Source organism: Rhipicephalus microplus, chromosome X (genome assembly GCF_043290135.1).
Source record: "Rhipicephalus microplus isolate Deutch F79 chromosome X, USDA_Rmic, whole genome shotgun sequence".
NCBI lineage: Eukaryota > Metazoa > Arthropoda > Arachnida > Ixodida > Ixodidae > Rhipicephalus > Rhipicephalus microplus.
The window spans coordinates 107,488,556-107,595,336 of NC_134710.1; the positions used below are offsets into that span (position 1 = coordinate 107,488,556).

General features: G+C 45.3%; 1 protein-coding gene and 1 long non-coding RNA gene across 2 annotated transcripts; one reads left to right on the plus strand and one right to left on the minus strand.

Moving 5' to 3' along the window:
* Window positions 1-15,481: 15,481 nt before the first annotated feature.
* On the minus strand, window positions 15,482-70,680 carry LOC142775070 (uncharacterized). The gene is made up of 11 exons (XM_075876391.1): window positions 70,481-70,680; window positions 65,987-66,085; window positions 54,882-54,995; window positions 54,702-54,803; window positions 53,314-53,412; window positions 47,079-48,062; window positions 36,161-37,164; window positions 30,278-30,443; window positions 29,495-29,692; window positions 23,119-23,242; window positions 15,482-15,573 (listed from the first exon to the last, which is right to left on the minus strand). The coding sequence occupies exons 1-11, from the start codon at window positions 70,649-70,651 to the stop codon at window positions 15,482-15,484; spliced, it is 3,153 nt and encodes a 1,050-aa protein (XP_075732506.1). The 5' UTR covers window positions 70,652-70,680.
* An 8,514-nt stretch (window positions 70,681-79,194) lies between these two features.
* On the plus strand, window positions 79,195-91,188 carry LOC142776943 (uncharacterized). Its single transcript, XR_012887879.1, has 2 exons — window positions 79,195-79,367; window positions 90,130-91,188. It is a non-coding gene; the product is annotated as an uncharacterized LOC142776943 (long non-coding RNA).
* Window positions 91,189-106,781: the final 15,593 nt, after the last annotated feature.

Consider the following 106,781-nt stretch of genomic DNA (forward strand, 5'->3'; position numbering starts at 1 on the left):
GCATTCATCTCGAGGAACATGAGTCTATTTCACATTTTATAACTCGACAGTGTGCAGGCGGGGTAAAATGTGCGAGCGTACGCTCTCCTAGAACTCTTTTTTTTTTTAAAACCATGGGCAGAGTTTGCGTGAATATAGCTTTGTTGAGTGATTCTATGGGTAATTTAGTGATACGTGTTCAAAGATTAACAGCAACTCATAACACCAGCGAAAGGACGAAATAGACGAAGCGCTGCGCCTGTTTTTTTTTAATGTGAGGCATTTTTTAGAGAACTTCGGCGAGTTTGACCGTATCTATCACTTTAGCCGCCTACGACTTTTAGCTCTCCTGACCGTTCGGACAATGGGATCTATACCAAAATTTGTATGACATAAGATGACTGTATGACGAGCACAAGCGACAAGTCATAACATAAAAATCAAGACATGTATGTCATGAGTGTCATGATTTACATGTCATGGTCTTGCTGCTCCTGCGATAGTTTCGTTTGCATGACATATAACATAACTGGTATGGTATGACATGACTTCACGGCGAACATAAGTGACAGGCCCTCAAGTGGAATTATTCACATGCGTGTCATGTAGAAAATGACTACATGCCACACTCGTGATTCGCTCACGCTCGTTTCGCTAGCTTCTCATACATAAAATTGGGTAATGCGTGACGTGATGAAGGTGTTCCAAATAAAACAAGAAGGGGTGGCGGGCCCGACTGCGAGTCATGTGTGCTGGCTCACTCAGTTGTTCCGCGAACCTTGGGATGCAGCCAGACGTTCGGGCCAGGGTCTCCTTCGTTTCTCACACTTCGTACGTCCTGGTGCTGAAACCCACCCGGTAGTCTGGACCTCGACTCTCGCCCATGAATCAACTCATCACCAAGCGTCTCTTCGTCCGAAAAGCCATAACGCAACACATTTTGTCGCTTCATGCCTTACTCGAAGACTCACCTACCCCTGTTCAGAAGCTCGACGATGTACTCGCCCTCATCATCGCGAAGAACGCCAAACTCATGAACTTGAACAAAGACATCCAGGCTGCTCTTCATTACGAAGAAATGGCAGCGAACCTGACCACAGCCAGCGAGTTTGAGGATAGTCATCTGCGCTAAAGCAAGAGTTTGCACTTCGTTCTGGTGCTGAAACCCACCCGGTCGTCTGGACCTCAACTCTCGCCCATGAATAAACTCATTACCAAGCGTCTCTTTGTCCGAAAAGCCATAACGCAACACATTTGTCACCTCATGCCCTGCTCGAAGACTCGCCCACTCCTGTTCAGAAGCTCGAAGATGTACTCACCGTCATCGTCGCGAAGAACGCCAAACTTATGAACTTGAACAAAGACAACCAGGCTGCTCTTTATTACGAAGAAATGGCAGCAAACCTGACCAGAGCCAGTGAGTTCGAGGATAGAGTCATCTGCGCTGAAGCAAGAGGTCGCCACGCAACCAAGCCGCGACCACTAACCCCACTCGTATCAGTCGCCGTCACTACCACTGCACTCAGTAAGCCTCTCGCACATCCACATCGCAGCCCACCGGGACCTCGTCTTCGATTAGCCTTTCGACCTCTCTCGCCTTAACATCGATGCTGCTAGCAACTTCGTCTTTGTCTGGCCTATGGACTTCCCTCGCTTCAACGTCGGAGCAGGCCGCTTCGCCTTCGACCAGCCTCTCGACTCCTCTCGCTTCGACGTTGGAGAAGGCCGCAACTTCGTCTTTGAACAGCCTCTCGACTACTCTCACCTCGTCGTGACAGCAGGCGGTTACTTCACCTTCGACCTGCTTCTTGACCACTTTCTCATCGACGTCGCAGCAGGCCGCAACTTCGCATTTGACTGGCCTCCCGACTCCTCTAACCTCATCGTCGCCTCAGGCTGTGACTTCGATTTCAATGGGCCTCACAACTCCAACACCAACTACTCTAAGCAGTTTTGGGTACACGGCGAAAGACCTGTCACTTTTCTTGCGACCGACCACGCTTCGGTGCAAGGACTTGTTCACAAGGTACGCCGTGGAGAGCTCGGTGGCCAAGGAAAATCCCGAGTGCGCCATGCGCATCGACTACAAGGACCCGATTTCCCGTGGTTGAAGCTGCAGCTCGCCAAGAAGTTCCTCGACCCGGATGAAGAGAGCAAGCGCACGTAATGTCCATCGCAAGACCCCGTGTCCCTCCAGAACTAGCCTAGTGAGCAACAACGCGCGGGACTCTACTACTCACCCTACATGCTCTCCAACTTGAGATCCTGGTGGCAGGATCTCAAGTTCGTCTTCAAACGAGGCCAAGGAAGTAGAAGATCGGGACGGCGAGATGCAGCGCTGCTATGATGCACTCAACCGAGTACCTGCACCACATGAACACTTGTGACACTGCCGAGAAACACAAAAAGATGGCGCCTGATGCCAGAGATCTGGGCTGGATGTATGATCGCAACGCCGCAGAGCTCCAGTACTATGTCCCGTGCATCACGCAAGAAACCAGCGGAAACGAAGACTCTTGCGAAGCTGCACACACCGTAATCGGCAAGTCGTCGGAATATTTCCACAGCGATGTTTTCGAAACAACCATCATGACTCAGAGTCACACATCCGAAAAGTCTGCTCCATGTGCGCCATCGTTCGCGACGCCCAGACAGACGATATTCCGCTACCAGCAACAGCACGCATGGTCCAACCTCTGCTGCCTTCGAACACGATCAAAACTCCCGTCATTGGCAAGGTCAATGCCCGACAGAATCGGAATACTTCAGCATCATGTTCCTCCTTGTCAAGGGAGGAAACAGAATCGCTGTCGACGCGAAGTCTTCATCCAGCATGGATGCACTTTTGAAACAGGCACACGTACAGGACAACCTGATATCCGACGTTGTCGAAGAGAACACGTCCGCGCATCAGCTGGAGAGGTTTGCTATTGAACACCAAGAACATCCTAGGCAGCACACTAATTATAGGGAAATCGCGGGAGTCTATGAAAGCAAGCCAAAATCAGACTCCTCCTACTACAACCAATGCGAAAAGTGCAAAACTTACCAGCATAAGGCACACAACGTGCCCGCGAAGTACCATGGACCTTACAGCATGAATGAACGACATCCCCCACAAGACAAGCCGCCTCCCCAAGCTTCATTGTCATGTGCAAAACCCTCCATCGTCTCCGTGTAACACCTGCCCCCCTCACTCATTTCACATCTCCCCTTTCACTCATTCGCTTCTTGTTCGCAAATCTCCACCTGAACTTCTGCCACTGTTCACCCGAACACTGCCGTGAGTTTTCCGGCCGCAGGAGTGTGTTACAAATAAAAGAGAAAGCAGGGGCGGTGGGCACGAGCATGAGCCGGGGGCGCTGGCTCGCTCAGTTGTTCCGTTCACCTTCGATGCAGCCAGATGATCGGGTCAGGGTATGCTTCTTCGTTTCTCACAGAAGGTGTATGACTGGTGCAAACATGATAATCATGACATGCGTGTCATGTAAGAACATGACTACATGCCACGCTCATGACGTGCTCGAGGTCGCTTCGCTAGCTTCACATATACAAAACTTCGTATTACCTGACGTGCGTGGATGACGAAAGTATGTGACTGGTGCAAGCATAATAATCATGACATACGTGTCATGTAAGAACATGACTACATGCCGCGCCTATGATGCACTCACGGCAGTTTCGCCAGCGCCACATATATTAAATCTGGTATTGCGTGATGTGTATGGATGATGAAGGTATATGACTGGTGCAAACATGATAATCATTACATGCACACATGTAAAGCCTGACTGCATGCTACTCTCATAGTGCACTCGTGGCCATTTCGGAAGCTTCACATATATTAATTCGGTGTTACGTGACGTGAATGAGTGACAATGGTATATGACTGGTGCAAACATAATAATCATATGCTTGTCATGTAGGAACATGAATACATGCCAAGCTCATGAAGCGCCCGCGGAAGTTTCGCTGGCTTCACTTATACCAAATTTGGCATTACGTGACATGAAAGAGGACAAAGTTATGTGACTGGTGCAAACATGATAATCATGACATGCGTGTCATGTAGAACATGACTATACGCTACGCTCACAGCGTGGTCGTGGCCGTTTCGCTAGCTTCACATCTACCAAATTTGGTATTACGTGTCGTGAATGGACGACAATGGTCAATAACACGTTCAAACATGACAATCATGATATACGTGTCATGCGAAATATGACTGCATGCTATGCTCATAGTGCGGCCGTGGCCGTGTGGCTGGCTCCACATATACCACATTTGGTATCACGTGACGTGAGTAGATGGTGAAGGCAAACGACATGTCGAAATATAATATTCATGACATGGAATTCATGTAAGGCATATTTTAAGTCCACCTCGTAACGTCCTGCTGATTTTAAAATGGTATATCATCCTTCCTCATTCGTGCTTCTCATATCATCGATTCCCACTGTACGTGGGATCTGCCGATTTCTTCGTCTTTGTATTTCTGTCCTGCTTTCCGTTAAACTTGCCTGAATGCATCGCTCCAAAGCCAATGTGGAAGCTGGCGTGCTTCTGTAACTTAAAGAGATGGTACATTTTCTCAGTCGGGCAGTTATCGTATATTTCTATAGTGCACTCGAACTATTGTATTGTCTTCTGGCTAACGCAAGCTCCCCCCATGGTCACCAGTTAAGGCTATCGCAGTAGACAGTGACCTAAAACCGTTAGTGTTAATATATTTTTGAAAGTTGAATGTTTTTCGAAAGCAATGCAGCTGTTTCCCTTTGTCATGAATAATTAGGGCAGCAACCCTAAACATCTTGTTCTTCCGGATAGTAACCATTACTGAAATAGTTCATTTTTCCGGTGATTCCTTGCGTGGATATGTCATAATCACACAAGCTCTTACGCAGCTTCCATCCATCTATCACTGGCATGCTTTCAACAAGACACGGCAAATGTATTTCTCAACATTGTGTTTACACGAAATAGAAATAGTAAGATACAGGGCGAGAGATTTTGCTTTCCAAGGAACGTTGTCAAAGGACCATAAAGAAACATATTTACGTTAAGAGTGAACACTCCCATGGGGCCCTACGACCGAGCTACTGCACTGCTTTCAGCGCCACGAGTGGTTGGTCAGACCCGATGTCTTCAGCATAAATGAAACAACAAAAAACTTTCCTTCTGATGTTGGGATTTGAACCCATACCCTTGTGCTCCAAAGGCGAGTGTCTTTACCACCAAGCTACACACCCCTGCCGCGACCGAAGGAATACGTATACAGTACATCTAAACCACATGAGTGGGCATCCTTTGTGCAAAACAAATTTAGAAAAACATTACTTTCTAGTAAGACTTAACTGCTTTTTGTGGTAACGTATTAAACGTCCGCAGTGGGATGCAGTGCAGACCCTATATGAGAAATCGCACAAATCATTAGTTTTTTTTTTCTTTTTAAAAAAATTCGATGCCACATTTGGGTGTTCATGGCCCTTCTGAGGTGGCTACTACATGTGTTAACGAGCGAGCAAAAGCGAGCTTGGGTACGCCATCTAGCGGTTGGTCAAACCCTTCCTTGCTTGGCCTCGAAATCGCTCGAGTGGCCACTCTTTACGAAAGTAAGTTTCTCTATGAGAGTTCAATGTCTGGGCATCTTTTGAGGCGTCAGCGAGCATTACTCGATAACTTCGATATAGGCTTGCGCAGGGGGCCTCGTACACAAATGTGGTGGTTCTTTTTAGACGTGTTTACCTTGTTTGATGTGCGGATGAACCAATGAAATAAGTGTATATAATGCTTTCCTTGACTTATCTCTGAGTAGAAGGCTTGTGGGGGCGGCGATAACAACATAAGTACACGCACATATTATACGTGTACGGTCATGGGTCTGATTACAGTCACGGCAACATGTCTGCTCAGGTGACCACATAGACCCATTGTCATATACGATAAGTGTCGTGACCTCGGAACAGACCGACATAACTGTTCGCTTACTTAGCAGAGAGGATATTGTAAATCCAGGGCGTCCAAAGACAACAACGGAGGCTGCGGGCTCCTGTGCTACCGCTGAAATGACATGACCCGCTGTATTTCTATGTGGTTTTTGAACTGTATTTTTTTAGTATTGCGATAGCAATTATATGGACAGTCCCGGCTGCTTTTTGCCGTCGTCGCCGTCAAGCACCGCATATGTATACGTATCTCTTCATATATGAAAACTCAAGAAAGAAAAAAAAAAGCCGCCCACACTCGGCACCCAGCTCGTGGCAATGCGCCGATGCCCGCTTATATCCCACGCGTACTTTGCCCCGCAGATGGGGGCGAGGGGGGAGAGGGTTAGGAGCTTGTGCGCGCATGCTTATCCTTCGGTAGGGAAAATCGTGTGCATTGGCCTTTCACCGGAACGATTGCGTTAGTTGCCTGGTCCATAAAGGTCACTTTGCTTGCTGGGCAGGCCCCGTTTGCGAAAAGAGCACGCTTTTGAAACACAGCGAAGTAACAGCTGGGACACTCGTTAGTTCGCACTCATATCTGTACCTGCGATTATATTTCGTGCGTCGTTTTTATCTAAGCAGCGCGTTAAGCGTCGAGCTGTAAACTTTGATAGTTAGCTGTTGTCCTGTGTGTGTTGTTTTTGTGTGTGATTTGTGCGTGAGCAGCGCACGGCACGTTTCAATCTGCTAGCCGTTTTCAGCGTTACATCCCTGTCACGCGGCGCTTGTAATGTCATTCGCCGCGAATGACATTCATAACGAATGTCATTGCGACTTTGCGTTCCGGGTATACACGACCATGCAAAATGACATTCGCAGCTGATGTCAATGTTTATCGGCAGGCGGCTGCGATACGAAAAAGTTGGCGCTTTTATTTACATAACATTGTACGGCTGGTCTCTTAAGGTTACACCTACCATTTTTCTTTCCACTGCTCGCTGCGTCGTTCTCAATTTAAGCTGAACCCTCTTTGTAAGTCTCCAGGTTTCTGCTCCGTAGCTAAGTACCGGCAAGATACAGCTGTTATATACCTTCCTGTTGAGGGATAGTGGCAATCTACCTGTCATAGTTTGAGAGTGCTTGTCAACTGTTAACAAGTTTGTGGGTATAAATAGGCAGCAGCAAGCACAGGACCGGGTTAACTGGCGGAACATGGGAGAGGCTTTTGTCCTGCTGTGGATGTAGTCAGGCTGATGATGATGATGATGTCTGGCTGGTTCAAAATGTACTGCGACACGACAAAACGGCATCAGTAGAAATAAGAATCCTTGTACACATTCAAAGCAAGACAAGCTTAAAGTCCCTCACAACTTACAGCCGGCAATATTTGGAACCATGACAGCATTCATGAATTCGGGATCGCGATAAATGATGATCAGTGCAAACGAACGTTAACTGTATTTCAGTTGTTGCGAATGAAGCATCAGAACCGATTGAAGCGCCTCAAGGTTACCATTGAAAAAACATCACCGACGGCGAGGGATTTGGAGCTACACCTACACGCTAATTCGTTTAGATTAGGCTCAACTTTGTCGGTGATTAACAGAGAACTGTGGTGTTTCCCAATAAAGCACAATTGGTTTGAAAACGCTGTTCCTAAACTAGTGTCCCACACTTGCGTGTGTATTCTGCTACTAGCGAGTCTAACGCGACAACGCTGCACCAAAAACAGTGAGCGTTTTTAAATACGGCCGTCACGAGGTGCCATAGCGTCAAGTCGGAGTCCGGAAAAGCAAACATAGCGGCACAAATTGCTTCCACTACCGCGTTGTACGTTAAAAAGTTACCGAAAAGTTAACAACCACCTTTAATAAACATCTGAACATCACTTACACTTGCTTGAAGGTGTCGATTTTTTAATCTCTTGTCAGCGCTTGCTGACGTCATTACACATGTCATTACACAATAGGTGTGAATGTCATTCACTGGGCCCGTGTAGCAGCCACAAAAACGACATTAACACCTAATCTAATTCGCAGTGCAGGTGCCGTGTGACAGGGGTATTACATTCTTAGTTGTTGTTGTCATATTCATTGCATCGCCCTTGCGGCAAAACTGAATTTTGTTTCTTTCTTCCTAAGTTAGAAGCATTGCACTACAGTAAGGAAACCAATAATAATGCCCTCTGTGCTTTCCTCGGTTTAACTGTCAGTCGGTTTTATTAGTTTTGTAGAATATTGAAAATAAGCCCCTCGCACAATACTACATTTTCTAACTTGCTGCGTATCATTCTACATTGTGCATATGCGTATGCATGGTTGTCAGCAGGATTTTCTCTTGGGGGGCACAAACCATTGTTGCATCGCGGCTTAGGGAGAGCACTGGTGTAGCTTGGGTGAGGGCAAGTGCTGTTGTCGCTTGAGGGGGGCAAGTGACCCTTTTGCACTCCCCTGCTGACGCACATGTAACGTATGTGAAAAATGAGGAAAGAATAAAGCTGCTACGAGTAATCCCACGTTCCTGTACGAATATTGTTGACTTCCACTTTGACGAGTATGCAGGAAAACTAATACTGCCGTAAAAATATTCAAAGGCTTCATAGACATCTGTAAGCGCAACGTTTCAAGATATGCTTCGCATAGCTATGCACTGACCCTGCGGGATCGCAAGATTTCAATGCGAGCGCGAAAAAAGAAATGCGGGCCGAGTAATACTTCAAACAAATATGCGTGTACTAGGACCTGTGTCATGCGAAACTGGAGAAGCGAGTTGAGGCGCCGTCAATGCCAGCAACCGGTGACACTCACGGCTCTGGAATGGCGCGCCTGGCATTCCCGGGCCCCAGCCGGTGCGGCGCCTGCCGTACAAGCACCTATAGGTGCTTCTGCTAAAGAATCATCTTTCAAGTCCTCGCTCGTCTGGCATTCAACGAAATGGTGGGCATGTACGTGCCCAAGGGATGCCCAGACGTAAGCACATAAACAACCGAACCCGACCGCGGTTCCCGTTGCTCTCGTTGCGCCTTCCAGGGAAGTTGCAGAATACACCTGACGGCAGCAGTTCTACATTTGAAGGGGATAAATATTCGCTGACCAGGCACTAAACATTTGAATGTCGATGAAGGTCGATTGCTGTGTAACACGAGAGCAGTTAGAGCGTGAAACCACTGCGTTGGACAGCCCCGTGGATGCTATTTTGGTCGCGATACCCTCTAAACGGTCATCGCAACTGAGCTCTGTGCTATCACAATTTTGTTTTTACATTTGTTGATGTGTGGCCTGGTGGCCACAGTGGGTCAGTGTGAAAACTAAGGAAGGCGACTTTTTCTGCAGCTTTCAAACGCCGCCTCTGGGGGCACCTCATTCTTGGGCTTTCAGGTATGTTTTCAGGGTACTGTCAGTCTCGAAGAGGTCAAACAGTTGGTTTTCTTCGGCTAGTTCTGAATATAGAGCTTTGACACCACAAGCTACAATGGTTGATACTAGTCTCCGTGATCCCAAGAACACTGAACTTGCATGCAGTGCGTGATGCATTCATCTTAGATTTGTCCTTCCGTGGATATACTTATGTATCCCACATAGCCGTGGGTGCGAACTCCCTGCATATGTTCCTTTAAAGCCACACGTTAGAACTCCCTGTTCGAGACGTTGTCGTTTACATGACCTCAGTACAACAAAAACTATTGCTTATATCACACACGTCGTTGCATATTAGGTGTGTAGGAAAGCTGGCTAAATGACAAGTGAGAGCCTGAGTTGACAATCTTCTTATTTACTAGAACACTAGTCAGCAACCTAGCGCCCCAGTGCCGCATGCGGTCCGCAGGGCAGTATTGTGCGGCCCTCAGCAGGACCTCAAACCCCTCCCGACTTTTCTTATCACGTCGTATCTGAAAGTGGATGTGAAATTTTCACCTAAAAGGGCATTTTCGGTTGTTGTATATGTTTGATTGCAGCGTTGTGACACGTGTGCTGAAAATAAAAAAGATGTCTAATCAAGTTTCCTAAATTATTATTAATACATAAAATTTGTTCTGCTTTCATACATAACAGGGAAACATGATTGATAATTAATAAAAAAATGAGTCTCAAACGTCAAGGTGCTTTATGCAATGGCCGCATTTTGGTCTCTGGCTTTCCTGAAGTAAAAATGTGAAATACACGAAATTCTTTGAATTAATCAGCAGAGACTTTCAGCCGCCATTATCACACACACACCCACACACACATAAAAAGACCAACTCAGCAAAAATGAGTAAACCTTTGGGGCACACTCCGTGCTCCCCTTCTAGGTGAGTATGAGGAAAGGCAACCCCTCCTCCCTCCGCCCCCCCCCCCCCCACACACCCTCGTGCGCACGCATTTTGCCCATTTCCTTTCATCACTTGCCCTCGCGTCACTACTAACTGTGAAACAAGTCGTTTCTACTGGCCAGAAAGCCTGAAAACATTAATGTAGATATGAATTAGGCTACTCCCAAATATTACAGTTCAGGAATTTAGAGTGTTGAGAGTAACAACAGCTACGTTTCAATATACCTCATCCATAAAATGTTCTGCTGGAACGAATCCCTTTTCTATATTTTTTGTGCTTTTGTACAGTGCTTCATGTATCGAGTTTGTTGGTTAATGACGCTTTCGGGATAGATAATTAAAATGAAATGGGAATGGAAATAGGTCAGCGAATCTGATGTTTGTAAAGATGCAGACGTATGTCGTTTGCTAATCGTACTCACTTCACTGCGCTAATTGCTTGGCACTACATTTACAACAGGCACATCTCATACTGGTTCACAGTCGTACAGTTCTGATCGCACATGCAGCGTCGATGATGCTGCTCTTCAAGTGCAACATTTTTTAATATGATATAACTATGCAACAAAATTAAGCGGCCTATTACTATGACGTAACTTAAATTTGTTTGCTAACTTTGCATTATTTTATAATTAATATTATTCTTGCCCACTGTGTGGATTCACTTAAGATTAATTGCAAACACGTATTTACTTCTTGTCCACTCTTGCAACAAACGAAAAAGCTGGGTTAATAACAAACAAACAAACTAACTAACTAACTAACTAAATAAATAAATAAGTAACGTCAAATGGGTGGAGCTTTCGCGATAATCCAAGCACGAGCGATATGCGAAGACGGCATACAATATTCAGTGGGGATCGCTGGTCATAGGTGTTGCAGTTATTATTAGTAGTATTTGTCATGTAATAACAAATTTAAAAACAAGAGCGTTCAATGAAAATTGTTTCTAACAATGCTCCTATAATCAAGGCATAAGCTGTTTTTAGTTTGTTTTACTTCATTGTCACCAAAGCTGATTGCCGCAGCATATCAACATCTTCAGCCGGACTACGTCCACTGCAGGACAAAGGCTTCTCCCATGTTCCGCCAGTCAACTCGGTCCTGTGGCTGCTGGTGCCTGCTAATTTATACCCGAAAACTTCTTAATGTCATCTGCCCACCTGACCTAAAGAAGGCAAGCGGGTTAGGGGTCTCCCCCTAACCCGCTTGCCTTCTTTAGGAATCCAGTTAGTTACCCCTAATGACCAGCGGTTATCCTGTCTAGGCACTACATGTCCGGCCCATGTCCATTTGCTCTTCTTGTTTTCAACTATGATACCCTTAACCCCGGTTTGTTCCCTAATCCACTCTGCTCTCCTCTTGTCTCTTATTGTTACTCCTACTATTTTCCTTTCCATTGGTCGCTGCGTCATCCTCGATTTATGCTGAACCCTCTTTGCAAGTCTCCAAGTTCCTGCTTCATAAATAAGTACCGGCAATATGCAGCTGTTATATACCTTCCTCTTGAGGGATAGTGGCAATGTACCAGTCATGATTTCAGAGTGCTTGCCAAATTTGGTCCACCCTGTTCTTATTCCTATAGTTACTTCAATCTCGTTGTTCGGCTCCGCGGTTATTACCTGCCCTAAATAGATATAGAATTTTACAACTTCTATTGCACTATTACCTATCTCGAAGCGCTGTTCGCTTCCGAGGTTGTTGTACATTACTTTTGTTTTCTGCAGATTAAATTTAAGGCCTACCTTTCTGCTCTCCATGTCTAACTCCGTATTCATGAGTTGCAATTCGTCCCCTGAGTTACTTATCAACGCAATGTCATCGGCGAAACGCTCAATATTAAGGCACTCTCCAATAATACTTATCCCTAACTCTTCCCATTCTAGGCCTCTGAAAACCTCCTGTAAGCACGCGGTAAATAGCATTGTGGAGATTGTATCCCCCTGCCTTACACCCTTGCCTTAAACACCATGGTAGCAGTTGATGCCCTGTAGATTTCTTTCAGGATGTGCTTCGTCGATGCCCTGATTTCGCAGTGTCTGCATGACTGCTGATATTTCTACTAAATCAAACTACTAAATCAAACGCCTTCTCGTAATCTATGAAGGCTATGTATAGTGGTTGGCTATATTCTGAGCATTTCTCTATTACCTTATTGATAGTATGAATGTGGTCGATTGTTCAGTAGCCTGTTCAAAATCTTGCTTGTTCATTTGGTTGATTCAATTCTATAGTTTTCTTATTTCTGTTAGAAATTACCTATATATGCAACGGCATATATACCATGACCATTAAATTTATCAGTAGGCGCGTACAGTGACAGCACGTGGCCACCATGTCGCAGTTCTGAAAAAAAAAAATGTAGAACGAAAACTGCTGGAAAACGACCTTTCTGTGCGTGTTGCTGCGGCCGCATCGCCTCTCGTTGAACGCACGACGATGAACCGCGTCGGCGTAGAACTGCTTGCGCCATCTGTTTGCCAAGTCATGAACAAGACAGTCGATAGGGGCTGGTTTGTGCGATGCCGGCCTGAAACAGTCCGTATCAAAATAACGCAGCCCCCCGAGTCTTAAAATTTTGTAAATGGCTATCAGTAGTCTTCAATTATAAACCAAACCAAGGCCTCCAGGAGTGCCCTTATCTTAAAGGTAAAAAGCAGACAGTTTTACCGCCCGCCAGGGAAATTGACTGATAACTCTCGAAACTTTGCCGACAGGATTTTATAGTTGTAAATGAAACTTTCGTTAACATTCACTATTCCTGTAATTCGTTAGCCTCGTTTCTCTGTGCCTCCAAATTTTTCAGACGATTTCTTAACTTGCCCCATGAAACTTTCGTGCGCACGATCTAACGATGACACTGGTAGAATATCAAGGGTATTTTTATGCGACTTGAGCTGCTGTTGTCACTGCTGTTTCTCCTCCTACTACTATTACCACCACGCAGTGGCATGACACTGAATCGGCCACGAGCCCATCCTGTTCCGAAATTTTATAGGTGGGATAGAATATGTCTTCTGTAAAGTCACGGGTTATACACACCTGCCTATACCCACCTCCACTTCTATAGTAAATTGTGCGCCCAATAAGTACATTTTTTGCGTGATACAAAAATGATCTCGAAATGCCGTCTCGTCATCATCGATATTACTCTTCTTCTTACAAAGCAGAACAGATGGCCATTGCACTAGCACTGCTTGATCCACAAAGGACTGATATTTATACGGACTCTAAATCCGCTGCTAGGACCTTCACTTCTGGTTCCATGTGCAAGGAAGTTTTGAGAACTCTCGCTCACAAGGAACTCACCCACCACACTATTATTTGGTTCCCTGCTCACCTTCGCTTGAGGGTCGGCGGCCTTCCCAATGTCAACGAGCTAGCCCACTCTAAGGCATGAGGCTTCACTTGCCGCGCCGGGACTTGTGCTTCCCAGACAGTGGGCACGGTGCTCCCAGCAGCGGAGCACCGTGCCCACTCAGCTAGCCTGTTGATGCCCTTAACAGCTGAGGGCGTTATGTGGAAATAGCTCGAAACTCTCGTTTTATTCGCAGTCTTTTCACGATTAGTATCACGAGGGGATTACTAGAATATATGACATCCCCTAAGAGTTTCAAGCAAAGGAGCGACTGCTTGAGTTCAATGAAGGAATAAATTACTAATAATGCATATACTATAACAGCTTTTATATGTCTAAAATGCAGCCTCCCAATAATAGTTAGAAAACTGGCATATTGCCACACTACTTTTTTTTTGAAATTTTGTTATCGCCCCATTACACGTTTAAGTGCTGCATTGCGCAAACCGATCGACTAATAACCTTCGAGATAATCTTAGAAACATCGGATGCGATTACGCATATAATGCGAACAATACAAATTCTTCTGTCCCGAACTTACGCAGCCGCTATAGCAATAACGCTGGAATATTTGACTGCACATGTGTTGTAGGCCCGTGTGCTCAGATTTGGGTGCAAGTTAAAGAACCCCAGGTGGTCTAAATTTCCGGAGCCCTCCACTACGGCGTCTCTCATAATCATATAGTGGTTTTGGGACGTTAAACCCCACATATCAATCATTGACTGCACATGTATAGGTGCACGACGTGCATCCGCGGTTGTCAGTTTATCGATGGCCGAAGCCCCGTTCACCACTATCAGTGCACAGCGTGCACCGCTTGCTGCATACAATTTGACTTTGCTTCCGTGTCCACAAGTTCACCCAAATAAAGTTTGCAGCTAGGAACCCTGACTGCTGCCTTTATTGACGCTATGACTACGTGACAATTTAATAAATTCTGTAATAGTAAAATACACTTCCAACAAAAAGGGAAACAAAGCCACGAATGGCCTATAAACTAAAACATCATAGTGCTAGTATAATGGCATCTCGAAGGAGGACATGCTACTCAATATCTTGATCTGATATTGCATACTGTGCACAGATACAATTAAAGAACTTTGAAACCAATAGGGTGTTTTATAATGGGTCTGCGCCAATCTAAATGGCCGCGTGGTAGTCAGTTCAGTTACGTGATATTCTGCCGCTAAGCTAAAGATAAGTGTTTTATTTTTTTTTCTCAGAATTCTGGTACAGACATTACACGCCCTCGTAGAGAACCGCCAGCCATTCACGGCATTTATCATATGGAAGTTCACCACTAGAGAGCTCCCTATGACTGTGCGTGCCATGCATACCAGTGAACGATTCGGAGTCGACGGAACATGACGTCGATTTCAGTGGCCCATACGCATAGCCGATAACACCTCAATTTTTATGAATGTGGGGCTTCCAGTCATTGGCGGGAAGAACTCTGAATAGACCAAGTTTTTCTAGTTGCAGATGCACCTGTTTCGACAGTAGAGTCATCCTCAGTGTCTCCATATCCTAAAGCCCAGCATACTAATACATGCTGGTTAAATGTGTGTAGGACGCTAATCGTAATACTAAGATTATTTACAAGACTGTTCATTGTGCTTACCTAACGACATCAGACGTGTCGAAAGAAAGCACTGATTTATTGTTGCCACTGGCATTAGCCCACTAAGTATACCGGTGGCACTGCTTCGGAGACGTAAGATACATGAATAATAAAAAATAAAGCAAACGTTGCGCATCACGTCCGGCTTTGTGTGGTCTTTCCACCACCGTCACAGCACATCTCGCAACGAGGTTACATGGGTCGCACCTCAGCATTTGTTCTAAGGTGCTTTCCTGCTCACGAGTCGAGTTCAAACAAGCGTGGGAGACAATTGCTAAGGTGCTTACTTTCCCTTGGAACTATTGCGGCTTGATGACGCCTTTATCAACCTTGGGAACAGTGCCGTTGACCGGTGAGGTCCACAAACGTCCCACACTAAAGTCAGAACGAGCATTACTCAAACGATGACTGCACACTTGTATTGTCGTGAATACTTCGAAAACCAAGATTTTGTCCTGGCATGACGAGATAGAAGAAAAAAAAGCACTACCTTCCATTCGCCGCGTACATGGAACAGCGACCAATTTTTTAGACCAGTGGCAGTATTTCAGACAGCCACGTCAGTAGCCTGGATAGATGACACGTTCGGATTGTGGTGACGTCTTATTACCAGGTCAATAAATATTCGGACCACCCAAATTAAGAAGCTACTGTTTCGGTTGAGGGTTCTCAAACGTTTAGTTATCGAAATTGAAACTTTCAGATATATATTTCAGCATATATAGCTACATAAGCAGTCGATGATTAGGACAATAGGCTATAGCCCAAGCAGAAATTTTGTATCTTGGCTATTGTATCAATGCAACCATTGAAAGTTTGGGAACTTGAGCAGGACCGGCATTTCGCGGGGAGGGTGTTTCTGATGCTAGCGCCATCTTGCAGTTTTCGCCCTCAGAAAACAAGAGTGGTTGTCTGACCAGGTAATAAACCGTATCAGACGGCAAGTTAACGTGGTGTACGAGACTATGGAATAAAACTAAGTGTAATATATTACAAGAATACCAGCCCTGGAAACTACCTTTATTCACCACGATGAAGTGGCTATAGGGCACTCGGCTGCTGGCCCGCCGGTCGCGGTATTGAATCCCAGATGGAGGTGAAAATACTTGATATTCGTGTGCTTTTTATGTAGGCGCACCTTAAAGAACCGCATTTGGTCGAAATTTCCGGCGCCCGGCACTATGGCGTCTCTCATAATCATATGGTCGTTTGGGACGCTAAACCCCAACAATTAATATTATTATTATTGGCAGCTATCTTATCTATTACAGCAATCTGTATATCGCACAAGAATTACTTGAGATCGTGCTCTTGAAATTCAACATCCATACAGTGCCCGCGGAGTGAACCGTATACGAATTCAGGGCTGCGCAATGCACGTACTGTTGTGTTTCTACCACATTAAGTTCGTGCCACATTGGAGCAATTAAACTCGAACACTTACATCAAAGTGAACGTTACCTTTAGCAGTCAGACTTGTAGCGGCATAATGCGGTCATCTTGAGCGATTTCGCATACCAATCGTTATTCTAAAATATCACCTCGTTTTAATCCGTGCACACCATGTATAAATTCATGTATGCCGTACGTATTCATGAGTCTTCACGACTGAGAGATTACCTCCGTTTCTGCATTTCTCGTTGCTATTTTGTCTGATTAACCATACTAAAACAGAGACGTACATTAACGTTCTATGAATATTTGTTGCAGCAGAGTCTCCCGCAGAAGAAAAAAAATCGATGTATTTCTAATCAGCCATCTGATAACATAACCACTGTTGGTGTTGTATACTAAGTGACATCATCATAATAAATGAAAGGTAAAAGCAATCTTTGAAACGTGGTGAACAGATATACCGGCAACTAAAGTCTCCAGTTATAAAGCTAAGTTACGTGCGCGATATGAATACAATTTTTATAATAGCTATATGAACGAAACTATAATTGCACAACATTCAGAAAGCATTTAGCGCTATGCGAACACTAAGCGCATAGAAAACACTGCCTTCGTTTGTTTGGCGGGATCATCGCAATGAAAAGTTAAGAAAATAAGGACTAATGTTTGTCTAATAGATGATTTAGAGCCACATTATTGTGCAATTTTGTCTGCAGGGACAAAATTTTCAAAATTTCTTATGCCTGTTTTATTTTGGTATGCGATATAGATGCGATCTTTCTAACGTAATAATATTCAGTCCCCAGTCTAAAATTATGTGTACAAAATACATGACGTAATAGGCAGTTGACTATTTAGCTTACGGGATGACATCAGCACTTCCGCTTCGGTAATTGGGAGTGTGTTTAATTGATGTTTTCAGTGCTGCAGAAGCATATAACGAGCCTAGCTAAGCTGATAAGATGTTCCTATGTCTTTCAAAACATCTGCTAAACTTGTGGATATATATATATATATATATATATATATATATATATATATATATATATATATATATATATATATATATATATATATATATATATATATATATATATATATATATATACGGTGTTGTGCAGTATTCTTAAAACATCACGAAAAAGTGCTATTTACACGCTGTTTTCACAGTTCATTTTTATATAGTGACAGGCATCATGAGAGGGTTGAAGATGTTATTTGGAGCGGTAATTAGCAAAGTTAAAATAATTAACTTTTTAGTTAGTGCAGTTAGACAGTTAAGTCAATGAGAGAATTGAAGTTCTTCATGCGAAAAACCAAGTTCTGCTTTGAGATTTCGGAAAAGCGGCCTCTAGTAATCACTGCGGATTGATGAAATTCTACCCAAGTTTGCGGCGAAACCAGAACCGAAACGCGAAAGAGCGCAACTGGAATAAGGGAGCATTGTTATATAAACCACCAACTGATTTCGCTGTGCTGTGTTGGTGGGTGGGTTGCGCTCGCAATTACAGCACGCATAACGCATGTGCGTTATAGAACGGGGAACAAATGCAGCCCTGTAACCATTGTTTTGAACAGTGACGTGATTATTTTCATCTGCTTGTTGTGCTATTTGGTCCGTTGGTTTCGGTTTCGCTGCAGAATTCAGAAGAACTTCATTAATTCGTTGTTATTACAAGAGGCTACTTTTTATTAATCTCAAAACTGCAATGGGTTTTCCGCATCAAGAACTTCGATTCTAATATTCTACTTCACTACCGAACATCACTATTTGAAAAGTTATTTAATTTTCCTAACCATCATTACAAATGATGTCTTGAACCTTCTTAAGACATCTGCTGCAACAAAAAAAAAAAAAAAAAAAACAACTGCGAGCAAATTGCGTCTTTCGCTGATTTTTAAACGATTATTGACATTTCTTGGAACACCCTGTATATCTTATGAAAACACAGGAACATGAGCGTCTGGAGGGGTGGCCAAGGGGAACAGGGGGTGACGGCCTCCACACTGTATTTTCGGATAATATATGAAGTATAGCAATGAGCTTAACGGTTCATTGTCACGTAAGTGACTACTTAAGTGACTACTTCGAAGCCTGTTGGCTACTTATTCCGCCAGTTATACACTGTTCACTAATCTTGCCGGTCATGTCACGGCAGTGAAACAAAGCATGCCTGTGATAAATCCCCCCTACCCCCTTGCTGATGCACCAACACCCTGCAATGAGTACTGCGGACTCCCATGCACTTGAATTATTTTTTCTGACAACTCCTAAAGTGTGAAGCTGCCATGTGACTCGGTTGCACCCTGCCGTTTGCTGATTCGTGTTATCTTTGTTTGCGTAAGTAGAGCTACTGCCTTGTTATGTTGTTGTCTGGTGTTGTGCTTTATTTATCTACGAATGTGAGCTCTGACAAACTGATTGTACTTCTTTTCTCTACTTCTGCAGTAAGGTCATGATCATCATCATTCTCATCCCCTCACACTTATATATGTCAACCGTAGACGATGGTTTTTTTTTTCAATGGCCTACAACTCACTTTATCGGGAACGACCTGCACACTTAATTTTAGTGCTCCATATTACTCGCTCTATCAAATAAGGCAAAAAAATTTTTCTTTTAAGGAATACATGGTTTAATATATGAGCCTGGGGAAACGAAATGTGAATCTGTTATTGCTTGATGGCTCAGCTTATCAATGCCATGCAAGCAAAAAATACAAAAAAATTCATACTTGCATGTCCGAGGCTGTTGTGAAGATCTGAGCTGCGAGGTCCTTTGTCGTCGATATAATCAGTTCTCGCGGGCGCCAGCTGAGGTCTGTAACTAAAGCAACATATGTCAATAATGTTTTGTACCACCTGTACAAAGCGCGAGTGCAACAGGCAGCGTGTATGACAATTTATTTGGAGTGTGATCTGTAAGAGATCTTGCCATTTACTTTTTCAACATGTTATTTCCGTGATAACCGAGTGGATGGTGGTCGCTAATTTATTTCGTTTGCTCGAATCGTAAATCCTTGCATGACTATAGTAAGAGCTGAATGCATTTGAACGGCTCAATCAAAACAGCTCGCCTCGTTGCTCTAATACAATATTAACATGTAGATTTTTCCAAAGATGGACTGCGTTCGTCAATATAGTTGATGTCAGCGGGACGACAACTCAACGTAATGTTTTATAACGCAGAAAAGTTTCTTGCCGGTATCCACTATGGCTGCACTGACGTATTTCCGTACTGAATATGACGTCACAAAATATAGAGTAACAGATGGCAACGATTGATTGATAGATATGTGGGATTTAACGTCCCAAAACCACCATTTTATTATGACAGACGCCGTAGTGGAGGGCTCCGGAAATTTCGACCACCTGGGGTTCTTTAACGTGCACCCAAATCTGAGTACACTGGCCTACAAATTTCCGCCTCCATCAGAAATGCAGCCGCCGCAGCCGGGATATGAACCCGCGACTTGCGGGTCAGCAGCCAAGTACCTTAGCCACTAGACCACCGCGGTGAGGCAACAGATGGCAAAGAAAAAACTACAAGATAAAGTCCCGTCACAGGGAGTCCAACCTATGTCCTCTCGCTCAGCAGCTCGCGACGCGGAACGACTCGGCCACAAACCGTACGACCTTCGAAGTAGTAATGATGAGCTATTTATATACACCGTTTACTGTCGGCGGTACTCAGAGCTCGGCAGTTTCAGCGTATTCTTGTTATGACTGGCGAAATGGCGCGACAGGCGTGAGGATGTGCTTTAAAGGTTGTCGCTCCACGCGTTGAGATGAAGGCGCTGCAGGGTTGGCGCTAGCAGGGAGTATGAGGTGGGCGTGATGCTTGAGCCCTCCTCCATATTTTCGCCTGCCCTCCCCCTATGCCCCCCAAAGTAAAGAGGGGGAGGGGGTGGTTCAAACGCGTGCGTTCAGAAGTGAATGCATGTGTTACCCCTGAACCAAACGCATCAGTAGCCCCCACCCACAGTTAAACACTCTTGGTGCCACGCCTGGAGCGTGCTCATCTCGGGATTGGGGCAGTTTGTACGTCTTGTGCTGACGTTGAAGTTTCAGAGTGCACAAATTTCACTTTGCTCGCTGCAGCTGCCACGTTTGCGAAAGACATGCGCTGCACTGAAAAAAGATAACTGTGCCAGTTGTTCACGCTCAACCATGTTCTTAGATTTAGGTGCAGGTTGAAGATCTCGGGGCGTTCGAAGTTTCCGGAGCCCTCTATTATGGCATCTCTCATAATCATAACGTAGTTTTGGGACATTAAACCCAGAGATTCTTGTCACTTTGCACTCGTGTGGTGTATGCTTGTGCCATCCCTTCGTGAGTCTGTGTTTAAGTAGCGTGCTTTAAAGGGACACTAAATACAAATATTAAGCCAACGTTGATTGTTGAAATCGTGGTCCATAAACCTCGAAGTGCTACTTTTGTGCTAAGAAAGCGTTTGTTTGGAAATGAAATCACGTTTTATTGGTCCACATAGCGTTAGCGTACTTCAAATCACCCGCCTTAAAACGGTCTTTCTGGCGTCACTGTTTCTGTGCCCAACGTTGCCCGCGTCTACTGCGCGGCAGCCGACACTAGTAGCAGCAGAGAAAAAGTTGTAGGAGCCACAGCAGCAACAACGGCCATTGAATAACATTCTGCATGCTTGGTTCAACTGGGCCCCGCTAAATGGCACCATTTGTCCGGTCTAACTAAGCGAAAACAAACTTTTTAACTACTAGCGCCATTCACCACAGAAACGCCGGGCGATTCTTCTATCTTTAAATAAAACAGAAACGGAAAAGCACACGGAAAGTTTTTTTATTGCACCTAGTTTGATTACTAGGGATTTACTGTGGTCGGGCGCTCTCAGGTTATCGGGATCATTTCCAAAACGTCCCACTTGTGGCGCCCGTCATGTGATGCATTTAGCTTAATTTCTCGGTAAGAAGGACACTGTTGCTGATAATATTAACGCTTTAGACGTTGTAATACATTTAGCCTTCATTCTGAAATAAATTCATTGCTTTTAGAGTCCCTTTAAGCGTAGAGCTGTGACAGCTGCTGATTCGAACTCGTTCTGAGTATGTTGTTTTGTGCGACCTTTCTGCTTGATGAGTGAGCTGGAAGTTTCAAGATTCTTGCTGTTCTTCGTGTCACATTAAAATTTGTTGCTAGAGAATTCATTCTTTGGCGCTTGTGGCTAAACAATTCAGAATAAACGCTCAACAATCTCTGAAGAACATGTTTCACTTTCGTGTTTTACCTATTCATATGGCAGAGAGATGAGCCATGTTTTGTTTTTCTTTTTCAAAGAATTTTTTCAGGTACCTTTGTACGATCGTTTTACGCGCATTTAAACTACCTGTCGTAAACAAAAATTAGCAAAACTAATCAATGCAGTGTGCACGTCGTAAACACATGACAAAATGAGATTTCTCTTGTTCACCCCACGTCTCCTTAACAAGTGGTGTTCAGGCTTACCTAGCATAGAGAAAAACAACTTTCTTATTGTTATTCTATTTACTTGGCAATGATCTGTAGTTTTACGTTTACAGAATCGGTGACATGGGAGAGCGAGAATTGCGTCATTGTAACACACAACATTTGTGACACAGTTTTCTTTGTGATTTGTGACTATGCTTAAAGGCAAGATTTAGAAATGCAGCTCTTATCACACATGTTGATCTTTCAGTTCCTTGTTCTCCGTTGTTTATCAAAGTGAAGCAGCCTTATGGTATGAACCGATATCCAGACAATGGTGCAAGCACAAATAACGCAAAAACGCATAGCTGTGTTGGTGAGGAACGTTCTGCTCATGGCCAAATAAATGGGGCGCTCTATAACGCTTAGTACTTCGATAGGGGCTGGCAAAAAAATGTAAGCTTCAGCGCTTAGCTTTCCTTATAGACCGTTTTCAGCAGCGGTGAACGGGCGCCGCCACGTTTGAACACGTGATCTAATGGCCTTCTCTTTTGCATCGTCTCCAACGGCTGGCCTATTTGCCGCCGCTGCTCCCAGGTTGAAGGCCACCAAAGCGACCGCAGTGGTTATAGGGTTAGGTGTTGGCATGACCCACAGTTCGGTAAGCGCCGGTGTTCGGCAAACTGCTAACTGCTTACGAGTAGGCGCTTAGCCATGTCCCCGATACGGGAGAGAGAAAGAAGCGTTTTATCTTTCTTATTTTTTTTCATCTTTTAATATAAAGCCACTTATATAACAAGACATATTTTCTTTCTACGCTCACCCGCATAGTCCGTGCCGCCTCAGGCTAACATCCGTCACACGCCACATCGCGGCTGCGTCGCCTAGGAGCTGGCCATGGTGCTTCGGTATGGTGGCGTCATCATCTATTTTTGCTTAAAAAACTAGCTGCGAAAAAGCGTCTATAGGAGTAAGAAAATTATATTCGCGTGTAAGGACTTAATTATGTTGCCCTGATTTAAAACGGATTTCCTATAGCTTGCAGCAATTGAAAGCGCCTTAACCAAATATGAAGCAGTAAAAATAATTCCAAGTCTTTGTACGTACTTTTCCTCGACGACCCGTAGAAGTTGGAACGGACGATGCCAAGGGGAATGCTTTGCAGCACACCAGGGGGTGCTAGGTCTGCTAGCAGCAAGGTTCCTCTAGGTGAGACTAGAATATTTGAGGGCTGCAAAGATTGCGAGAGTAAGTGCCAAGCTCCGGCACTGAAAGCCCGGGAAGAACGGCGAATTGGCAAGACAAACAATCTGAAAGTGGATGAGCTTTCGCCAACATTATTGAAGACTTTTCAGCGGATACTACCAAACTCATAACACAAGTTTTTGCTGGAAGTATAAAAACAGCACGTGATAGCAAAATTTGTGACACTCAAAAAATAAAACTCTCTAGTCTCTCGTGCCATAATCTATGTTAGACGCAACTTAAGTAAGTTAACAGACAACGAATCAAAGGAAGCCATAGGCGACATCTCTTGCAGTTTTTTTTAAGTGTAGTGTAGTAATTGTCAGATAGATGGAAAGGAACTAAAGGGGACAAAAAAAAACAGCTTAACATCACGGTTGGAACTGAACTTAAGACGTTTAGCTTACACGTCCACCCAGTCCCGCTGCAAGCATTGAACGTGTTATCAGAAAATTGTAGGCTCCGCTAACGCCGACATCACCATTCTTCGTTCACCTTAATACTTTTGTATTTTTGTCATAATTACTACAATTAAGAACTGCAAACAACGACCCTATACCTTTATTCGCCTCATTGATTGTTGGCTTCATCAAGTTGAGTTTAACGAAAAAATGAGCCCTTGATCTATTCCCCTTTCGATATTTTTATGAGGTACGCCGTACAGTGAACCGAACCCGTGATTTAGAGTTTAGAAACGCAGCACCATATGTACTGGAATACGATAGCGAAGCACCTCCTGCCTTTACATAAATGTCGGGCAACGAAAAGGACAGTAAACCTTAATAAAGTGTTTATAGTATGCGGTTAAAGTAAATATAAGTAATCAAATTTCTAGAGAGGCAAAGAAAGCGATGCGCACATGCGCTATGCTTTTCTTTAATATGTTCGTTTTGCTTTGCTCCTCAGCTGTGGATTAAGTCATGCAGTACACTCATAAAAGTTCAATCACTTTTCATCAAATTCTAGAAATTTATAAACAGTGAAAGTGCGTCACTAAACGGAACTGCTATTTATCGCTTACTCCTTTGCTCTATGTGATTAGACCACTGGCGTGTATAAACAAGGCTGTCGTCTTGGCTAGCTGATGCGAAAATGCGATCAAAAGACCAGATGTGAAGTTCGTCGCTCGCTCGATTCCGTGCCGACCGGTTGTGCCCTCGCGATCTCCGACGACAGCGTAGCTCTGGCCGACTGGATTAGCCCTACGCCATCTCCTGTCGCCGACAAGAGCTCTTGCCAGTGGTGCCCCGTCCTCAGACTTCTGTGACCGTGTCCTTCTTTCTTGTCTTCTCTTTACTTCCGTCGCTCCCTGTCCCACGGCCTCGCTCTCTTCTTTCTCTCTCTATCTGTCTACCTTTTAATCCTATCCTTTTATTCTCTTTTCTACCCCCATCCTTCGTGAGCTACTGTTGAGGTGTCCCCCCCCTGAGAGACAGTTACGGGGCTCACTTTTCTCTTCTTTTCTTTTTAAAAATTACTTCCCCCCCCCCAGGTTACACACAGGAACACCAACAAAATACGAACTTGTTGTTTGGCGATTTGGTGACTATACACCATAGAAATTTTAACGCTAGAAAAGACGTACACATGTGAGAGAGAGATGACAGATCGGTGCTGCAAACAACCGATTTATTGCAAAGGTTACAATGAAACCAGGCCGCTTACCTTAATGACCGGTTGAGGGAGCATGTGCAAAATCTAAAGAAAGCAGAAGGTGCCCATCTTTCCTTCCGCTGCCAAAACTGCACGTGCGAATTGATATTTCAAGAGGCGAAGGTTCTGGATATAAGCCGAAACAAATGAGTGCGCGAAATGTGGGAAGCGTACCATATTAAGGAAAAAGGAAGCAACTTGTTAGTGACATGTCTATCTGCTTGTACAAAAACGAAATCAGGTTTCATGATATCGCACGTCTGTTGCCTGATAGGTGGTGTCGCCTTAATTTGTGCTAGTGGCGTCAGTGCACCATGATGCTCATGTTTCATTGCAGCCTTTGCAATAAATCAATTGTTAGTTGTGCCTGTCTGTCGTCTACCTCTCATATAGGTAGTACGTGTTTTGTAGCGCTAAAGTCACCATGTCGAACACCAACAAAACGGCTGTTCTCTCTTTACAAAAAATATTTACATGAAATAGCAATATATATCATTATTTTCTATTTGGCCGATGCTTAGGAGTAACAAAATAAGCTGAGTTTAATGCAGTGCTAATATTTCCTCATTATGCAACAGAAAAAAAACACGGCAGTCAAACCAATAAAATGACCTTTTCTGTGTATGCTACAGCACCGAAATGAATTCTTCACGATGACGAATTTCACAGCAACCTACGAAGGAAACGATAGCTTAAATCACTTATACCGGGTGTTCAAAATTAAGCTTTATGATTTTTTTAAAATTAGGCGCTCGAAGGCACGTGAGAACCACTTGTGCAAATAAGTTAAGCGGCCAGGGGGACAGAAAGTTAGATGATAATTATCGCTGTCAGCAGCCCAATTAACTAAAATTTAATAATTAACTTTTTACTGGCTGCGGTAAGTTGGCATGTTTATATTGAAAAAATGTAGGCAGTGGTGTTTGTACACAGTTTCAGTTGGAAGATTTTTTCTAGCACGCCTGTGTTCCGAGATATCCGGCTCCAAAGTTTAATTGTCTTTCGCACGATTACGCATGCAAGAGGGTGAGGGTCCGCGCAAAGCTCCTCCCTAAAGTGACGCATCTGTTGCGTGTGGTGTTTAGTGTGTGAAGAGGGTGGAAGCGTAGGCATAGGTGATAGCAATTACCCTTGCCCTCTTCGGCCGTCGAAATCAAAAATCGAAGAACGCTTGCAACCAGTGTCGTAACACGCAACTGCAGAGCCTCTAACGATAGTGGCAGATACCATGCCGAGATAATGGTGCGAGCGGAGAATCTGGATGCCAGTGCGCGTGCGTAATAATCACTAGAGAAGCATGCGTGGTCGTTGCCTGGGCTACGCGAATAGCGTGACTGCTGATGTCCGAGTACTGTAACTTTTATTGAAACAAGAGCAACAACTCCACCAATAATAACTGAAACAGTTTTATCCTTGCTAACGCATATTTCCTGCTGCTACATAAGCATATTTCGGTCATGCACAAATCTCATCGAAACTCTTCACCTCTCAAGACGTCAATGCCCCAAAAAGTGTTCAAAATGCCTGCCTTCGGCAGCAACGCAAAGCATGAACCGCTGTCGCGTCGACTCGATGACTCGGCGCAGTACTTCTGCAGGAATACTCGCACAGGCAGATGTTATCCTGTCCTTCATGTCATTAACATCGCTGGGCTCTGTTACGTAAACTCGATCTTTAACGTAGCCCCAAAGGAAAAAGTCGAGCGGAGAAAGGTCAGGTGATCTTGGTGGCCAAAACATCGCTCCTGCGCGCCCAATCCACTGTTGTGGAAAACGTCTGTCCAACCAGTTCTTCGCCCTGGTAGAAAAATGTGGTGGTGCTCCATCGTGCTGAAACCATACTTGGCGCAGGTCATTCAGGGAAAGACTGCAGACAAGATCATCAATGACAACACCTAATATTTCTTCTGTGTACATCTTTCCGTTCAAGTTGTCCTCAAAAAAGTGAGGTCCGATGATCCTGTCCCCGAGTATGCCGCACCACACATTCACACTCCAGCGAACTTGATGCTTGTGCTGCCTCAGCCAGTGTGGGTTTTCTTGTGCCCAATAATGGGCGTTGTGAAGATTAACACTTCCATTTCGGCAAAACCGAGCTTCATCAGTCCAAATTATTCTGTGCAAAAAGTCATTTTCTTGATCAGTTTTGATGAGGCCCCAATTGCAGAAGTCAACTCGCCTTTCAAAGTCCGCCTCATTTAGGTCCTGATGAAGGTAAACGTGATATGGATGGAACTTGTGCTTTCTTAAAACATTTGTGACTGTTCCGATGCTGCGACCGCACTGATCGGCAATCTGTCGGATGCTGAGCTCTGGCATCGAGGTTACGCACGCGACAACGTCGATTTCAAAGTCTTCATCGACGATTGCCTTCCTGGTCCGTCTCGGAAGGTGGACAGAGCCTGTTGTGCAGAAGCGTCGAAACAGGTTTGTGAAAGTGGGCCTTGTTGGAAGGGGACGGTGTGGGTGGCGAGACGCGTAAAGCTCCATTGCTAACGAAGCGTTGCCATTCATTTCAGCCATTGCAAGCACCACGTCTACTTTTACTTTGGTAGAATACCTCACGCCAGAAGCAGCCATATTAGCTCGAAAGGACTCCACGTGGATTTCCTTGGTAGACCTTCAATGCAGAGACGCTGTGCTCTAACCGGAGGCACCCTAGTGCAGGACGGTCCTGCTAACGCGTTCACAAGAAGATGTCTCAGTGTGATCTAAAGTCACGAAAAAACGTCGCGAAAAATGGTCTCCTGTTATCGCGTTCATCAGGATCATGCGTAAGGCTCATGGCGCACCGCGCTGTCACATTTTGATTTCGCCGGCCGAAGAGGGCAAGGGTAATTGCTATCACCTATGCCTACGCTTCCACCCTCTTCACACACTAAACACCACACGCAACAGATGCGTCACTTTAGGGAGGAGCTTTGCGCGGACCCTCACCCTCTTGCATGCGTAATCGTGCGAAAGACAATTAAACTTTGGAGCCGGATATCTCGGAACACAGGCGTGCTAGAAAAAATCTTCCAACTGAAACTGTGTACAAACACCACTGCCTACATTTTTTCAATATAAACATGCCAACTTACCGCAGCCAGTGAAAAGTTAATTATTAAATTTTAGTTAATTGGGCTGCTGACAGCGATAATTATCATCTAACTTTCTGTCCCCCTGGCCGCTTAACTTATTTGCACAAGTGGTTCTCACGTGCCTTCGAGCGCCTAATTTTAAAAAAATCATAAAGCTTAATTTTGAACACCCGGTATATATCCACGGCATAGATCAGAACGATGCTGATCAAAAAAAAAAAAAAACTGGTTATATTCTTTATATGCATTGTTCAACACAGCAAGTCGTGAATATAATGTCATCAAAATAAAAAAAGATTTCTGATATCTGCTCGATATTTTATACTTACGTATCACAGACAGCGAACAATTGTGCTGCTGGTTGCAGTTGTACAACCTAAACAAATAGGAAGCTAACCATTCATCTTAAGTGGTGGAGTTCAGCACGCACTGCCTTGTTTACTTGTCGATGGCTTCAATGCTCAACGAAGTGACGGGGTAAGGGACTTCGCTTCTTGTAGCACACAGAAAAGCGTAAATTTACCTTTCCGACGTATCATACGACTGTGCGATATGAGACGTCGTCTAGACATTATTGTAGGTCATTGTCATCTTGATTGCGTACTTGCCAGGGGTAAACAAACGGCCTTGTTTGTAAAAAGTACCAGGTTTGTTTTTGTTTTTGTGCCAAGGAGCACATGTAAAAAGCGAGGAACACAACACGTCCGCTAAGTTTCAACAAAATGACTTATTGCAACTAAAGAACGAATATATGCAGTAGTGGTGCACCCACGTTGCACCAAGATGCCACGTGCACGATGAAATGCAAGAAGATGAACAAGAAAAAAAGTATATCTGAGCACATTCAACCTTACTTCTGAGTGTGGGCCGTATTCTGTGCCTCCCTGTTTGTCTCTGTGATACCTTGCACTTCAAAAAAAAAAAAAGAGAGAGAGAGAGACGTAATATGTAGACTTCTGCTTCGGAGACACCTTGGCGGAGAGTGATTTCGGGTACCGGGCAAGCCGACAGACGATGGAGTGTTACCATTGATTCATCACTCTGATGGCAAGGCGATACTGTTATGCTGCCGGTGCAATTTATTTATTTCGCCTTCTCTGTGGTAACGCACTTTGAATAATCGAGGTCTCAACGAGCACAAGAAGGCTATAGCATGCTGTTGCGCTACACAAAAGGAATTCAGATGTATTAGGTGCGGAAATATAAGTAATGCGAAATGTGAATGCCACCTAAAGAAATCTGTTCTATATAAATAAACAAAGTACACACTTGCTATGAATACTCTATCAAGATCTTCAAGATTACGTGAGGAATGGTTCATTCTTACCGAAAAAGTAGTTACAGCACCACGCAGAAAAACCCCGTAATGCGCTGGTAAATGAACACCGGAGGTCACCGGGAGAGGTTTCTGGTATACGCTCAACGCGGAACCCGGCCTTAACAGCTGATCGCTTCATGCGAAGCATCATCTGCAGGTATGCGTGCAGTGCTAACGAATTTCACCTTGAGACGACCATGCACGATGGGCTCGTTTCTCGTGTGCAAGAAGGCAAGGGCATCCAACAGTTGACCCATGGCCATTCTGGCCCACTTCACTACAGGCAACTTGCGCTCGTCAAGCATAACCCTGTACTGCTCCATGTTCCTGTCCTGTGGGTGCCACAGCACGTAGACAAGTGAAGAAGAGCTGTTCCATGTTACCTGAAAAGAGTACATCACGAGTGAAGTTTGAAAGTGAAAAAAACGACGCCTATTTCCGTTATCAAAATATGGGTGACATAAAACCGTCAAAAAAGAAATTGAATGGCAAAAGTATTGCGGCTAGGATTTGTTGCATTTCAAGCTTTCGTGCAAGAGATTTTGCGTAAAAATTAAAACCACGCTTTTCTGTTTGGTGTAGCGATTGCTGTGCTATTTCTTGCAGTGCAGCATTGGCTGCTAACTCATACACGCAACTCAGTTCTGTTTCAATAGCACCAATTTATCCAACCCGACAGCAATGCAATGGTAGCTTTTTGTTAGTAGATGCATAATGAGCTATCGCAAAGCGTAAAACAGTGACCTCTTTTCGTTGATTTCACAACGTTTCATTTAAACAATGCAGCTCATTTTGCAGCTTATGATGATAAACTTTAACAGGTGCATGAAATGTGCGAAAAGTGAAGTGATATTCAATATCCGTCTGTTTCAGCTTTTCCCATAGCAGCTAGAAAAAAAAAACGAAATTCCGCCGACTATGTGCCCAAAGAGTAACAGAATAAGAAGAGTGCACCTTTCTGTACGTACGTGGGTTTCATTGATATTTCCATGGTGTAGGTCGAGCTTCTTGAATTTGAGGGCGCGCGCGACAGCGCTTTCGAAGTCTTTGGGGCTTCGAAACTTTACCCTCTTCAGGAGCACCTCTCTGCCGTTCTTGGCGATGCCTAGATGCACGGTTGTACGTTCATTGTTTCTGTGGGAAGCAGCAGTGAATAGATTTATAATCATTGTGTGCCAATCTGTCATGGGACGGCAATGTTTCAATCCATTCATCCAGATTTATCAACTTTCGAACTACTCAGTCGGTTGCGACTACTCAACCTAACGTCAACTACTCGCTCTAAGCAAGTTTATGACATTCTGCGTACATTTGGATTCTGGAAACTCCAATATTTAACTAACCATGCGTTTTCACTGTGAGAGAGAGGGACATCATATTACCTCAATAGGGTCAATAAAACTTCAGAAAAAACTACCCCACTTTTCTAATTTAAGTGTGTACGCGATGAATATGCTAGTCACAATCACTGTCTCAAGGAAAAAGCATCTGCCTAAATGCTTCCTGATTTAGAACCACAATTACCATTTTGCCACAATTATCAATTTCAGCTAAATTATTTCTACTGCAGGTCAAAAGCGTCTCCAATAGATCTTTAATTTCTCCTATGTTGTGCGAGCTGCCTCTCTTTGATGCTTGCGAACTTACTCTTTTGGTAACTCCATCTGACTGTCTTCGGCTGCGTCTCTGATTCCTTGATACCCATTCGTTCACTCTAAGTTACTAACGCTTATCTGTCCTTAGTGTTACGTGTCGGCTACCCCCGTGCGTTCTATGATTCACTATGCTCTATTTGTGTCTCCTCATGTTATGCCTATCATTTTTTTGGCTTCATCACTGGTTGCGTGGGTCTTAACTTCTCAAGTCCCTTGAAAATCAAAAAAAAAAAAGCAACTGTTTCAGTGGTTCGACAAAGGTTCCTGGCCCTGGCTCTATAGCATTCTATAACAGATAGTTCTGCATTCTTTTTAGACGTCAATAGATATTAATACAAATTATAAGATGTCACATTGTGACAATCAATGATATGCGAAGCCCAAATGAGGTAGGTTGAATTGTCCCATTAAATTCAGCACAACCCTACGAACCGGACGTAAATTATGCCTTACATGACTTCTATGCCATGATCATTATGTTTGCACCTGGCATCTGTGCTTAGTCGTCCATTCACGTCACGTAATACCAAGTTTAGTATATGTGAAGCTAACGAAACGGCTGCGAGTGTGCTATGAGCGTAGCATGTAGTCATGTTTCACGTGACACGCATGTAATAATTATCATCTCTGAATGTGTAATTTGTCTTCGTCGTCTATTCACGTCACTTAATACTGAATTTGGTATATATGAAGCCAGTGAAATGGCCGCGAGCGCACTGTCAGCGTGCCATGTAGTCATGTTTCACAGTACACGCATGTCATGATTATCATGTTTGGACGTCTCATTTACCTTCGTCGTCCGTTCGCGTCAGTTAATACCACATTAAGTAAACGTGAAGCTAGCAAAACGGCCACGCGCGCATCATGAGCATGGCATGTAGTCATGTTCTTACATGACATAGATGTCATTATTATGTCTGCAAAAGTTATATACCTTCATAATGCGTTCACGTCATGTAATATCGAATTTGGTGTATGTGAAGCTAGTGAAACGATCGCGAGCGCATCATGAGCGTTGCATGTAGTCATGTTCTTACATGACACACATGCCATGATTTCCACGTGAGGATCTGTCTCTCATGTTTTCCATGCAGTCATGTCATATCATACTAGTTTTATGATATCTCATGTGAACGAAACCACCGTAGGAGGAGCAAGACCCTGACATGTAAATCTAACATTCATGACATACATATCACAATTTTCATTTTACGACTAGTCACGTATGCTCGTCGTGTAGTCATGTATGCCATACCAATTTTGGTATGAATCCTATTATCCAAATGTCCTGGAGAGCTAGAAGTCGTAGGCGGTTAGATAGATAGATAGATAGATAGATAGATAGATAGATAGATAGATAGATAGATAGATAGATAGATAGATAGATAGATAGATAGATTCATACGGTCAAACTTGCCGAAGTTCGCTAAGAAACGCTTCGCATTTAAAGCTGGAGTTTTTCGATACAGAAAAAAAACGTATATGATCCCCCTATATAAGAATCTGTATAAACCGAAAATGAAACATGTCTTCAGAGTGGTAGTTGAGCGTATTCCGTGCATTGATTCAACAAAAGCAACAAATTGCTAAGTTATGTTCTGAACGGCAAGCAGCTCGATATTTGTACCGCACATATCAAGAAGAAAGCACGCACGAAATTCGCATACAAAGCAAGAGCGCCCACTAACAACTCTCACAGCTCAACAGTTAATGCGCGCTGTTCAAACAGAAGAAAAGACGCACGAAACGAGTATAGAAGTATACACAAGGCAAGCGTGAACAACTGTCACAATTCTTCTGGCGTCGTGTGTCAGCAGTGCCCTCCTTTCGTCAACGCAGCCGCGGAAGTGCGCGAAGTGACCTTCGTCCTCTCCCAAATTACGAATCTGATAAAAGCGCGTGCGGGAGACACCACGCTACGTGGAGGCGGTGCTTCGTGGAGGTGACAACGTTGAAAGCGCGCCCATCTCGCCGCTGATGACGAAAACGTGCTAAAATTTCGAAGCTGCGAGGACTGGTGAACAGTGTATAATAATAAGTTGCCGTTAGCCCTCCCAACAACGTGCACTTCGTGGCGTAGAGGTTAGCGCCACGCGCTGAAAATTGAGGAATTGCTGGTTCCATTTTGCGCAGCCAATGCTGGCCTTTTGCTTTTCTTCTTTGCAATCTCTTTAGAAATATTTAGATGCGAAGGAGCTCTTTGACTATACCCAGTGTAACGCTGTCCCTCTGCCCGCACTGCTCCCCTCGCCGCAGATGTTTAAGGGCCGTTCCACGCGCTTCCCGCACACCCACAACGCACGCGCCGGCACACCTGCCGTACGCAAGCAGAGTGTGAAAGAGCGTCGCCGATTGGCTTATTTGTCTTCCACTTGCGTGCGGCAGGGGTCCCGCCACGTGCATTGCGGCTGTGCGGGAAGCGCGTGGAACAGCCTTAAGCGGTCCCAAGTAGCTCATGCTCTTCTAGAAGTGCGCGGTGATGTCTCCCTGCCGCGCGCTCACGGTGTATCAGCTCTCTCTCGCTTAACCCTCTCCACCCCTTGCGACGGTCGAGCTTGTCCTCACGTGAGCATCATCTCATTCGCGCCACCTCTCTTCGTTTGTCGCCTAGAAGAAGACGCGACCTGGCAGGTGTGCGTCGAGAATCACGCGGTGCCGACAATGTGGACAGCGTGCTGCTGCATGCCGAGAGATTGACTGACGGGCGGGACGCCGTGACGGCATGCTTCCCGCTAGTGTGCGCATACCTTTCCCGGCTGTAGCCGGCACTGCAAGGATTAGCGAAGCCAATAGCGTTCACAAATGGCGACACCAGCACCGACGAAGCGCATGCCAGGGAAGCCGAACGCAAGCGTCAGCAGCGGAAGACCAGTGACACCGACGAGGTCCGAGTCAAGAACACTGATCGCGTTCGAGAATACAGACGGCGCGTGGGTAACACCAACGAGACGCGAGCCAAGAAAGCCGAGCGCAAGCGTATTCGGCGCGTCCCGCTTCCCGTGTCTTTGCGTTTCAAACAAACGTTTACTCGAGTAAACGCTACACCGAGTTTCGCTTCAAACCGTTCTTCCAGCACCCGCGTCGACGCTCATTTCAACCGAGTCAACGCCGTGCGCACCACTGCGGCTTCGCATCTATTAGGGATCCCTTCGGGAAGATGGTTCATAATTTTTTAACGTACCTACCATGACGTAAGTATGTCAGCGGAACCACGGTGGACCCCGACATAAAACACTTTAGTGTTAAAATATTTTTAAAGAACATTGATAAAGACTCACTAACATGTGTCTGCAAAGTAAACACTAAAACCTACATCTTTTAATATAATGCGCACTTAAAGCACCCTATTTTGCCAATATAATGCCTTTCAGAATAGAATAACAGACTTGTCACACGTTGAAGCTCTACATTATTCTAGGTACATAAAATATGTATAAAAATCTTTTACTAACAAAGTAACACCAAAAATCTAGTCCAATACAAAAAGTTTCCTCTCATAGGAAAGTACTGGCTGTATAAAAGATTTGTACGCTGTTATGAAGAGAGGCGAATAGCCAGTCATTATGTTGAGTGTGTCTGCTGTAAGAGATCCAACTCATTGTTAATCTTCAACATGTTTCCTTCTCACGAGAATGCTCCACTGTCAGTGAGGGGCCGAGATACCGGCTTGAGAGGTTAGTCGCCGATCAAGAGCGCTTCCCCCTATCGCCAGGTTCTATTTGTATGTCGCATACGCATATTAAATCCTACTTAACAGCTTTCTCGGTTTAGGTATTTCATCACATTTTGAGGTTATTCACAATCTGTCAGACTATTTTATTGTGATGATTGCAGATTCGAAGCTGTTAACATACAAAATGAGCCTACGAAGTAAAAGACAGTAATAGGACGTTCTTTTCAAAATAAACGCAAAAAGGCAGATTTCAGCATTTCCGACCATTGATACAAAGAACGATTGCAGCTGCTAGCATAAGCACTATAATTACAGCACATAATGTTCAAAAACTAGAAACATATAGGAAGCGCGGCAGAATATTGTTAACATTAAATACGTTAGTAGCATAAGTGATATGACGTACACACCGTAATGCGGAATACATACTTGTATGAAAGTTGAAGTACTTATGGACATAACAAGCACACTGACACGAGGCGGTTCCGCCCAAGAGCTTAAACAAGGCAGAATCTCTCCAGTTTACAAGGCAGGTGACCGCGCTGTGATATGCTATCATTGGTCCATCTGTGCACTACCTTTATTTAAAGAAGTAATTGAACATATAATAAAAATGCTTTAATACCTCACAAAGTTGGACAACTCACCATTTTTGTGTGGTTTTCGCTAAAGTTTCTCGAGTGAGTTTTCTCTTTTTGCTCCAGTGAATCAACTAAAACTCGCTGTCAATGAGTGTAGGTAGGCAGCTGCTGTACTACTTGAGGACTTAACAAAAGCTATTGAGAAAATAAATCATCACCTTATTTTTTCTCATAGGCTTGAATAATTAAGAATCGCCAACACAGTATTTCTTTTGCTACAGAACTAATTTACGGACAAGGTCCAGGTAGTAAGCATCTCCTGCGTCAATGCTCAAGCCATATTCACTTGTACTGTTTTGCCACACAATTTCATACTTTGTAGTCTCCGCTTTTATTTCCTCTTATTTAGCAGTGATCTGCGTAACTGTCTTTCTTCTTCAATGTGAATAATTTATGCCGAAAACGCAACCATCCACTCTGACAAATAGTTTTCTTACAAGTTACTGCTCAAATCTCTAACCGTAATAATAATTTACAGAGCCTCTATGAATGGTACCTTGCTGACCAGACATCAATAAACCCGTTAAAAATATTTTTATTCACATCCAACCAAGAACACATTGTTCCATATCTACTATTTTTCTTGGTGCTAATCCTATCTCCAGAAGTTTTTTTCCTCTCCTTCTCTACATATAGTGTTATTCAGGCAACTTGAATGCATTGACCATATATCTATATACACTGGAAGATTACCTTTGGGAGAGGAATGCTTCTAAATTAACAGATCGTCTATAGGTGTTACGACTACAGTTGTAAACAGACGAAAAGGCGGCCATAAGCTTTGTTAGAAACTTGACTGCGTCACCCGGCCCCAAAGAACCAAAGTATGTCACATAGAAGTCCCAAATTAAGAGCTGTAGCATTTGAATCACAGCTCCTCACCTTGCTCCGAAGAGGAAGTTATTTACTTCCTCGCTGTAGAAGAAGCCGTTAACGGCGACCAGAGAGCTGATCGGCGAGTTGGCCACATGAACAAAAGCTTTTTTCCACCTCTGGCTCTCTGGCAGCCAGGTGGAGCTCAGGTTTGCCTGATCATCGTACGCGATCTCCCTGGAGGCGACGTTAGCAAAGCTTCCAGACCACGCACCATCCCCTTTCAAGAGCTCCTGGTTCCCAACTTCTTTATCCGGCTGTTGATTCTTAACGTCCTGCGTGGGGTCCAAGTCCATGGCGTCTCTGTCGACGGTGAAGAGAGGTTGAGCCTCAATGCGTGGGTCTAGACTGGTGTTGGCCTTGTAAATAGGCTTTAGCAACAGAGAGTTGAAAGCTCTCAGCATCGTTTGAACGAGAGTCATTGCGGTCAATGAGGAGTCTTGATTGGCGGTGGAATGCTTGATTTTCTGTGACCTAGTTAATTCACGAAGCAGGTGCTCTTGCAGGCAGTGTGATCGGTGACAGCCGAGCTTACGCTTTGTCTGACCAGGCGCAAAGGCGTCCTTCTCGGGGAGCGTCTTGCTGTTATGTACCGCTGTTAGCGTGGTGCCCTCCTTTTGGTTGACAGTCGAATCTTCGTTACTGGGTCGCTTTTCGCCGTTAAATGCTGAATTTGTTTCAGCCTCCATCGGCACTGTCGGGCTCTCAGCTGTCTGCGAGATGCGGCACCGTTCACAGACTTCATCAGTGACGGCCTTGCCAAAACTGTTGGACTCGAGAAACGCGAGCTTTTGTTGAGCTGCTGCCTTTGCTTTTGGGCTGTTCAACGTGGGGTCGCTTTGCACGCGGCGAAGCGAAGGACTTACGCTGTCAGTGATTATTATGCAGGGTTGAGACGTACAGCTGTTTTCGAGGGACATCGATGCACCAGGTAACGAGGCATGCTCACGCTTTTTCCGAGGGCTTCGTGTCCCATCGCCAGTGAACTTGAATCTAGGTGGCAACATTTCATCCTAAAAAAGAAACAAGCAATAGACGCACTTATCGGCTACAGTCAATGCCTTCTGACAGTAAATTCGCAAGACGAGTTGAAATACGCGGAACAGATTAACGTCGTTGCGCTTTAACAAATAGTGCCACAAGCATTTTGATTTTTGTGGAGTACACTCAATTATCAAGCTTGATTTTACGGCGCTGAGCTGTCACACAATGTCAAAAATTAGTGTTGTCCGGATATGGCGCACTCCTATCTTTTTTCTGAAATACGGGTGTGAAGATCAATGTTATGCACGCGTAGCGAACGAAAGACCCGGAAGGGGAAGATTGCGTGTGCGCCTCTGTACGCATATATTCAAGCATACCAGATTCGGAAACAACAGAATAATGAATCAACTTTTTATCAAAAATGCTAACAGAAACAGAGAGTATTTTGACAAGTGAAAAATGATTTAACTGTGGTTGCAAGGGATTATTGATATATGGGGTTTAACGCCCCCAAACCACCATATGATAATGAGAGGCGCCGTAGTGGAGGGCTCCGGAAATTTCGACCACCTGGGGTTCCTTAACGTGCACCCAAATCTGAGTACACGGGCCTACAACATTTCCGCTTCCGTCGGAAATGCAGCCGCCACAGCTGCGATTTGATCCCGCGACCTGCGGGTCACCAGCCGAGTACCTTAGCCGCTAGACCACCACGGCGGGGAGTGGTTGCAAGGGAAACGTGTGTTGTGTGTAAAGAAATAAGATTAGCTGACGTTAACGTGGTAATATTATTTTATCACCATAATGTGTTCACATATAATCAGTCATATTTCAGCAAAAAAGATACAGAGGCGGCCCATGTGCTCGTCCTTTTTACTTCCTGTGGTCCATGTTTCATCTCGCGCTGTAATATTCTACTGCTGTGCAGCATGTAGCCCGTCGTATATACTTGCCTGGAATTCTAAGACTGCCACAACTTTGATGATGGACTGCCTGCTCCATGGATTCAAGTGGTCTGCGTGTCTCTGTTATCTGGATGACGTGATTGTGTTTGGTCCCACTTTTGAAGCGCACCTTGAGAGGCTGTCCAAAATTCTTGATATCTTTCCGTCTCGCCGGCCTTCAGCTGAATTCATCAAAGTGCCGGTTTGGTCGCCGCCGCATTACAATGCTTGAACACATAGTTGACGCTTACGGCGTGCAGCCTGACCCAGAAAAAGTTCAAGCTGTGAATGACTTTCCTGTGCGAAAAACCGCCAGAGATGTCCCCAGCTTTGTGGGGCTCTGCTCCTACTTTCGGCGGTTCATCAAGAACTTCGCGGAAATTGCTCGGCCCCTAACAGATTTACTCAAACCAGATGAGACGTTTACCTGGGGTCCATCGCAAGCAGCAGCATTCTCCGACCTGACCACTTTGCTCACTTCCTGTCCTGTTCTGGCTCACTTCAACCCTACGGCACCGACCAAAGTCCACACCGATGCCAGTGGTTACAGAATAGGCGCTGTGTTGGCTCAGCGACAACGTGGGCAGCATTGCGTAATAGCTTATGCCACCAGGCTGCTGTCCCCCTTGGAGCGTAATTATTCCATCACAGAGCGCGAATGCCTAGCGCTGGTGTGGGCAGTCACGAAATTTCACCCTTACTTATACGGCCGACCATTGCTCTTTGCTGGCTCGCCTCCCTCAAAGATCCCACAGGTTGTCTCACCCGCTGGGAACTCCGCCTCCAAGAGTATTCTTACACCGTAGGGTATAAATTAGGAAAACTGCACAAAGATATGTGGATTGTCTGTCACGCTACCCTGTGGCAGACTGCGATCCTATGAGCACTGATTCTGTGGGTTGCGTCTATTTCATCTCCCAGCTGCTTCATCTCGGGGACGAGCAGCGTCGCGATCCGGATCTCAGCCGCCTAATACAACAGCTCAAATCTTCACCGCAAGATGGTTTTGTTCGCATGTTTATCTTAAAGGACCACACCTTATATCGGCGTAATTTATCACCCAATGGTCACGACCTACTTCTGGTCATACCAAAGCACCTGCGCTCCACAGTCCTATACGCGAGCTCCATGACGCGCCAACCGCGGGTCACCTGGGTGTCTCTCGCATCATATGACTGTGTGCGCCGCTGCTTCTACTGGGCTGGCCTTTCACGCTCTGTACATCGTTATGTCAACGCTTACGAAATTTGCCAGCGTCGCAAAAAGCCGTCGGGACTCCTTTTCAGGTATCTTCATCCCATCGACATCCCACCGGAGCCATTCTTCCGTGTTGGTTTGGACCTTCTCGGTCCCTTCCCAACATCCGCCTCCGGAAACAAGTGGGTCGTGGTTGCTACAGATTACATGATCCGCTATGCAGTTACGTGAGCCATGCCAACAAGCTGTGCTACACACATAACTGATTTTCTACTACACGATATCATTTTAGTGCATGGAGCTCCTCGTCAACTGCTGACAGACCGAGGCCGTACGTTCCTTTCCAAAATGGTTGACGATATCCTGCGTTCCTGCTCTACCCAACATATACTCACGACATCGTACCATCTCCAGACAAACGGGCTTACAGAACGTTTAAACCACACCCTGACAGACATGCTATCGAAATACGTCTCGGCCGACCATCGTGATTAGGACCTTGCACTACCCTACGTGACGTTCGCATACAATTTCTCCTGGCATGGCACTGCTGGGTACTCGCCATTCTACCTTCTGTTGGATGCGAACAAACACTGCCGTTGGATACCTTCCTGCCAGCCGCTGCACAGTCTATTTCTGAATAATGTTATGCCTGCGAGTCCGCAGCGAACGTCCATGCCTCGGAAAAAGGAAATCTGTGTCAAGGCCAGCACGCGAGCCCGCCTGACGCGATCAACAACTCAACGGCGTCATCACGCGACGGCGCCTTTCTGGCGCGCACGTGGAGTGAGTCAGCTCAGCCAGCGAGCCCGTCGAACAAGCAACCGGCGCCTTCCTGTCTGGCGGGTCTGACGCAATGCCTGGCGACGTCAATCGTCCTTGGGTGCAGCCACCGGCAGTGCAGCCTCTCCAGATTTGATGAGAAAGAATGACGTGGCCCAGCGGCGACCCCATTGGAGGAGTCTGACTTCATGACCAGCGGCGCTTCTGGTTGGAGATTTTGTTATTCAAAGAATCCACCCGGTGCATAAAAAAGAAGCCCTGCGGCGCGTCGCGAGCAGCAGACCCATTTGAGAGCAGACCTATGTGTTAGAGAGGAGAGCTCGGCTCTTCGGGTCTCCAAGCTGTCGGCCCCAGTGCCGAATTTGTAACGCCTCTGTATGTATGCTGTACATAAACCTTGTTTAACTCACCGTCGTCTCGTCCACTCGTCTATTACTCTGCGCAGATGCAGTCGCGAGCTGAGAAACCTACGCTACCAAACGGTTGGTGACCTTCCAGGCGGAGTTCGAAGCAGTAACGCCTTCGGGACCGTGTTGGCGTCGCCGTCTTTCGTAACAGTGGTGGCAGCGGTGGGATTCGTAGCGCCCTTCGTAACGTCGTCGGAGGCGCGCTTCGTAACAATATGCACGCGATGCTAATACCCGAGCTGAACATGCTCGTCAGCTTGCCCGCAGCAGATTAATGGCGTCCCAAGGCTCGCAGAAGCATCGTTACGACGAGCGGCATCGCGACGAACACTTCCCAACAGGTTCCCTCGTTCTTCTTTGGTCCCCTACGCGAAAATGCGGGCCTTTCAGATAAGCTTCTCTCTCGTTTCACGGGCCCATACCGCATGCTTGGACGAGTGACCGACACTACATACGAAATTGTCGCTGATAATCCTTATCTGCTCTGCTGTCCCGGGACATCGTCCACGTATCAAGGCTCAAGGGTTACCTCACTTCCCCTGCCTTGGCCCTGTAAGCTCGCCGGGTCGGCGCTTTTGCCGCCGGGGGTTGTGTTACGTGATTTCGGCTGACTGAAACAGGGCCTAGTGGGACATACCCAAAAAAGGTGCCTAAGACAGAGAGAGAGGAAGTGGACGTTGTCGGTGAGCTGCGTTGTGGCTGCAGACTGACGACTGTTATTTTCCACGTAACAATATAAATAAGCGGTCTCGAGACACCCTAGGTCTCACTGACGCTTCTGTTAACAGCATACCAAAAGCGTGCCTCTAACAGCCCGCGACGTTTTTCCACAAAACCAGGAGACATTCTTACCAGATTATCGGGACGAATATATACGCTCGTATTAAGATGTATGTTAGCTAGACGCGGCATCTCTACACCGGGTTCAGCTTTACCGTCACGAGTGTCTTGAAATAAAAATTAGTGTATAATTACCTTACTTCATTTATTGAGCTTATTCTTCAAACTTTTTTGGCGATGTCCTGAAGCAGAGCCTTCTTATTTAAGTACTGTCATGGTTTCGCGATATCGTCATCATCTTTATCAGCCTGTCTACGCCCACTGCAGGACTAAGTCCTCTTCAATATTCCGCCAATCAACCCGGTCTAGTGCTTTCTGCTGCCACGTTATATCTGCGAACTTTTTTTAATTTCATCTGCCCACCAAACTTTGTCTCCCCCTCACTCGCTTGCCTTCTCTGAGAATCCAGTTAGTTACCCTTAATGACCAGCGGTTATCTTCACTACGTAATACGTGCCCGGCTCATGGCCATTTCTTCTTCTTCATTTTTTTAATTTCTTCTCGCGATATAAATTCTGCATAGAAGGGTCTTGAAAACCTGGGCTAATTACTGCTATATTCACACACAGCTTTCTTAAATGCTAATTTAGTTTAATTTAAATGCTAATTCGGTTGTTCCTTCATTCGTGGAGTAGGCATGGGTGGCATCGAATCCATGTTTTTTTAAAGCGAAGTTTGAGTTGTTGCACATGATTCGCAGAAGAAAGGAAAGCTATCACGTAAATGTAAATCATTTTAGCTGCAACCTTTTACCTCTTTCAGAAGTTTATGAGTCAGCCAATGACTCAGCACCCATCGCAAGATACATTAATGTTTTTAGTACCAGGGGATTTACGCCCTTAAATCATTATACCATTATGAGATACGCCGTAGTGGATGGCTCCACACATTTCGACCATTTGGTGTTCTTTAACGTGCGCTGAGATCACACAGTACAGGAGCATCTGAAATTTCGCCTCCATTGGAACGCAGCCGCCGTGGCCGGGATCGAAACCATGTCCTTAGGGTCAGAAGCCGACCCGTCGAAGGATAGGACTAATGAAAATTTTGCATGCTCAATTATTAGTATTATTCTCTCGGCAGCACAATATGCAGAACGTCATTCAGCAAGGAGGTACCCCATTTTAATATCACCGTGTCTATGGGAGCTCCACGTTTTTTAGACATCTTTTACCTCTATACTTAACATCCTGACTGCTGCCATCGGTTATTTCCGTTAGGCTGTTTCTCAGTTGTACGTAAATGTTTATTACCTCTCTTTAAATTAACATCAAATAGAAACAATGACTTCGTTTAAGTTGACAAACTGCACTCGGAGAACTCTAATGCCATATGTCTCAATATCCTAAGTTCATTATTTGCGGCGGAAATGAAGGTTGAAGTTTTAGTCCTAAATTTCATGCCTGAGTTTTCACGCGTAACGTTCAAATTTCGAGATGTATTTTTCGCATTTCGTTTATAGTGATAAAGCCAATCACTAATAAAATTTTCTGACACACCGTATGCTAGGTCTATGGCCCCCAAAGATGACAAAGTACTCAGTTTTATCGAATAGAAGCTACGTAGTACCCAATCGATGCCATCCAAATTGCTGACATCCCGATGCTTAGTGCGGGAATTTCAGGTGGCGTCTCCAGCAGCATTACTTGTCACATGTTTTCTCGCTACCAAGTGCCGTCTAGCGGTCACAGTGGTGTTTTAGGGATTTCAAGATCGTACTTTATGATACGTGAAAAAATGTTTTCCTCTTCAGTGTCTCTTTAAAACAAACCTTGCTTAGAGCTAGATTTTCACGGTGGCATTGCAGTACGCAAAAAAGCCCGGCGCGCAATATCCGAGCGCACAGAAATGCAACCCTCGAAGATGCGCCGGTCATATGCGTTATCGGAAGTGCCATTTTTGAGTATATGGTGATCTCTAATTGTCGGCGGTCCACCGCCTCTGATATGGCAACCTGATCTTTTATTGAGATCACAGTGCCACATTTCTTAGTCACCTCGACATGAAAGTGTGGCCTCAAGTACCAGTGCCGGCGCCGAAATGTGAGTGATCAGGCCCGATGCCAACTGCGTGGGCACGCCGTCACGCCACGACTGCAACCAATGAGAGCCGTTTTGTTTCCACACTAACAGAAAGACACATTGATGGTAACAGAGAAGTTGTAGATCAGGCGCAAAGCTTCCCTTATCCCTCCTTTTTTTCCAATAACGTAAGGGCTCGTGCACTTTTTGTATTTTTCTCCCTTGGCGGTGCACATATCTGCACTAACTGTATGCAGTACGTTTGGATAGTTCCTACCTAAAGGTATTTTTCGAATATGGCTGTCATGTGCAAAATTATAACGTATTCAAAAGCGAGATGGATTTCAATCACAATGAATATACTGGACCATGCTTTAGGCCTACAGTACCCTCACGCATCATTTCGTCTTTCTCTTCATTAGACATTACCATATGCTGTTTTAGTTCTTGGGAAACACGATCGCACGTTCCAAGAGCGCGGTAATCTAGACACGGACGCTCTCAGTCACGTCCTCTTCAAAGCGAAGCTATTCTCTCTTTGCGTGCTTCGGTAGGCTTTTACGCGGCTAGCTTTTTTGTCGAATAGGCTGAGCGCTGGATTCAACACAAGCGCTTGCTTAACAAACGAATTCCTGTTCGTCATTACGGGTATTTCAGCCAAAGACTCCCGGCGCAACTTCCCACAGCTCTTCTTATTACACCAAATATATAGAGTATCAACCTTACCGTTTTTTTTTTCGCGCAAGATCACGCTCCTTGAGGCGCTTAGCGCAAGCGTCGCATAGCAAAATCTAACTGGTAAAACTGATAGCATGCCAGCTGTCTCCCTATCTGATCGTAGCGTCTGTCGTTATGAGACGTTAAGTGACAATGCACCACTTATGTAATCAGCACATAAAGGTGGTGCGAAAGAGGCATCATGCGTTGTGTGTTACTGCTACACCTTCGCATCATGCGTTGTGTGTTACTGCTACACCTTCGCGGCAAAATGCACGTGGAGCCTTTTGCTTGTGAGCCGACAAACCCAGCCAAAGCTGGCGACAAGGGTGTGAAAAATTAAAACGCGAACACTGCAACACAAAACACAGATCACGTGTCACAATCAATAGTAATTGCATGAATTCGTTTTGTTTTTATTCCGGCTGTACACCTTCATAGCTGCCAAAGTGAATAAAATCCTAAAAAAAGCCATAAAGGGTAAAATGATGAACAAAACATGGTTTCCTTACTTGTACTTTGCTGTCCGTCGCTTTAATTCACTCTATGCCGTGAATCTCAAACTTATTAGTCAGCTCTCACGTCAAGCTTTAATTATATTCCTCTAAACGACTTGAAACAACTGTGGTCAGTTTAATTCTCCTGATGTGCAGTAGTTTTTCGAAAGGATTCGGTGTATGAAAGTGTCAGCAAGTAATTTACTTCGCACAAAACAAATTATAACACATATTCTTTGAGGTCAACAAGCAAACATGATGACAAAGGGGATAACGAAAACTAGAAAACTATCGGCGACAATGTTACAGCCCAGTTAACCAAGTTATAAATAAATTTTATATTCGAATGAAAAGTTGGCCTTGCAGGAATTCTTGCATGATTGACGCAGAGCTCCAAACGAAGACAAAAGGAACACAGTGTGCGCAAGACCAGCACTGTCTCTGAGCTGAACAATTTATTTCAAGAAACAAAAACGAGAAAGTAATGCGGTCATATCAATGATTTCTTTGCTTGCTATTTGTCCGCATCCGCTGCATATATAATAATGGCGATCGTGCCTTGGAAATTCAGACTCGGATATTCCTACGTAATGTGCACGGGGACATTAAAACTGACGGCGTGTTGATCGACTTCACGCAATAAAGACCAAGCTTTTAGAAAAATTGGTTAGACACAAGTAAATGAAACCAAATGTATGTGGTTTACCGTTATCCGGTGCTCGCTTGTATGTTTTATACTGTGCTTAATTAGTAAATAATTACGATAAAACAAGCAAAATGCTTTGAGGTCACGTGCATTTCATTACGTTCTAGAGTGCATTCCAAACGAGTGGTTCTCTCTCTCTCTCTCTGTGTGTGTGTGTGTGTGTGTGTGTGTGTGTGTGTGTGTGTGTCACAACGAGTGCATGCTGCGTTTTTTTTGACAAAGAAAACCATCAAGACACTAAACTGACTATCCGTAATGGCCTTTTTGGTCAAGATTTTTATCACGCTGTTAATGTATCCTGAAATGAAGTGCCAACAATCACAAACCTTCACGTTAATAATTTATCACTCATCCCTTTGAGTCGCCGGCCCCACCAGCACTGACTGCGTGGCCATAGGTGCGAGCTTACGACGAATAAATTGATAACAAAACACTCAGCTGCACGTCATCAAATTGATTGTTAACGCACATGAAAGCCAAATATCACGGACTCAAAATTAATAAAAACAAAATTATCAATTAATCTACACCATTTCAAGGTTGCTGTTTTTTTATACATGTTTTCTTTTCGGGACAAAAGAACGATATCATTATGAGGTGCACTGTAGTCGAAAGCTCCGGGCATTTCGACCACTTGGGTTTCTTTAATGTGCAAGGACACCACACGGTACGTGGGCCTTTTTCACCTTCATTTAAATGCACCAGCCGTGGCCAGGATCAAACTGGTGTCTTCGGGGTCAGTAGCCGAACGCTGCTACCCCATTACTACCACTGCGGCGGCCAGAAGCATGTTTTACCAAGCTACATTTATTTGACATCTAACATACGTGACCTACAATGAAACCCACCGCTACAAAAAGGCAATAATACTTGTCCGCTTTAAAAACTAATGCGCCACATAGATGCCAACTTTGCCGATACACTTGAATTTTTAGTTCTAGCTGACCAAGCCCCTAAAAAGGAAAGAAAAACCCGAAGTACTGCTTAGCATGTATATGACTTTACAAAGGAAACTTGTTTATACTAAATCACCGTTACCGAAATACACACAATAGTAATGCGCACGTCTTTACATCCTGCAGGCAGTCGTTGATTACGATAGGCAAACTTCTACATCAGCGCTTCGTTCTGCGCATGCCCCGCCGCGGTGGTCTAGTGGCTAAGGTACTCGGCTGCTGACCCGCAGGTCGCGGGATCGAATCCCGGTTGCGGCGGCTGCATTTTTTATGTAGGCGGAAATGTTGTAGGCCTGAGTACTCAGATTTGGGTGCATGTTAAATAACCTCAGGGGATCTATATTGCTGAAGCCCTCCACTACGGTGTCTCTCATAACTATATGGTGGTTTTGGGACGTTAAACCTCACATATAAATCAATCTATCAATCATCGTTGTGTGCATTGTAACATATTACAACCATCTTGAGTGGCAACTCATGATTTGGCATGTCGTAACGCGAGAAGGTACTGAACTTCCGCAGAAAACGTTCAAATGCATGAGCAATTTGCAATTGCACTTTTTGCACGTTTGAGTGTCAATATTTATGTTGCCTCGCCCACATAAAAAGTTGTGTAGCATGGCATGGGTTATTGTGACGCTTTACGGCCCATTGTATTGTTACACTACATACTGATAGTTCTTTATTTACCTGGAATAAACCTCGCATAACTGGTAGTGCTATTTTTTCGAGTCATAAAGTGCAATGCTTTAGGCATTGAAAATTCAATAGATGCTCCAGCGTTGCTGTTTGTTTGCATAATTATACCCTTTACAAATGCTCCCAGAGAAAATTATGTGAGGCATAATTGAATGAACATTCAGAGAACAGCCTACCAAGTGCAATGGTGGTTCCTCCTTGGGAAGATTGCTTTTCAGGGCGTTGGCGTAACCTTGCAACGGGAGTGCTGCCGGGGTCACGGCTGGAGCCATAGACATTACTGCCAAGACGTTGACCGGTTTCGTTGGTGGGGCGACAGCTTGCTCCGTGGTCTTAGGCACGTTCAGTGGAACCCTGCGCCCTTTATTGGCATTGCGACCGTCATCGTTGAAGGTCACCTGCAGCAAAGCTTGGACTGCGCGCGGCTTGGGCGCCTTTTTGTTGGGCGTCTTGCGGCTTTGCTTCTTGGGGGACGGCGGCGGGCTCTTGCGCTTGATGGCGCCACCTTGCAACAACACGAACGGCACGCTCGGGTCACTCGCTAGCTCAGTCTCCTCTACGGCGCTAACGTCAAACTCAAGTGGCGTGCCGCGAACTTCCAGGTGGAGGCGTGTAAATACCTCCGTGAAACGTTCCCACATGACGTCGGTCTTAACGCGTTCGCCGTCGACCCAATACACCAGAACGTCCTTCTTGGCACTGAACACGTGGAAGGGCCTCACCAGCTCGTCTATGTGTTCGCGCACCCAACGCAGCCCTTCTTCGAGTTCCGCAGCGGGCAGCACCGGCAGAAGCGCCGAGCAGCGGCACTGGAAATCGTACGCCTCCGCCTTGTGGCAGAGAACTTCGAGTGAGAGGTCGAGGCCCCCGGAGCGCATGAAGGCCTCTACCATGTCGATGTGGACGTACTTGCTGTAGTCCGCCTTGTCGTACATCAGGCACGCACACAGGTGGAACAAGGGCCCTACGACGAACGGGTCACTGAGGCTGCGCCGACCGCATGCCACCAGTGAAACAAAGACGTCATTGTTGAGAAGCAGCTCCGTGCCACCCTCAAGTTGGCGCCGGATAAACAGCAGCACCCTGAACAGCGTGTCCCGATAGAAATTGCGGTGGTCGCGCGACGATGTGCTCGGGGACTGGAGCAGGGAGATCCTCCTCTGCACGGTTCGCCAGAATAGGCTGTAGCGTGCTACTCTCGTACACTACGGGCATATAAACTGATTGAAGGTTAAGCATTCGCACAACGTACAGGTGCCCACAGAATAATTCGGAGTGCTGGACCGGTGGCCGCTCGTCGGTGGAGCACACCCGCGGAAGCATACAGCCATGATCTACACGTGCATAACATCCCTAGCAAGCAGGCATCGCTCCTTGCGTTAAAAAACGGTGCCTTTTTGTTCCTATTAGTTTCTGCGACAACCAGATCAAGGGGAATGGGGGTATCACAGCATGTGCGCTACAGCTTGCTCGTGCAACCGCGCAATCTTTCAATGCACGCATAATCCTCGTGATGCGATCTTAGCTCTCAGTTAAGAACTTTAAAGTAATTGATATAAGTTAATCAACCTAAATGAATTCTTAATCAGCCTTAATTCGACATAACCATTCAACAGAGAGTCTTCAGGTTCAGTACTCTATTACTTTTCGCTGCGCTTGACTGTATTTACTCGCCACGGTGGTCCAGTGGCTAAGGCACTCGGCTTCTCACCCGCTGGTCGCGGGATCAAATCGCGGCCGTGGTGGCCGCATTTTCGATGGCGGCGAAAATGCTTGAGGCCTAGGTGCTTAAACTGAGGTGCACTTTAATACCAGATGGTCAAAATTTTGTGGTTTTGGGACGTTAGATCCCAACATTTATTAAATACAGGCAATTGAATTTAGCTAGTAATACATTTCAGTACGTTTTAAGAAATGTGTCTTCTGATGTCCGTGGTATGGTCAGGTTAAATACTCGAATTTGTTTATATTCTTAGGGCTCTTCAATTGTTTTTAGGGTGATAAAGTTAACATTTACACGCTTTATTGAACTGCAGATGTGTAGTATGCCACTTTTTGATTTCCGCTATTGCACGCGTCGTCCGCTGCGGGCAGTAAGGTGGAAAAATGAATGATTAGTCAACCAGTGAATCCTTTCACTTGCAAGAACGCCAGTGCCTATCAACGGTCATGCATGTACGTGTATGCTCTACCGTTTACAGACGCGTGTACAGTGTGTTTAGCGACCGCATCCGCACAGCCTCCATGTTAAAGGGTAAAAGGCACCAACCTATTCTTTTGGAGATAGCGAATACCTTTCTGAATGCACTGAGAAGCAAGACGAGCTCACTAGGGATGTTGCGCATGCGCAGAACCTGGCACTACTTTCTCACCGGTGTGCTGCGCCAACGAGCGGCCACCGCTCTGAACTATTTTTGGGGTGGCACCTGTACAACATATGACGAACTGTCTGCATCAAAGACAAAACACGAAGAGCCCATAGCACCAGTTGCTGTGCCAAGCAAACACCAATGTGGTATAGACTATTTCGCAGTTTATGAAGACAGGTTCTGAACAGCTTCATATCTTGTGCGTCGGCGTAGCCTAGCATCGGAGAGTAACAAAAGCCTCATCGAGTAGCCCACTCATCTTCAAAACTTTTCTTCCTGCGTCTGGTGAAATATTTCAAATACATCTTTCCAAGCTACACACAACATTACAAGAGTTAGTCCTTCACTTTAAGAGCCTTTTCTTTATCTGAAAGCGAAAAAAGAGTATTTCCTTACTCCAGCACGACTTAAAAAACAAACTTTCCGCATCAGTGTTAGAGAGTCATAACTCAATTGACCGGAAGTTTCTTGGGAAGCAACACTCGTCGTTGCTATGGCTGCGTTGAAACCGACTGAAAGGCGAATACGTGCGATCGCGATGTTTTGCTTGTAGTTTCCCCTCCAAATGATACAGCGCACTGTGTTTTAACATAGATATAGCAGAAACCTGGACAGGTACGTTATTCTTAATGGTAATCTTGATTTTACCTGTTCTCATCGGAAACCATTGTAATTATTGGATAGATTATGTTAAAATAGGTAAACGCCACCTAACTGATATCTACGAGGGGGTGCTGGATGGCGCATTGAGCGCGTGCAATGGAAGCCACCGGAAGCTGCCATTGGTGTCCCGGAAACCACCAACATGAACAGTCGCCTAACGCCTGCGCTAGCTATTTTTCTTCTTTTTAATGAGATGCCGGCCTGTAGCGCAGTAAACTGTATGACTCGACTGGAAATGTAATCGCGAAGGCATTCCACACCCTCAAAATTACGTTACTTTTTACACATTGTGCGAGAAAATTGCGGTAGCTGGTCGGCCTTTTTTCTGTTAACGAGGCGTGTTGAAGGTGTTTTCTTTTTATATGCTGTTTCTCATGCTCGAGGCCTTATACGAGAAGTTGGTCAGTAAATCAAAAAGGACAACTGGACGCCTTTTCTAGAAAGCAGACTTTGCAGACACCACTTTGCAGAGTGACGTTTTGAGCGCTTGGTTCCAAAACCTCATCTTCCAAAGGACGCCATCCTAATATATATATATATATATATATATATATATATATATATATATATATATATATATATATATATATATATATATATATATATATATATATATATATATATATACATAACACGAAAAATGTCATCACAACCAAAACTTCCACCAGCTATTTGAATTACGCGCCTGAAACGCCCAGAAGACGCCAGCTTCCGGGACAGCAAAAGGACCTTCCGGTTGCTTCACAAGCACCCGCGTGAGATAGCGGGGATATGTAGTACAGCCTTTTTAATGGAAGCCAGTGCGTCACCTTCGAGAGGAACGAGTGTCTTGAAGAAAAGCACACGCGCAAGTGTCAATTATACAGACAATGGTGGTCGTGCGCCGGCTCTTGAACTTCACCTGCGACGCCCAGCGGTATAGCCACTCTACGTAAATAGGGAGCTTTAGAATAGCGCACCGTGAGCTCTTGCGGTGCGGTCATTGCCACTGCGCATGCGTCGTAACGCGAGTCGGCGTTCGCGGACCGCACGCGAAAAATCCGAAATTGCGTGCGGTGATGGCGGCCCGCATGTGGCCCGCAAGCGCTGATTTCGAGGCTACGCTGTCGCTGCGATTGTGCGCTGTGGATCGCAGCAGGGCAAACGCTATTCTAAAACTCATGTGACGCCCGCAGCGCTTGCAAACGGTATTCTAAAACTCCCTAATGTCGACTAGGAGACAACGCGCATGCGTTTACGATCGTGGCGCCCTTATCGGGGTGCTGATGGCGGCCTGTGTGGCTCGGGTGCGGCTGTCGTGGCTAAGCACTCTCTACTGCTGAATGTGTCTTTCACATGTGGATTTGAATAGCGACTGAATATGTAGCAAGATCATAGAGAAACGTACTTACGTAAAGAGCGGACACTCCCGCAGGGCCCTGCGGCCACGCTACTGCGCTGCTTCCACCGCCACGAGTGGCTGGTCAGACTAATCTTGTCTTCGGCATTAAGAAATAAAACCACGGTAATTTTCTTTCCGATGCCGGGTTTTGAACCCGTACCCTCAGATTCCGAAAGCGAGTATCTTTACCACAAAGCTACACCTCAATGCATCGACAAAGGAAATGCATTTACTATCTGCGTCAAATAAAATCCGAACAGCAGCAGCCCCGCCGCGGTGGATTAGTGGCTAGGGTACTCGGCTGCTGACCCGCAGGTCGCGGGTTTGAATCCCGGCTGCGGCGGCTGCATTTCCGATGGAGGCGGAAATGTTGTAGGCCCGTGTGCTCAGATTTGGGTGCACGTTAAAGAACCCCAGGTGGTCGAAATTTCTTGAGCCCTCCACTACGGTGTCTCTCATAATCATATGGTGGTTTTGGGACTTTAAACCCCACAAATCAATCAATCAACCGAACAGCAGCAAACCTTAGCGATGGTATGGTGAGCGCCGTCCAAATATTACCATTGACAGGCGCGCGCATCCTGTTCGGCAGCTGTGCGCATATATGCCCACCTGTCGATCGTGATAATTGGACAGCGTGCACTACACCATCGCAAAGGCTTGCAGGCCCCTGCTGGGTTTCATTTGACGCTGATAGTACATCTAAACCAGATGAATGTGTACCTTTGGTGCAAAACAAATGCAGAAAGAACATTTTCTAGTCAGAGTTTGGTGATTTTTTGGTAACGCATTAAACGTCCTCAACGGGATACGATGTAGAGTCACTCGAAGAATGGCACAAGTCAATAAAAATTTTCTTTGAAAAAATTTTGATGGCAAAGTTGGTTTTCTATGGTCTTTCTGAGGCGCCTAATACATGTGTTGACTAACGAAGATGAGGGAGCATGGTTACGCCACCTAGCAGTTGTTCAGACCCTTCCTTGCTCGGCCGCAAAAAGGCTCGAGTTGGCACTCTTTACGAAAGTATATTTCTCTACGGCAAAATGATACCTGCCAACACAAACTTGGGCTTATTTAGCAATTTAGCGTCGTCTAATAATGCTTCAGGATGTTTTGTACAACACGTTTGCTCAAAGGAAATGCTAAAGACTTAGTACATGTTTTTGCCTTACCGATACATACTGTGCCTTTTCAGCAGAGCTCATCTTTCCAAGTAGCAGATTTGCGGTTGCATAGCGCCGCCGGCAAATTGCTAAACACACTGCCGTCGCACCGGACTGCGGAAAGGAAAGAAAAAGCGAGTATCATGGGATACTGGGGTACCTTAAGCATGAGACGCGTTTCACGCCCGTAATGGTATTACAACCACAGGACACATCTAACTATGCCAGGCAGTGGCATAGTAACACTTTCATTTGTCATGTCAAAGCAATCAAGAACAACCAACTAGTGTCTCTAAACCATGAAGTGACCCCAGCTCCCTATACCTACACACCATCGTTCAAGTCATTTAAAACGCAAGAACCACAATCATCGGCGCAATCATTGAAAGGCGAAACAGGGGAGCGTGAAATAAGAAAGACATGGCAAAAAAGAACAGCACCAGTTGGCAAGACACTCGACATGTGCCCAAATTTACACTGACAGTGTACGCCTAGCGGTGAGAAAAGCAACCATCCTGTCATATTAGGTAAAGTCAATGCAACTGTTTTTACTATTTAACCTTAACTATACATGAACGACACCTTTCACAATATTGCCTGTCAGCAACAGTAAAGAAGAATAAATAATGCACAAAGAAGGAGACAGGAATTTACATATTTAATAGACAACAGCACGATAATAAGACTGTTACTTGAAATGCCTAAAATATTATTCCTTCACTAACCTTTCTTTCTAGAATAGCTGTAATTAGCGGATGTGTGTCATTCAATGGCTTGAATTTATACTTGCAAATAAACAACAAAGAAAGGAATACACTTCATCCACTATTTTTACCTGGTCTTCGGTGAATATTTGGGCCCCAGCTTGAAGTAAGCGGCAAACGATTTCTGTATGCCCTTCACAGGCAGCGCACATCATAGGAGTCCTCCCATCCTGCACATAACACGAGTCTGCAGGTGAAGCAATAGCTACTATGGTTTGATTTCACATTCCAGAGATACTTAAAATCAGACAGGCGGATCCGCCTATCGCCGCATTGCGCTTGATATGTTTTTTTTCTTCCAACAAGTTTAATACTAAAAATGGATTACTTTACGGGAAAAAAGACTGGCTTATGAAACTACGTATTTAAGTAATAGGGTGAGATTAGTGGCACTTATTTTCATACCTGATCCAACTCAGGTTTGTTCATAATACTACAACAACCGGATAACATTTCATTTCATTTCATTTCATTTTATTACCTTAAAGACCCCTCTAGGGAGTGTTACATAAGGGGTGGATATAGAGAAAGTATAAAAAATGGTAACCACAAATATGCTATTTGTGAGACAGGTAATGCGTTACACTCTGCAAGAATAAGGTCAGGCAGGTAATGACGGCAATGCTGTGGGCGTCAAATGAGTTTTGCGCGTTCGCTAAGCTATTGAAAGAACCTTTAGCCATTAAGAATGGGTTTTTCAAGACCATTTTAATCTAATGTTCACAACCTGGTAATCCTGGTGATAACCAAGGTCAAAAGCCTCTCAAATCCCCTAAAAAAACTCGAAAAAAAGAATTTAAATAGATACTTTAGAATTATAGGATCTTAGTATGACCAGACAATATTCAAGCAAAAGATTTTTAAAGTATCAAAAAAAAGTATAGTAGCAGGTTCTACAAAACTGCACCAAGAATGTCACGAGATCCTCATTTACGCTTTCAACCTCTCGATATTGCCCCGCCGCGGTGGTCTAGTGGCTAAGGTACTCGGCTGCTGACCCGCAGCCAGCGGGATCAAATCCTGGATGCGGCGGCTGCATTTTCGATGGAGGCGAAGATGCTGTAGGCCCGTGTACTAAGAAGTGGGTGCACATTAAAGATTCCCAGGTGGTTGAAATTTCGAGAGCCCTCCATGTGGCGTCTCTCATAATCATATGGTAGTTTTGGGACGTTATACCCCAGATAATAATAAATCAATCAATCCAACCGTCAATATGAACACAGAATTTGCTCTCTCGCATGCATATAAATTGACTCAAGACGTGAGAATGAGCTCAGAAACGCATGTGTAAACTGTAAAACAGCGTAATATGTAAAGAAATAGATGAAAAGTGGAGCCCGTTCTACTTGACGCCTCTGAACAGACAATAATTGCAGTGTTCGTTCCGACTAATATGTTGATTACACGTTCTTGCTATCGCTACGAGGTACTGGACTTGATAACCTGATAAAAGCATTACCCTGCTTTTTTGTTCGACGTCTTTCCAGGAACGGCCCAACAGGAATGCCGCACAGTAGTCCCATCCAATTTCTGCAGCGGCATGAAGTAGAGTCTTGTTGTTCTGGAAGAAAAAAAAGAAAATAGTTTTATTCAAGCACATTAGAGCCACAAGGGAATATCTCTGTATTCATGCACTCACCTTGACCATTAGTGAGTTCTCCATACGGCCAAGTTTTTCAAGCTTGTTCCATACTTCATTGAATACAATATCGTTCATCTTCTGCACGGCCAAATGGATTGCGTTGTATCCTTCCTGGGGCAACAAAACCAGATAAATGTGCGAAAAAAGTCATCTGGTTTCAAAAGATGTTTCCATTACCGAAAATAGGATATACCTAAAAAAACAGTATACCGGTATGACCAAAACATTCAAGATGAATGCTGCCACAAGGGCATTCGGGCTGAAATCAAACGGCATACTGCCTTCGTACGTCACTAATGCAATATATTGAAGAAATTATGCTTTGCAAAGCTGTACTAAAAGAAATCGATGTTGTTGTGGTTGTTATTGTTAATAGTGGTATTTATGATGATGATGATCATAATCTTGATGTCACCAAACCTTTGCTCGCAACCATGCATGTGATGGAATCAGTGGAATATATCATGCAAGTCATATATGTCCTGCCGTTTACGTCATGCACACAGTTAATGACAAGTGATGTCGTGCATACTAGTGATGTACATAATTCTTGCCCCATTGACATTTGTACCGTGTACTCATGTCATACATGCATAACTTCGTTTATTCAACCACAATAGAGATAAAGAAGAGTATAAACAAAAAGTTAGTGTGACAGGGAAAAAAAAGGCCACGTTTTCCAGATTGATGGGCCCCGTCATGCAGGAAAGTAAATTTGCTTTGGCCCATTAAATTCACGTCATAGCATTTGATGCCTCCGACTGGCTTGAATTTAGCCTCTGCATGTACGAGAACTACCTTTAGGAAACACATTCGAATAACTTCATAACAAATTTCACGCTGCTCCTGCTCTTTAGGGGAAGCATATACAGACATTATAGGCATTCTACGCCGAAAGCGCCACAAGTTTTAGCGTGGTTTGACTTAGAACAAGGTGCCAATCGGGTCAGTCAGTGCTTCTTGAACGTTAAAGAACCCCAGGTGGTATAAATTTTCGGGACCCCTCACTACGGCGTCTTTCATAATCATATGGTGGTTCTGGGACATTAAAGGGCCTCTCACCCGGCTCCCAAAGTACAAATAAGAGCGCAACATTCTTTCCTGTTATTTCGCATCCTTCTTGGCGCACTGCTTTGATGTACACAATAGTTGCCGTGACGTCTACTGCGTCCATGCTCTCGATTCGTTGGTATACGCGAAATATCAAATGTGCCCCGCCATGGTGGTCTAGTGGCTAAGGTACTCGGCTGCTAACCCGCAGGTCGCGGGTTTGAATCCCGGCTGCAGCAGCTGATTTTTGATGGAAGCAAAAGTGTTGTGGCCCGTGTGCTCAGATTTAGGGGCACGTTAAAGAACCACAGGTGGTCGAAATTTCTGGAGCCTTCCACTACGGCGTCTCTCATAATCATATAGTGGTTTTGGGACGTTAAACCCCACGTATCAATCAAATCAGCGAAACATCATATGTGATTTGTCTCCTGCAGTGCTTTGCCATGCTTTGTCTCGCATGAACATCGTGCACAATCAACCGATCAAACTTCGTTTTGTGTGTTCACAACTGCGCAAGCGGAGATAACAGGGTGCAGCCGAGAATCGCGAAATCCTTATAGGCTATAGCGCATAGTGCTCATATTGTTCACGTGCATTCAAGAACTAAGTGGCGAGGAGGATGAATCGTGTGTGAATGAAGGAGAAGAGAAAATCATCCCCCGTCTTTAAACGCGTGGTGGTGAGTGGCCCTTTGAAACTCATATATCAATCAATCACTGCTTCTTTGGCTTCTAGTTCTGCAACGATAATTTCCAGAGTTGTGAACCTTTGGTCACGTACGAGGTTCCATTGATTTTATGTTTCATATCAGTGAAGCCTTTCTTGCCCCTAAGCCGTGGTCCGTTGACAAGGTTGCGTTACCCACGTTCTATCTAAAAAGCAGAAAGCGTCTACGAACTGGCTCTGAAGATGCAAGAGCACTTTATCTCTAACCATGCGTCTTCGCTTATAGCGCAGTGCTCCAGTGCTTTAAATAGTCATGACGGCAAGTTTGCTTGTCGGCAATTGCCTTGGTTCAGCGAAATCAAGCAACATATAACAAAGCGCACATAAATAAACGCCATGCATCGAGACTGAAAACACACACACACACACACACACACACACACACACACACACACACACACACACACACACACACACACACACACACGCACACACGCGCGTGCGCGCGCGCAAAGTTGTTGAAGGGGTGCAATTAAAAAAAAACAATTGCATTACTTTCATTAACTAGTCGCTGTTAAACATTTAGAACACTAGCAAACAAAGTGACGTTTGAAAAAAAATTATCAAGGCCATTAAGTGATAATGATAAAAATTTGAACCCCTTTATGAAAAAAAAAACGAAGGGCAAAATGGAGTGGTAAGCTTGTGAGCCAAACTTACACGTTCAGCTGTGACTTAGTTGAGCTTAGTTCGAAAATGTCGAACCACTTTTAAACAAATATTTTTTTTTCTTGCACTCAAAAAGGAGTCTTGAATATCATATTCTCGAATTATGCGCAGAAAACTAACAACAACAAATCTCGAAAGCAGCCTTTTCTTAGCAGTAGTAAATCGTTTCATTGATATGTGGAGTTAAACGTCCCAAAACCACCATATGATTATGAGAGGCGCCGTAGTGGCGGGCTCCGAAATTTTCGACCACCTGGGGTCCTTTAACGTGTACCCAAATCTGAGCACACGGGCCTACAACATTTTCACCTCCATCGAAAGTGCAGCCACCACCGCCGGAATTCGACCCCACGAGTTTCGGGCCAGCAGCCGAGTACCTCAGCTATTAGACCACTGCGGCAGGGCCCTCTTCTTAGCATCAACTACTGTGAATTGATACGTCCTTTAACTACTAGTTACTTCTGCCCCGCCGCGGTGGTCTAGTGGCTAAGGTACTCGGCTGCTGACCCGCAGGTTGCGGGATCGAATCCCGGCTGCGGCGGCTGCATTTCCGATGGAGGTGGAAATGTTGCAGGCCCGTGTGCTCAGATTTGGGTGCACGTTAAAGGACCCCAGGTGGTCGAAATTCCCGGAGCCCTCCACTACGGCGTCTCTCATAATCATATGGTGGTTTTGGGACGTGAAACCCCACAAATCAATCAACTACTAGTTATTTTCGTTTAATTTTTTTATCTGGGTGAGATCTCTTAACGTGCCAAAAACACGAACGTTATTATTTCTTTTCACTGGCTTATAAAAGCCATAAAAACAAAACGAAACATTGTAGTCTTCCGTCAGCGCTATGCATTGTTTCAATTTTCATTTGCAAACGTCATTTTCCTGTATAACAGAGCGCTAAGGTATGCCACGTCAAGGACGAATGAGTACCCGTTTTAAAAAATACATTTCATTACACACAGCTGCACATAAATAACATGAGTTCATTCATAATTTTCTATGCACACCCCCGCCGTGATGGTCTAGTGGCTAAGGTACTCGACTGCTGACCAGCAGCTTGCGGGATCCAATCCCGGCTGCGTGCAGCTGCATTTGCGATAGAGGCGAGAATGCTGTAGGCCCGTGTGCCCCGATTTAGGTGCACGTTCGAAAACCCCCAGTGGTCAAAATTTCTGGGGCCCTCCACTACGGCGTCTCTCATAATCATATGGTGGGTTTGGGATGTTAAACACCACATATCAATCAATCAATCAATCAATCAATCAATCAATCAATCAATTTTCAATACACGCTTTGTTCGTGCTGTGACAGTAATATAGGCGATACTTGCCTGATTGACGATGGTTACGTCAGCGTTCTTCTCCAGCAGCGTCAAAGCAATATCTGTGTGGCCTTGACTTATGGCTAGAATTACAGGCGTGCTCCCGTCCTTTGAATAAACGCAGAAAAAAGCATGCCGTTACGTCACAATACAAGCTGACGCTTCGCGTTAGATAATTGTGAGCCACATACAATACTTCGATGAATTAATATGCCACGAGGAATGACTAACTATAAGTCGGGCGTTTCAGCTCAGCTGAAGATTTTGATCAAGCTGCGAGGCAAGTTACATTGACCCATGGTTACAGATGATTTAACGCAAAAGTACACAACCCGTTCAAGCAATGCAACAACCAATATCCAAATAAATTGAATTATTAGGCATGCTGACGAAAATGTAAAAAAAAACACTCGCACAAAGCTTTCTTTTGCATATCTGCGCTATGCCATATATATAAATGTGATAATTTTTAGATATGACGATATCTATTGCTGAAAGAAGCCGGTATGTACCAGTTTTCTTCTTTCATTGCCTAAATGGTGCACCGTTCACATAGCCTCACAACATCAAGCATTTCGAATGATCTACTGTTTAGCGACTGCTTATTTAAACGGCACTGGCGTTGGCCTATTGAAGGCTAGGACGGAGTTGGGATTGTTGAACTGCCTGCCAACCCCCTCGTCCTATTGTTCTTCAATATATATATATATATATATATATATATATATATATATATATATATATATATATATATATATATATATATATACACTGTCCTTTCTTATTCTTTCTTGTTTTTTCTCTTTTTTTCTTTTATTCACATGCACATACAAAGTGGTTCCCTTCACCTACCACTTGATGACCATTAAAGGGAAACGAACGAAGATGAAAAAGAGCCGACCGACCCATTAGGGGAAACCCTTTCCTTACGCACGCCGTCACGGACTCTTCGCCACCGCTGCGACAATCTAGGTGGCCCGACACACGCCGAGAACTGACCAGCACGGAATTAGAACCGGATGTGGACGTACACGGACATTTGGTTTTGTTCTCAGTGTTGACAGTGGTTCTTCCTGTTTTTTATTTTCTTTTTTTCCTTTTTTGCTTTTATTCTTTTCATCTTTTTTCTTCACTTTTTTTCTTTTTTTCCCTTTCTTTCTTTCTTTTTTTAGTTCTCTCTCACTCTCGCAAACATCTTCCAAGGCGAGAGGGACGCGGCAGCAACGAAGTTTGGAAGTTTATGTCAGTATAACACTCATCCCCTGATGAATGGAGGACCCCTCCCGAAACTGTTTGGAAATGAATATATTTATTCTTCTTGACAACGCTCCCGTTGTGCCATATCCCATACCTCCTATATATATATATATATATATATATATATATATATATATATATATATATATATATATATATATATATATATATATATATATATATATATATATATATATATATATATATATATATATATATATTCCTGCTCACGGCAAGTTGCCCCGCCGAGGTGGTCTAGTGGCTAAGGTACTCGGCTGCTGACCCGCAGGTCGCGGGTTCAAATCCCGGCTGCGGCGGCTGCATTTCCGATGGAGGCGGAAATGTTGTAGGCCCGTGTGCTCAGATTTGGGTGCACGTTAAAGAACCCCAGGTGGTCGAAATTTCCGGAGCCCCCCACTACGGCGTCTCTCATAATCATATGGTGGTTTTGGGACGTTAAACCCCACATATCAATCAATGCTCACGGCAACTTATTCTTTCACCCACTTTTCTTTCTTCCTAATTACATTACATTGGTTCTAAACTCTTACCTTGTTTCAAAACTCGGAAAAACGAGCCCTTAGGTATACACTTCTTTCTCATATATATATATATATATATATATATATATATATATATATATATATATATATATATATATATATATATATATAAGGGAGAGAAGTGTATACCTAAGGGCTCGTATTTTCGTGTTTTAACACAATATTAATAAGATGTAACAGACAGTAATGCCAAGGAATGTACAGGGGAAGTTATTAGAACATACATTCCTTGGCATTACTGTCTGTTACATCTCATTAATATTGTGTTAAAACACGAAAATACGAGCCCTTAGGTATACACTTCTCTCCCTTATTTCATTGAACGAGGGTCTCGTACTGGCAGACCTGGTGTGTTTAGGTTGTATAAGAAGGACAATTAATCAGCTGCCGGCTCATAAGTTCACGTGCTACGTGACGCCAAACATGCGAATAAGAGTGTTTTCACAATCGTTGTTTGGCTTATAGATGGCGCTGACTGTCACTCCTACTTCTAAATTCACATATAAACCCCAAAAAGTGGATGGAGGGACGGCCGCTGTGATAGCTCAGTGGTTAGAGCATCGAACGCGTTATTCGAAGGTCGTGGGTTCGATTCCTGCTCACAGCTGGTAATTTTTTCTTCCACTTTCCTTTCTTCTTTCTTCTTATTTACATTCCATTGGTTCTAATAACTTCCCCTGTACATTCCTTGGCATTACTGTCTGTTACATCTCATTAATATTGTGTTGAAACACGAAAATACGAGCCCTTAGGTATACACTTCTCTCCCTTATTTCATTGAACGAGGGTCTCGTACTGGCAGACTTGGTGTGTTTAGGTTGTATAAGAAGGACAATTAATCAGCTGCCCGCTCATAAGTTCACGTGCTACGTGACGCCAAACATACGAATAAGAGTGTTTTCACACTCGTTGTTTGGCTTATAGATGGCGCTGACTGTCACTCCTACTTCTAAATTCACATATAAACCCCAGAAAATAGATGGAGGGACGGCCGCTGTGATAGCTCAGTGGTTAGAGCATCGAACGCGTTATTCGAAGGTCGTGGGTTCGATTCCTGCTCACAGCTGGTAATTTTTTCATCCACTTTCCTTTCTTCTTTCTTCTTATTTACATTCCATTGGTTCTAATAACTTCCCCTGTACATTCCTTGGCATTACTGTCTGTTACATCTCATATATATATATATATATATATATATATATATATATATATATATATATATATATATATATATATATATATATATATATATATATATACTACATAGGGACACTCCCTACCCTTCAGCCCCTCCCTCCGACAAAATTTTCTGGCTATTGCCTCTGTTAAATGGTATAATGCAAAAAGTTAATGTTAACACCCTTCGTTTGTGATTGCAAGTAAGTAACGTCCTCACCAGTAGGTATTTTTCACCTATAGTGCGTCATTAGCGGATAGGTGCATTTCATTTCATTTCATTTCATTTTATTTCCTTAAAGACCCCTTGCGGGGCATTACATAAGGGGTGGGTACATAAAAATTGAGCAGAAAACAATCGTTTGTCCTAAAGTGAAAGATGATTAGTGATACTGGTTGTGAAGGTAGAAGTACAAGTAATGGCAGGAATGTCGCCTGAAAGGCCATTCCAGGCTACTGCCGTGCGAGGAAAAAATGATGTTGAAAAAGTAACGGCGCGTGCACGTGGGCGTCCGACTTGAAGTGGATGATTAGTTCGTTGAGAGATGTACGCTGGGGGAACAAAATAAGGTGGCATGCGCATCGAGCTGTGAAAAAACTTATGAAATAACGATAGACTGGCGATACGGCGGCGGAGGGAAAGGAGGGGCAGTTGAAGTTCTGCCTTTAGTGAAGATACGCTGACGTCATGGAAGTAAGAATTATTGATAAACCTAGCGGCACGGTTTTGAATACACTCAAGGGCGTCTTCAAGATAGGCCTGATGCGGGCTCCAGATTGGGGAAGCATATTCAAGTTTAGTTCTAACAAGGCTTTTGTAAGCTAATAATTTTACATTTCTAGGTGCGTTACGTAGATGACGTCGCAAGAATCCCAATGTTTTGTTTCCCGATGATATGACTTTCGTGATATGCAAACCCCATGAAAGATCGTTGCAGAGTGTGACCCCCAGATATTTAAAAGAATTAACAGTTTCAACTGGAATATTACTGATGGAATATGGAAGTGGAGAACGGCGGCGGGTGAAGGATAAGGCTTTGCATTTGTGAGGGTTAAGTTCCATTAGCCAATCATCGCACCATTGTTTTACATTGTTAAGATCACTCTGTAGAGCTAATTGATCAGAAGCGTTACAAACAGTGTGGTAAATAATACAATCGTCGGCAAACATTCGGATTTTACAGGATACATGAGATGGGAGATCGTTAATAAATACCAGGAATAAAATCGGGCCCAGAACCGACCCCTGCGGGACACCAGATGTTACCGGAAGTGAAGTAGAGGTAGCATTGTTAACAGAGGCAGCTTGAGTGCGGTTACTTAAAAATTCACGGATCCACTTTAGGACGTCGGGGTGTAGGTTTAAGCGGGAAAGTTTCAACAGAAGGCGTTTATGTGGTACTTTATCGAATGCCTTCGCAAAGTCCAGGAATATGGCATCAGTCTGTACGTTAGAATCCAAGTTAATATGCAAGTCGTGCGAAAACATAGCCAGTTGAGTCTCGCACGACAAACCTTTACGAAAGCCATGCTGCGCGGAATTGAAAAAGTTATTTGAGTCTAGGAAGTCCATAATCCGGGTGTAGATGACATGTTCGATGATTTTGCATGGAATGCTAGTTAATGAAATTGGTCGGTAATTGAGGGGTGGCTCTCTAATACCTGATTTGAATACTGGGGTGATATTTCCGTGTTTCCAATCACTAGGAAGCTCACCCGTGGAAAGAGACTGCGAGTAAAGTAGACACAAAAATTTTGCACAGATCTGTTGAGTGTTCTTTAGAAATTTCGAATTTATGTTGTCGATACCTGATGATGAAGATAATTTAAGTTTATCAATGATTGCCAAAACTCCGGGTTCAACAAAAAGGATTGGCGGCATGGAAGTACTGACTACGGTAGGCTGTGGTGGGGGTGGAATGTCAGTTTCTTTGCTAAAAACCGATGAGAAAGCTCTATTAAACAGGTCGGCACATTCCGAGTCAGTGGCCACGTCACCTGCTTCATTAGTGAGAGTGATAGTGCACGAGTGGTTGGAATTTATGACCTGCCAAAATTTCCTAGGGTTACTAGCAAGCAATTTCGGTAAATGAGAGTGAAAAAAAGAATGCTTAGCGTTTCATATTGCCGTGAGCAGCATAATATTTTAACCATGCGTTTTCGATACTCTGCTGCTTGGCGGAACGGAAAAGGCGTTTTTTCTTATTTTCTAATTTTTTGAGCGTTTTAGTAAACCATGGTTTTTGGGAACAGGCACGGAAACTGAGCTTAGGGATGAATTTTTCGACCAGTGTATCACATTTCTCCTTAAATAACTTCCAGTTATCATGCACCGCGCGATAAAGAAAATTATCTTTGAATATTGGAAGAAAACAGTTTAATTCATCATTTATAGCAGTGTAGTTTCCTTTATCATATAGTCGTATGGTTTTTTTGGTGGTTTGTTGTTTTGGAGGAGTGATTAAAATGTCGGCTTGAATTACTTTATGGTCGCTTATTTCTGACAAGTAGGAAATAGATGTTACACTATCAGGAGTATTGGTTAGTATTAGGTCTAATATGTTTTCACAGTCTTGGGTTACGCGGGTTGGTTTGGTGACAACTTGAGCTAGGTTGAAATTTAGACATACATTAACAAATTCACTCGCCTCACTCTGTAGCCCTCCGTTAACAGTTAGATTAGGCCAGTCAATATTCGGGAAATTAAAGTCGCCAAACAAGATAATATGGGCATTAGGGTACTTTGTTGAAAGTTCATTTAGCACCGAATTAAGCTTGCCGGGAAAGTCAGGATTCCTATGTGGGGGCCTGTGGCACACGCCAATTAAAACTGATTGCGGTACAGCTTGGTGTTTTATCCATATTATTTCCAAGTCTGACGAAATATTCACAAAAGTTGCGGGTAGGCCCTGGCTAACAGCAATGAGCACCCCTCCTCCCATTCTGCCGTCCCGGTCCTTACCTTACGGAAGATCTGAAAATTAGGTAAGTCAGCTAGAACTTCCTGATCGCTTACGTCACTGTTAAGCCATGTTTCCGTTAATAAAAGCAAGTTGCTACTGGATGATGAAACAAGATTAGAGACGATTTCGCGTTTCGAAATGAAACTGCGAATGTTGGTGAAGATTACGGAAAGAGACACGGTAGTTTGCTGCGTTGGTTGGGGATTAGTTGATGATAACAGACGACGCAGTGATTGCTAGGTTACTTCCTTCACTGCCTGGGAAAAAAATGTAGCGTTTAGAACCTATGAGCAAAGTTTTGAAGCTTAATTTAAATGCTGTAGATTTTGATCTGGCAAAAGTGACAAGGTGTCTTCGTGCATGTCGGACGGCAGGGGAAAAGTCCTCACCAACGCTGTAGTTAGTGTCTTTAAATTTCTTGCCTTCCGACAAGATCGACTGTTTGACCTTAAACGAAGTAAATTTTACAATTACAGGACGGACGCGGTCAGGCGAATGGCGACCAAGGCGGTGTGCGTGTTCCACTTGTGAAGGCTGTATTTCTAGTTCGAGGTTTTCAGTGATACACCGAATGACTGTTGCCTCTGAATCGGCAAAGGATTCTTTGGGATTAGGATCAGGAATACCATAAAATATCAGGTTATTTCGGTGGGAATGGTTTTCGCTAACGTCTGCACAGAATTGAAAGTTATGATAATGCCGGGGGATATCAGTGGTTAAGGTTTTTGTGTCATCTAGCTCTCTGCGCAAGCTTGAAAGTTGACAGCGTTTCCAGATTAAACGGACGCTTGCATACATCATTCAGTGCTGCGTCAGTTGATCGCAGATGATCTTTAACAGTTTGAAGTTCCGCGATCAATTTGGTTTGCGCTACAGAAAGATTTTTCAGCTCTGTGAGTACAGCATGTATGGTATCTGGAGGCCCCGGGTTAGTTTCAATATCCCCTCCCAAAAGCAGTAATGAGTGCAGCACTTGAAAACATTCGACAATAATAGCAACAAAGCACTGCGGGCCCGGCAGCTGTACTAGAGAATAATTACTTGACTTTTTACAAAAGATAACCTGGGTGTTACCAACCTGCATAGTGAAGACGAACGGATTAGTAGACTGCGCTTTCGCACAGCTACCGAGCCCACAGAGCGGCGTGCATTATATTGCTCGTGGCTGTGACTTAGCTTCCACAAACTAGAAGAGCCTAAAAGTAATGCCGCCCGGCTACAGCTTTTGTGCTGACCACATCTGTATTTCGCTGTTACGCAAAGTAATTATCACGCGCGGACACACGCACAAAAATGAATTGTTGCTCTGGCCCAAATCGCGCTCCTCCATGCCCTTGAGAGAGGCCGCTACACTTTCGATCAGAGACAAATGAGACTCACCCTGGTGACGACGTTTACATCATTCCCAGCATTCAGCAACGCTTCTACCGATGAAGCGTGGCCGCAGTATGCTGCAGCAAGTAATGGTGCTCTCTTGTACTGAAAAGTGAAAACATGACATCTTGTCAGAAATAGGACTGTCTTGTTGCAAAGCAGCGACCTTTTTAAAGCACAAAGAAAAAGCTGTGACCATGTCACATGAACCTCATGTAGGCGTCTGTGTAACCGTTTCCTTCATATCCCTTGAATGCTATGTACAGAACCCTTTCGATGTGGCTTTATGAGCGGTAAGCATGCAGGAGCAGCTTCTGCAGTTGCTGTCTGTGCGCGTGTGTTTGCGGATGTGTGAACGCGCATACGTTCAAAGAATTTTGGCGCACATTTCTAGCGGTAAAATGAGGTGGAAGTTGGCATATATCCTGTTCATGTTGTTTTGCAGTATTCCTAAAGGAGTAATGAGACGATTTTGAGGAACGCCAAAAGGGGCATTTTTTGTTTCTAAGGTGAGCACTATGAACGCTCTCCACACATCGCAGCCAGACAATACGTATAAAATATTTTACTTACATTTTAGTTTTTTTTCATCGCGAAGCCTCTGCAAGCCATTCTTACCCCAATCAATGTTGTCACAAGTCAACACACTTTACTGCGCTTGCGAAATCTCCGTCCTACATGCAGCATGGTAGAAATCACTCTCGCAGTCGCTGGACGTCCATTAACTCGTCGTTGTTTACATGAACCCCGTCCGACTGACAGCGAACTGACAGCTGCTACTAGTAGCGAATTGCTGCCTTCCCGTAACGTCAGAGTTTTGATATGTTACTACGAAGCCCTCCCCCTAGATACCATAATCGAAACTGCCATTTTAAAGGACCCTGACACAAAATAAAAAAACTCGAGGTGCTTGCGTTGTTTGATAGACCTGCATGGGTGGCCACCTCTGACTGATTATTAGTGGCAAGCGTAGCCTAGAAGATATTTTACTTTTAAAGTAAGGGTGCGCGCCCATCCGAGTATCGACATTTTCTGTAGTTTGACGTAGACCGGCGCTTCCCTTGTGACGTTGCAGGGTCAACATTTGCGGGGCACGCAGAATACCACGACTGACACCCGGCGGGGACTATTGTTCATCACGTCTCTCGCTCTGTTGTCTAGCTGCTCTCAAGGTGGTTTTGGATGCTTACGCCAGGAATGCTTTTCTTTTTTTTCTGAGGGGGACACACTCAAAGCGCCCACACTGTTTCATTCTTAACTGCATGCCCCTATTAGAAAACAGTCTCAGATGCTGCTCCACTGTGGGGGTGCTAGTTACTTGCGATAATAGGGCTGGCGTTTCGAACTGATGCAAAATCGTTTTGCATTAACGCCACAAGCTATAAATACGCGATGCGTTAGAGCAATTAAGATTTAATTTCGGCATTACCAAATTACTGTACAAATTACATATTACTGTAAAAAACTCGCAAATAAAACTTTCGCTGTCAGGGGTCTTTTAAGGTAGGGGTATCATGAATATATACAAAGTATTCCCAAGTACTACGACACTTCTTTTGGAGTTTCCTACACCCGTGTTTAAAGCGATGACCTGAATTTTTTTTTTATTCACGTCAGTACTTTTTTAAGCCCACATATCCACGAACTCGACCAGCCGGCAATGTTACGCAATGGAGCGCTGATACAAGTATTGGAGAGGCGGAAAGAGGACTTCAGGAGAGCACTTCCGAAGTAGAGTCGATTTCAGAGGACATGGAACTCAAATCCATTGCGGAGCAGTGGGACTTCTAGTACTCGACAACAGGAGAAGGGTCAGTAAACCGCTAGATCATGTTGCAGAGAAAAAACCCAGGTTCGCACTAACCCCGAACGCGGGCTAATCTAGAATGAAATATGGGCTCATTCCTTGAGTCAAGCGGGACAAATAGAATCACAATGAAACAAATCACTAGCAAGGTTGAGCTGCTAAAGAGAAAGACGAACAGACACGGAGTGTTGGAACAGCAGAGTGCGATGAGACTGGTACGCGCTCACGCATTGTCTGACTTCTCCTATGTAGCTGATATGCTTAGATGGGAACAGAAAGAAAAACAAACGAGGTGAATAGGTTTAACAGCTGAAAGAAATAATAATGAAAGTTAGAAGGTCTGCACTCTCGCACACGGCGAACCGTTCCTATACAACGGGGCAGTCACGCCAAGACATACCACGGCATCATGGGCCCTCTGGACAGTCCAAAGTGTCGACTGCATGTCCCACCTCTCTCGAGCGGAGCCCCACTTGCTGGCCGATGTTAGCCACTCTTTTGAAGTGCAAGGTACTGAAGGGTACCCCTAGAGCATGGGATGTAAGGTGGTTGGCTTTGAGGAATAATGAGTGGATGCGAATTTACAGAGACTCGAAAATGTTTCTTGCAACTCACCAAAGGCTTTGTGACCAAAAGGGGTGATCTCAGCTCATCGGCAATATATCCAGATGATCGGTAAGATAGACAGTCAAGAGATCAAAATCAGCTGGACTGCACACAAGTTGTTCGATCTCAGAAAAATTTAAACAAAATGGGTAACGCGGCTACCCTAGAACTGACTATACGTACAGTACGCGACAAGGATCTTAATGATATGCAGAAGAAAAAAAACAGGGGCCCATTACTTGCATTTAATGAAGTTACGAGGCATTTCTTCACAAGCATAAAGAAAGCACCAGCGCAATTTGCTAATTATGATCAATAGAGTTCGAGTGGTGACTGAGATATTTACAGACAAGAACTTATCCTAGTCTAAACTTCATTAGAAAGATATATCCATAACTTGGGGAACAAATAAAATGCGAGAAGTGCAATTGCTCCATTATACTGGATCAATTAATTTGGACGTGTGCAGTGGTTTTCACAGACTGTGACAAAGAAGGAGAATGGTGGCGACGAGTCCTATAGGCAGTGGAGTTTTTTTACACCAAATACAGGCCTTCCAGAAGGCCCTCATTGTGGCGGTAAGGTTATACATTTCTGTCCTGACCTGGAAGCCACCTGCGTCAACCTAAGGGTTGATCTTCAGGACCTGATTAAAGTTCACTATATACTATACCGTACCAGCAGGCATCTATTGGTTTAAGCATTACGTTAAAAAAGCGGTACACAAAGCCTGTTTCATGCATTATTCGTATATATAGAATACTTAGACCTTAATAATTCACAAGCTTGAGTTTATCACAAATGCCCATGGCACTGCTCTTAAGCTGGTTCGCGTGACATAGTACTACCCACAGTTTACATAGCAAATACTTAGTTTTCGCACTATAAAGAAGCTGAAAGCACTGGCCTTTGGGATAAAAACACACCAGCTTGAATATCACACAAACTCGTGCAATGCAACCGATACACATGAGTAGAATTACTCCTCGCTAGATAAGCAACGTTTGTATATGCACAGAGTCTGAAAATGACTGAACTGATGTAGAGACAGAAAGACACACACAAAAAAAGAGAATAGAACAAAGCTCACCAGCGCTGACGTTTTTTTTTTAAATTATGGAATAACGTGAGTTGCTGCACTGCCCAACAGATACAGAGCCTGTACTAAAAAAATAACCTTTAGCGCTAACGATATGCATGTAGAAGTAAATTGCAGCTAATCCTGATGCTGACATATCTCTATGCTCGGTGACAACTCTCATTGACAGCAAGCCTTGTGGAATCTATAGAACAGACGTGCATGCCTGCTTCCGCAGCATAAAATAGTCCTTAACTCTACAGATAATCACTCATTTATCCTTGCTGAAATAAATGCTGCTTTATTTATTTTTAACCGCTGCAGAATTCGCTATGATCAACTGAGCATCTTTCCGATTAGCATGGCATCTTGCCGATCAGCTGCAGGGATCAGCTATTTCAGTCACAAAGCTTTTAGTGAGGTATACAAAACATCTAAAGAGTCTCTAAAAATCGTGTCCACTAAGTCTTCCTTCAAGCCAACCACCTTACACCACTTTGCGAGAATGCTCTTTTTTTCCATTTCTTACAGAGCACCACATTTGCAGCATGCCCATTTTTTAAAAGTAAACATGTCGTTCATGACGCAGAGGGTTAGTGTGCGGCCGCAAACGCATAGTTTCTTGCTTCGAAAAAAAAAAATATGCTCCTAATATGGCAGTGAAATACATACACCGCTCCTTCGAAATGTTTCGCCCATTCACATTTTTGGATATTTCATTTTCAAAACGCGTTAACTACGCATCCGAGCAAAACCGAAATCTTCCGCAAGCTGCCGTACCGCTTGCGGAGCAACGCAAATTTGCGGGCTTCTCGCCTCCGTCGCCTTCATTCCAATGCGAAGATAACCTGTCGCCGAGTATAACAAAGGTGACTGGCTTATGGCGGATAAACGCGATGCATATGCACTCGCGCGGTTAGCGTAAGAACATTCCAAGCTGACACCTCCGTTTCGACGATCGCGCCGATGCTGTAAAATGAGTAAGAGAACAACAGGGAAAAGCACGCACCAGTTCTTTGAGTAACGCTGACTTGCAGCGATCGTTGTCGTCTTGGAACACGAGGCTCTGAAGGGTCTCCAAGGCGTGAGAGACAGTCGAGTCTTTCTCGGGTTCCTCCTCGTCGCCCTTCCCTTTGGTTCGCTTCTTGGCGCGGTCGATCTGCTGCTTTTTACGCACCATGGTCGTGGAAACACGCTTCTTTTGTAGTACACGTTCCGGCTTGTACTTGTTTGGCTACGTGGCACACGTGATTGTTCACGAGCCGCGCGGCAGCCGTTCTTCTTTTCCTTGACCTCCGAACATGGCACACACCCATTGGAGGGGATCGGCCCACTATAAGGTGAATTCTCCCCATAATTACTGTATTGTGTAATTCTTAGGTTCACTAGTTAACTACTAGTAATGAAATATGTAATGCACACCGGCCGCCATTCTCGACGCCATTACAGTGCGCGCGGAACATCCTCAGCTTCGTCGTCATTTCTCAAGTACATGCGCCGTTAACAGTGACATAGTAGTTCACGAATCACTAGTGCCTCACGTCATAGCACCTTCTGAGAGCAGGTGGTTCACCGCAAAGTAAAACTGCTGTGTCCCACTTAAGCTTGGACTTCACCATTTGCACTACCCGATTGGTGAAAAAAAAATTCGCGCGACGCCCCGTTCGTCTTTCGGATGCGTCATGCCTTGAAAACCGCAAGGGGTCTCTATTTCAAAACAGCAACCAGAGGCACGATGTTTCTGAAATAACGGCGAGAATGTTTAACTGTTTCCAGCACGGTGGTCACCCTAGGTAACCATCTTTTGTTCATTTTTTCCCTTTTAAAACACGTGAGCCCCACGTGTTTGATTTTCAATGGCGCCTTTTCTGAAGCTTTCGACAATGCGACAAAGCTGACGCTACTTCGTTTGTGCTGGAATATGACATGTTACATTTGCTTTTTTCCGGCTGTTATCGTCATGAAGGCGCGCTAGACGGTGGAGCTGATATATATATATATATATATATATATATATATATATATATATATATATATATATATATATATATATATATATATATATATATATATATATATATATATATATATATATATATATATATATATATATATATATATATATTTATATTTATATATATATATATAAGTATGTACTCTCTCTGCTATAGTATGGAAAAAGGCAGGGAGGTTTGATAGTGTAGGAGAGCATGTTGACTGATTATAGCTAACGCCAAGGAATTCAGAAATCAAGGGCTGTATTCGGTCAGTACAGAGCGCCATGTCGACGGACTTGGTGGTCGCCTGGAGTGACCAGCGTGCATGACACCCGTCTTAGAAGGCTGGTGATAGATATTATGGGAGCGACGGCTGCGGATGCGCCGGCCATAGAATAAGAGAATGATTAACGATAGTATGCTAGCAGCTCGCACTGAACTCGCACTGACACACCATAGAGCGCAATATCATAATCATCATCGTATTCATCATCATCATCACGGCTGACGCTTGGACTTCTGAAGACGTGTTTGTTCTTTTGTGCCTTAGTATCGTCTCTAAGGTGTTCCTGTCCTGCCACCGCAAGAACACCGCAATACATATTGTCGATGTTGGAACTTTATGGAATCATGCAATTCCTAATATCAACCTTATGAGTTGCCCAGCACATCGTCTTTAGTCGGCCAACACAAATGAAGCACCCATAGCAAGTGTACTGCTTATTGTTTTCCAGTATTACCTTGATATAGTCGGTCATCACGTGATCCGAGTTCCTAATACCAAAGAATATAGAAAGGAAAAGCTGTACTCGATCAGTGTACTTAGCACCGCGACGCTGAAGTTGACCACCTGTGGTGACCAGCATGCATGAAGGCCCTTAGCAGGGTGATAATATATTATTATCTACCGTTCGAATGGAGCTGTTTTGCAAGACATATACAAGTTCCCTCAGGAACGAGATGAATGTGTGCTACACACAATATACACTAGCTCCCGCGGGGAAAGGGGGACTGCTTTGCGTTTTTTTACCAAAAGTGACCAGTAAACCCTTCCTGCACAATGGTCACGTCAGGTGACCATCTGTTTTTTTTTAAATTGAGATTGCCAATTTTTTGTTTCTTGTGAGAAAATCACTTTCTGCATAAAAGCACACCATTTGTTTATTAAAATTCTGTTTCCAGCTGAAAATGAAATTGTGTACAAGAAAAAGTTAAGAAAGACTGTGTGGCAAGGAAGCAATAAAAACAAATCTGATGACTGATTTGACGACAATGGCAAGAAAAAGGCGGCGCGTGTTCACGAATCTTGCGAATCGGTGAATATCACTGTTCACAATCTCGTAAACCTCTTCAGTTGTGCCCCCCCCCCCCCCCAAATAAGTACTTTACATAAACTAAGACTGAAACTGAAATCGAAATATGAAATTTATTTGTTCCTTTTATTGCACCCTCAAGATCTAAGTACTACAGAAGGAAGTGGGCAACAATATTTACAAAAATAGGAAAAAGCAAAGCATAAAAGTGGCTTCTCACAAGCACACACCCAAAAAAAAACTATTGACTAATTGAGTGCGGTAGTAATTATGTCTGTAATGGCCAAACGAAACGAATTTGTCTTTGGTAGTAACAACCGAAAAGGGAAGATGGTTCTGATTTCCTGGGAATGAATGATTCGGGACAGCTTCTGGTATGACAGCTCATTATTCCAACTTTATGGACACAATCAATGCGGAATGAAATTAACAAGGGGATGGTATAAGGTTAGCAAGCAAATAGGTATTGTGAAAATATATGTTCTGGAATAAGGTGAAAACACTGCCGTCGGGATGAGAGCGGATGATAATTGTTGGGGTTTAATGTCCCTAAAACCAAGATACCGAAGTGGAGGACTCCGAGAATTTCGACCACCTGGGGTTCTTCTTTAACGTGCACCTAAATCTAAGCCGACGCGTGTCAGCATTTTCGCCTGCATGTAAAATGCGGCCACCACATCTGGGTTTCGATACCACGACCTGAGGAACAATGGTCGAGCACCATACCTTTTAGACCACCTCGGCGGGGGGATGGAAGGGGGATAGCAATAAGGGAGTTTTCATGAAAAGTACGCTTGATGTTCGGCTATAGTTGCTATCAATCAAGCAACCGGCATTCTTTTTGATCTTCTCAAGCGATGGAATATGGGTTGTGGAGTGCGGATCCCAGACGGATGATGCGTAATCCTTTTAACGTCTGATAATGACTATTTCATATAAGAATAATTTTATTGAAAAGGGAACCGAAGAGAATTTTCTCGTAATATAACCAATAGCATTTGGTTAGTATTGCTAAGTAGCTTATTAATATGTAATGAACTGGAAAGTATCGAGGTTTTGTAGATGCTCAAAGTACTGGTAGAATGTTGCTTCGTCTAGGGAAATGTAATTAAGGTAAATACTTAGGTAGGTAAATATTGCTACGAGTCATGCGTATTGTTTTACATTGAGTCACATTAAGTTGCATTAACCATTCAATGCACCAGTTGGAGATAGTTTTAATATCATCTTGTAGGGACTCGTTATCATTTTTATATGATAATTCAAGTATAATAACACAGCCATCTGCGAAAAGGTAAATGTTAAAAGAAAACATTACTCGGAAAGTCGTTAACGTAGATAAGAAAAAGAAGAGGCTATAAAATTGATCGTTGCTTCACACTAGAGTCTACAGGGTTAAATAGTTATGCGTGGTTATTTGATGTAACGTACTGTGACCTATCATAGAAAAATTGGCCCTATATCTGCATGTTACACTGCAAATGTTGTCGAAAGACGATAGTGTTGCGTCTGGAGAGAGTGAACAAAATGTTTATTTGATGCTCTTCGCAAGACAATCGGTGAATAGTATTCCGGAGGCGCTGAGTTAGAGTGCCTAAACCGTGCAGCGCAGGCGAACAAGCAAATGAATAAAGTCACGTCACACGTGAGACATGAGCGCTATCTGGCAGTTATCTTGGAAAACGAAGCGCGCGCTCTCTGCGCGCCCGCCTCGGAGGTGATAAGGTGTAGAACGCAAGGCGACGGGTAGGTGCCACCACCGTATCGTCTTAGCAAAGCATTGCAAACACTTGCCTCTACGTGCAAGCGTTGCCTGGTCAGTGCAACGTAATAAACGCTACGGTCCTTATAATTATTTATGTATGCTATTTGTAGTAAGAGACTTACATACAGAATATTGACGTGTTGTTATGGTGCCCCAGATATGCACAATAATTGCTTTTTAATTGACAATCACACAAGCATGAACTGGTGCAATATTGGTGGGCGCTGCGGATGAGGTCAGCCGGTTTGGATTATCGTTTCGCCAATTTGGTGCTTTTTAGAAAACTGTTAAGGGTGGACAAAGAGACAAATGTACAGACAGACCAAAATTTTTGCATCGAAGGTCCCCAAAAAAGACTATCATCTTTAAAGAAAACTTTGGACATTCTTCCCAAAAGAAACCCTGATGGGATGCGAAGCAGTAGCGGTGCGCACGGCGTTGGCCCGGTTGAAACGGGCGAACGGTTTGAAGTGAAACTCGGTGTATTGTTTACTCGAGTAAACGTTTGTTTGAAACGCAAAGACATGGGAGGCGGGATACGTTGAAGACGCTTGCGCTCGACTTTTTGGGTTCGCGTCTTCCTTGGTTCACGTAAGTGTTACCCGCACGCTGGCAGCATTTTCGAACGCTATTGGTGTTCTTGACTCGCGCCTCGGTGGTTTCGCTGGTCTTCCACGGCCGACGCTTGTGTTCGGCTTCCCTGGTTCGCGCCTCGTCGGTGTTGACGTCGCCATTCGCGAACGTGATCGGCTTTGCTAACCCTTGCAACGCCGGTGACATCCGGGAAAGGTACGCGCACACTAGTTCACCGCGATGGTGTCCCACCCGTCGGTGCGATCGCGCGACAAGCAGCCGCGTGCTGCATGTCCACTTTTGTCGGCGCCGCAAGATTCTCGAGGCGCGCGCCGCACGCGTACCCGCCGGCTCGCGGCTTCTTCTTGCTCACAGATGGAGAGAGGTGGCGCAGGTGAGATGATGCCCACGTAAGAAGTGGACTCGAATGTTGCGAGTGGTGGAGAGGGTGAACCGACAAAAAGCTTACGCGGGGCTAACGCGTGACAGACGAGGGAGAGCGACGTCACCACGCACTGCTGGGAGGGCGTGAGCTGCTTGGAACTGCTCCAACACCTGTGGCGTGGGAAGTGGTGTGGACGGAGGGACAGCGTTACGCAGACAAGTCAAATAGCTGTTTCGCATCTAAAATTCAAAGACCACAATGGCAATGGAAAGACCAAAATGGCCTAATGACAACACTATATATGGGACACGATTGAATGACATCACGATTGAATGACATCGTTCAGTTGGTATCGCGACAATTGAATGTCAGATGGAGCGATGACAACGAATGATGACAGTGGGACGTCAGAGGCGTGGTTATGAATAAAGTAACTGCATGTAACTGGGACACAGCCACTCAGTGCGGCCAAACATTACGCTGTCAGCCTATAACAAAGAATATACGGATGTTGGACCTCTTAGTTACGACGGTTAACTTCACTGTAAACTATCAAAAGACGCGTAGGAAAGAATACTGCATGGATATACGTACAATTTAATATACTGGGACAGAACAATTATCTTAATAAACTGCTGTATTACCGAATAAATAAACCCTGAGATGTATAGCACCAACATCTCTAACGTCTGCTAGCGACGCTTACACACGTGCTCAGGGAATGCGAGGCTTAGGCGAAAAGTACAATAATGAAAGATTGAGCGATTAGGTATGCGTTCATCATAATTGAACAGCGCACACGAGATGACGACGAAGTAAAAGAATACAGACAGGTGCTGACTTGCAATGGATATTTACTTGGGAAAGAACAGCTAACATATAGGTGAAGTGCAACTTAACTGAAAAATAAAAAGAAACCACACAGCAATACATCCAAGTGAAAAATACAAGCAAGCAAAAAAAAAAGATATACATTGGTTTCACTTTCTGCAGGTGCTGGAAAGATAGCTAAATTTTGCGCCACTCAGCGAAATGGATGGCATGCTGACATCGTTTTCCTTGGGATGTGGAAGGCTTCAATCCTTGCTAACTGAATTTTATGATGCGGCAACATGATTGTGTCGTTCATGAAAGGTACGCTGCCGCATTCGTGACAAAGAGTGGCGAGGGAGTACATTTTTTCTCGGATAATAAGCGTTCCTTTTCCCGAAGGCGAACATTGATGCATCTTCTGCTTTCTCCAATGTAAGTTTTACCGCATGCTAATGAACTTTGATATACAATGGTCTATATATATTCTGTATATTGGAAGCTGTGGTTTATTGCACGGTTGCCAGGAACCCTATCATTGCTTTTGCTTTGCATAACAATGCTTTTTCGCACTTTTGCACACATGGACACAATCTTATCAGGAGACGAAAGCACAACGTCAATGCCATATTGTTTGGCCACGTTCTTAAACAGTTGATTGATATGTGGGATTTAAGGTCCCAAAACCACCATATGATCACGTTCTTAAACAGTGTTTTACTTGGTGAGTATATGGTATAACCACGTGAGTTTTCATTCTGACGGTCTCTTCATCATTCCCAGTTGTGAGTCCGCACCTGTCTGTGTTCTTTTACTTTATCGTTGCCTGATTTGCGCTGTTCAACGAATATGAGCAAAACGTATTAGTCCCGATGTTTTATTCGGCGAGGAGGAAAGCCACTCTACAGAGCTTCAAACACGCCGACCGATTCAGGGGTGTTCAGCAGACCCATGAAGCGGACGAGAGGCGAAGCCTTGACGTCTCGACTTGGGAGACCTCAGCCCGGGCCATTAATATGCTGGGCAATATAAAGAGTTTTTTGTAATCGACATAAATGACATAAAGTCATAAACACAAATGTACAGGAGAACTGAAAGGCCAGCTTCACTGACTTAACGTCACTAAACTTGATGACGTCATCGCTAACGTCATCGCAACCTCGCTTGGCGCTCCTGCACACTGCCTTCTCCCACACCCGACTGCCACGCCGTTGCTCTTTTCACCGCTTGAGCCCCTTATTGCCTGCAACATCCGACTGGATTCTTTCTCCACTCACCTCCGCTATAGTACAGCAGAACGAACTCTGCTTTACTCTAGTAGGGTGGCTAGAATGGGGAGGTGTGATGACCGCGGCGGCGCTCTCACTGCCTAGCGGGGCCCCACTGCGCGTTCTCGCCGCTGGGGAAATGCGTCAGTCGGGGGCGCCGTGGGCATGTTCCCACTGTGAGCATACGTTTCTCGTGTCTCGTAAAGAGCAGCACAAGTTAGCGGTCGCTTTCAGGGAAGTGTGGCCTGTTTTTCTATCGCTTCCCAATTCCTTGAAAGAGATGTTGTCACCGGGTGGATGTCGTCGATTTTCGAACCACTCCGAAGAATGCCGTCGACGGGGAGGAAAAAAACGCAGAGGTGGTGTTTTGTGCCAGGTTGAGACAGTGGCTACAAGTCCTACGTTGAAATAAGGTTTCTTCAATTTGGCTGCACTGGCAGCACCAGTTCAACGGGAGCAGCACTTTTATTCTCGATTTGCCGGTGCCGCGCGTGTGCTCTGCATTGGTTCCTTCATTTTGCCGCGGTACAAGCGTATAGTACTGCATGAGTTCTTGGCCGGCCTGCTCTTGCTCAAGAGGTGGTGCAAAAAGGTGCAGCATGGCATGCGCCCCTTCCTCCTCCCAAGTTCATTGATTGAGTGATTCTAGAAAGGGGGGGAGGAAGGCGCCTGATTTCTGTCTGCCTCTTTGGCGACATGGCACAGACGACGCTGCATGTGGTTCAGGGCGCGCGTGGAAAAACAGTTGAGTCAAGCTCGTGACACCGACGCGGGTAACCTTCGCCGTGTCTTTTCGGCATCTCTTTTTACATGTATGTCTCATGAGCAGAATGATCCAACGTGGTTGACTGCAGCAAGATTCGTAAAAAAATGGGTAATAAAGATGTAGCTGGAGGCGCAAGCTGCGCGCTCACTTCGTCTTTACGAAAGCATGAAGCCGTTGCGATAGGAAGCCTTCAGAGAGACTGTTTAGTTAAAACATGTATTCAAGGGTGCTCGTGTACGTGTTTTATAATGATATAACGTGAAAAAAAGCGGCTCTGTCGGCCAAAGAACGACCGAAACACTTCGCTTTTTCTTGCTCTATGGCGTTGCACGCATTTAAATAAAAGGCCGACAGTACGGGATCGAATACTGAACCGCTGAATCGTCTGCTAAAGTCTGCGTGAACAGTCTCTTGAAATCATATTCTCATGAACCCGTCCGACAACGTTCCTGTACCGGGGAACATGACAGACAATTTCACGTACAATGAGCAAGCGACCAATTAAACCGCAAACACCTTGAACACCTCCTCTGTTATTGTACAGATCGCCGTTGTCGGAATCATTGATGCAGTCGAGCAGCTTTTTTTTATATCACACGAAGGCAGCTATCGCGGCAGTGTTTTGGTAAACAACGCAAGTGCAGGAAGAGTTCATGATGTACTGTATTGCGGAGTTGTTTATATTCGATACACGCGGCTTGTATCGATAGTAAACAACACCTCGATGCACACCACGAACTCTTCCTGCACTTGCATTTTTGTTATGGCTGTAGCCGCCGCGAATTACTGTCGCACATACATCTGCACTCGCGTTGCTACGCGCCCACAGTATCGCTGGCGCCGCTGTGACACTTTTCAAAACTAGTGCGGCACGAAGTGCAAGCCAGACCGAAGAGACTCTCCCTATTTCGTGCACTTGCCCGCAAGGATGATTTAGAAAAGTGGGCACGTGTCAGTCCAAGGGCCGACGAGCCACAGCAAAAGATCTCGGTAGTCTACGAAAGGCCTTCTGACTCAAGGTATGTAATTCGTACACGTTTAAGCCAACACAAAAGTGGAGGTTTCTTCAATTTAACGCATTCGCGTATTTGACGGCCTGTTTGGAGACATGCCTCGTGAGAAGCAGAGCTCCAATTAAAAGAGCCAAACTAAAACACTAAGCGTGTCCATTTTCTGCTTACAAGGCTAACCCAGCATGCTACGCAGAATAAAGCCAAGAAGGTGTTATGTTATGTTTTCATGTACTGTTTCCAATAAACTTGTATCAAAGCACCAGACCTTTATTTTAATACAAGTTTCTACTGCATTAAAAAAACTGTATTAATTTCCACTTTTTAAGTTACTATAACAATCCAAACATTATAACTAATCTGCGAGTGACGCAAACAGGGTTGTTCAAACGAACCAGTCTGCGGCAGTGATTCCTCTAAACTGCTTTTCAAATGACACGCTTTTCATAGTTTTTCGACGTATAGAACACTAAATAAATAATCCCATGAGCACCGAAAACGCTCCAGCGTTAAACTTGAGCGCGGTCGAATCCCTTTCCTGCCCAGAGGCAAGCAAGCGACGCGAGAAAAACATGATGCCCCCGCTGACAACGCTATCCCGCGGCAGGAACGCGCTTTTGGGCCAGCCTTCGGAGGCCGGTCATCACACCTCCCCATTCTAGCCACCCTACCTCTAGTATGCCTTTCCTCTTCCTTCTCTTTTTCCTTACCCTCCCGTCCCTTCTCCTTACACTCACACCTTTCCCGCCTTCTCGCTATATTGTACTGCACATGGCTGTGCAATGATTTTCCCCTCTCCATCTAATTTCGCTCCTCCTCACGCTCACGAACCTTCCCCTCGCCTTGCGATGCTATACGATACTAGACACGGCTAAGCTATGCAAGGAGCTACTTGGCATATCCCTCCTAGCCTAGTCATCGACGTAATCTTTATATTCAGTACACCCACTCGTTCGAGTGTGGTGTGAACATTACATATCTAGAGGAAAACAAGGATGATGATGACGACGACGACGATGGCAAATATTTATTTGGTTCTGCGAGGACCCGCAACAACAATACACAAGCGACAGCGATGGCGTTTACGTTTAATCCCGGCTTTCGCATGTCTAATTTGGTGCTACCTCCTCTATGCTTTAACTCTCAAGAGTAAGAAAACCACTTTTTTAACTAATTTGCTGCCGTTTTATTTGCTATGGTTAAATTCAATATGAAATATTATTCAGAAACTTAGGAATTACTTTCAAATCGGAAAAGGTTCTTTCTCTTGAGGCTTGTTCTCGGGGTCACAGCAACAGGAACATCTCCTTGGCCATCTGTCAATTTCTTGAGAATAGAAAAAGGATTTCGTGCTAATACATTTTCGTTCAAATCTTTGTTTTTAAGTCTTTGTCTGATTAGCCGATGGCATACCACTGAAGTGTTCCATAATTATTATGTTGGTACATTTCATCCGAAAAATGTTTATATATATTTTCCAGTCAACCAATTAGTTCCCGGTATTTTTTTTTTCTGAAGGCTCTTCTTTATTCCTATATTAACCACTGGTTTCATGGTCATTCCCCAAAGCGGGGAAGAGCCATATTACAAGGATCAAGTGCCGGCTTTCTCTGTTAAATTTTACCAGGCATTTACTCTATGTGTTAAGTAAAAGCTGGTAGAGAGGGGCTGTCTTGGTCATTGGGTTAACAGGTAACTTGCGTCAGGCAGAAATTGTGTAATAGCTTGGTTAAGCTCTTTCTGTCAGTGGCGTCAAGGTTAACAGTGACAGGGCAGGATTCCGTGTAAGAGCTTTTGAAGCTTTATTTGTAGACTAAGTTAACGGAAAACTTGAGGCAAGGCAGGTATCTAGAGCTGTCGTTGCCGTCAAGGTTAATTAGTTGCAGGACAGGAATCTTTGTGGAACAGAGACAGCGGTACTGGAGGCAGCCATGAATCTGAAATCCCTGCGAAAGTCCATGTTGTTGCTTCTTGCAAGGGAGTTGAATCTGGAGGTGTCGGACTCTCAAAGAAAGCCAGAGCTGATAGAGGCGATTCTCGCATTGGGGGCGGAGGAGGACGAGCTGTCAGAATGTGTCGAGGAGATTCAGGAGAGGCAAGCGGCAGAGGCCGAAAGAAAGGCGGCCGCGACCGAGGCCGAAAGGAAAGCGGCAGAAGCCGAGGCAGATAAGATGCGAAAGCACGAGCTTGAAATGAAGCGCCTCGAGCTAGAGATTAGCCATAATAGTAGAACAGGAGGCAGCGAGGCATCCGGTACCGCAGAGCGGGTCAGGTTCAAAATGACGGACCTAATGAGATCGTACAAGCTAGGGGAGGACATTGGGCTGTTTCTCGTCAACTTTGAGAGAACTTGTGAAAGGCAAGGTTTCAGCCAGGATACGTGGCCTCAACGCTTGTTGTCCCTACTTCCGGGGGAGGCCTCAGAAGTAATCGCGCGCCTCACGAAAGAGGAGGCTGACGAGTACAGTGAGGTAAAGTCGAGCCTTCTCAAGAAATACAGGTTGTCAGCGGAAGGTTTCAGACAAACATTTCGCAACGCCGTAAAAGAGAACAATGATTCATACCCGGAGTTTGCTTACAAGTTAATGGCCAACATGGGGGAGTGGCTCAAAGAGGTAAAGGCGTATGGGAATCATGACAAGGTGCTCGAGTGTATCGGTCTGGAACAATTCTATCAGAGGTTACCAGAAAAGGTGAGGTTCTGGGTGCAGGATAGACCGGACGTGAACACAGTAACGAAAGCCGCAGAGCTCGCTGAAGAATTCGTTACGCGCCGCGCCCTCGGGGCAAACAGCGAGCCTAAAAGGGAAAAATTCCTACTACCGAATAAGGCGCCGTTTAGAAAACAACCGACAAGTCTCGCACAAAAGGGTGAGGAAAACAATTCATCTAACCATGGGGCGTCGGCAGAGGCAAGCAAAAGGAAATTTGAGGCGAGAAAACCGGCTGCTTGTTTCAATTGTCACGAAACAGGGCACTTCGCGAAACACTGCCCGAAAGAAAAGGTGGCCTTTTTATCTATAAATGAAGCCGACGAGAAGATGAAGTTGTTAGAGCCCTATATGTACGACCTTACCGTGAACGGCAAGCAGTGTCGGGTTCTTAGAGACTCCGCAGCCACTGTGGACGTAGTTCATCCGTCTTTTGTTCAGGCCGGACAGTGTTCAGGAGACTGTGCCTGGATTAGACAAGCCGTAGAAGCAAACAGTCAATGCCTCCCCGTAGCTAAAGTTGTCCTTAAAGGCGCATTTGGTACGTTGGAAACGGAAGCCGCGGTATCGCCATATCTACCCCCTCAGTATCCTTACTTATTTTCAAATAAGTCAGATCAAATGCTGAAGGAGAAAGGTCTAACGTTGGGAGAAGGCATAGTGCAGGCACTGACTAGATCGAAGGCACGTGCGCTGGCTGCAAGAGCAACATTCACTGAGGCAAACAAGCCTCAAATCGACAACGGGCCTGGTTGCGAGTTGGACACCACGGTAACAAATCGACTTGTGCGAGAACAGGCTGCAGAAGCCGTAGTCGCGGAAGCAACCTTTCCTAAAGGTGACGATGAACCTCCTCCCAAATTGGAAGGGGTCAATTACGCCTCGTTGACCGAGCAAATAGAAAATGACGTTGCTCCCAAGCCGATTCCTGGTAGTACAGAGGATAGCACAGAGGGTGACACATTCCAGGTACTAGGAAATACAAAAGAGTTGTGTGTCATGCCAACTTCGGATAATTTCAGTCGGCTGCTGCAGGTGAGTCCCGCTTCATTAATAACCGAACAAAAGGGGGACCCGACGCTTAAGCAATTCCAGGACAGTTCGAAAGAGGGAATCGCCAAACGAAATGTGAGATTCCAAGAGAGGAGCGGCATACTCTATCGAAAATATCTAGATAGGCGAGGAGTAGAATTTGACCAGGTAGTCGTACCTCAGGCGTATCGTCAGGATTTGCTTAGTTTGGTGCGTGGAGAATCATGGTCAGGCCACTTAGGCGTAAAGAAGACGAAAAATCGTCTTTTACAGGAATACTACTGGCCTGGATGCTTTAAAGATGTAGAGAGGTTTGTAAAATCTTGCGATGTGTGTCAGCGAGTGGGTAAGCCGGGAGATAAGGCGAAATTTCCAATGAAGCTGGTACCCATAATCACGGAGCCCTTTCGTCGGTTGGTAATTGACACAGTAGGTCCTTTGCCCAAGACAACTTCAGGCTACCGTCACATCCTGACCTTAATCTGCCCAGCTACTAAATTTCCAGAGGCGGTCCCGCTAAAAGAGCTAAGTTCCGTCGAAGTAGTGAACGCACTTCTATCCGTGTTTGCCCGGGTAGGCTTTCCTGCCGAGATACAATCAGACCAGGGCACCATTTTCACGAGTGCCTTAACGACAACCTTTCTAGAGCGGTGTGGCGTGAAATTATTGCATAGTTCAGTGTACCATCCGCAGTCGAACTCGATAGAAAAGCTTCACTCCGTGATGAAGCGAGTGTTAAGAGCCAACCTGTGCTTAGTTCACCGGACTACTCGAGGCCTTTCATAGTCCAATGCGACGCTAGTGATAGAGGCATGGGGGCAGTTCTTAGTCAAAGGAATGAGGGGGATGAAGAGCATCCCGTCCTCTATGTTAGCCGGAAACTCACCCTTCGCGAGCAGGTTTACAGCCCTAGCGAAAAGGAATGTGCGTGCTTGGTTTGGGCAGTCCAGAAACTGGCTTGTTATATTGCCGGGAGCAAGTTCATTGTGGAAGTGGACCACTGTCCTCTCACCTGGCTGCAGACCATGTCCTCTAAGAACGGCCGCCTGCTGCGTTGGAGCCTCGTTTTGCAACAATATACGTTTGAAATACGCTACAAAAAGGGTGTACTCCATGGCAACGCTGATGGCTTAAGTCGATGCCCTGACGCGAGAGGATGTCTCGAGAACTCTGGCACTTTTTTCCTGACCTAGACAAGAGCTAGTGATTGTTTTTTTACTCTTTTAGGTGTACTTGTTTGAAAACGTTGAAGACACGGCTATCCAGGGTTTCGGGTTCGGTGTGCTTCCAGTGTTGTTGTTTTGTGTCACCTTAAAGTGTGAGTAACATTTTGAATAAATTGTGTATTTCCTTTAATATCAGTTAAAGGGGAAAATTGCCTGGTGGAGTTTGGCGGAATTGTCCGGCGCTCACCGGCTGAGTAGTTGTGTTTTCATGTGCGTATGTGATGTCTGTTGAGCCCTCAATGAAGCAGGTGTTGCCCTCTACTTCATCAAAGACGTTCGTCACCAAACCGACTGCCGGCGCTGATCTCTCCGGACAGTGGCTGCAAACCTCAGCTCATCGAGATCTTCACCCCCCCCCCCCCCCGCGCGAGAGACTGTTACGACCGGCCCTGGGGAGCCAAGCAGGAAGAGTTTGGGGGAGAACCGGTTCTTGACCGACGGTGGCGGCCACCCCCACCTCCCCATTCGGGTTCCTCCTCGCCGGGAGAGCTCCGGGGTCTGCTGTGCGTTCGTGACCATGTTTGGTAACATTTTAGGGCGCCGTGACCATATATGGACCTCGTGTTAGGTTGGGCCACTCCATGTGTTGTGAGGTGTGTTTCCCCCTCTCTCGTGGCCGAGGTGCCGGAGACACCGTATTGGCTGACGATGCGGACGGGGCGCCCAGTGTCAACGGCGCGGCGCTATAAAATGCCGAAGACGTTTTGTATCACACTCACTCTTCTCTCTTTGGGTCAGTTGACCACTTCTCCACATGTAAATAAATCTCTGTTGTTCGTTCGGGCGCTTCTTCTCGCTGAATTGTTGGACGATGGATCCTGCGACGGGGCCAGCTACCGAAAACGAGACCGGCAGGACGCGGAGTCCCAACAGCGCCTACGGGGACGCGCACAGCTTCAAGGAGAAGGCTTCACAAGCTACATCGAGGATGTGCTCGACTTGTGCAAGCGCCTTGACCCTTCAATGATTGAGGCAGACAAGATCAAACATATTTTGAAGGGGATAGACGACGACGCCTTCCAGATGCTGCTGGCCAAGGGCCCACGTACCGTGTCCGAACTCGCCACTCTTTACCAGAGCTTCGAGGAGTTGCGCAAACAACGAGTCATGACACGGCGTCCAGTGGCTACCGATGAAACTCTCGCGGCATTGAGTCTGGGTGGAGACCACAGCGCAATAATGTCCGAAATCAAAGGATATGTGCGCGAGGAGGTGGCCCGACAACTTTCGTGCCTGTCGTATCTACCGGCAACGGAACCCTCTTCTGAGCGTCTCGCGCCCGCCATCAGGCAGGTAATACAGGCGCAGGTCTCTGAGGCATTGCCGTCCGTCTCTCAGACAGCACCCGTCACCGCGCCATTGACTTATGCTGCTGTTGCTGCTACTCCACCACGACCTCCGCTTGGGCCGACTCCCCAGCCTGTACGAGTATCAACGACGCCATTTCCAGCAACACAACAGCGCTATAACGGAAACCCTTGGCGCACAGTTGACAATCGCCCGATCTGTTACGCATGCGGATATCCAGGTCACGTGGCGCACTTCTGTCGCCGGCGCTTCGCAACGGGTCCGGCTGCACCTCCGAGGTACCCTGACTACTCTTTACCGGCCCCGTACAACGCGCAACGAGAACTGTCACGTCAATGCGACCGACGATCAGTGGAACGCGACCCGTCACCAACCGAACTAGACCACCGCCCTGCTGCCGACTACCGATCATTCGTTCCCCGTCGCTCATCCTCACCACGCCGCTACCGTTCTCCGTCCCCTCTGCGTCGCCGACCGAACCCTGTAGAGACGGAAAACTGACTGCCGCAGCTCCGGAGGCACGAGCTGTGAAATCGGCGCATTGTACAAGTCCTCGCCCGTCCCCCACAAACGTTCTGGAAGTGTTCGTTGAAGGTATACGAACTCTTGCGCTTGTTGATACGGGTGCCACCGTATCTGTGATGAGTCAAAAACTCTGCCGTTCGATACGAAAAGTAACGACGCCGCCTTCCGACGTTTTGCTGAATACCGCGAGTGCGCAACCACTTCGACCAGTCGGAGCATGTACGGCGAGAGTAAACATTCAAGACGTCCTGTACCACATTGAGTTTCTCGTGTTGACCACTTGTGCCCACGACATGATACTTGGATGGAATTTTTTGTCACGCCACCACGCCGTAATTGACTGCGCTCGCGCGCAGGTGGAATTATCTGTGTTTTCAGATGCGTCATCTACCGACAATGAGTGCACTCACCTGGGCAAGCTTCTTGTTGCTTCCGACGTTGATGTTCCTCCTCTTAGTGCCATCGTTGTCCCCGTCAATCGCACTGAATTATCCGGCTCTACCGTTGTGTTCTCGCCATCTGACGTTTTCAGTCGCCGCCACGGTACGTCTCTGCCATACGCCGTTCTGCCACCTCACCAGGATACTTCCGGAATTGTCGTTTGCAATCATAGCTCATGCCCTCTCACCTTAAGAGCTCACGAAACACTGGGCTATGTTCATTCTGTTGATGACAACGTTATTGTGCCTATTGAGTCCCACGACCCTGGCCAGCAACTTCAACTGAACGCCATTACTCCTCTTTTCACGCCGGATGACTACTCCTCGGATATCTTCAATCGTTCCATCGACAGCAAGCTTCCTCCGGATCAACGGGACCAGCTAATGACCCTTCTCCATGAATTCCGAGATTCATTTGACCTTTCTCAAAAGGCACTGAGTCGAACTAACACCGTCGCTCACACAATTTACACTGGAACGCACCCTCCTTTGCGGCAACGCCCCTACCGCGTATCACCCAAGGAACGAAGTGTAATTGTAGAACAGGTGGATGATATGCTTCAGCGCGGCGTCATCAAACCATCTTCTAGCCCCTCGTCTTCACCTGTGGTGCTAGTGAAGAAAAAAGACGGTTCGATTAGATTTTGTGTCGACTACCGGCCACTGAACAAAATTACCCGGAAAGATGTATACCCTCTTCCCCGCATCGACGACGCTATCGATTGCCTACAAGGTGCCGAATTCTTTTCTTCGCTTGACTTACGTTCAGGTTACTGGCAGGTTCCGATGGCAGAGTGTGACCGTCCCAAAACAGCATTCGTTACGCCGGATGGCCTATACGAATTCATGGTTATGCCATTCGGTCTGTGCAATGCACCTGCAACGTTTGAGTGAATGATGGACACCATTTTACGCGGCCTTACATGGCAGATATGCTTATGTTACCTCGATGATGTTATTGTATTTTCTCCTGATTTCCCTACTCACGTCGACCGTCTGCGCACCATTCTTCAGTGTCTTACCAAGGCAAACCTCCAGCTTAACTTAAAGAAGTGCCGCTATGGGGCTCGCCAACTTACGATACTTGGTCACGTTGTGACAAAGGATGGAATTTCCCCCGACCCAGACAAACTTCGAGCCATAGCAGACTTTCCGAAGCCGACTTCACTCAAAGAACTTAGGAGCTTCATCGGCTTGTGCTCGTATTTTCGTCGTTTCGTCCACAACTTTGCAACAATAATAGCTCCACTTACACAACTACTGAACGGTCCAGCTAACCTTTCTAACTGGACCCCGGCATGTGACGAAGCTTTCCTTACACTGCGCCGCCTACGTACGTCCCCACCGATTTTACGCCATTACGACCCAAGTGCCCCCACTGAAGTGCACACAGATGCCAGTGGCGTTGGTCTGGGAGCAGTACTCGCGCAACGAAAGCCAGGTATTTCAGAGTACGTCGTCGCATACGCAAGCCGCGCACTCACGAAAGCGGAGATGAACTACTCCGTAACTGAAAAAGAATGCCTCGCAATCGTTTGGGCGTTAAGCAAGTTTCGTCCTTACTTGTACGGACAGAGTTTCGACGTTGTGACCGATCACCATGCACTTTGTTGGTTGGCGTCGCTAAAAGATCCTTCAGGTCGCCTTGGACGTTGGGCTCTTCGACTACAAGAATTCGACATTCGTGTCGTCTACCGCTCAGGACGAAAACACTCTGATGCGGACGCCCTCTTACGATCACCAGTGAGATCCACCGCAGACCTGCATTCAGACACCAACTTCTCCTTCGCTCCCATTTCCGTCAAAAGCATGTCGTCTGAACAGCGGAAAGACCCATGGATAACATCTCTCCTTAACATTCTTTCCGACTCTTCAACGTCTGCGTACCCACGCGCTCTTCGCCGCCAAGCCACACATTTCGCGACACGGGACGCGCAACTATACCGCCGAAACTACCACGCGGATGGTCGTAAATGGCTCTTGGTTATACCACGCCACATGCGATCTGATGTATGTGCGTATTTTCATGCCGACCCACAACATGCTCACGCTGGTGTGTTAAAAACATATCACCGGATCTGCCAGCGTTACTACTGGCGTGGTATGTACACTTTTGTACGAAAATACATTCGGTCTTGTTCATTATGCCAACGACGAAAGACATCTGCCCATTCACCCGGATTATTACAGCCTCTACCGTGTCCGGCGCACCCTTTCGACCGCGTTGGTATCGATCTATATGGTCCCCTTCCTTACACTGCCACTGGAAATCGATTGATCATTGTCGCCGTCGACCATCTGACGAGGTATGCTGAAACAGCTCCACTACCTACGGCTGGTGCACGTGACGTAGCCAATTTCATTTTGCGACGCTTCGTACTGCGTCACGGGGCACCACGTGAACTGCTAAGTGACCGAGGGCGTGTCTTTTTATCCAAAGTTGTACAACAACTCCTTCAGGCATGCCGCACGGTGCACCGCACCTCTACAGCCTACCACCCGCAGACCAGCGGTCTAACTGAGCACTTCAACCGAACGCTAGGAGACATGCTCGCCATGTATGTCAATTCTGACCAATCAAACTGGGATGTCATTCTCCCATTTGTGACCTATGCGCACAACACCGCGACGCAGTCAACCACAGGCTTCTCGCCTTTCTTTCTTCTATATGGGCATGAGCCATGCTCCACCCTTGACACCATTTTGCCGTATCGTCCCGACGTCTCAGAGTTCAGCCCTCTTTCTGAAATTTCGCACCACACTGAAGAGTGTCGTCAGTTGGCTCGATCATTCACCTCGGACAAGCAAGCATTCGAGAAAGACCGCCACGACCGCGACCAGCAAGTCGAGACTTTTGCCGTGGGCTCGCTTGTCTGGCTTCGACTGCCCTTCCACTCCCCAGGTCTGTCCGCTAAGTTTGCCCCCAAGTTTCACGGTCATAATCGCGTCGTCGAACGTCGATCTCCTGTCACATACGTGATCGAGCCGGTCACGTCATCTACAGACAGGCGACGCCTTGGTCGTGAGACTGTCCACGTGAGTCGTCTCAAGCCATATCACGACCCACTCCTAATATCATCACCTTGACTTGCCAGGATGGCTCGTCTTCGTCGCCGGGGTATTGTAGAGAGGAAGAAGAATATGTGCCGCAGTGGGTCACGCCTTTAGGAAGAGGAGCCGAGCGCGAGCTGTTGCCCCGAGCGTTGTGTATCCTGCGTCGCTTCCTGCCACCCGGTTCCCGCATCAATAGACCTGCTGTGCAAGCACTACTTGTGCCAATAAACCCCGTTCCACAGTGAATAACTGTGAGTAGATGAAATGGTATATAGATAAGCTCATTTGACGAATTCGAATAAAAGCCCCTTGTAAACGTGGGTTGTTTAGGGTGCGTTGACATAGGCTAGAATAACAATAATAATTAGGTCTATATGCTATCTTTTATTACATTGATATTCGTGTTTGCCTTTTTTATTTTTATGCCAATGCGCCGTCCGGACCTTGTTCCTTCTTCTTATTCGCTCACTTTCAGATAGCATGCAGTATGCTGAATCCTATCGACACGAACACCAACGAGAGCCCCACCTAGTCAGTCACCATGACTGTGTGTGATGGCCCCGGCTGCGCAAGGACAAGCCTACGCTGTGCAGGAAACGATGACATCTTTCCCAGGGACGTGTGGCGCATACATCGTGGCGGTGACTGGATGTGTGGCACAGTGGTTCCAGAGGACGCGAGCTCTGTGTGTGGTCATGCGAAGATGACGTGGACGCCGATGGTGCACGCTCTCGCTTTCGAACTCACCCGAGAAGTGCTCCATAGACGACAGCCTTCGCCAACTGCGGTCTCGTCACGAAGTACCAAACGTGATGGCCAATATCGGTGACTTGCGCACTGTCGTTCATTAGGCCCATATCTTGGAGGCATTTGATGACTTTGGTCATCATCTCGGAAGAAGGTGAGTCTGGAACGAGTGACGCCATGTCTTTCGCGCACATGTGGGGGCAGTAAAGCTGTGGTGGAAAGATTTTCTGGATTGTCATCCCTGCTGCTGTTCAAGGAGTGCTCCATCGACCTCGGCGTCCTGGTCTTCGATGGCTGTGGGAATATCGACACCAGCCACCAGGTGCGACCTCAAGTTTCACGAGTTCACCTTCGTGGTCGACCCAGAGGAAGACCAGTGGAGCCCTGTGTAGATTCGAACGACATTTTTTCGTAGATGAAGGGTCGTATGAACGCACACACTCTTTACACCTAATTATGAACTAATGTGTGATTATTTCCGAACTCTGAATTGTGCGCTGATGTCGTTGCACTTAAGGTTATGTTCAAGTCTCACCTCCCAAAGAACAGCGTAGAGCATCAACTTCAACGAGAGATTGAGATCCAGTCTCATCTCAGCTGAGCCTGGTGGGCTTAGCCATTGACGCTGAATGTAGTGGGGCCTTCATACAGATTGAGACATTGGCACATTGGCAGGCTTCTTACCCGATGCAATAATAGGTTAATAATATGTTTCTTGTACAAAAATGGGCTCGTATGTCTGACTACTAACACTTTCGTAATAAAGATGAAATTTTGTGGTGCTTCATTTGCCATAGTCCCGATATGATTGCAATAGTTGCATTATGGGAGGGCTCCGGAATTTACTAATACGCGGTTTTTATCTAACGCTTGCCTAAATCTAGGAACATGGGGCAACGGCTTCTCTCTACTTGACAAATTGTGACCGGTGCGGACGGGAATGAAACCGCGTCTTTGGGGTCAGCAGCCGATATAGTATACCCTTTACTACCACGGCAGTAAACAGTCACTTTCGTAAAATGAACGTGGATGTTCTATTCTGCGAGGACCCAGGATTTTTCTAAAACTTCAGGCTGTATATTACCAGCACGAAATGCATTGTTCAGAAGCCGATAACTTCACCTGCACCCAAAATAGCACCACGCTTAATTTAAAGGTATGTTCTTTCTTCTCTGATCGAGCATCAAGTTCTGTGTTTGAATTTCAGCGATTGAGGTACGTGTCGTGCAGGTCAGCTTCTCGACGCAGCTCAATTTCTTGACCATACCATTCTTCATGAAAGTGAGGATTTCTAATGGCTGTTGATGAGTCTTAACATCTCTAGGTGACTTTTGATGACTATGCTAAAGTACTGCGGTGTATACGCTAGAGTCTATAGCCTTTTTTTAGTAAGACGCTGAAGACCAATTCACAATACACAGCGAATTGACACTGCATTTTAGGAGTTGTTTTTCTAATTCCAATATTCAATTAGCCGACACGAATTTAGAAGAAAGGGAAGGCAGCGTGGAGGGGAAGTCATAAAAACTTCTATTCTGGAGGGTAATGATGACGCTAGAATTCCGGTATCTAAGTTATGGCAACTAATTAAGAACGAACCATTTAGGAAAAAATAACGACGTAATAGACGTGGAGAAAAATACGTTGTCCTTCGACTCAGAACAGATGCGTGGTAGCTCTAGATTTCAATTATATATGGACCGCCAGAAGGCCAGTAGAAAACAGTATAAAATTTCTATACGTATGATCTAATATCCCAGTAGGGTGGAGATGAGGATGTTGTTTTAAGTGGTGGCTACGATGATTTACTTTTATAGTCGGTCGATTGGTTGCTCGCCCGGTTGGTCGCTTGGTCTTTATATTCCTGGTGCAATACACCACGGGGGAGCAGGAATGTAACAGATGGTACCTAATCTTAAAAACGAAGCTGTTTTTGCGGCTGAATACGTTTAGTTATCGATGCTTTAAATAAGAAGGTATTGATAAAACAATGATCAAAGTAAAAGAAAGAAAAAAGAATACTCAACAAGCTAGTATGGCTGAAAATACAGTAAATTATTGCCAAAACCAAAAATTCGTTTAGTTTTGTTTCCTTTAGAAAATAGCATGCAGCTTCGTAAATGTTCCTGTGGCTAAAGCCCTTTACAGTTGCTCCCACGGGGAAGGACAATGGGAGGGCAATGGAGAGGTTCTGCTAACAGTCTTTTTCTTTGATTCGCAAATAACCTGATTGATTGATATCTGGAGTTTAACGTGCCAAAACGACCATATGATTATGAGAGACGCCATAGGGGAGCGCTCGGTAAATTTAGAAAAGTTTGGGTTCTTTAACGTGCACCGAAATCTGAGAACATGGGCCTAAAGCACCTTCTCCTCCATCGAAAATGCAGCCACCGCAACAGAGATTCGATCCCGTGGCCTGTGAGTCAGCAGCCGAATACCTTAGCCACTAGACCACCGCGATGGGGCACAAGCAACCAGCATAATCAGGGGAAACGATGCAGAGATCCTCTCTCGATGCAGTGGAGGCAAAGGTGACTGTAACAAACCAGACATGTATAGGTGTGGTCGTCGTCTTCTTCATTAAACTCAATAATCATAAGGTAAAGAGTTCGAGGCTTAAATGGCTTGTTAGTGAGGCTTCCGTTGATTGACTGTTGTTGGTACCTCAAGGGGCGCAGTTATCAAGTGAAACACTTTGTTTACTTGACTATATGATGTCCACAATCAAACAGATCAAATCTCTTAGATATGGGACTTAGACGAGCGCAATTCTTCAGCGAAAATCTTCAGGAATACGTATACAGATTTGTAATTCGTACGCATATTTCAGGTCGTATAGGAGCGCGATGGCACCGGTAAGAATAACAATCATGACTAAATCTGCCTGCTTTGTTTTTTAACGGTTGTAGTTTCGCGCCCCTATAACGATCATTGATTAGTTGCCCTTTTATCGAGGCGCAACTCACCATGGCAGATCGGCTATGAAATGAGCGCTGCCTTGCTACAAAAAAGAATTTCTTCATAATTTCAGAATGGTATGTAATTGTTTTGAAATCAATTGTTAGAATATTTAACAATAAAAATAAAAAAGGAGTATCGCTTTTATTGAATACGTATGAATTTATGAGTTTGATGAAATAATGAATAAAAAAACTTTATTTAAAGTCCGGCGGTGCCCTTCGGGCAGGCGACGGAGTGGGGGGGAGAGGGGATGAACCCCTGTCTCTTCCCATCCTCCGTCGTTGATGATGGCGGTGCCTCAGGTGACCGCTTGAAGTCCTTGGACCCGGTTGGCATCGTCGGATTGCCGGATGGCCCAAAGCATGTCGGCCAGCTCGTCACTGGTGAGTGTCGCCTCCCAGCGGCAGCAATGCTGACGCACTCGATGCGCAGCAGTGACCGCAGCCACGGCGGCGGCCGGCCTCTGCCTTCACGTGGTTGAAGCAGCAACAATTCGCCTCTGATAAATAAATTCATTTTAATAAATAAAAATATGACAAATGTTTTGAAAATTATTTTTGAATTCGATGAACTGGGCATTATATTCCTCTCGTTACTCGTAGGAATTAGCATATGGCCTCGGAAACGCTCCTGCTGCCCAAAGGAAAGAAGGCCTGACTTTCAACAGTCCTAGCCTCACTATCTCTAGATGGTCTACCTTAAACAAGTAGTGACCACTTGTCTATGTGTTTTGAGGTTGCATATCTGGTGACCCTACTAATTAGCCACTCAATAACTCAACGTAATTTTTAGTACATTAAAAAATTCCCTGCGGGTCGCCTTGTCGAACTGAATAGTTGAATGTGAAGAGCAAAATGTCATGATTTTAAGTTACGTGATAAAATGCTCGTAAAGAGAATCGAAATTCGACGTAAAGCTATCTAACAGAAGTTCTAATCCTTCGTGGAATTCAGCTTAAGCAAGTGATTACAGCCTAAGAAGAGCTGCGTGGCGAAAACTACTTTACAGTTAATGTCCTAGAAATTGGACAGATTACAAATATGCGGCTGCAATCTTCAAGAGAACAGTTGCCGCTGCGAAAGACTGCTATGATAGTCATCGTTCGGAGTTCTTGTAGAACTTTACAACACGAAAACTCTCTTTAATTTCCCCAAAACATAAAGGATCATACCGTTATCAAGCAACACCAAATTAGTAGTTTCAACTCCAAGTGAACTGTCTAGTTTTCTCGAATGCATTGCAACAAAACTTGAAAATCACTTTGCGTCTGCCTTCTTACAGCACTCGTGGTCGCCTGAGAAAAGTGACGGTTTTGAGAGGATCACTCCTTCGGAATTAAAACAAGTAGTGAGAAACTTGCCCTATTCTGTGGCCGGTCCTCATGGTATAACTAGATCGGCAATAAAAATCATCCACGAGGTTCTATCACAGGACCTCCTGGCAAATGTGAACCACTCTATCAGAAACCCATGAGTTGCACCTGATTGTGAAATTGTTAAGAAAATTCGCATACTAAAAACAAGGTGCAGGATTTAAGATATCGCTCATATCTAATCTGGTAAAACCGATTGAAAGGATCTTACACATTCGAATATATAATTGGTTGAATGAAAACAAGGTTCTTAGCCCATGCCAAATCGCTTCAGCGTGGTTGCTCCATTTGGTGTGCCCATGTAAATTTGGAAAGTAGAATACAGCTTGTTCGTCTTAAGAAACAACTTGCCGCCTTAGTGATCCTGGAGATCACAAAAGCTTATGACAGCATGGAACGTTTAAAAATATAGAACTCACTTAAAAGCGCAGGTCTACCACAATACTTTGTCGCATAGGTACATTCCTTCTTAAACGAACGAGAATTTCACTGTTCTCTATCTGCATGGTTTGTCTTCTTCAAGGTATGAAGTAGAAGTGTCATACAAGGATCAATCTTATCACGGCTACTATTTAACATAATACTATGCTCTATTCCTCTTGAAATGGACATGCAAGTGTATCTGTATGCTGATGATATCACGTCTTTTGCTGCAGCTGTAGATATACATTAACCTTATTAAATTCTTCAGACATATATGAATGCTCTTGTAACGTGGTTAGAGAATGTCAACTTTTACTGAATATAAAAAATGCAATAATAATTTTTACTCTGAGTGTTACGATCAAAATCGCTTTACCTTATCGGCAAAACGTTCACCCGCAGGTGGAATCTGTAAAGTATTTAGGGGTCACTCATACTGAAGAACCTAATTCAAGTCAGCATATAAAACATTTGGCAGCCAAAGGTACGTGCACTAGGGATGCTTCGTAGACTCAGCAACAAGCGTTCACGATTACGCCGTCATGTTCCCTTCATGATTTACTGCATGTTTATTCGCGCAATTTCATAGTTCGGCTGTGTCTTCTTCTCTGGTGCACCTGCATACAAACTGCGGCCACACGAATTTCTACGTATATGCCTTAGACTTCCAAAATTTGTCTCAACTATTGTTATACGAAGAAGCACACTTGCTTTCTCTTCGTACTCCGTTTGACATTCTAACAGTGTGTACATTCCTAAATATAGATACATTGCCACTAACGACATCGTAATATATTTTTATTAATCAACCGATGGATTTTTTTTACCATCAGTTGTCAAGATTATGGTGCCCTCAGGTCATTTTCACGAAGAAACAGTGCCAACCATTACAAGTGCTGTTCCGCGAAGTGCCACTCATAAGTAGGAGTTGTATTCACAAAACTCGCTTAGGAGCAAATTTTCGTGCAAGAGAAATTTCGTTGCGTAAGTTGAATCACGTAGCAAAAAAGAAAAACGTCGTAAGGGGCCATTGTTGCCACATCAGCCGCTGCAATAAAGCACGCGGTGACTGCCCAGGAACATGTCAGCGATCGTGGTGTGGTTGCTATACTTGCTTACGTCACCGAAAAATGCTCGTAAGTGGACTCATGAAGCAAATTTTTTTTTTGTAAAAACAGCATGGCTACGGGAAACTCTTAAGCGTGATCCGTGCCATTTTTTCGAACATTGTGGCCACTTTGAAATGCGGCGAGATACCTAGGTGATGTGGCTGATTTTGAGTTAATTTATGGCCATATAGGGCTGCCTGATGACTGCTGTTGCGTTTTAATTTGTTTCGGCACTTTGAGTCACGTGTGCTGTTTCCCTTGTACGCAATGCATGGCATTGCCGACCGCAGTCATTCATAAGCTTAGAGTCACGTAAAAAATATTCAATCTAGCGTCAATAGCGTAAAGTTATGTATGCAAAGGCTAGTGGTTGGATGAAAACCAATGTGCTACGTGAATGGTCGGGGAATTTGAACACGGCACAATATATGGTAAACCTTAATTGTCATGTTGTGTCGCGTCCCACATCACCCAATTAAAGGTACAACTCGTGATGCTTGCCACATTGGCGGATATGACCACCAAAGAGGTTAACAGTTATTTAGGTTGACCTAAGAATATCAATCAAAGGTGGAACAAGCCACTGATATGTATTCTGTGCGAGGCAACGACCACGTGACCTGAGAATGATCGCGTCACGAAGGCAAAACCCATAGAGTTTCTCACAAAAGTATCTAGAGGGAAATGTGGCATTACCGTCTAAGCAAATTTTTCAAGAGGCCCCGTCGCAGCGCTGAGAATGAAGATATATATGTTTCTGCGAAGCTTCTGTTGGCTGGTGTTGAGCTAGGCTTGGGCTCTAAAGTGAATATGACTGCGTAAATAAAGCTTCTTTAAAGCAAAACACTTATAAGCAAATCTCATCCGCGTGTATTATATTCTCAAATAAAAGTCCACTTATTTTGACTACACAACCAAACGCCGAAATAAAGAAAGAGACGACATAAAGTGGCAGAGGGAACGCTGACTTTGTCGTCTGCCTTCATGGTTTAGCAGCTGTTGGTTACTCTTACGCTTCGTAAAATTATACATCGACGCAGAAGGTTTCAGTGTTAAATAGAGCACGTTTCTGTGCAATGACAAAATAAATAGCTTATCAAGTGTTATTTTAGTAAGTATTCAACCATTTTAACGTGAAGACAGACAGGTCTTCGAGGTATACGAATCCGAGTCAAGTTCGAAGCTGACGTATCCCGTCATTTCCTTGCACCCAGCAGCTCACTAGCGCCAGATTTCCCTTTAAGTAATTTTGTGAGAATCTCTATGCAGACGACAAACGCGAGCAGACGACCACTTGGCCGACAATCGCAGCTTGTGATTGGTTGGGAAGTAGTACTTTTTACATCAGGTCATCTTATGACGTGGCCAAAACACTTATATTTCACCAGGAATCGATGTTGTTTTCGTCGTATCTTCCCCCTCGCACATAAGAGCACATTTTGTCTCGCCGTGCTAAACCCGCAAGATCTTTCTAAAAGCCCTCTTACGTGCTGCGCACTACGCGAAAACAACATGACGCCGCTAACAGTGTAGGTGTGTTACTGCCAATTTTAACAAACGCTTCTCGATTGAGTTACTTCAGCGTTCTACTGGTTGCGTTCTGATTATGGCAGTTTTTTTGGTGTGCGTAAGCAGTGTGCAAACCTTTGACAGTGTCATGGTGTACAGTGAAGCTCAGCGAAGCCTGTACCTCGTTGTGTTTATTAAACGGGGATCGGCGCCTGTGTATTGACCACAACTAGCACTCGAGAAGCCTGCAATGTGTGTTTGTGTGCTGGTAACAGCTCATTTTCTTTGCTTTCCAGTCTCTCAATTGGGTGCTGTGTGACTTTTCGGATTGACAGCGTTTTGGAACGTTACTTGAATGACCCTAAATACGTACGGCAACGTATGAACTGCGCGCTGTGTTAGGTTCTTGCTTCGCGATTGGTTAGCCCGTGCGCTTCTATTGTTAGTGGTCCTGTGTCCATGAGTGATACGATGTTCGTTGTGAACAGTGGTGCTGTGTTGACATTTCTAAGATTTGTGAAGAGGCTGTGCTTGTGTGACAGAAAATTTAAAGAGAGCGTTGATGACTGTTTTGCCATGCAAAGTTGCGGTGGTGAGGCTAGGCGTTTTTATTCATTAACTCGTCACCTGTCCTTTTTGTAAGAACCATAGTCCGAGCACCATGATGCGTCGAACTGAAAGTGCCAGATGCTACATTTTACTGTACACCATGTTGCTTTGGCAGCGCACCTAGGCTTTTCTTCGGTGAAAACTTAAGTACTTGCCAGTGAGAGCCCGCGAACTTCAAGCTTCTCTCCAGCCCTCGGAAAGAGCAAACATTGCTCCGGTGCTTTGCTTTGGATGAAGTTGTAGACAAGTACCGGCTAACTACAGGTTTCCGAGTCCGCTGACTATCGTTTTGCAGGGCAGTAGAGCCTCGACTACAAGGGCCCATTGACAGTTCTTACACTATATCAGTGAACGTGCACGCCTGGCCAGCCTTTAATTGCTACGTCATCGATAGATTCCAGTCTACAGACATTTGTTGCCTGTTGGCCCCACAGCACACTTGATCCCTGATTACACTCACGGCTACTAAACGCTTTGCCATCGGTGAGTTGATCTTGCGAATTTAAATTTGCTGCTATTCGCCTAGTACTAACACGTGTGCAAGTTTTTCAGCCCAGCAGATGTAATGTTTCACTATATTAGGTTCAAGAATGAAATTTTTACTACAGCCTTTTTATACATACATATATTATGGAGAAGGGGAACACAAAAACATCAACAGTTGTTTTTTGTGATTCAATATAAGCGAGCTCTTGTTTGAGTATTAAGACGAGCGTGTCTATGTACCACGTTTGATAGTTGAAAATAATAATGCAAATTTATTTTCCAGGAGCCATGTTGCACTTCAGGAACACAATGTATTTTGAAAAATTAGTTATATATAGCATTACCGCTGTGGCAGCCCTATATTTTTACTAGGACATATATATTGCGGTATGTAAAGCCTACATAGAATTTCAGTCTGTGTAAAAGTGAATATATTAGATTTCATCACTTTGACGAAGTGATAGGTCTGCGTTATAGTCAAAAAAGTATTAGAGGGGAGTACATTTACTGATGTTTTTTTTAATATATCGTATTTTGCCTCGTCACAGATCGCAGAGTTTCTTAAGGTCCTGGGATGCATTGGTTGCACGCACTGGGAAATCAAGTCTCCTCATGGCTTGTAGCATCTGTACAGAATTAGGAACGACTCGTGCTCTTTAAATGTGGAAGTCTCTGTCACTGGTGGGACTGTTATCATCCAGCACACCTGGAGGTGGCTGGAAGCATGCATGAGAGAATCATCTAGGTGGACTGTGGTCTGCCTGGCAGTTTCGAGGGCAGAAAACTGCCTAAATGCTGGTTGCGAGGTCAGATTTTTTTTAAATACATAAGAATAAGCAAACACAACTGAATGTGCACACAATGAAAACACAAACATTGTTGCTAACAGTGTATGTTTGTATTATTCTCACACACACAATGCTAATTGAGCATAATAAAAGTAAAGTACGAGATAATTTAGAATGTTGAAAGTGTAAAGCCTGCAGCTTAAGAATTAAACTCCATTCATGTGAGGCTGAAAAGCTCATGCTTTTAAACGATAACAAATACTTTGATTCCTTATTGAGCGCTTGGGATTCACTCGATGGATCAAGTACTCTGGGAGGAATTATCAACTGGGTGAAAATCGCTTGGCTTCACAACTTGCACGCAGAAAAACCTATCGTACAAGGCTCAGACAACACAGGGCCAGTAAATGCACCTCTTACCTGAGGTAGTAGCCTTTTCTCTCAGTGCTGTGGTATGCTGTATTTCAGCCGAACATGTTCACCACTATTGCATAATGATAATTTTTTCCTACAAATTGTACCTGACCTAAGTATGCATTTTCGATATCCAAAAGTGACTCGGTGTACCTCAATGCCACGACTCCTCATCCCCGTGTCCGGGGCTAGCCTACGTGAGCAGCAGTGCGATGCAGCTAGCACCCATGCAAACCAAGTCATAGAGCGCTTTTTTGGTGTTCGTGCCATAGAGCGTGCCTGTTCTCGCATTCCGACTCTATCAAAATGCTGCGGTGCATGGAACCTACGACATTGCGCTCAAGATTCTATTTGGTTACTGCTGTTCTATATTTCTGCAGAATTTTTCCGCTGGCACAAAGGTCACTCCCATGTCTTGTAATAAGATTATTGCAAGAAAGGCAACCTTTACGTCTAACGTATACCGCGCTCGATTATGCCTGGGTAGTTGAGTAGCAGCGCAGCTTCACTAAAATGTAAGTTAACGGGTCGTGGTAAACAGGGGAAGACATTTGGGGTACAACTTCAAACATTGCATGCATCAATGTTGGCGCGGTTTCATTGATATGATGTACACGAAGTTCACTTGCACTTTGCGAGATAGAACATTGATTATTGCCTAAAGCCATCGAGCAATTACTTTTTTAGCTACAGTCATTAATGAAACGCGAGCGAGTGGCTTTGCGCAGGACACCCGGACGTCTATTACAATGCGGCAGCGCGTAAGCGCTGTAGCAGACACCCGCGGAACTGGAAGCTGAGATGCAGCAAATCATTGACTATATTCGTATACTCTCGGCGCTAGACGCCTTGCGTGCTACTTTGCTATCAGTGACACACACGTATTTCTTTCTTTGTCGTTTTACCGGCTTTCCAGTGTCCTCCACGCCCTCAACTGTGCCGAATAAGTTAAATTCGGGCCATTGTGGTCGCACACCCTCGAGATAAGAGGACGCTTCGCTAAGAAAATGCGCAACTACGAGAAAGCTTTGTGAATACGGCCCATGAAATGTACAAACGGGCAGAATAGAATTTGATGAGCTCTTTCTCAAGAATTGCAAGCATTTGCCCAGTAGATACTTGGATTGCGTTTCAGAGGGTCATTTGTCTAGCTTAGAAACGCCTGCAGCGATAACAACTAAAGTATGAATATGTGAAGAGTAGGCAGGGGTAGGAATCGCATCATTATCTTTGGATTGGTATTTTTCGATTCGTTTACCCGGCTTTACTCTTATATATCACACGGAATAACTTGCCCTTATTTTAGCTTTACAGAAATTAACCTGTCAAAATCAGAATCCGCCGCTATGATAGGTAGCCTATCCACCAGTTCCTCATTAACTGCATCCATTTTTTTTTCAAATTCTTCAAAAATATTTCAAATTCTTTATTCCCTCATTCCGACATATAAACGTACGTTTTATTCGCTAGGTGTGGGTACCATGCAGGGCACAAAGTTGTACCTCTCAATAAGTATGTAGATGCACACGTATACTTGTATCTCATAATATATAGGCCTATAATGCATATTTTGCTTGGCGTTTGTATACCTGCGGCACGATTTGAAAAAATTTGCCACAACAATCAACTTCACTATAAGTCTGCGTTGTCAGCCTCTGAGTTCCTTCACCTCAGTTGTCGTTGGAAAAATCGATCGTGCTCTTCCAGAAAGGTGGAGATATCAATTACCAGAATACGATGCCGAGTCCTCACGCAGGACTTTTACCAACACAGGTCTGGGCTGATGCAGTAACCTTTGCACATCCATCGGAATGAGATTGAACCTCTAGATCATTTTTTTTAACGTGCAGATTCTTCACCAGTCAGAGGAAAGCACTCTTAGACGAACCGGTTCGACGGTTGAAATAAGTTTATTCCTTCTAGTTCTTTTTTTCAGGGATAAGTGACAGACATTGTGGCTCAGATAGGTCAGCTGCACACTGTCGTTCATCAGGCCCAGGCCTGGAGGTCTTTTATGGCCTTGGTTATCATTTCTGAAGTAGGCGCGTCTGGTATAAGTGACAGCACATGTCCGGAACGAGTGCGACATGTCCAAAGTTGTGGGGATTCGACCCCTAATGGCGGGGAACACCCTGCCTCAGATATCCCAACGGCACACGTGGGATCATGCACCACATCGAACCAGGCTGACGGCACCATTATCAACCACAGCGTTGGAACCATCGTAGGCACCTCGCTGAAATTCTGCACCCCACCGAGGGCTCACTGCAAGCGCCGTCGCCATCACCCAGAAGTCCCACGGCACGCGGTCGTGGCAACGTGATATATGGCCGCAAAAGTCATGAAACGACGAGCTCAGGATTCAGAGAAGATCTCGCGACAACCCCACCCCATTACTTGTGAGTAACTAGTCTAGAAGAACAGAACCTACTGCCTGAAACTATGTATCGCTTGTATTTATATCTGTCAGCGCAGGACATCCTCCTATAAGAAAAAAAAAACATGAGATTACCTACCCAGTGGAACCACTCAAGCAGAAAGGGCCATTTTTTCAACTAATTTCAAGGGTGCCTTTGACAACGTTCGGCACTTTACCACCTTGGAAAGCTTATGTGAACTAAAGTGTGGTCGAAAATTATACGCATATATACGGTACTTTCCACAGACAGACGTGTCACCATCCACATAGGCATGCTACGTCGTAAATTATCATTTCCGTGAATATGAAAGCGTCCACTATGCAAATATTCATAATTCGTCGAAGAAGATTCGTACTCGCTACAGAATTATAAGCCATCATGTGCACTTTGTTGATATTGTAACTGCCGACGATGAAAAATTGAGTCTGATGCTTTTGTAGCGTAGGAGCAAGCAACGACCCACTTGTTACGCAATTCACATTGTGCGACTTCTGCTTGTTGCTTAACTGTTCTAAAAGGTTCTATTACAAATGTTAACGCTATCTCTTACATGACATGAAGCCCACATATGGTGAGTTTGCACCGGGGTTTCAAGCACCGGCGTGCCTCAGTGGGGGAATACTGGGCTCCTATAAAGAAGACCCAAGCTCGAATCTCATTCCATCCTGGGTATTTTCCTTGTTTCACGCGAAAGTGTTTACGGGCACTGGCGGCGATGGCAACTACGGCACCCTTGTTTTGATCTCACAGCAGCTTTCGCAGTAAAAGACCCCATACAGGCATGTTGTGAAGGAAATATGTTAACTTGTGGTATATATCATGGTAGAATAATAATATAACAACCAGGTGTCCCGCAATATGAATTGCTTAACGAGTAGGACGCTGAATGCTTCTAACCAATTAAAAAGACACAGTCATAATTATTCCCAAAATGCACACATTAGCTTGCCAATGTGTGCATTTTGGGTTGAGGCCTCCCGCTGCGATGAGAGTGCCAAGTGGGCCACTTTTAGTAAGCAGAACTGGCGCTGTGGGATGAACCAAACGCCAGGGTAAGGCGCCCGAGTCGGGACGCTCACGAGAACTCATGAAGGGTGTTGGTTACTTAAGACAGCAGGACGGTGGTCATGGAAGTCGGAATCCGCTAAGGAGTGTGTAACAACTCACCTGCCGAAGCAACTAGCCCCGAAAATGGATGGCGCTCTAGCGTCGCGCCTATCCCCGGCCGTCGCTGGCCGAAAAGCACGAAATTCGGGGGTGCTAAGCCACGACGAGTAGGAGGGCCGCAGCGGTGTGCGTTGAAGGTGTCGGGCGTGAGCCCGCCTGGAGACGCCGCTGGTGCAGATCTTGGTGGTAGTAGCAAATACTCAAGTGAGAACCTTGAGGGCTGATGTGGAGAAGGGTTTCATGTGAACAGCAGTTGAACATGGGTCAGTCGATCTTTAGGGAAAGGAGAAATTGTTTCAGAAGCGGGCGCGTTTGTGCAGCTCAGTCTTTGATACGGAGATGCCCCGCTGCAACCAAATATAATCGGTTTAACAGTCCCGAACCCGGCTACGGAGATCGGCCCTTCGGGGCCCAGTGCGGCAACGCAAACCAGCTCGGAGACGCCGATGGGAGCCCCGGAAAGAGTTTTCTTTTCTCTGTAAGGAGATCGAGTCCCTGGAATGGGTTCACCCAGTGATAGGGACGGTGGCTCCGTAGAGCAGTGCGGCTCTTGCGCTGTCCGGTGCGCTCCTGTCGGCCCTTGAAAATTCGAGGGAGGGAGTGTGATTTTCGTGCCGGACCGTACCCACATCCACAGCAAGTCTCCAAGGTGAACAGCCTCTAGTCGACAGACCAATGTAGGTAAGGGACAGTCCGGGGTGAAGGCCTCGTCAGGAGACATACGAGTCTCCTTTTGCCTTGCCTCGTGGACATATTTCATGTCATGTAACTATGTCCGAAATAAACTGAAACTGAACTAAACTGAATGTGCAGCGGGCACTTCGCGTCTCCGCAGCTTGACAAAAAATGGCGAGTCGCGCTCAATACGAGTTTGACCATACACCAACACTTCAAATAGGCAATTACGTAGAAAAGAATTAGAGAAATAAACTCCCCGAATGAGTGGTAATTGCTGGATCAATTTAACGTTTGTCGGGTCATTCTTCATGCTTGCAGTCACTGTGACCACAGCCAGCGTATTGCAACTTATATTGTGGGCCAGGCAGCAGCACTACCGGCGGGATGCTCAGTAATCCCTTCTGCTTCGTTCTTCAGGTTTTGGCTGTGCTTCAAGAAATTCGGCTATCACAGCGCGGCTGCCTCCCTGGAATCAAGCAAGCCGAACTGCTACGCAGATATGGACCGGAGCCATCGCCGCTTGCCGACTTCGGTATCAGCAGCATCAAAAGTCCTCACACCGCAAGATGGCCATTGCGACCATCTTCGGTGACGTCACATCACGTGTCCATCTTGGAAGCTACAAAAGGGCGTGAACCGGCGAGCCACCCCAGTGGGCCAGGCAGCAGCACTACCGGCGGGATGCTCAGTAATCCCTTCTGCTTCGTTCTTCAGGTTTTGGCTGTGCTTCAAGAAATTCGGCTATCACAGCGCGGCTGCCTCCCTGGAATCAAGCAAGCCGAACTGCTACGCAGATATGGACCGGAGCCATCGCCGCTTGCCGACTTCGGTATCAGCAGCATCAAAAGTCCTCACACCGCAAGATGGCCATTGCGACCATATTCGGTGACGTCACATCACGTGTCCATCTTGGAAGCTACAAAAGGGCGTGAACCGGCGAGCCACCCCAGTGGGCCAGGCAGCAGCACTACCGGCGGGATGCTCAGTAATCCCTTCTGCTTCGTTCTTCAGGTTTTGGCTGTGCTTCAAGAAATTCGGCTATCACAGCGCGGCTGCCTCCCTGGAATCAAGCAAGCCGAACTGCTACGCAGATATGGACCGGAGCCATCGCCGCTTGCCGACTTCGGTATCAGCAGCATCAAAAGTCCTCACACCGCAAGATGGCCATTGCGACCATCTTCGGTGACGTCACATCACGTGTCCATCTTGGAAGCTACAAAAGGGCGTGAACCGGCGAGCCACCCCAGTGGGCCAGGCAGCAGCACTACCGGCGGGATGCTCAGTAATCCCTTCTGCTTCGTTCTTCAGGTTTTGGCTGTGCTTCAAGAAATTCGGCTATCACAGCGCGGCTGCCTCCCTGGAATCAAGCAAGCCGAACTGCTACGCAGATATGGACCGGAGCCATCGCCGCTTGCCGACTTCGGTATCAGCAGCATCAAAAGTCCTCACACCGCAAGATGGCCATTGCGACCATCTTCGGTGACGTCACATCACGTGTCCATCTTGGAAGCTACAAAAGGGCGTGAACCGGCGAGCCACCCCAGTGGGCCAGGCAGCAGCACTACCGGCGGGATGCTCAGTAATCCCTTCTGCTTCGTTCTTCAGGTTTTGGCTGTGCTTCAAGAAATTCGGCTATCACAGCGCGGCTGCCTCCCTGGAATCAAGCAAGCCGAACTGCTACGCAGATATGGACCGGAGCCATCGCCGCTTGCCGACTTCGGTATCAGCAGCATCAAAAGTCCTCACACCGCAAGATGGCCATTGCGACCATCTTCGGTGACGTCACATCACGTGTCCATCTTGGAAGCTACAAAAGGGCGTGAACCGGCGAGCCACCCCAGTGGGCCAGGCAGCAGCACTACCGGCGGGATGCTCAGTAATCCCTTCTGCTTCGTTCTTCAGGTTTTGGCTGTGCTTCAAGAAATTCGGCTATCACAGCGCGGCTGCCTCCCTGGAATCAAGCAAGCCGAACTGCTACGCAGATATGGACCGGAGCCATCGCCGCTTGCCGACTTCGGTATCAGCAGCATCAAAAGTCCTCACACCGCAAGATGGCCATTGCGACCATCTTCGGTGACGTCACATCACGTGTCCATCTTGGAAGCTACAAAAGGGCGTGAACCGGCGAGCCACCCCAGTGGGCCAGGCAGCAGCACTACCGGCGGGATGCTCAGTAATCCCTTCTGCTTCGTTCTTCAGGTTTTGGCTGTGCTTCAAGAAATTCGGCTATCACAGCGCGGCTGCCTCCCTGGAATCAAGCAAGCCGAACTGCTACGCAGATATGGACCGGAGCCATCGCCGCTTGCCGACTTCGGTATCAGCAGCATCAAAAGTCCTCACACCGCAAGATGGCCATTGCGACCATCTTCGGTGACGTCACATCACGTGTCCATCTTGGAAGCTACAAAAGGGCGTGAACCGGCGAGCCACCCCAGTGGGCC

Excerpts from the sequence above, each read along its gene's own strand:
- LOC142775070 (XM_075876391.1), bottom strand. The coding sequence starts at position 70,651 with ATGGTGCGTAAAAAGCAGCAGATCGACCGCGCCAAGAAGCGAACCAAA. Across the intron at positions 66,086-70,480 it reads CAGCGTTACTCAAAGAACTG|TACAAGAGAGCACCATTACT; the intron begins GTGCGTGCTTTT and ends TTCACTTTTCAG. Across the intron at positions 53,413-54,701 it reads ACGTCGAACAAAAAAGCAGG|GATGGGAGGACTCCTATGAT; the intron begins GTAATGCTTTTA and ends TGTTATGTGCAG.